Here is a 144179-nt window from a genome sequence, read left to right as displayed (position 1 = left end):
TGGTGGGCTATGCCCATGCAGTCTCAAAGAGTCAGATATGACTGAGCACACATACACACCTGTGTTGTGTTAGTTGCTCAGCCATGTCTGACTGTTTGTGACCCCATGCACTGTAGCCTGCCAGGTTCCTCTGTCTATGGGATTCTCCAGGCAAGAATACTGGAGGGACTTGCCATTCCCTTCTCCAGGGGAGCTTCCCAACCCAGGGATTGAACCCAGGTCTCCTGCATTGGAGGCAGATTCTTTAACATCTGAGTTACCTAGAAAGCAATGCAGATTCTAGAATGATCAACTGGAACCCTGGAGCTGGGGCCTGGGAATCATAATTTCAAAAATCTCTACAGGTCAAGCTGGTCATCAGGACATCAGTTGGTCATCAGCCACAGTATCAGCTTGTGGACAGCCCCTGTCAGCTGATGTGGAGTCTGTCCAGCTCCATTTGACTTCTTTTCCATCACTGGGACCTTGAGCTCATATCTTTATATCTTGGTTTCCTTAGCCCTAAAATAGGAATAAAAGTAGTACCTACTCTTGGGGTATTTGTAAGGACTGAATGCATTAATTTACTTAAATTAATTAATACTATTTACTTAAAATAGTATCTGGCATAATATTGTAAACATGCAATAAAAGATAGTTACTATAACTATTATTTTACTAATATATGTGAGAAAGTTACTGGCATACAGTTCTGCTACTGTTTTTGCTAACTAAAATATTCTAATGATTTTTAAGAAAGAATAAAATTCTACACTTGAATCCTTGGTACTAAGATCTTCACTTCCCCTGTCTTCCAAGCCTCCTGAAGTAGTTGCCTTATCTCTTTTACTTCTTTGGCACAGGGAATTTATCCTGAAGCTGTTGGAAGCTTGAAAGCATATTTTATGCATGAACTAGTCTATGAGAGTTTTGGCATTCGAAAGAAGATAGATTTGTGTTCAAATAGCTCTTATTACGATCCAGGTGCCTCAGCAGAACCTGGTGATATTTGGAGTTTCTGGCAGTTTCACAGGAAGTATTTCCGTGGTTAAGAAACTTTCTTGTAACCAAATGAATTTGTTAGACTTCACGTCCATGCATGCCTTGCAGATCTAATTATATGGACTTCCTGAGGTAGATGTATCACATTACATCCACATTTTTGAAAGGAAAACTCCTTGAATTATTACAGTTCATATAGATTCTTAATTCAAATTGGTTCATAAAGGTGAGAAAGAAGACATGTTTATTATAGACATACTCTTTACCAATCTAACTAATCTTATACTAGCCATACACCTTGGGTATATTTCACAAATATTGTGTTGAGTCATTTTGATAGAATTCCACTACACTGAAAGTTAGTCAGTAGTTTTAATTTCATGAGAAGGTAATACTTCTAAGATTTTTGCCTATTAAGTAGTTAATTATCTCTAAATAATTACTAAAGCACACTTAAGAGCTAAGTAAAAGGCAGCCAGCTGAGAGGTCATGAAATGATGTAACATTAAAATGTTAACACATTTAAAAATGCTCAGCATCGCTGTCAATAGGGAAAGACAAGTTAAAACTGCAAGGAAATACTACTGTACACCTACTAGAATGGCTAAAATTAGAAACACTGACAGTACCAAGTGTAGCAAGGCTATGGAGGAGTTAGAACACACACATTGCTGGAGGAATGCAAAATGGTACAGCCACTTTGGAAACAGCTGGACAGTTTCTCTTGAAACTTCATAAACAAATATTACTATTTGACCTAGCAATCACACTCTTAGGCATTTACATAACCAAGAGAAATGAAAACTTATGTTCCCTTAACCTCTGGTTACTAGGGGGCGATGAGTGGGAGAAGGGATAGTTGAGGGGTTAGAAAAAAAGACTTATATTCCCATAAAAACCTTCATGCACATATTTATAGCACCTTTGTTCATAACTGCCCCAAACTGGAAGTGATCCAATTGTCCTTCAGTGGGTGAATGGATAAATTATCTGTAGCATACCCATATGTGGAAGGCCAAATAATGATACCCTGGAAGATGTTCATGTCCTAAAGCCTGTGAATGTTGCCTTATGTGGAAGAAAAGGACTACAGGTGTGATTAAGAACCTTGAGCGGGGAGATTCACAAAAGTCTGTATAAGAGGAAAGCAAAGGGCGATTTGACTTCAGGAAAACATGATAGGAGGACCTGTGACCGCAAAGGCAGAGATCAGAGTGGTGTGGCCACAAGTTAAATATTGCTGGCAGCAATATTTCCAGCATTGCGGGAAAAGACAAGGAAAGAGTTCTCTGCTAAAGACTCCAGAAGCCTCGCCAACATTTGGTTTTGGCCCAGTGATACTGATTTCAACTTCTGGTCTCCAGAACTGTGAGAGAATACATATGTGTTGCTTTAAGCCACCAAGTCTGTAGTAATTTGTTATAGCAGCCATAGGAAACTAATACCCCATACAATGGAGTACTACTCAGTGATAAAAAGTAATGAACCACAGTCCATGGGGTCCCAAAGCATCGGACACAACTGAATGACTAAGCACATATGTAATAACATAGATAAATCTCAAAAAATCTCATATGCTTAGTGAAAGAAACCAAACTCAAAAGTCTATATGCCATCCAATTCTATTTACATGACATTCTTTAAAAGAGACAGAGAACACATCTGTGGTTCCCAGGGGTCATGAGAGGTTGATTACAAATGGGCAGACAAAAGGAGTTCTTTGGAATGATGGAACTGTTTTTAATCTTGATTGTGACAGTGGTTATACACTTTATTCATCAAAACTCATAGATCTGTATACCAAAGAAGATAAATTTTGTCATGTGTAAATTTTGAAATTAAATTTAGAAAATAAATCAATCTTTAGTAGCCAGGAAAAATGTTGACATGTTAAACTTTCAAAGGGAAATTGAAATTCCCTCCTATTTATTTTTAAAGTTTTATTTATTTATTTGTTTGGCTGCACTGGGTCTTCACCAAGGCACTCAGGATCTTCAGTCTTTGTTATAGCCTGTGGGATCTTTAGCTGGGGTATAAGTACTCTTAACTGCGGTATGTGGGATCTAGTTCCCTGACCAGAGATTAAACCTGGGCCCCCTGCATTGGAACCTGAGAGTCTTAGCCACTGGACCACCAGGGACATCTCTGAAGTTCCCTTTTAGATATTGTTGCCATACAGCGTTGTTAATAAGAAGCAAGAAAATGTTGGAGAATGTTTACCCAAAGTGTCAATTTAACTTTAAAAACATTGTAAACATCCCTTCTCTGACTTTCAGGGTCCAAAAACTTGAGCTGTACATAATTGCACAATCTTGTTACAATGTGGTTAATGAAATGATCCAGGGCAAGCAATACAGAACAAGGAAACTGAAAGCTCTCGGAGTACGGTTGTGCAATCTCAGACTATCCTGGTCCCTGATGAAGTCTGATATCAACTCAGTCAGTCAGTCAGTTCAGTCGCTCAGTCGTGTCTGACTCTTTGCGACCCCATGAACTGCAGCACGCTAAGCCTCCCTGTCCATCACCAACTCCTGGAGTTTACCCAAACCCATGTCTGTTGAGTCGGTGATGCCATCCAACCATCTCATCCTCTGTCGTCCCCTTCTCCTCCTGCCCTCAATCTTTCCCAGCATCAGGGTCTTTTCCAATGAGTCAGCTCTTTGCATCAGGTGGCCAAAGTATTGCAGTTTCAGCTTCAACGTCAGTCCTTCCAATGAACACTCAGGACTGATCTCCTTTACAATGGACTAGTTGGATCTCCTTGCTGTCCAAGGGACTCTCAAGAGTCTTCTCCAACACCACAGTTAAAAAGAATCAATTCTTCAGCACTCAGCTTTCTTTATAGTCCAATTCTCACATCCATACATGACCACAGGAAAAACCATAGCCTTGACTAGATGGATGTCTCTGCTTTTTAATACACTGCCTAGGTTGGTCATAACTTTCCTTCCAAGGAGTAAGCATCTTTTAATTTCATGGCTGCAGTCACCATCTGCAGTGATTTTGGAGCCCAGAAAAATAAAGTCAGCCACTGTTTCCACTGTTTCCCCATCTATTTGCCATGAAGTGATGGGACCAGATGCCATGATTTTAGTTTTCTGAACGTTGAGCTTTAAGCCAACTGTTTCACTCTCCTCTTTCACTTTCACCAAGAGACTCTTTAGTTCTTCCTCACTTTCTGCCAGAAGGGTGGTGTCATCTGCATATCTGAGGTAATTAGAGGCAGCTTATTAACACAGATATTCCTGGAGACAATGATGGGTCCTGTGATGGGCTGAGCCTTCTGGGATAGCAGCAAAGATTCCAGGAACCTCTGGGTTAGTTGGCACTTATCTTGATGGGAGATTGAATCAAGAACATACTATACACACAGGGACTTCCTTTCAACCTCTGTACTTCTCAAGACTGTAATTGTCTCTGGTTTCACTGTCTAACCTAGACCTCATCTCCATGTTTCTCTGCAGAAGATAGAAATTTTAACTGGCCTGCATTTGAGAAACAGGGTTGGAAGGATAATGGAAATCAATCGACAATTGCTTTATATTTGAATTAATCTCATTGCAGGGCGTGTTATTACTGATGATTTTATTTTGTTTTTATGGTAAATGAGCCTAATTCATTATTTTTGACAGCAATTAGATAACTGTCCAATTATGTTAAGTCAGTCCTAGTCTGAGAAGAAAAAGTGCTATCTTAAAACATGATGATCTTAAGCCTGTTTGCTTTCAGATGTATTCCTCATTTTTCTGCTCTGTAGACCTATTTCCTAGGCCCTTATATCATATTCTAGCTGAGTTTAGCCAGTGAGAGGCAGAATAATGGCCCCCAAAGATGCCCATGCCCTAATTCCCAGAACATGTAGAAGTATTGAATTTTATGCAGACATAGAAAATAGGCCTGTTGTTGCTAAGAGGGAAGAGCAGTGGGAGAGAGATAGAATGGGAGTTTGGAATTCACAGATGCACACTATTATATATAGAATGGATAAACAACAACATCTTACTGTATAGCCCAGGGAACTATATTCAATATCCTGAGATAAACCATAACGGAAAAGAATGTGAAAAAGAATGTGCATATATGTATAACTGAATCATTTTTCTATACAGAAGAAATGAACACAACACTGTAAGTCAACTAGAATTGAATGAAATCCATTTTTAAAAAAACATCAAATGTTACATGGCAAAAGGGCTTTGTAGACATAATTAAGATTATGGACCTGATAGGGAGATTATCCTGGATTATCAAAGTGGACTCACTCTAATTACATGAGCCCTTAAAAACAGAATTATATCTCTGACTGGGATGAGGACAGAAGAATCAGAAAGGGCATGAGAGTTCGGAAGCATGAGGAAGACTTGATCTGCTACTGTGAGCTTTGAAGATGGAAGAAGAAAGCCATGAGACAAGGAATGTGGGGAGCCTCTAGAAGTTGAGAATCACTCTTGTTTGATACTCAGTGAGAAAACAGTAGCCTCGGTTCTACACCTGTATGGAGCTGAATTCTATCAACAAACTGAATGACTGTGGAAGTAAATTCATTTCCAGAGCCTCCACAAACAAACGTAGCCCTGCCAACCCCTTGATTTAGGCTTTAAGAGACTCTAAACAGTGGACGCAGCTGAGCTGTACCATACTTGGACTTGAGGCCCACGTAACTGGGCCCCCTGGGTTCTGTAATATCAGTTTTTCCTATTGTTCCTCCAGCCTGAGTGTCTAAGGGCTTCCTGCTGTTGCTATTATCTCAGATATTTTCCTGTCACTGAAAAAAAAAAAGCACAGCATAGAAGTTGAGAATTATGTTTTATTCAGTGGGCTTGCTGAGGACTTAAGCATGGAAGATGGCTTCTGACAAAGTTCTTAGGGACTACTCTGAAGAGGTAAGGAAGGAGCCAGTTTATATAGGAGTTTTGCAACAACAACCAGAAACCAGGAACATCAAAAGATTACTGTTAACTAAAGAAAACTGGAAATCTCAAGTTCATGAATTTAGAGCTTTTCTTTGTATAGGTGCTTGCCTGGTGGAGAGGGGAATGGCAACCTGCTCCAGTATTCTTGCCTGGAGAATTCCATGGATGAGTCTGGTGGGCTGCAGTCTGTGGGGTCGCAGAGTCAGACATGACTGAGTGACTAACACTTGCATAGGAAGATGGAAGAGTTTGGGATCATTGAAATCATTCCTTTGATATTCACCTGAATGACTGAGGGTCAGTATCCCGAATCCCTTCTCAGAGTGCTGAGTTGGGGGTAGCTGCAGTAGCTGATGGCTTGAGGGCAACCACATCCTTTGTCTAGCGATATGGCAGATGACATTGTTTGTCTACATCCCATTCCCTGGTATTCTCAGCCACTTCCAACTCCTGTGTTACCAATTCACGGTAGCAGATTCCTTCTGCTTCAAATACTCCAAGTGATTTCAGTTTCCTGATTTGATTCTGAGTGATAGATACAGGATAATTCAGATGCTGTTTTTGTTGTTTGCAATGGTGATTGGAATGGAGGTTGTTCATTTGTTCAACAAACCTTCATTGAGAGTCTATGCTATGCATCAGTGTCGAACAGGGCAGACAAGGTCCTTGACCTCAATGAACTTTACGTTGTAGTCAGGCAGACAGAATTTTAATTAATAAAGCAGATGAGATGGCTGGATGGCATCATGGACTCGATGGATGTGAGTCTAAGTGAACTCCGGGAGATGCTGATGAACAGGGAGGCCTGGCGTGCTGCGATTCATGGGGTTGCAAAGAGTCGGACACGACTGAGCGACTGAACTGAACTGAAAGCATTAGTATTATGATAAGAATAGGGATCTGTAAGAACATAAAGCAAGGGGTTCTTAAACTGATCTGGGGCTAGGGAAGGAGTCTATAAAGAGGAGGTATTTAATGAGATTTGAAGATTGAGTAGGGTTATCCAAATGATCTGAAATAGTTAATAATGTTGGGAGGTGGCTTTGCTGGAGAATACAGGTAAAATGACACTATTTTATTCTGCTGGAAAAGTTAAGCAAGAAAAAAAAATCCTAGATCTAATAAGCAATTATGGCAAAGAGGCAGGATCCAAGATTAATATATAAAATCAATCACTTTCCTATATATGAGTAGTGAATATAATTAAAAGTTAAAACACAGCATCATTTACATGAGCACCTGTCAAAATAAAGTACTTGGGTGTAAATATAGCAAAATATGTGCAAGATCTTTATGAGGAAAATTGCTAAACTGTGTATAATGTCAAAGAAGAACAAAATAAATGAAGATATTTTATATTCATGGATAGGAAGACTCAATATTGTCAAGAGGTCATTTCTTCCCAACTTAATCTATAGATTCAATGCAATTCCAAACAAAATCCCAGCAAGTTATTTGTGGATATAGACAAGCTGATTCTACAACTTATATGAAGAAGAAAAAGACTCAAAGTAGCCAACATAATATTGCAAATGAAAAGCCAAGTTGGAGGATTGACAGTATTCTATTCAAGATTTATGATGCTGCTGCTACTGCTAAGTGGCTTCAGTCATGTCTGACTCTGTGCAACCCCATAGACAGCAGCCCACCAGGCTCCCCTGTCCCTGCGATTCTCCAGGCAAGAACACTGGAGTGGGTTGCCATTTCCTTATCCAAAGATTTATGATAAAGCTATGCTAATCAAGATAGTGTGTGTTGGTAAGAAAAAAAATAGACAAATAGGTCAATGGACCAGGACAGAGTCAAGAAGTACACTAGCGTAACTAAAACAAAACTGTTCTTAGGCAAAGGAGCAAAGACAGTACAATAGAGCAAAGACAAAGTCTTTTCAACAAATGGTGCTGGAACAACTAGACTTCTGCATCCAAAAAATCATCAGCAGCAGCGTCATGTAGATACAGACCTTACACTCTTCACAAAAATTAACAAAAAATGGACCAGACCCAAATGTGAAACACAAAACTCTGAAATTCCTAGAAGACAACATAGGAGGAAGCCTAGGTGACTGTGGGTGATGATAACCTTTTAGATACAACACCAAAAGGATAATCCAGGAAAGAAACAACTCATAAGCTGAATTTCATTAAAAATAAAAACTTTTGCTCCATGAAAGACACAGTCAAGAGAATAAGAAGACAAGCCACAGACTAGAAGGAAATAGTTCAGTTCAGTTCAGCTCAGTTGCTCAGTCATGTCCGACTCTTTGCGACCCCATGAATCGCAGCACGCCAGGCCTGCCTGTCCATCACCATCTCCCGGAGTTCACTCAGACTCACGTCCATCGAGTCCATGATGCCATCCAGCCATCTCATCCTGGGTCATCCCCTTCTCCTCCTGCCCCCAGTCCCTTCCAGCATGAAAGACTTTTCCAATGAGTCAACTCTTCTCATGAGGTGGCCAAAGTACTGGAGTTTCAGCTTTAGCATCATTCCTTCCAAAGAAATCCCAGGGTTGATCTCCTTCAGAATGGACTGGTTGGATCCCCTTGCAGTCCAAGGGACTCTCAAGAGTTTTCTCCAACACCACAGTTCAAAAGCATCAATTCTTTGGCGCTCAGCCTTCTTCACAGTCCAACTCTCACATCCATACATGACCACTGGAAAAACCATAGCCTTGACTAGATGGACCTTAGTCGACAAAGTAATGTCTCTGCTTTTGAATATACTATCTAGGTTGGTCATAACTTTCTTTCCAAGGAGTAAGCGTCTTTTAATTTCATGACTGCAATCACCATCTGCAGTGATTTTGGAGCCCCCCAAAATAAAGTCTGACACTGTTCCCACTGTTTCCCCATCTATTTCCCATGAAGTGATGGGATCGGATGCCATGATCTTCGTTTTCTGAATGTTGAGCTTTAAGCCAACTTTTTCACTCTCTTTCACTTTCATCAAGAGGCTTTTTAGCTCCTCTTCACTTTCTGCCATAAGGATGGTGTCATCTGCATGTCTGAGGTTATTGAGATTTCTCCTGGCAATCTTGATTCCAGCTTGTGTTTCTTCCAATCCAGCATTTCTCATGATGTACTCTGCATATAAGTTAAATAAGCAGGGTGAAAATATACAGCCTTGATGTACCCATTTCCTGTTTGGAACCAGTCTGTTGTTCCATGTCCAGTTCTAACTGTTGCTTCCTGACCCGCATACAGATTTCTCAAGAGGCAGGTTAGGTGGTCTGCTATGCCCATCTCTTTCAGAATTTTCCACAGTTTACTGTGATCCACACAGTCAAAGGCTTTGGCATAGTCAATAAAGCAGAAATAGATGTTTTTCTGGAACTCGCTTGCTTTTTCCATGATCCAGCGGATGTTGGCAATTTGATCTCTGGCTCCTCTGCCTTTTCTAAAACCAGCTTGAACATCTGGAAGTTCACGGTTCATGTATTGTTGAAGCCTGGCTTGGAGAATTTTGAGCATTACTTTACTAGCATGTGAGATGAGTGCAATTGTGCGGTAGTTTGAGCATTCTTTGGCATTGCCTTTCTTTGGAATTGGAATGAAAACTGACCTTTTCCAGTCCTGTGGCCACTGCTGAGTTTTCCAAATTTGCTGGCATACTGAGTGCGGCACTTTCACAGCATCATCTTTCAGGATTTGAAACAGCTCAACTGGAATTCCATCACCTCCACTAGCTTTGTTCATAGTGATGCTTTCTAAGGCCCACTTGACTTCACTTTCCAAGATATCTGGCTCTAGATTAGTGATCACATCATCATGATTATCTGGGTTGTGAAGATGTTTTTTGTACAGTTCTTCTGCATATTCTTGCCACCTCTTAATATCTTCTGCTTCTGTTAGGTCCATACCATTTCTGTCCTTTATCGAGCCCATCTTTGCATGAAATGTTCCCTTGGTATCTCTAATTTTCTTGAAGAGATCTCTAGTCTTTCCCATTCTGTTGCTTTCCTCTATTTCTTTGCATTGATTGCTGAGGAAGGCTTTCTTATCTCTTCTTGCTATTCTTTGGAACTCTGCATTCAGATGCTTCTATCTTTCCTTTTCTCCTTTGCTTTTTGCCTCTCTTCTTTTCACAGCTATTTGTAAGGCCTCCCCAGACAGCCATTTTGCTTTTTTGCATTTCTTTTCCATGGGGATGGTCTTGATCCCTGTCTCCTGTACAATGTCACGAACCTCATTCCATAGTTCATCAGGCACTCTATCTATCAGATCTAGGCCCTTAAATCTATATCTCACTTCCACTGTATAATCATAAGGGATTTGATTTAGGTCATACCTGAATGGTCTAGTGGCTTTCTCCCCTTTCTTCAATTTCAGTCTGAATTTGGCAATAAGGAGTTCATGATCTGAGCCACAGTCAGCTCCTGGTTTTGTTTTTGTTGACTGTATAGAGCTTCTCCATCTTTGGCTGCATAGAATATAATCAATCTGATTTCGGTGTTGACCATCTGGTGATGTCCATGTGTACAGTCTTCTCTTGTGTTGTTGGAAGAGGAGGAGCTATCCTGCGTCCGAGGGCAGGGGCACCCGGGAGAAGCCACCTCGCACCTGAGGTCAGGGGTGGTGACCCTGAGGAGCCACCCCGAGCCCGAGGCCAGGGGCGGCAGCTGGGAGGAGCCTCCCGAGGAGCGGTGGCTGCTCAGGGCCTAGAGGAGCTATCCCACGTTGAAGGTCAGGAACGGCAGTGATAAGGAGATACCCCTCGACCAAGGTAAGGAGCAGTGGCTGTGCTTTGCTGGAGCAGCTGTGAAGAGATACCCCACACCCAAGGTAAGAGAAACCCAAGTAAGATGGTAGGTGTTGCAAGAGGGCATCAGAGGGCAGACACACTGAAACCATACTCACAGAAAACCAGTCAATCTAATCACACTAGGACCACAGCCTTGTCTAACTCAATGAAACCAAGCCATGCCTGTGGGGCAACCCAAGATGGGCGGGTCATGGTGGAGAGGTCTGACAGAGCTTGGTCCACTGGAGAAGGGAATGGCAAGCCACTTCAGTATTCTTGCCTTGAGAACCCCATGAACAGTATGAAAAGGCAAAATTATAGGATACCAAAAGAGGAACTCCCCAGGTCATTAGGTGCCCAATATGCTGCTGGAGATCAGTGGAGAAATAACTCCAGAAAGAATGAAGGGATGGAGCCAAAGAAAAAACAATACCCAGTTGTGGATGTGACTGGTGATAGAAGCAAGATCCGATGCTGTAAAGAGCAATATTGCATAGGAACCTGGAATGTCAGGTCCATGAATCAAGGCAAATTGGAAGTGGTCAAACAAGAGATGGCAAGGGTAAATGTCGACATTCTAGGAATCAGCGAACTAAAATGGACTGGAATGGGTGAATTTAACTCAGATAACCATTATATCTACTACTGCGGGCAGGAATCCCTCAGAAGAAATGGAGTAGCCATCATGGTCAACAAAAGAGTCCGATGCAGTACTTGGATGCAATCTCAAAAACAACAGAATGATCTCTGTTCGTCTCCAAGGCAAACCATTCAATATCACAGTTATCCAAGTCTATGCCCCAACCAGTAATGCTGAAGAAGCTGAAGTTGAACAGTTTTATGAAGACAGAAGACCTTTTAGAACTAACACCCAAAAAAGATATCCTTTTTATTATAGGGAACTGGAATGCAAAAGTAGGAAGTCAAGAAACACCTGGAATAACAGGCAAATTTGGCCTTGGAATGTGGAATGAAGCAGGGCCAAGACTAATAGAGTTTTGCCAAGAAAATGCACTGGTCATAGCAAACACCCTCTTCCAACAACACAAGAAGGAAATAGTAGCCAAAGATATATCTATGAAGGACTATTATACAAAATATATAAGAACAACAATAATAAAACAAAAGACCTGATTTAAAAATCGGCAAAAGCTTTTAGCAGATGTTTTACCAAGAAGATATACAGATGGTAACTAGCACATGAAAAGAAGTTCAATATTATTAGAGAATTAAAACAACAATGAGATGCCGTTACACACTTGTTCAGTTCAGTTCAGTCGCTCAGTCATGTCCGACTCTTTGTGACCCCAGGAATCACAGCACACCAGGCCTCCCTGTCCATCACCAACTCCTGGAGTTCACTCAGACTCACGTCCATCGAGTCCGTGATGCCATCCAGCCATCTCATCCTCGGTCGTCCCCTTCTCCTCCTGCCCCCAATCCCTCCCTTTTCCAATGAGTCAACTCTTCTCATGAGGTGGCCAAAGTACTGGAGTTTCAGCTTTAGCATCATTCCTTCCAAGGAAATCCCAGGGCTAATCTCCTTGTTAGAGTGGCCAAAATCCAAAACATTGACAACACCAAATGCTGGTAAGAATGTAGAGCAACAAGAAATTTAATTCATAGCTGGTGGAATGGCAAAATGATTCAGGCACTTTGGGAGACAGCTTGGTAGTTTCTGACAAAACAAAATACACTCTTAGCATACGATCCAACAATTGCTCTCCTTGATATTTACCCAAATTAATCAAAAACTTATGTCTACAAAAAAACCCTGCATATGGGTGTTTCTTAGCAACTTTATCCATAAGTGCCAAAACTTGGAAGCACAAAGACGGATAAATAAATTGGTGCAACCAGACAATGAAATATTAAAAAGAAAGGAGCTATCAAGCCATGCAAAGACAAGGAGGAAACTTAAATGTATACTAGCAAATAAAATAAACCTTATGTCAAAACTCACAGGTGTACAACACCAAGAGTGAGCTTTGAGCGATAATGACTTATCCATTGGGGGCTTCCCAGGAAGCAGGAGTGGTAAAGAACCCACTTGCCAATGCAGGAGACATAAGAGATGCGGGTTCAGTCCCTGAGTCAGGAAGATCCCCTGGAGGAGGGCATGGTGACCCACTCCAGTACTCTTGCCTGGAGAATCCCATGGACAGAGGATCCTGGTGGGCTATGGTCCATAGGGTTGCAAAGAGTTGGACACGACTCAAGTGACTTAGCACGCACACACGATATGTCCATTTAGATTCACTGATTTTAACAAATGTCCCACTCTGGTAAGCATAGTTGACAGTGGAGAAGGTTGTTACATGTGTGGGGATGGGGGTACGTGGGAACTCTCTGTGCTTTGGTTCAGTTTTGCTGCGAAGCTAAATAAAATTGCTCTAAGAAATAAAGTTTATTAATTAAAAAATACTGTATGCTATTTTAGTAAAAAGCTAGAGTAAGTGCCATCTTTGACAATTCTCTTTCTTGGCCAGGATACACAGCTTTCAGAGAAATTCTTCCTGGAACCACATTGGTATCTGACCTTATATAACTCGGATTCCGGATCAGATGTCTAAGTTATATCTTTTTCACGCATTCTTGAGAAATGTATGAAATGAAAAATGCACTTTTTACTAAATCAAATAATGCATCCAACAGATGAATTTAACACAGAACTGTTAATCTAACAATTTAACTTTTAGTAATTTATTACAAGAAAATAAATATTTAAAAAATAATTATTTTAAAAGATATTTTTAAAAGTACACAATATTTTTCATAAAGTAAAAGTAGGATACAATTCAAATGTTTACCAATGGGAAATAAATTATATAAAACAAAGTGTACATACATTGTTCATCAATGAAAAATGTTGATGTAGATCTTTATTTATTGACATAAAAAGATGCCCACAGCATCTACAACAAGAAAACAACAGATTATAAACACACAGATCTGTGTGTGTTCTTAAGATCTACCCTTAGGTGGTAGATTTTGGAGTGAGTGCCAGTTATCAATGCATTGCCTTTCAGCTTCAGATTCATACCTCATTACCTGTTCTGCAAAAATGGAGAGACACATTTTTTCTTTGCCAGCTGGCAGATGAGTTAAACTTTATCAGTACAGAGAGCTGGAGGTTCCATGTAGATAGAAAGGGGTTTTCCTCCCTTGTTACAATATACTGCCTTGGCAGACTCATATGGTCAGAAGTTCCCCTCACCAGCCCCACCTGACCCCTCCAGTGGCTTTGCAGCAGAGTGCTTCTGGTTTCCCCAGAACCCTACAGAGCAGATTTTGAGTAAGTTTTGAGAGTATAGTAGCTCAGTAACTTCCCTGCCATCCTGTGGTCAAATGTGGAGGTGAGGAGTGGGGAGGGTCCTTGAGTCTTCTGTTTCAGACTTTGGGGTTGTGGCTGCTTCTTATCTCTGCCCTTCTTATATTCTTTAGAATTCTCTTTGTTTCTTACTAGCTTAATTCTTGTTGCTCCAATCCCCTGCTATAATTAATAATTTTTCTTATATTAAATTTTTCTTGCTTATAAAGCCCACCTACATAAAATTATCTGTAACTCTACTCTCCCTAACCATCATTAACATTTTGGTGCATATTCTTTAAGCCTTTTTTTCCATGAGTGTGTATGCATGTGTTGTATGTGTGTATATACACATATAAAAATTATGTCCATATTTTTTTTTTGAAACAAAAGGTAAAGTATGTTATGGGGCTTCCCTGGTGGCTTAGTAGTACAGCATCTGCCTGCCAATGCAGGAGATGCAGGTTCAGTCCCTGGGTCAGGAAGATCCCCTGGAGAAGGAGATGGCAACCCACTGTAGTATTCTTGCCTGGACAGAGGAGCCTGGCAGACTACAGTCCGTGGGGTTGCAAAAAGTTGGACACTACTACTAAGGCATGTTATACAGACAGCTTTGTGAGATTTTTGACATCAATATTTGTAACGGTTGCAAAGTACTTCATTGGTATATTTGTACACCTTAAATTGTTAAAAATTTCCCTAGTTTGGGACATTCAGACTATTTCTAATCTTATGTCTTAAACAATGATGGAATGAATATATTTATGCTGGAAATCTCTTATTTATTCCTCCAGATTTACCTTCTACCCTCCTCCCTCCTCTCAGCTCCACTGTCTTTAGGAAGTACATTAACTGATTCCTTTGCCCTCTGGCTTCCTGTTAGGTTCAGACAACACGAAGCCCCAGCAGGAGACTGGAGGGAAGGACGAGAGTGAGATCAGAGTATTCATCCTGGCTCCTTCCTTGTCAGGTCTCCTAGAGCTGGCTTTTCTCCTTGACTGGAAGTCACTATCCTCAAGGTGGCCAACCCTACACAAGCCTTTCTCTCCAGTTCTCCTAACCATCCTCCCTTGTCCCTTTTTACTGGGCCTAATGCTGACACCTCTTCTGCCACTGGAAGCCCTGGATACCTACACCATCGCTTGTGGTTTTCCCGCAACTATTCATGCATTTGTAAATTAATCCCACTTGAATCATCTTAGTTGCTGTCCTCTCACTAATATTATACAAGCTTTGTGTTTAAATCTTTATGTATATTTAATTATATTCTTCATATAAATTTCTAGATGAAGAATTTGCTAGGACATTGGGTGTATCTGTTTCTAAGATGTGTAGGACATGTCTTGGTATTCACTTTAGATGGAATGGTTGTAATACTGGTGATATAGAGTCACCCTTTTAAATATGTGTAATTGGGAGGGAGCTTCAAGAGGGAAGGGACATATGTATACGTATGGCTGATTCATGCTGAAGTATGGCTGAAACCAAAAGAATTTTGTAAAGCAACTATCCTCCAATTAAAAATAAGTAAATTTTATAAAATTATAATATTTAATTAAATTACATATAACTTCAAAAAATGAACAACAAAACTACAAAGTACCTCAGAACAAATCTATCAAAAGATGTGAAAGACTTCTATGGAGATAATTATAATACTTAACTGAAAGACATAAAGGACTGACTAAATGTAAAGATATATTATGCTCATAAGTGGGAAGACTCAATAATGTACACATATCAAGTCCCACCAAATTTATCTATAGTTCACTTCAGTTCAGTTCAGTCGCTCAGTCGTGTCTGACTCCTTGCGATCCCACGAATCGCAGCACGCCGGGCCTCCCTGTCCATCACCAACTCCCGGAGTTCACTCAGACTCACGTCCATCGAGTCTGTGATGCCATCCAGCCATCTCATCCTCGGTTGTCCCCTTCTCCTTCTGCCCCCAATCCCTCCCAGCATCAGAGTCTTTTCCAATGAGTCAACTCTTCACATGAGGTGGCCAAAGTACTGGAGTTTCAGCTTTAGCATCATTCCTTCCAAAGAAATCCCAGGGTTGATCTCCTTCAGAACGGACTGGTTGGATCTCCTTGCTGTCCAAGGGACTCTCAAGAGTCTTCTCCAACACCACAGTTCAAAAGGATCAATTCTTCGGCGCTAAGCTTTCTTCACAGTCCAACTCTCACATCCATACATGACCACTGGAAAAACCATAGCCTTGACTAGATGGACCTTTGTTGGCAAAGTAATGTCTCTGCTTTTGAATATGCTATCTAGGTTGGTCATAACTTTTCTTCCAAGGAGTAAGCGTCTTTTAATTTCATGCCTGCAGTCACCATCTGCAGTGATTTTGGAGCCCCCCCAAAACAAAGTCTGACACCGTTTCCACTGTTTCCCCATGAAGTGATGGGACCAGATGCCATGATCTTACTACCATCCAATTAGAAAGGGAGCTAAAGAAAGAAAATCCAGTTAGTTGATGTTGGTTTATAGAGTAAAATAAAGTCTTCCACGTTTCTGTTGTTAAATAGGCTTTTGAGACCGTATTCAATTTCTAGCACAGGTAGTCCAAATTTGTCTTCATGTTTCAATGTGAGGCCCAGTTCTCATGATGATGACTTCTTATGCCTGAGCTTTTCTGAGACAACGAACAATTTAAAACAGGTGTGGCAGATATAAGGTTTGCAAAATTGAGGGGACACAAGAAATACTGTAACTTTTGTAGGATGAACCATATGAAATTTATGTTTTGTAAGTCAAAACTGTGAAACAGCAATTTCGTATGCTTTACTCTATTAATTTTCTCTAAATCAAGTTAATTCTATTTAGAACCTTCATCTTGTTGCACTGACTGGAAAGATAATCTAGGCTGTATGCAGGATTCCTCTACACTTCCCCCCTTCATCTACTCCTGTCTTCCTTCCAGTCTCTTCCTGTACGTGAGAATACGTCAAAGTTCCAGGGTGAATGGGAAGTTTGGGGAAGGGGAAGAGGATCTATTTAAGACGATGTTGTGCCTTCCATGTCCTCTGCCTATGTTCTTCGTAGGCTGTGCTGAGCTCATCCAAAGAGTCGTGTCTGACTCTTTGCAACCCTATGGACTGTGGCCCGCCAGGTTCCTCTGTCCATGGGATTCTCCAGGCAAGAACACTAGAGTGGGTTGCCATGCCCTCCTCCAGGGGATCTTCCCAATCCAGGGACTGAACCCATGTCTCTTACATCTCCTACATTGGCAGGCTGGTTCTTTACCACTGGCGCCACCTGGGAAGCCCAGGCTGTGCTATGTGCAAGGAAATCAAGAAAGGCTCTTAGGGATCTGCCAGTCTCTGGTCAGTGGTTTCTTCTCTGAGGTCTTATTGCCTCCATAGTAAGTAGCATGTCTGTGATTGTGAAAGGGCTTCCAGAGACCATGACAAGGCTTACTGTAAAGGAGCTGGGTCATTGTGCACAGGGCCTGGACACTCATAAACACTCACTAAAATTGATCTGAGAAGTAATTAAATAATCCCAAGTGGTCAACCTAGGCATACTAAGCTGAGTGAGTGGGAAAATAGCAATAGCAAACCCTTGCTGCTGCTGCTGCTGCTAAGTCGCTTCAGTCGTGTCCGACTCTGTGTGACCCCATAGACGGCAGCCCACCAGGCTCCTCCGTCCCTGGGATTCTCCAGGCAAGAATACTGGAGTGGGTTGCCGTTTCCTTCTCCAATGCATGAAAGTGAAAAGTGAAAGTGAAGTCACTCAGTCATGCCTGACTCTTCGGGACCCCATGGACTGCAGCCTACCAGGCTCCTCTGTCCATGGGATTCTCCAGGCAAGAATACTGGAGTGGGTTGCCATTTCCTTCTCCAGGAGATCTTCCCGACCCAGGGATCGAACCCAGGTCTCCCACATTGCAGGCAGACGCTTTAACCTCTGCACCACCAGGGAAGCCCTTAATGTGCCCCTTACAGGATTCTTAATGTGACAGGCATTGTTCTAATTGCTCTGTATAAATTAACTCATTCAGCTCTTGCAATGACCCTAAGAGTTATGTAACTGAGCAGAGCTAAAGTCACCTCTCAAGTTTGTAGCAGACCCCTGCATTTGGACTCTAAAGCCTGTGCACTTAAGCACTAGTCCATACAGCAGCCCAAGCATGGAATCGAGGACGCTTTCTCCCTTTGTAGAGAAAGAGCTAGGCCTTCAATCTCCTCATGTATTGCTTTCAGCTTCAGCACAGATTTCACTAGTGGCATTTATCTATGATATTTCAGGTCTCTAAAGAAGCCTGGGCAACATCCTGGCTTGCAGCCAGCCCTCTGGCCTTCCTGTCTGGTATACTTTGCAGGACTGGTCATGTGAGAAAGACAGCTAACAGCAACAATTGCTGGGTGATGAATGACTGGAAGTAGGGCAGCTCGAAGCATGACGGGGACAAGGAATGCAATCAGGAAAATGCTGACCTGGAACTTGAGTGGGGTAAGTTGGGCTGTGACGGATGGAAGGCAGCAGCTGCACGCATGGCATGTTGGCACACACAGTCGGAAACGCTGCTTAATTTGAATTGAAATGGGCAACTTGAGAGGCAGAGCTGCAAGCAGCGACCACAGCCACAGACCCAAATACAGACCTTCCATTAATCTGTCCAACCACACTCACAGTCTTGGGTAATATTGTTGTTGTTCAGCATCATCCTTCAATGTGATAAAGCACCATGATACAGAGCTGTGGGCCCAGAGCCATGCATTATGAGACTTCTGTGGGAGGAATAGGCAGAAAAGGCTTCAAAGTGAGATTTAATGGGCACATCAGAGCCAATCTCCAAACAAAGATTCCTATTTAATATTTGGAATGGTTGCTTTGGAGCACACTGAGGTGTCTGTGAATGAGGGCAGAGTATTATTGGTTCCTTTTTATTTCACATCTCAAAGTCTATGGCTCCCTCTGTTATTTTTCTTCTTTCATATTGTGCTTATAGTACTTACATTCAGCCCAAGTCAGAGCTCTGGGCACCTGGGTGCCAGGAGATTTGACTCAGCAGAAACCTGATCCTGAGCGGTCAGTGGACTGTTGGGTCCATGCTCTGTGGGCTCCGTGTTATTCTGGATGCACTTGCATGATTTGCATGGGGGAAAGACTTCATGGTTCTGTAACTTAAAAAAAAATACTTATTTAATTATGGCTGTGCTGGTCTTTGCTGAGCATGGGCTTTCTCCAGTTGGGGTGAGTGGGGGCTACTCTCTAGTTGCAGCGTGGGCTTCTCATCATGGTAGCCTCTCTTGTTGCTGAGGATGGGCTTTAGGGCATGTGGGCTTCCGTAGTTGTGGCACGTGGTCTTAGCTGCCCCTCAACTTATGGAATTGTCCCAGACTAGGGATCAAACCCACGTCCCCTGCATTGGCAGGCGGATTCTTAACCACTGGATTACCAGGGAAATGCCATATAAGTCTTTAATCCATTTGGAACTGATTTTTGGTGTATGCTGGAAAGTAGGGTCCAATTTCATTTTTTGCATATGGATACCCTGTTTTTCTAGCACCATTTATTGAAGAGTATCTTTTCCTCATTGTATATTTCTTGGTACTCTTGTCAAAGATCAATTTAACATATGTGCATGGATTTTTTTCTGGGCTTTCTATTCTCTTCCATTGGTCTACATATCTGTCTTTATACCAGTACCACACTTCTAATTACTGTAGTTTTAAAATATATTTTCATCTTTGTTCTTTTCCAAGATTGCTTTGACTATTTGGAGCCTTTGTGGTTCCATATGAATTTTAAGATTTTTTTCTATTTCTGTAAAAAACGCCATTGAGATTTTGATGAGGACAGCATTGACTCTGTAGACTTCTTTGGGTAGTATAAACAATTTAATAATATTAATTCTTCTATTCATACAACTCAATAGCAAAAAACCCAAACAATGCGTATTAAAAATGCACAAAGGACTCAAACAGACATTTCTCCAAAGAAGATGTACAAATGGCCAACAGGTACATGAAAAGATGCTCAACATCATTAATTATCAGGAAAGGCAAATCAGAAATACAATGAGATACCACTTCATATTCACTAAGATAGTTAAAAAAGACATATGATTTTAAATGTTGAGGATATGGAGAAACTGGAACCCTCATCTATAATTGGTAGGCATTAGTGCAGCTCTTGCAGAAAACAGTTTGACAGTTCCTCGAAAGATTAAACAGAATTACCATAAGAGCTAGCAACGCTGCTTCTAGCTATATACAAAAGAGAAATGAAAACACAATTTGCACACAAATGTTCATAGCAGTGTTATTTAGCCAGAAACAATTCAAATGTTCATCAGTTGATAAATGAATAAATTAAATGATATATTCACAAAATGGAACATTATTCAGTCAAAAAAGGGATGAAGTACTAATAATGGTATAACATGGATGAATCTTGAAAAAATTACGCTGAGTGAAAGAAGCCAGTCACAATTCACATTTTGTATGATTCTATTTACATAAAATGTACAGAATAGGTAAATCAATGAAGACACAAAGTAGGTTAGTAGTTTTCAAGAGCCAAAGGGCTTTGGTGGAAATGGAGATTTATTACTAATGTCTACAGGATTTCTTTTTGAGATATTGAAAATATTCTAAAATTGACTGTGGTGATGGTTTTATAACTGAATATACTTAAAATTACTGGCTTGAATGCTTTAAATGGATGAATCGTATGGTTTGTGAATTACATTACAATAATATATATATATTAATTATATACAACACACATGGAATCAACAAGAAAGGAACAAGAAATACATTAATTTTTAAACATTTTATTTTAGCCCAAAACCGTATCAATGACCATTTATTCTCCAATAGTTTGATGTAGGGTCAACATTTCTTTGAGCATAAGTTTAGTGATTGAAGTTCTACATTGCTTTTCTTGAATAAGTCACACTCAAAAGAGTTGCCTGTGATTTCCCTTATACCTTTTTCTTAAAAGATAAATGAGAAATTAGAGATATTAGTAATGTAATTGCAAAGGTCTTTTAGATTTTTTTCAAGGTCCTTGTAATCTTTTGTATTCATCTGAGGCACTCCTAATTTTTTATAACAGCTTTATTAAAATAATTCACACACTATAAAATCACCCCTATAAACTGTACAATTTAGTGGTTTTTTAATAAAATTCACAGTTACACACACACACTTACTTTGACATTAAAATTTCTGTTTGTCTTTACCAACTTTTTCCAAAGTAATAGACACAGTTTTAATAAACAGTTCTTTTTGCACTCAGTATTTGATTAAATCATGTAAATGAAGTGACAGAAATTTGAGTTGAGAAAACATAACTGACCCTTGGTAAGCATACTCATTCACCAGCATAGTCATTCACAGTTCTTGGGTGTGCTAGTGTGTAGCCTATAGGCACAGGTGTTACAAAGCAGTGAATAGTACAGAGAGAATGGAGAGAGCCACTGAGTTTGGAGAACAAGTTAAGAGGAGGCTGGTAATGAGAGTTTCTATGAACTGAGCAAAATGCTTTAGAAGCTTGAAGGAAGAAAGAAAATCTGATGGCTTCCTATAAGTGGCTTTGAAATGGGCCTGTAATGGATAAACGCTTTCTCTTCAGAGGAAAAAAAAATGGAGAGATAAAATGAGCCTCAATATATGGATCTCTGAGCTTCAACAATTATCAACATGAGGTCAGTTTCATCATCTGTAGTTCCATGTACTTCCCCCCGTAGAAATACGGATACAGTTTTGTTTGGTTTTTATTTTTTATTTCTCTTCCAAATTGAAGTGTACTTTAGGTACAGCAAAACACTAATCTAGCAACACAGCTCAATGAAAGTTTACATATGTATATACCAGTATAACTATCACTTGGATGAAGACAGAATGTTCTACCTCATAAAGCTGGGAAAAAACATACAGAGTATTCTTAGCTTATTGGAAGGTTTCTTGATGTCCCCTTCTAGACATCACTGCCCCACTCCACAAGATAATCACTATTCTAATCAGTCTCACTGTAAATTAGTTTCACCTGTTCTTAAACTTTATGTAAATGGAATGGTATAGTGTGTCCAGCTTCTTTTAATCAATGTCATGTCTATGAGATTGATTTACACAGTTGCATGTAACAGTAGTTTGGTTTTTTTGTTGCTTTATAGTATTTCATTATGTGGATACACCATAATGAAGATTATTTTATTGGTTTGTTTAATTTTTGGTAATTTTAAAAGTTTATTTTTTACTTTAATTTTTAAATTTTGACCCACATGGCTTACAGAATCTCAGTTCTCTGACTAGGAATTGAACCCAGGCCATGGCAGTGAAAGCACCAAATCCTAACCACTAGACCACCAGGGGACACATTATTTTTTAGTTCATTTTACTGTTGATGGACATAGAAGTTGCTTCTAGCTCTTCCCATGAAGCTTCTTGTACTTGTCTTTTGGTGTACATATGCACTCATTCCCGTTGGATATATTTATTAGAGTGAAATTTCTGGTGGTAGAGTATAAACGTATTTAGTTTTAAGTACTATAAATTTCCCAGTGTTTGTACCAATTTATACTCCTACCAAGTCCAGCTCTGGCAGTTGTGATGGACAGGGAAGCCTGGCATGCTGCATGCAGTCCATGGGGTTGCAAAAAGTCAGACATGACTGGGCGACTGAACTGAACTGACTGATAATCCCACCACCGAATGAAGGCGGATCTCTCAGTTGCTCCACATCCTTGCCAACATTTAGGATTGCTGGTCTTCAGGCGTTTCAGAAGTGTAGTGGTAATTATTATTCCTTTACCATTTTAATTTTTTAAAATCAGATAATATGTTTACTATTAAAGTCCAAGAGGATGTAGTTAAGTTAAAATGGGATCATTAGAATGGGCCCAAATTCAGTTGACTGGTGTCCTTTTAGAAGAGGTCAGGGCACAAGTGCAGAGAAAAGACCATGTGAGATTATAGTAAGAAGGTGCCCATCTGCAAGCTGAGGAAAGAGTCCTTAGGAAAACCAAACCTGCTGACATTTTGATCTTGGACTTCTAGCTTCCAGACTGTGAGAAAATTAATGTCTGTTGTTTAAGCCGATCAGTCTGTGATATTTTATTATGGAGAACCTAGCAAACTAATGGAGAAGGCAATGGCACCCCACTTAAGTACTCTTGCCTGGAAAATTCTATGGACAGAGGAGCCTGGTAGGCTGCAGTCCATGGGGTCGCTAAGAGTCGGACACGACTGAAGTGACTTAGCAGTAGCAGCAGCAGCAAACTAATGCATAAAGTAAGCGAATATCTAATTTTATAAGAAACTCTTGTCCAAAGTAGTGTGTCATTTTGCGTTTTCACCAGCGATGTATGAGAGTTTCAGTTGCTCAGCATCCTTGTCAGCACTTGGTGCAATCTTGCTAGGTGTGCTGTTGCTATTGTTGTTCAGTTGCTAAGTCATGTCTGACCCTTTGCGACCCCATGAACTGTCGCACGCCAGGCTCCTCTGTCCTCCACCATCTCCCAGAGTTTGCCCAAACTCACCATTGAGGCGGTGACGCTATCTAACCGTCTCATCCTCTGTTGCTCCCTTTTCCTCTTGTCTTCAGTCTTTCCCAGCATTAGGATCTTTATCAAGTAAGTGTGTCGAGGGATCTAATTACGTTTTAAGTTTGCAATTCCTTAGTGACTTAATAACACCAAACATCTTTAATTCTTATTTGCCAATCAATGTAGCTTTAATTTTCAATTTTCTGATAATTAGTTATATTGGACGTATTTCTATATGATTATTGGTCATTTGGATAACCTCATTTGTAAAGTGCCTATTTAGGTATTTTTTTCTGTTAAAAAAATAAGATGTCTGCCTTTTGCTTTTAGAGTTGTAGGAGCTCTTTACATAATCTGGAAATAAGTATTTTGTTGGCTATATGTATTTCAAATATCTTCTCCCAGCTCTACCTTGCATGTCACTCTCTTAATGATGTTTTTGATGAGAAGTTCTTCATGTTAAAGACGTGAAATTTTTAATCTTTTGTTTTATGTTTATACTTTTTCTCTTATGTAACAAATGTCTACCTCAAAATTATGAAGATATTCTCCTATGTTTTCTTTTAAAAACATTATTTTAATTTTCATATTTAGGGGTACAATCTGTTTGAAATAAAAGTTTTTTTGTGTGTATATGATGAGGGAGGCATCACACTTTCCTTGACCAATTGATCCACCACTAATTTACTGAAAAAAAATGTATAAAAATGTTTATTTAATATATTCTTTATTGAATGAAAGATTCTTTAAATTCTACAGTGCTTTACAAGCTTCAAAAGTGTCACACAAATGATTTCTATAGTTCATAATAACCCTTTTTTTCCCTCCTTCCCCTATACTGTCTCTTTCCCCTCCCCTCTCCCCACTGGTAACTAGTTTGTTCTATCTGTGAGTCTGATTCTTTTTTGCTTTATTCACTAGTTTGTTGTATTTTTTAGATTTCAGATATAAGTGATATCATACAGTATGTGTCTTTTCCTGTCTGACTTATTTCACTTAGCATGATGCCCTCCAAGTCCATCCAAATTGCTGAAATGGCAAAATTTCCAGAATGTGTAAAATTTCAACTATAGATAATATGTGAGGAATGGAAGGTGGTAGTATTCCAACATGAGGGACTGGAAGGTAGTGCCACAGGAGTAATATAATTAGGAATGAGTAAGTAGGCTTAGAGCAAACTTTAACATTCATAAGTATTACCTATGAAAAATATTAAGTCCTGAATAGACCTCCCTCCACCCATCCTCCCCTAAAATTCAGAACACGTGGTCTGATGTGGATCATACATAATATGTGGACTACACTTTGGGAAATGCTAGTAAAGGCATGGCAGGTACTATAGGTCTCTTTCTTTTTTAGATCATGTTGATATAATTACTTTAAAAACTCTGTGGACTTCCCAAGTGTCCATTTATAATCTATTTCATTATATAAAAGTCAGGGGACTTCCCTGGTGGTCCAGCGGCTAAGATTCCATGCTGCCAATGCAGGGGGCCTGGGTTGGGACCCTGGTGGGGGAACTAGATCCCACATGCTGCAACTAAGGGTTTGCATGCTGCAACTAAAGATCCCATGTGCCTGCTGCAACTAAGACTGGGTGCAATGAATAAATAAACAAATATCAAGGGGAAAAAAAAGCAGGCCCATAAATCTCTTTCAAATAAGCTATTATCTACGTTGGACTCTCTGTGAAGCTGTGGTAGGACAATGGCTTTAGATTTTTTAGAAGCCCCACTGTTTAAACAGAGAACATCTGCAAGGTAGGCTCTTAAAAATCCTTAGATTTAAGGATCTAATCTGTTCCACCTTAAACCTCTCTGACTTCTTGCTAAAGAATCTTGTAGTTCTAGCCTAGATTTACTTTCTGTTCTGAAGTCATTTGAAAATTGTTTGCCATCAACAATAGATTCCTACAACTGATGGGACAAGACTGACTACAAACTTTATGAAAAGAAACTGGAAGGAAGTTTAGGAATCATTCAAACCTGATGCTTTGTGTAATACTTTAGTTGTTGATTTGTACTTCTTTCAATCAAAACATTTTTTTCTTTTTCAGAGATATGCTATTTCCCTTTTCTCAATACTAAATAACTTTTGACAAAAGTATTCATTGAACTTTTCAGTGAAGTATCTGTGCTTGGATCTGAGCTGTTCACTAATCTTGACATTATATCCTCTATTGCTAGGCTAGAAGCTGAAAGCAGTTTGTTACTGTTGACCTTTATGCTCCTGTAATTTAGTTTCTTTTCAATCTCCTGAACCAATGGGAATTCAGATCTCTCATAACAGTCCTGATACACTCAGTAGAAGAAAATACAGTTATAGAAAAATAAAACTTGAAGTCAAAGAAGGAAAAAAGTGGTAAACAAAAAATCTCTTTCATTGGCCTTTGGCTGACAGTAGACATCTCCTTTCTCTCCTAGTAATTTCACAGGAGGTAGACTAGACTCTGAATTTCTAAGCATGATGAATATTTCTTGATTAGTATTTAAATTCACAGTTCATTGTTTTTTTAAAAATTCTACTCTTCTTTATTGTTGGCCTTGAAAAGTCAGAATAACTGATTCATAAGAGCATAACACAAGACTAGCAATCTATTTACCCCATTATATGGTTGAGGGTAGTACCAATAGAGGTTTTGTGGGTGGGTATTGTTTTATCTCAGTTGTTTCTGACTTGAAATGAAATAAATCTTAATCTTGAGTTCTACTCTGTGATTGGTGCTGTAAGCTCAGTCCATCTGTGAACAGATCTTTTAACAATCACTGATGTCATTACCCAGACACAATAGAAAATGACAGTGATGTTCAATACTTAGAAGATTAGGGCACCTCACCAACAAACCCTCATTGAGAGTGACTTCTGATGAGATACTAAAGAATACTGAGCTTTTTCTAGAAAAGTCAGAGCTCACAATCATACAAGCAAAAAATAAATTACTGGATTAAAAGGGTAAGTATAATTTTTGGTCAGTTAAAGAAATGAATGCTTGGTGAACATGACATATAGTAAACTAAAACAAAAGTAAAAAGGCTTAAATAACAGAGCATTGCAAATGAATATGAAATATTTGCATTGGATTAGATGATGTCTATCATCCCTTGCAGATCTAACATAAATTTTTCATACTGCTGGAAAAATTAGATTAATGAGAATTCACAAAAAAAGATAAAGATCAGAGCACCACATTCATGTCCTAGAAAATATGGGACAATATGAGTAAAGAGCACACATTAGCATGACAGTCAGAGTTTTCCCTTCAACTTGCCAAGAAAGCAGTGTCCCCAAAGACATGTAAACAGGATGTTTGTGAGGAGAAGCTAGTGAGTGAATGGGCAAGCCATTGTCAGACAGTTCCCTCTGGGATACAGAATAAGCCCGGGTGTCATCAAGGATATATGTGGGGAGAGTAGAGGTGGGTTGGGCCTGACATAAACAAGATCCACGCTACAGCAAATGTGTTGAATTATTTCAATGTCTCAGGGAACTTAGTTGGGTGACCAGCTGTCCCAGAATTCCTGGAACTGGGGGATTTCCTGGGATATGAGACTTCGAATAACAAATGTGGGAAAAATCTCAGGCAAACTGATAGAATTGAGAAAACACAAAACAGCTAATTGGAAGCCTCTGCATTCAGCCCAAATAGAACTATGCTGTGTCTCCTGGTAGAAGACTTCCTCCCTTGGGAATTAAGACCTTATAAAGCTGCAGAGATCAGAAGCAAAGTTTTTAGAAGCAGATGATTAAGTAACCAACCCTAACCCTAATGCAGACAGAGAAGAAAAACACAAAACCTGAGGAGCTTCAGGCTGGAGAGAAGGAAAACAGGGGCCAGAAGAGCCGTGTGGTGAGGTGACCGAGATTCAGGAAAGAGAAGCCTTATAGGAAGTAATCAGCTGTCATGTGTGATAGAGAGGAGTTAGCAGCAGGAGATCCTTGGTGACTTCAGTGAGAGGTGTGTCAGGATCTAGTTGGTGCAGACGCAGAAGTAGGTTCCCGGAGTATAAGCAGTGAGTGAATGGGCAGTGAGAATACAGCTTACCAATCTACCAATCAATCAAAAACCTGGTTTTGAAGGAAATGGGTAGATGGGGTGATCTGGAGTTTGAAAGAACTATTTTCCCCCTCATTTAAGTGGAGAGATTCCTGAATACATTCATGACTGATGGAGAGGGAAAGGTTGAAGATTCAGACAGAAAGGGCACTGCTGATGGACTAAGGTCCCCAAGGAGGCCCAGAGGGCTTACATCCAGAAGTCTGTGTCATGAGAGTTGGCATTCAGAAGAATTATTCTACAGCCTTCACAGACTAACGATTCATAATGGAGCTTGCAGTCTGTTTACTCACTCTCACAAATATAACATTTCTAAAACAATGTATGGAAGTAACAAAAGGTGGCTTTAAAAAATTTTTAACCTGGATCAAAGGAAATTGGTAAATTGGAGATGTGGTCAGAAATAAATGGAACAAAGCCTGGGAAAGGTTGATTACAGGGTTGTCATAGGGAGGAGAAACACTGGGCACGGACTGACTGGGATCTTAGAGTTATCAAGAGGAGCTGAATGTGAACAAGCAAATAGAAGTGTGGTTTCAAAAGCAGGCACTATTCTGTGGGACACATATTTTTGAATGCATGCTGCTGCTGCTGCTGCTGCTAAGTCACTTCAGTCGTGTCCGACTCTTAGCGACCCATGGACTGCAGCCCACCAGGGTCCTCCGTCCATGGGATTTTCCAGGCAAGAGTACTGGAGTGGGGTGCCATTTCCTTCTCCAATGCATGAAAGTGAAAAGCGAAAGTGAAGTCACTCAGTCGTGCCTGCCTCTTAGCGACCCATGGACTGCAGCCCACCAGGTTCCTCCGTCCATGGGATTTCCCAGGCGAGAGGACTGGAGTGGGTGCCATTGCCTTCTCCGTTTGAATGCATGATTTATATTCAAACACCTAACATGATGCTGTGCATGTTGCAAATATTGCTGACCTGGTTTGATTTGTTGCTACTGATCTGCCCTCACCAGGTCATGCTCTTAAGAATTATTTGGGCAGGAGTGGTGATGGTTATGCTGAAATATCCATGTTCTCTTGCCCGATTCCTCAGGCTGAGGTTCCTCCCTGCAACTTAGCTGCTTGGGGTGAAGCTTGTACAAACAGCAGTGGTGAAAGAGAGCAACTTTTTTTCTCCTTTGTGTGACTAAATTGCCTTCATGTTGACCACATTTTAAAATGTAGGGCTCACTGAACAACTAATACTAATCAACTGAGCTAGCGGCTCAGCAGTAAAGAATCTGCTTGCCAATGCAGGAGATGAAGGAGACACGTGTTCGATCCCTGGGTCGGGAAGATCCACTGGAGAAGAAAATGGCAACCCACTCCAGTATTCTTGGCTAGAGAATCCCAGGGGCAGAGGAGCCTGGTGAGCTATAGTCCACAGGGTGGCAAAGAGTCTGGATACCACTGACTGGCTGAGCATACATGCATGTTACAAAAGTAGCTTTACCTCCCTAATCAGTCCTGCCCAAGTTTCCCTGCAAAGGACCCCAGTTATATCTCAGGATTGTACAGGCACAGTGGAAACTCCCTTCTGCTTAAATAAGACTCTAAGATTTCTTGCAGCTGTTTAGGAGTGGAAATGGCAACCCACTCCAGTTTGTTGCCTGGAGAATCCCAGGGACGGCGCAGCCTGGTGGGCTGCCGTCTATGGGGTCGCACAGAGTCGGACACAACTGCAGCGACTCCGCAGCAGCAGGAGTGGAAGTAAGATGTGTTGCGTATCTATTATTGTATAACAAACTATCCAAAAATCATAAAAAATTAAACACAGTCAGAAATTCAAGTAGGGCTTGGCTGGGTAGTTTTTCTGCTCCATGAAGTACTGATTGGGATCACTTTGTGGTATTTAGCTTGTAGCATGGATGATCTGGGGTTTCTAGAAGTCTACTTTCATATGTTTGGCACCTTGGTGGAGGCAGTTGGAAGGCTGTGCCCAGCTGGTCCTCTCTTCCTCCCCCTGTAGTCTCAAGGCCTTGCCACATGATCTCTCCAAAGAGGTAGCTGGACTTCTCACATGGCAGCTTAGGACTTTAAGATCAATGGTTCTAAGAGACAGCAAGTGAAATTGCCTGTCTCTTACAGTCTGGGCCCAGAAATTGACACAGTGTTACTTCTGGCATTCCCTGTTGGTCAGGTCGGTCACAGAGCCCCCTCAGAATCAAAAGGAGGGACACTGATCCCACCTCTCTATGCAAAGAGTGGCAAATGATTCACGGTCACCTTTAGTCTTTTATGAAAGAATTTGAATGCCATATGCTTGAAGAGATTTTATGTGAACATGAACAATGCAGATCTCTGATAAGCAGTTAAGTGCCAGATACTTTGTTAGAATACTTGGTTATTTCTAGATCTGCAGTTGTGGCTGTCTGCACGCATGGCCCCACTCCATTATTTGGACGGAAAAGGTGGAGCTGGAATCTTGTTTTCACGTTTAATTCTGTGAAATGCTTCTGTTATAGTTTCATCTCTGCCATCCCTTCACTGGTGAAGCTGGAGATGTAATCTGTTACTCATGTACTACTCAAATCTCTATATAACTCCCCACTTCTGGGAAGTCTTCCCTAGACAAAACAGGAATAGCCTGCTTTCTCTCTGTCTGCTAGAGAGATATGTACTGTGCGTCTTTAAAGCTTTTCCAAACTTAGAAAAAAGAATTATTACTTGTTAAAAATTGGAAGGTACTCTCCGATAAATTGTACTTCGTTAAACAGAGGTGGGGAGAATACTCTTTAGTTAACAGTGTTACACTTTATCATTTTCAATAAAATTTATTTTCTAAGTTGTCACAGCTAGAGATAGCTCAGATACTGGGAGTGTTAATCCTTTTTAGCGTTAGTTGCTGTTTCAGTAACACTGAGGGTAGTAAGCAGCAACCAAGGTTAATTATATCTGTTTAATTATAGTTAATTATATTATATTTCAAAACTTAGAGGGTAGGTCTTAATTCCTAATAGGGTTTATCATGCATAACATTTCTAATAAATCTTTTTGATTTGATGTGGATAAATATGAAGCTTATAATAAGGAGTGAAGCACTCAGTCACTTCCTTTTAAAAAGCCAAAGTTCAAAAACTCAGAGAAGTTGGAATAGCTGATACATTTACACTTCTTTGTTTCAAACTACAGAACACAAAAATAAGTGATTCCTAAATATAAGAAGTGGCATATTTGCTGTAAACATGTCTCTAAGCTCGTTTCTTGTCTTGTGTACAAGTGTACCTAAAAATTACTGTCTCTAAAATGACACTGGGCTTTAACAGAAATCATAAAAATTATAGAATTTAAAAATTGTAACCTAAAACCTGCTTTAGTACCAACCAGAGGAAATTAGATGGTTATTGGTAGGGTAATCAAGAGTCCGTAAACTCTTTTTACAGAAATGATAGATTTTCCCCACCTTTGTAGTAAGAGACTAATGGCTTTTCTCTTCAGTGAAGCCGGATCCTTTATCACAGGCTCGGGAGACAGCCCGCGACTTAGAGACAGACTGCTTTGAGGACATTGGAACCGCGGAGGTGCTGAGCAACCCTACTGAGAAAGAAAAAAGAGGAGGCGCTTCCGGAGTTAAAATAAGACAGAATGCATCATTGGAGAACACAGTGGCTGAAGACTGGCAGAATTCTCAACAGCTCAGGCTACCACATACTGTTCAGTTTTCGTTTGTACTTTGGAGGGTCTTTAGAAACCTCTGACAAAAAAAATAGAGGTACAGTACCTTTTCAGCCAGTCAATACAAAGGAAACCCTGTTGGTATAGGAACTGTTCTGATGTTCATTACTTAAAAATTGCTCGTTCCCCTTTGTCAGTATGGAGGGGGAGGTGTTAGTGATGAGTCTTAATTTTTTGTATCCCTATCCACCCTCTAAAAGCTTTTGAATTATTTTGAGCGCTCATAACATTTGAGGAGAGTTTGTAGTGTTTTGTGTATGTTCTGTACAATGCCTGGCATTCTGCGAGAAACTGATAAGCAGTAAATAATAAACACATCTCATTCGCCAGTGGACCAGAAAGATCGCTGTCATTCTTTTAGCCAAGAGCAAACTAATAGGCAGGAATTCTGGCCAGCCTCTCCTTTCCGTTACAGCTTCCAGTTATTTACCCGGGCTTAATGAATGGCCACCGGCTGGCAGACACAACAGCTTCACAGTATTTGCACACAATTTATTTAGGTCGGTTTAAAAATTTTCTCTCTCTTTGACGCCAGGGTTGCCCGACGAATTCAGAGAGGAACTCTGGAGACAGAGGGATGGAAGATTTTGTTTTCCAGTGATTTCCAAGGAGGAATCTGGGACGGGCTGGGTGAAATCGCGTACCATTTGCTTAAGGTTAAAAAAAAAAATTCCAGTCTGGGGGGCCAGGTGGTGCTTCGGTAGGAGGGCCATGCAAGACGAAACCAGCTTTGGAGGAAGGACGCGGGGGGTGGGGGTTCCTGCAAGAAGAGAATTCCGCTGTGCCTCGCGCGCCCACCCTCCACCTGGCTGCGGGACGTTATCTCTGGAGAAAAGCCCTGGAATCCCGAGCCCGCCGGACGCTGGGACTTACCCGAGTGCGCGGGAGAGCGCGCGGGGGCCGAGGCGGCGACGCCGGTCCCTTTAAGGGGCCGGTCTCCGGGCACCGCCGGGGCCCAGACGCCGGGACGTGCCGGGGCCGCCCCGCCCCGAAGCCGCCCGTTTCCTGCCGGGCGGCGCGACGGCACCTGAGCAACTGCGGCGGCGGCGACTCGGAGCGGGCGGCCCGGGCTGTAGTGCCGGCGCCGCCGCGTGTTCCCGGTCTCCTTTCCCGGCCGCACAGGGTAAGGGAGAGCAGGCCGCGCCGGGCCCGGGCTCCGAGCGCTGGGAGCGGGGAGGGCTGCGCCGGCCGCGGGGTGCCGGGCCGACGGGAGCGCCGCGCCGGGCGGGGGGGCGCGGCCGCGGGGTCCCGACACCACCCGCCGCCGCCCCGCCGTAGGCCTCGCGCGCCGGGTCGCCGCCGCCGCCGGACTCCAGCTTGGGCCCGGCTGCCGCGGCGGGCGGGCTCCGAGGGGCCTCTCGGCCTCACCGGGCCGCCCCGGCCCGACCTCGGTTCCGCCGCGGCGCCTCCTCCGAGGACGTCTCCCGAGGGCGAGGTCGGCGGGAGAGGGCCCTGGGGTGACCGAGGAGCCTATTTTTAGCCAGGCGTGAGGGCCCCCGGGGGGGAAGGCGGATTACCGCCTCCTCGGCCGGTGGACGGAGGGAGCGTGTCCCCGGCGGCGGCCCTGGGCCACGCTTACGCCATGCTGGAATTTCAGCCCTCGCCGCTCTCGGGGTGCTTGGGGAAGCAGCCCTCGTCCGTGCTCAGGCCCCCTCCCGCCGACCAGGGCTTGTCCCCGGGCCCCGGAGTGGGGCGGTTGAGGATGGGAAAGCAGCGTGAGGGGAGAGTTTGGAAAAATCTGGGGACCGCCCGGGAGAAGGGGGAAGTTATTCTTCCTCTCCCCGAGGGGTGTGTCTTCCTTACGGATTCTCCCTCCCCTCTTTGGTTATCCAGCAAGGAGATTTTTGGCTTCGGGGACCTCGGCAGAAAACCTAACCTGCAGCCTAGAGAAGTCGTACGGTAATCAGACGTGGGCAGTGCTGCCCCGCGCGTCGGTGGTGAAGGAGCGTGTGTGTACCGGGGAGCGGCATCCTAACCTCAGCTAAGCTGCACCCTGATTAGATTAAGGAATGGGTTATTTAATACTAGCTGTTCCTTTTGGGAGGAAGGAGAAATCTTAAGTTAATGGTTGGGCCTATTCCAGGAGAGGATTCCTTAGCAGGTATCTCAATAAGCACTGCTTAAAAAGCTGCAGTTGGAAGTTAACTGTTCAGAGTTGTGGGGTTTTTTGAGATGCTTTGTGGAAACCTTTGAGAAATTTAGACAACCATTTTCTGCTAAAGATAAACATCTTGAGGTGAAAGAACTAAACACCCTAAATTGTGTAGGACTTCTCTTAAAGTTTGAATTCTTGGTTAATTAGGTTCTTTTCACTACCTCACCTAGCTGGCAAATGGTATCACTGTCTCCAGCTTGGCTGAACTAGCTGCTGCTGAGACTGGTATGATTGTCCCAAGAATAACACCAGAGTACTCTTGAGTTGATCTGTTTTGAGTAGACATGCCTTGCTATAAATACTTTAATATTTAATGTTATTAAGGCGCCCCCCATCTCCGACCCCCCACCTGCTCTTCTTTAAGGATATAACAAGAAATAACTGGGTTTATTGTTTGTAGATTCTAAGGAAAATTCATTAATTCATCCCTTTCCCCTTGCCTCCAACATTGAATTAGAAATGCCTCTTTTAATTTTGCAGCCTTTAGCAGTGTAACTGTTTCTATCAGATGCCCTTAAAGAGTGAGGCATTCTGTTTACCTTTCTGAGATTCATACTGAAACTTAAAATATAACAAAGCCTGATGAAATTTTTTCTTAAATATATTAAGCACTTTAAAATTATAAAGAATATTGAGTATTGTATAACTCTTACGGGATCAGGGTTAACATTATGAAGAGCCATTAATTTACCATTTTGTTTCCACTTTAGTTTTTTCTGTATCCTTTAATATCATAGTCTCCTGCTTGGTGCAGATGTTTTCTTGATTCTGTCACTCCAAGCCTCCTTAGAGTTTATAGACTTTAATCTGCTTTTAGTAGGGAGAACATTCTAATAATTAGATATTAAATGGCAATCAGTATGACATTTATGAAGGACCTGAGGTTAGTGAAGTACAGGGAAGCCTGGCATGCTGCAGTCCATGTGGTCGCAAAGAGTGGGACGTGACTTAGCGACTGAACAACATGCATAAATAAAGTTGAGTTTCATTGTTTCCGCTTTCAGTATTTGTGAACATGACTTTGTGTGTTCTGATCCGAAAAATGTAGTTTATTTACAAAGCACAGGTAAAACATTGGTTTAGATAAGAATAGAAGCTTTTTTTTCCCTATAAACAGAAAATTAAGCAGAAAGGGGGAAAATTGTTAGTATCATGACTAAGGAGTTTGATTTAACTTAACCTTCTGTATCTGAGCTCTTGAAAGAGAAAAGTAATGGCAGTTTATAACTGTTTGCATGCCAGGCTGTTGAATTGGTGTTTTAAATGTCCCCCCACCCCCAACCCCTCAGTCTTTGAGATACATTGTAGCATCAGCCATTTAGGCTCTTAAGATTAATTATTAAAGTGGTATAGGGTTTTAATTGGTTTTATCTTAAAAAGATAAAATAGGTAAAATAGTATACTTTTAGTTTTTGTTATTTAGTCCATAAGTTGTATCAAATCTTGTCCCAACTCTTTTGTAACCTCATGGACTGTAGCCTGCCAGGTTCCTCTGTCCATGGGATTCTCCAGGCAAGAATAGTGGAGTGGGTTGCCTTTTCCTTCTCCAGGAGATCTTCCTGACCCAGAGATCGAACCCACGTCTCCTGCTTGGCAGGCAGATTCTTCACCACTGAGCCACCTGGAAAGCCCATACTTTCAGCACTAAGAATAATTTCAGTAATGACTGTATTATGGAAGAAGACTTCACTTCCTTTTCAGAAAGTTATGATTTTAGTATATTACCTATCACTTTACTACAGTTAAGAACTTTAACCTCACGTCAAGTTTCAGCAAAGTGATTTGTACACTACATGGGACTTACCACAAAATGAATTGTTTATACTCCCCTTCTTCCAGGGTATTGCTTTTAGGGTTTCTCTTCTTACTGATTACTCTCCTTATTTAGTCTTTATGATTCGTCCTCACTCTTGAAGTGCTCAACTCTTGGTTCACTTGACTTTCTGTATTCCCCTGGTGATCTCATCCAACATCATGGCTTTAAATACCTATATGCTGATGGCTTCCATTTTTATATCTCCAGCCCAGACTTACCCCCTGTGTTCTGTAAAACCTGTTTTGAATTTCCTTTTGGATGTGAAGTAGTAAACTCAAACTAAATTTTCCATGTTCTTCTTTAAACCTGCCTAAGGTGCAGTGTAATCTGTCTTACTAGATGGCAGCTCTTCCAACATTCAAGTGAAAAGAAAATGGAATCATCCCTGACTTATTCATACTTGGTATTCTTGGCTCAGTCTTATCTTGAAAATATATCCAGAATCAAGTCACTTCTTAGCACCTCCATTGCTCACTAGGCTAGTCTAAACCAGTCTTCTCTCTTGTCTCGATTTCTGCAGTTAAGCTCCTAATGGGTTTCTCTGCTTCTGGCCTGGCTCTCTGCAGTCTTTTTCAGCAGAGCAACAAGATCATCCCTCTTTCTTCAAAAATTCTGCAGTGACTTCGCATATTCATCGTAAAATCTGAATTCCTTATGATCTACAAGGTCTTACAGAATCATCCTACTCTCCCCATCTCCCCTTACCTCTTCCAAGATAGCGACTACCCTGCCTCCTGCATATTTGGCTCCTGTCCCAGGGTTTTAGGGACTTTATGCTGGTTGTTCCCCCTCCTTGAATCACTTTTTCTGTGAGGTATCTCTGTGACCCATTCACTTGTCTCCTTCATATCTGCTCTTGAATTGTTTTTCAGAAGTCTGCTTTCCTACTTAAAGCTGTACTTCCCTGCTTGTGATCCCTGTTCTGTTTTCCATAGCAATTGTCACTTTCCAACAAGCTATAAAATTTGCTTGTTGATTTTGCTTATTGTCTCTTGACAGGGCTTTTTGTCTGTTTTGTTTATTGATGGATTCCAAGAATTGCTCAGTGGTAAAGAATCCGCCTGCCAGTGCAGGAGAAATGGGTTCAATCCCTGGTTCGGGAACATCCCCTGGCGAAGGAAATCGTAGCCCACTCCACTGTTCTTGCCTGGGAAATCCCATGAACAGAGGAGCCTGGCGAGCTACAGTCTGTGGGGTTGCAAAAGAGTCAGACACAACTTACCAATGAACAACACCAGCGGTTTAGGGCAGTGCTTGGCACATAACATAATTTCAATAAAGATTTTTTTAAAGTTTTGTTTATTACAAGTGAATTAAAATTTTTATCTCCTGCAGGTTTTTTTTTTCTTTTTTTTTTTTTACTGTGATGCAAATCTCATTTTTGGACACATGTGGTTTTCAGTTTGCTCCTTTCTTGTGAGCAGACAGAGAGCACAAGAAAAATGTCTGGGAACCTTTGGGAACACCTTGATGGAGGAAGGGATGTTGGAGTTGTTGTGGAGACCTTTCCTGTCCCATGTGATTAGGATCATTGGTTAGGTCATTTAAAAAGTTGGTTAAAGCAAGAACTCAAGGTATCTGCGCACTTGGTTTTAACTTTAAGCAGGTACTTTTATTTGCCTCTCGTTTTATTAGGATCAATCTCTTGTCTTTGAGTAGAGGTCTCCTGATCTTTTTTCTATGCATCATACCCTGAGAGCATTGTCTGTGATTTCTAGTATTGTTTCTTTAAAAAGTAAAATGAAACTTTCAAACTTCAAAACCATTCTGGGTTTTTCCAATCCTTATTAAGGCCTTCCAGAGGATTTAACTTAGTTTTGTAGAAATGAAAGCTTGATCTTTGTTAGTCATTTAATTGATTTATAGAAATAAAGTATATAAGTGAGTAGGTTGTTAGCCAGAGCATTTAGCTTTCTGTAGACACCAGCCCCTGTATTTTTAACCAAGGGGACAAATGTCATTTAATCCAGTGAGAGGTCCTTTAAGATAGCTTCCATATTGAGTAGTTCTCACAGGACCCTAGCTGTCTACCCTTTACTAGTAGAAAATGTCATTTATCCACATTTCTTTATTTTGATTCTCAGTGACATCTGCAATTAGTTATGAGAACTTATGTGATTTTTAGTAATTACATTGTCTATCAAGAGCCTTGATGATGTGCTACATTCTCACTGGAAAATGTGTGATGATTATTATTTATTCTTATACATGAGTCATTTAAGTTGCCAAGGAAACAGTCTGGTCTGAAAGTCAGTAGTAACTAGGAGACCTGTAGGTCTTAGACCTTATTAATTCTAATCTTCTATGCAAGTTTCTTATTGCTCAGTTCTTTAATTGTGTAATATGTGGTGTAAGTGGATAAAGTGTGGGTGCTAGGGAGTCTGAAGAACTTGGGTTTGAATTTGGCTTTGCTTCTTAAAACCACTTACTGTATGTGTAGATTTACCTGCCTGAGACTCGTTTGCTTTGCTTATTTTATCTTAGTAGTTGCTACGTAAGTGATAGCTAACACTAGAGTGCTTATTTCCTGTTTAAGACTTTGTAAATACTTTATGTATAATATCATATTGAATCCTCTTCACAGCCTTATGAGAGAGATGGTATTTGATGGAAACAATGGAGGCAGGTTAAATAATTTGTCCAAAGACACAGAGCAAAGAAAAGGAGGAACCTGAATTTGAACTAGATATTCTGACTCTAGAGCCCATTCTCATCCATTGAGCTGTTTTATAAGAATGTTTTCTGGAAAAAAAAGAAGCACTGTTCATGTGCTGTTGTCTGTTGTTAGGTATTATAAAGTTGGATTAAGGTTATAAAGATTTCTTTCCCCTGGAGCTAGAGGATTAACTCTGAAAGCTAGTGACTTAAATTTGAGGCCCTAAAGTTTTCCAAGGGGAGAAAATAGTAAAAGCTACTTAAAACCAAATGCTATAAAATATTTTATATAGAAAGCAGTAGGTAGACTATGATCTTTTTAATTTATGAGAAAATTTTCCGTCTTAATTCCTATGTATGTGCATTATACGCTACTGCCATGTGATCTTGTAGGCATTGCTCAGTGGTTATTTCGGAAAGGCCAACCCTGATCACCAAAATGCATGTCCTCTTCATCTGAGCTTTATATTTTTCTTCATTGCATTATCAGTTATTACCTAACATCATAAAGCTGTAACCAACCTAGTCAGCATATTAAAAAGCAGAGACATTACTTTGCCAACAAAAGTCCATCTAGTCAAAGCTATGGTTTTTCCAGTAGTCATGTGTGGATGTGAGAGTTGGACTATAATGAAAGCTGAGCGCCCAAGAATAGATGCTTTTGAACTGTGGTGTTGGAGAAGACTCTTGAGAGTCCCTTGGACTGCAAGGAGATCAAACCAGTCAACCCTAAAGGGAATCAGTTGTGAATATTCATTGGAAAGACTGATGCTGAAGCTGAAACTCCAATACTTTGGCCACCTGATGTGAAGAACTGACTCATTTGACCCTGATGCTGGGAAAGATTGAAGACAGGAGAAGGGGACGATAGAGGATGAGATGGTTGGATGCCATCACCGACTTGATGGACATGAGTTTGAGTAAGCTCTGGGAGTTGGTGATGGACAGGAAGGCCTGGTGTGCTGCGGTTCATGGGGTTGCAAAGAGTTGGACACAACTGAGCAACTGAACTGAACTGATAATTTATGCTTATTTATTTGTTTGCTATCTGTTTCACCTGTAAGAATATAAACATTATGAGGCAGACACTTTGTCTTGTTCACTACTTGGAACTGTGCCCTTGGTACTTAGGTACTGCTTGCTAGATTTAATTTAAAAAATTAATTTATTTTAATTGGAGGATAAATACAATACTGTGATGGTTTTTTTTTGCCATACATCCATGAATCGGCCGTAGGTAAACATGTGTTCCCCCCTATCCTGAACTCCCTATTCAGCCTCCCTCCCCACCCTATCCCTCTAGGCTGTCCCAGAGCACTTGCTCTTGGTGGCCTGCTTCATGCATTGAAAATGAGTGAATCAGTTGTCTGGTGTTTGCAAATGATTGGGACTCATTGAGCCTTCTGCTTTCCTTGTCATTGGTGCCATCGCCCTCCTCCATTAGCACAACTAGTTGATTTACATGGAATGCCATGCAAAGTGAGACTTCAAGAATAAGGGTTTCAAGTTGACTCTTGGGAGTGGGATGGAAAATAAAATTTAATACATGAATTTCAGCAAAAATACTTCTCTGCTTAGTACCAGTTAATCTTATTGATCAGTAATGTAAGTTTTCTAAGTGAAATATGTATATAAATTATTTAGTGATTGCATATGTCTAGATCTATTTATCTTTGAAATAAATTTGAACAAGCTACATTGAAAGCTCCCCAATGTTCTGAATGCTGTGTTGTTGAACACTTGTTTCCTTAAATTTTAAAAGTCCACCCACAGGTTGAATTTATGTGCTTCTGGACTGTACTTGTTTACTTTATTGGGAAATCATGTTTATTTGAAATGTGTTCTATAATTATTTTACATAATTTTTGTAACCTGGATGTCTCAGGTGGCTGAACATGATTTCTGTGAAGTGAATTTCTCAAGCTTCTCATATAATTTGGTGTTGTCATTTCTGGGTATAGTTTCAGCTACTGTGGTGTATAATCCTTTTTTGTATTTTTTTTTTCTTTCTAAACACTATAAATGGGATCCTTCTGTATGAGTTTATTTGCAACTTCCTTTTTCCCTTCAACTTTATTGTCCTAATATTTTTCTTCCATGTTGTATATAACTTTGATTCACTCACTTTCACTTCTACATGGAATTTCATTGTGTGTATATTTTCTGATTGATTATCTGTTGATGGGCATTTGGGTGGTTTCCAGTCTTCTTTTGCTATTATGAACAGTGCTGTTATGAATACCTTGTGTGCCTCTGTTGGTGCACTTGCATCTATACTGTCTCTAGGTGGTGTTTTAAAAAATTTTTTTTGTTCTTACTTAAAATAAGAAATAACTTGCACATTATGAGACTCAATACATTATCAGATATATACATATATAACTAAGTTTCTTGGGGGAAAAAGCCTATGTGTTGCTAGTTTGTTTCATTAAAAGTATGATTGCTAATCAAGACCTACTAAGTTGATTTTTGTTACCTACTAATGTGTTGAGATTAGCAGTTTGAATGAATTGTTTTGGACCTTATATCTTGCTTGAAGTGGAACTGCTAAATTGTAGGAGAGGTTCATTTTCAGCTTTAGGTAGTGCTGAGTTGTTTTCCAGTATAATTATAGTACCAGTTTATTCTCCACATTCTTTCCTATATAGTTGACCCTTGACATCTTGGGGGGTTAGGGATGCTGACCCTCTGTGCAGTCAGAATTCATCCTATAATTTATAATTGGCCCTCCATAGCCCCTGTTCCTCTCAAACTGTGGTTGGGCATCTGTTGTGTAGTACTGAGGTAGTTACTATTGAAGAAAATCTGTGAATCAGACCCTTACATTTCACTCCCATGTTGTTTAAGGGTCTACCATACATAATAATGGTAAATAATAAAGTTAGACAGCCAGTTGGGCATGAATTGATATCTTGTGGGTTTTGCATTTTTGCTTATAGAGTGGAGATGTATTTTCCAAAATTTGCTGGCCATTTTTGTTTCCTTTTCTCAGAAATGACTGTTGGTTTTTTTTTTCTTTATTTTTAAAAAAGTAACTTGTTTTTGGTTGTGCTGGGTCTCCGTTGCTGTGCATGTGTGGGGAGCGGGGCTGACTCTTGGTTGAGGAGTGTTGGCTGCTCCTTGCGGTGGTCTCTCTCATTGCGGCTCACAGCTCCAGAGCGAGGGCGCGGCAGCTGAGGTGCGCAGGCTTAGCCGCTCTGTGGCATGTGGATCTGCTCAGTCCAGGGACTGAACCTTTGTCCCCTGCATTGGCAGGCAGAGTCCTGCCCACTAGGTCTATACAGTCATCAAAAACAAGACCAGGAGCTGACTGTGGTTCAGATCATGAACTCCTTAATGCCAAATTCAGACTGAAATTGAAGAAAGTAGAGAAAACCACTAGACCATTCAGGATGACCTAAATCAAATCCCTTACGATTATACAGTGGAAGTGAGAAATAGATTTAAGGGACTAGATCTGACAGAGTGCCTGATAAACTATGGACGGAGGTTCGAGACATCGGACAGGAGACAGAGATCAAGACCATCCCCAAGAAAAATAAATGTCAAAAAGCAAAATGGCTGTCTGAGGAGGCCTTACAAATAGCTGTAAAAAGAAGAGAAGCGAAAATCAAAGGAGAAAAGGAAAGATACACCCATTTGAGTGCAGAGTTCCTAAGAATAGCAAGGAGAGGTAAGAAAGCCTTCCTCAGTGATCAGTGCAGAGAAATAGGGGAAAACAATAGAATGGGAACAACTAGAGATCTCTTCAAGAAAATCAGAGATACCAAGGGAACATTTCATGCAAAGATGGACACGATAAAGGACAGAAATGGCATGGACCTAAAAGAAGCAGAAGATATTAAGAAGAGGTGACAAGAATACACAGAAGAACTGTACAAAAAAGATCTTCCTGACCCAATAATCACGATGGTGTGATCCTTCACCTAGAGCCAGACATCCTGGAATGTGAAGTCAAGTGGGCCTTAGGAAGCATCACTGCGAACCAAGCTAGTGAAGGTGATGAAATTCCAGTTGAGCTATTTCAAATCCTAAAAGATGATGCTGTGAAAGTGCTGCACGCAGTATGCCAGCAAATTTGGAAAACTCAGCAGTGGTCACAGGACTGGAAAAGGTCAGTTTTCATTCCAATTCCAAAGAAAGGCAATGCCAAAGAATGCTCAAACTACCGCACAATTGCACTCATCTCACCTGCTACCGGAGAAGGCAATGGCAACCCACTCCAGTACTCTGGCCTGGAAAATCCCATGGATGGAGGAGCCTGAAAGGCTGCAGTCCACAGGGTCACTAGGAGTCAGACACGACTAAGCGACTTCACTTTCATTTTTCACTTTTCACTTTGATGAATTGGAGAAGGAAATGGCAACCCACTCCAGTATTCTTGCATGGAGAATCCCAGGGATGGGGGAGCCTGGTGGGCTGCCGTCTCTGGGGTCTCACAGAGTTGGACACAACTGAAGCTACTTAGCAGCAGCAGCACCTGCTACCATAGTAATGCTCAAAATTCTCCAAGTGAGGATTCAGCAATATGCGAACCGTGAACTTCCACATGTTCGGCTTTAGAAAAGGCAGAGGAACCAGAGATCAGATTGCCAACATCCTCTGGATCATCAAAAAATCAAGAGAGTTCCAGAAAAACATCTACTTCTGCTTTATTGACTATGCCAAAGCGTTTGACTGTGTGGATCACAATAAACTGTGGAAAATTCTGAAAGAGATGGGCATACCAGACCACCTGACCTGCCTCTTGAGAAATCTGTATGCAGGTCAGGAAGCAACAGTTAGAACTGGACATGGAACAACAGACTGGTTCCAAATAGGAAAAGGAGTGTGTCAAGGCTGTATATTGTCACCCTGCTTATTTAACTTCTATGCAGAGTACATCATGAGAAACGCTGGGCTGGAAGAAGCACAAGCTGGAATCAAGATTGGCGGGAGAATTCTCAGTAACCTCAGATATGCAGATGACACCACCCTTATGGCAGAAAGTGAAGAATTAAAGAGCCTCTTGATCAAAGTGAGATAATAGTGAAAAAGTTGGCTTAAAGCTCAACATTCAGAAAACTAAGATCATGGCATCCGGTCCCACCACTTCATGGGAAATAGATGGGGAAACAGTGGAGACAGTGGCTGACTTTAGTTTTTTGGGCTCCAGAATCACTGCAGATGGTGATTGGAGCCATGAAATTAAAAGACGCTTACTCCTTGGAAGAAAATTTATGACCAACCTAGACAGCATATTCAGAAGCAGAGACATTACTTTGCCAACAAAGGTCCGTCTGTCAAGGCTATGATTTTTCCAGTGGTCATGTATGGATGTGAGAGTTGCACTGTAAAGAAAGCTGAGCACCAAAGAATTGATGCTTTTGAACGGTGGTGTTGGAGAAGACTCTTGAAAGTCCCTTGGACTGCAAGGAGATCCAACCAGTCCATCCTAAATGAGGTCAGTCCTGGGTGTTCATTGGAAGGACTGATGTTGAAGCTGAAACTCCAGTACTTTGGCCACCTGATGCGAAGAGCTGACTCATTTGAAAAGACCCTGATGCTGCGAAAGATTGAGGGCAGGAGGAGAAGGGGACAACAGAGGATGAGATGGTTGGATGGCATCACCGACTCCATGGACATGAGTTTGGGTAAACTCCGGGAGTTGGTGATGGACAGGGAGGCCTGGTGTGCTGCGGTCCATGAGGTCGCAAAGAGTTGGACACGACTGAGTGACTGAACTGAACTGAACTTAGGGAAGTCCTTGTTTTTCTCTTTGATAGGAGTTCTTTTATGTTCGGAATACTAATTTTTTGCTTATCATATATCGCAAATGTCTTTTCCCACTTTGTGGTTTGTGTTTTCATTCTCTTATGGTTTCTTTGTTAATGAAAGTTAAACCTGTTAATTTAGTAGAATTTCTCAGGATTTGTGTTTTATAGTTTATGTCTTGTTTAAGAAATCCTTTTCTACCTCAAGGATATAAAGATATTCTTGCATGTTGTCTTAGGAAATTTAATGTTACATTTCATAACTCTTTCCTGAGTTGATTCTTTTTTCCCTTTTGTGCTGCTGCTGTATTTTCTCCAAAATTCTACTGCTTCTCATTTCAGTTTGTTTTAAGTAGTAAAATATGTCAATTAAGTAGATACTTTTGAAATAAATATTTGAGTTATTAGTATTATGTGCTGTCCACACCTTGCTTTTAGAGTCATAGGTAAATATTATGTAAGAACATTAAGGTACTGATGGTTGTCTAGTAAACTTTGAAGTCTTCACTCTCCCCCAACCCCCATATGAAGTTAAAGATTTGTAAACATTTCAGTGGTGCCATTGTTTGCCTGTGGTTTTCTGCAGTTATTAAGGACATTTGTTGTGAAGTAGTCTGGTTAGTTATTTTCCTAAAATTGGAGCTGTCTGTGCTTGACGTTTTATGGTTTTATTGTAGTGCCCTGTGAGTGTAGACCTATTTCGGAGTATTCATACAGTCTGAGGAACCAGATCTTTCTTCAGTTTTGGAACATTCTCAGCTCTTTAAATGTATTAATAACTCCTATTATTTTCAAGTTTCTTCTCTTTTGGTTGCCCTGTGTTGGAGTCTGTTAGTTTTTCCGCTGTGTATTTCAGTTTTTTTCCTCTTTATTTTTCTATGCCTAATACTAGGGTAGCAATTTATGTTTTTCTTCTGCTTCTGTCTGGTCTAGAGTTTATTCTGTCTATTGAGCCTACATGGCAGTATTTACAATTTTCATTTCTTAGATTTGGAGTTGCTTTTTCATATACACCTGCCTGTTTCATTTGTCTCAGTTTTTGTTTTATAACCTTTTTGCTATTTTGTAAAAAGATTCCTTTATCACTCTGACAGCTTCAACATGATCAAATTTAAAAATCTTTGTCAGACTAATACCATCTGGTGTGAATTCATGTTTTTCCTCCCCACATTATTAAATTTCTTCCTGTGTTTTGGTTTATTTATTTATTGAGTACATTTTGAGTGGAGTTTTTTTTTTTTTAAACCTTTTTTCCATTAGTGACGGTTTCCATCCCCGAAAATTATTATTTTTTAAACTGTTTTTACCTGTCTCACTCTTCATCTAGTTGCAAGCTAGGTTTGTTCTGAAACAGTTAAAAAGAGAAAGCAAGGTGGATAGAAGTGTTTCCAAGATGAAATCATATACAGAGAAAGAGGGAGGTAAGTGTGTGTGTGTGTGTGTGTGTGTGTAGAGATCTCATGTTTAGGGGAGTATTGAATGAAATCTAAAAAATGACAGTTTCCTATGATGGAGAGGAATATAGTGTAGAAGAGCACAGAAAAATCTATGGGTCAGAGCAAGCAGCTCAGTTGTGTCCTACTCTTTGTGACCCCATGGACTGCAGGCCGTTAGGCTTCTCTGTCCGTGCGATTCTCCAGGCAAGAATACTAGAGTGGGTTGCAATTTCCTTCTCCAGGGGATCTTCCTGACTCAGGGATCGAACCCAAGTCTCCTGCATTGCAGGCAGATTCTTTACCATCTGAGCCATGAGGGAGGCCTAAGAAGAACACAGGGGTACAGTTTATGCTCTGGATTTCCCTTTTGCTTTATACTTGACTTTGGAACCATGTATATATTTTATATAGTTATTAAAAAATTTCTAGAGGAAAGGAAATCCTCTTACACTGTTGGTGGGAATGTAAGTTACTGCAGGCACTGTGGAAAACAATATGGAGTTTCCTCAGAAAACTGAAAATAGGATTACCGTGTGACCCAGCAGTCCCACTTCTGGGCATATATCCAGGCAAACTTATAATTCAAACAGATAGATGCACCTGTATGCTCACAGCAGCAGTATTCACAATAGCTTGGACGTGGACACTATCTAAATGTCCACCAACAGAAGAATGGGTAAAGAAGATGTGGTACATACATACAGTAGAGAACGGCTCAGCCATAAAAAAGGGTGCATTAATGCCATTTGCAGCAACATGGATGCAACTAGAGGTTGTCACTAAGTGAAGTAGCTTCCATGTGGAATCTGAAATATGACACAAACGAACCTATCTATGAAACAGAAGCAGAATCAGGGACGTAGAGAATAGACTGGTGGTTGCCAAGGAGGATGGACTTTCCTGGTGGCTCAGAGGGTAAAGAATCTGCCTGCAGTGTGGGAGACCCAGGTTTAATCCCTGGATTGGAAAGATCCTCTGGAGAAGGGAATGGCAGCCCAGTCCAGTATTCTTGCCTGGAGAATCCCATGGACAGAGGAGCCTGGAGGGCTACAGTCCATGGGGTCACAAAGAGTCACACACACACGGGAGGGGCTGGGAGAGGGTTTGATTGGGAGTTTGGGATTAGAAGATATGAACTGATATACATGGAATGGATAAACAACAAGGTCCTACTGTATAGTGCTGGAAACTATATTCAGTATCTTGTGATAACCCATATGGAATCAAGAATATGAAAAAGAATGTGTATATATATTGAGTCGCTTTGCTGTACAGCAGTAATTAACACAACACTGTAATTCAGTTATACTTCAGTGTAAAAACTAAAATTAAAAAAGGGGACAATTTGAACATCAGTAAAGACAATAACTAATGAATTGAAGCTAGTCAAATATTGTATGTTTAATCTTTAAGTTCGTAATGCTGAAAATTAAAAATTGCTGTTGGGCTAACACATTATTTTAACAATTTAGGTAAGTAAAGAAAAATAAGCATTTATCGTACTTTTCTTATATGAATTGTATCTCAGGGTAGCCAAATAGGTCATAAGAGAAGTTTTTTTCTGTAGATGTATTCTATGTAAGAAAGAAAGAGGGATAGACTTAGAATATCACCATTTTGCATCTCCTAATAAATAATGTCTAGGCAAAGATCTCCAGTAGTTGGTAATATCATGGAGACATTGAGGGACTTCCCTGGTGCTCCAGTGGCTGAGATTCTGAGCTCCCAATGCAAGGGACCCAGGTTCTATCCCTGGTCAGGGAGCTAGAGCCCACGTGTTGCAACTAAGAGTTCTCCTGCTGTAACGAAAGATCCCACATGCCTAACAAAAAGAATGAAGTCCCCGCATGCCACAACTAAGACCTGGTGCAGCCAAATAAAAAGTAAACTTTTGGAAATGCGCCATGTTGTCTGTGCCTTAGTCTTGCACTGAGGTCATAATCCTAAATCTGATCTAGCCTTTACATTTAACCACCAATTTATAGGAAATAGAAAAGACAAAAACAAAGCAAAAACTTGTTAGCACTGTGGGGATTCCATTGACAAAATTCATACTGAGAATCTCTACAAGAAAACCGTCTGATTTTTTCCAACCCCAAATTCTACGGATTATAAGAAACTGAATAATAAAAGAGATATAGGGATGACAAATGAAAGGAGACAAGAAATAAACATATCATTCAATACAGAATAACTGAAAAAATATTTACACAGCAATTGGGGAGATGTGAATACTGGCTTGATATTTGATATTAAGGGATTAGTTTTACTTTTAAATTTGCTGTGAGGCTGGATTTTTGCCCTTTTCCCTCTCCAGGCTCAGGGCTTCTGTAGAGCTATAGCACTGTTACCATAGATTTTAAGTCTGATTCGTTTTCTTAGATACTTTCCCCTTACCTCCCCCTGAAGCTGCCCCCTGCCTCTCTCATAGACTCTCTAAGACTGACAGATGGGTCTGAGCCTAGCTCCTATCAACTCTGCTTTTGCCCTGGATCCTGGTGCACATGAGATTTTGTGTGCAGCCTTTAAGAACGAAGTCTTTATTTTCCTCCAGTCCCAGGGGGCTCCTGCAGTTAAGCTCTATTGGCCTTCAAAGCCAAGGGCTCTGGATGGCTCATCTGCCTATTGCCAGAACCTTGACATGGGGCTCAGAACTCTTAACTCCTCTGGGAGACCCTTTGCAATACGGTTATTTTCCAGTTTGTGGGTTGCCCACGCAGAATATTATGGGATTTGATTGTATCACAACTCTGCTCCTCCTACCCGTCTCGTTGTGGTCCCTTCCCTATGCCTTTGGACTGGAGCCCGCCAGGCTCCTCTGTCTATGGAATTTTCCAGGAAAGAATACTGGAGCAGGTAGCCATTCCTTTTTACAGGGGATCTTCCCGACCCAGGGATCAAACCCGGGTCTCCTGCATTGGCAGCAGATTCTTTACTGTCTGAGCCACCAGGGAAGAAGCTCTTATGTCTTTAGTTATAGAAAATCTTTGTGGGTAGTTTCCAGTTTTTTTCATTGATGGTTGTTCTACAGGTAGTTGTGAATTTGGCGTGCTCATGAGGGTAGGTGAGTTTAGGGTCTTTATACTCCACCATTTTGGCTGTTCTCCTATAAAATCTTTTTTTTTTTTTTTTAATTTGATTAAAAAAAAACCACGTTTGTTTTTGGCTGTGTTGAGTCTTTGTTGTGACACGTGGGTCTCTGCTTCCTTATGTGGGCTCTTGGTTGCAGCTTTCGGGCCTCTCTCTACTTGGGGCACGTGGGCTGTAGAGTGCAGGGGTCTAGTTGTGGCATGAGGGCTCCAGAGTTCGTGGGCTCGCCAGCTGTGGCCTGAGGGCTCACTAGTTACGATGTGAGGATTTAGTTGCCCCGTGACATGTGGGATCTTAGTTCCCCGTCAGAGATTGAGCCTGTGTACCCTGCCTTAGAAGGCAGCTTCCTGACCACTGAACCACCAGGGAAGCCCCTTTCTTACAAAGTCTTAATGGAAGCTTTCTGTGGAGCTGTTGGGTGGGAGGCGAAGGAGGCAAGCTCTCTCTTCTCCTTGCGTCAGTGTGGCCCTTTCTTTTCCTTTAGTTGACCCTTTGCTGACTTGAGTGTATAATGTATACAGTCACTCACTTGTGTCTGACTCTCTGGGACTCTGGACTATCTAGCCCACCAGGCTCCTCTCTCCCTGGGATTTTCCAGGCAAAAATACTGGAGAGGGTTGCCATTTGCTGACTTGGACCCCTTAAAAAGTCCCAGTTTTATGTACCTGTCTCATTTCTACTTCCCCAACTTATAGCCTCATGTTTCCTGTGATAGTCTTAAGTGGCCATTAATACTTTCAGTTCCTATATCATATTTCCTGTCTCCCAGGATTTCCCTTAATTTCTGAAAAACGTCTATTTCAAAACAAAGCAACTTCTGTAACATTTAATTGAAAGAGTTTTCACTTCCAATTTAAGAAATGGAGTCCTTAAATTAGTCCTTAAAATCATGGTTTAATGTATAATTTTAAAATACAGTGAATTCAGTTTAAGCTTAAATTATATTATGAAAATAATATACGCACGGTGGAAAAAATGTAAACATTCTGACAGATTTAAGATGAAAAGTTACCAGACAGGTACCCAGAAGTCACCATAGAGTTAATGGTTTCTGTTGTGTCCTTTCAGGAGCTCTCTAAGTGTGTATAAGCATGACTGTGTTACTCAAAGGGAATTTTCTCCATATGTAGTAGTGATAGTGTTAGTCACTCAGTTGTGTCCTACTTTTTGTGACCCCATGGACTGTGTCTACCAGGCTCGTCTGTCTGTGGAATTCTCCAGGCAAGAATACTGGAGTGGGTTGCCATTTCCTTCTCCAGGGGATCTTCCCCACCCAGGGATCAAAACCTGGGTCTCCTGCATTGCAGGCAGATTCTTTACCATCTGAGCCTTGTGCAACTCGCTTTTTATGTGTATTTGGTTTATTGACAATATTTTTGAATGTCTTGCCACTTTACATGTGAAGCTCTGCTATAAGGTTATTTAATCATTTCCCTAATATTGGACATACGGTTCTTTCTTATTTTAAAGTTGCTTTACTGACAGTGAACACTCTTTTTAGTGTGTCTTTGTATTTGTGTGATTACAATAAACTACCAGAGAAGGAGTTTTCTCTATTGAAGAGTAGGCATTATTCTTATATCTGTCTAGGAGATTGCATTAGTTATAATCAAGTTAACAGTACCTGAGAATACTGGTTTTCATACTTCCTAGTTCATACCAAATTTTAAAATACAGTTTTATTGAGGTATAATTGACGAACAATGAACTGCATGTATTTAAGTGTACAATATGATAAATTTTGACATGTGTACGCTGATGAAACCATCACCACAGTCAGGATGGTGTACATGTGTGTCATCTCCAAAATTTCCTCATTCCTGTTTGGTAATCCATCATTCCCACATGTTCCTTTCCTGCCAATTTAAGTGGGAAAAGGTAACATTGTTTTAATTTGCATTTCTTTAATATGAGTGAGGTTGCATTAAAGTGTGTGTGTATATATATATATATTTGTTGGATATCTTTTTCCCCTCTAGGAATCTTGTAAAGGTGTCCTTTAACCTTTCTGTCTTGTGTTCATCTTTTTCTCACATTTTTGGTGATGTTTGTAAGTTAAGGCTACCAGACCTTTGTCTTTTTTGAGTTTAGTCCCTTATTTTTTCATAAAATCTTTACAGTGTTTTCTGGGTCGGTTTTTCCTGTTTTTTCCTTGATGGCTTTGAGTATTACATGAGACATAGGGGGAGGAAAAAACCCTTTTACAAACAAAATTATTTTACATGAAAAGAAAAGAAAAGTCTTCTAGTTTTTCATTGTTTAACTTTTTAACCTATAAAACTTTGATCCATGTATAAGTTAGTTAGGGGCTTTAATTTTTCCCCACAGTGGCTACCATTTGTGCTGATACTATTTATTAAATCATAGATTTACTTACTGACTTGAAACGGCTCTCTGATTTTATACTAAAATTTTCTTATGTATTTGGGGCTTTTTATATTTATTTGGCAGTTTTTGGGCAAGAGGTAAACAGTCTTATTTCCTAGTGAAGTTTTCCAATAGTTCCCTTGGAGTTTTTTGAATAGCATTTGACATTCTTGTCTTGTCATTTACATTTCATGTTTAGTTTGTGAAATGATATTAAGTATTATGTCTTTTTTGGGAATAGGCAAGAATAAATATATTATTTTATCATTTTAGTACCCTCATTGATGAGTGACCTAAGGTGATGCACTTTAGATTGACACTTTTTAACTTTCCTGGTGCTCAGACGGTAAAGAATCTGTCTGCAGTGCAGAAGACCGGGTTTCAATCCCTAGGTCGGTAAGATCCCCCGGAAAAGGGAATGGCTACCCACTACAGGATTTTTGCCTGGAGGATTCCGGGACAGAGGAGCCTGGCACGTTACAATCCATGGCATCACAGAGTCAGATGTTAGTGAGTGATGAATGCTGTCACTTTAACACTCTAGCAAAACTTTCCCAAAGGATGATAGGGTTTGAAGTATGTTTTCTGTTTGTTGATAAATTTGATCAATACCATGCATCAGTTATTAGGACTGCCTTGTGGTAGTGGTTAGAGGGCCACAGGAGAAGTTATGGGAGGAAGACTGTGGATCAAAACTAGGAAGAATATTCTGATGTCTTTATAGAAGGAACTTATGGGAGGTGTTTATTCCTAATAAGCATAAAATCGCTGACCATTCAGATGGATGTAGTTGAATTAGATGGCCTCTTCCAACCTAGAGATCTTGTGAAGAAGTAGATTTTAAACTGTAGATTTTAGGGGAAGTCTTCTGTATATGGTGTAACCGTGTTACAGATACATCAGTGGTATGAATTTCATGTTCTAATGTTAATTTTTTGAACAATTTTGATGATTTATATTCATCTTTAGAAACTGATTTTATGTATTGATTTGAAATACTAATTATTTAAATGTATTATTACGTTTCTGGTAGTAAAGCTTTTAATTTGTCTAACTTAAGTTAGCTTTCTTTACAGAATAAACTTAACCAGGTTATTTCCTGTGGATATGTTTTAAAATGAACAGTGTCTTTTCCTGAGAAAATGGACTAGCTGGGGCTTGATGGATAAGCAAAAATCTGAAGGATTGGCATAACTCTCAGAAGCTACCAGCTGTGTGGATCCGGTTTTTTGGAGAAGCTGTTCAAACTGATTTATCTAGTCTTGTATTAAAGGGAAGACAATGAGTCTGGTTAAAAGAGAACAAATGAAATAGAAGTTTCATGTGTTGTGACATGATACCTAATGGAGAAGTTAATTTCATTACTCATCTCTGGCTTTGGTTGGATTTGTTTCAGATGAGGGTAGCAGTACTCTAGATGGGGTATTGCTGAAATAATTTAAGGGATGTGTTAATAAGGTGTGAGTCATAGAAAAAAGTATGTATTGCAGTATACAAGGAGAAATTGCGCCTCAGCTTTAAGATTCCAGTGTAGTCTGTAAAGTTAATTTTAGGAAGTTGTAAATGGAGTTCCCATGTTAGGCAATTCAGTGTTTGGTTTGTTAGAGTATCTTATCTTTTGATTACTTTGAATCTTTTCCTCTTGTTGTAAAAAAATAATTTTATATTTGTATTATGGACTCTGGGGCGATTATACTTTTGTTGTAGTGACTAACTAGAGAATAGAAATTTAGATAAGTTTTTGTATTTTGATGGCCTTTTCAGGAGTTGATTAATTTGTTTTTTTTATTGGTTTGTAGAATCAAGTTTAAAAAAATTTTTGTTGTAGATTTAATACACTTGTAAACTTTTAAACTTTTTCAGCTATGCAATATATAAGATGAATTCACTTATTTTCATGTGTTTTCTTGAAGTACTTTATACAGTTTTTCAAGTTTTCTGGATGTCTTTATTTGATCTGAATGATCAAGCCTTTCCTCTACTGATTTGAAATAATTTACAATAAACTAAATTTAAAAAATCAGTTTGGATCTGTTTCAGATTTTGAGTATTCTCTCTTCATTTATCTTCGTTGCACTGCAATATATTTTGTTTCTATAATTGCTAGGCTATTATGCCCTGTCGCATAGAATTCTGTGAACGTGTACATAAAGAATAAATGCTCTCGGATTTTAGGAGGAGGAGAGCTGTCTGTAGGCATGGTGCTCGAGCTGGAAGAGTAGATCTCATTGACACTCGGGTTCGGTTTTTATGCCCTGTTTTAATTTTAAAGTTGTGGTGTCTGTTTGTTTGGCTCTGTTGGGTCTCTGTTGCTGCGTGTTGGCTTGCTCTAGCTATGCAGGGCTGGACTCTCCTCTGGGGACTTCTCTTGTTGTGGAGCATGGGTTCCAGGGCGTGTGGGTTTCAGTAGTGGTGGTGCCTTAGCTTCCCCATAGCATGTGGAATCTTCCTGGGCCAGGGATTGAACTTGTGTTCGTTCCCTGCGTTGGCAGGCGGATTCTTAACCACTGGACCACCAGGGAAGTCCTATGCTCTGTTTTGTAGATGCTTTATAGGTACTTAATCAGCTAGATCATAGGTTCATTTAAAGTCAGTGAATCTATTTGTCCAATACTGATAAACATCTTGTGTTCTCCATTCCAGGTTTTAAATTTAAGTGGAGAATAAAGTGAGCAAAATTTATAAATAAAATATTAGCCATATAATAATTAAAATGTGTTTTATAGGACCAACAATGCCCCCTTTTTAACCCTTACTCTGAACTAATAACTTTTCCATTTCATTAAGAAAATAGTAGCATCAGGAGGAAAATTCACACAAACTTATACACTGTGTCTACCTCCTTGCCTGTGCCTATATATTCCCTAGATGTCTGTGCTCCATCTAAGGCCAGTCTCTCTCCTTGCACACCAAATTCTTTCCCTCTTGCTGTTTGAAAACGTTGTCCCTCACCCCCCTCTCTGCTGCCTCATCAGGCTTTCCCCTTCTGCTGGATCGTCTTTATCACTGCATTAGCATGCTGTGATTTCTTCTGCCTGTGCAGACCAAACTCCCAACCTCATATTCCCCTCCAGCTTCCACTGCATTTTTCTTTATGACTTCACAGGAAATCTCCAGAGAGTCGTCTCATCTGCTTGCGTTCTCACTTTTCAATTCCTTTCAGTCAGGCTTTGATGATCACCACTCTATTGTTTTGGTCAAAGTTACCACTAAATGTCTCTGTTGCTAAAATCCAGCAGTCAGTTTCTAGTTTTCGTTGTACTTTATTTACTAACACCATTTAACAAAGTTGATTAATATCTCCTTCTTGATATATTTTATTCATTTAGCAACCAGGGTGACATTTTCCTAACTTTCTTTTTATTTTATTCTCAATTGTCCAGGGGCTCCGTCTTGAGACCTGGGCTCTGTTTATACTCAATTCCCTTGGTGATTTTTTTTCTCTAAGCCTCGGTCCTTCCAGTTGCGTGTAAGAAACTACATGATTTTGTCCATTGTCCTCTGCCCCCTTCAAATGATCTCGTCCACCTCATCTTCTACGTTTCCTCTTGTACGTTATACTGGTCTTTATTGTTCTTCCTCAAATGTGTCAGGTATGTTCCTGTCTCATGTACTGTAGACAAACTGTATATAAACTATGCAACAATGTTACACATAACTGATGATAAAATAACTATACAAAGTAAATTAATAGACTGTTGTGGAAGATGGTAGTTGAAAAGATACTTTCATTGTAATGATTTGAGCTGTGTTTTGAGGGATAAGCGAAGATTTGATAAAAGGAACAAGGCAAAACTTTTTGGGTTTGATACTAGGAAGGAGGGGCAATTGGACTTCGTAGAAAGTCACTCCTTTTGGTTTCCCGATTTAGAGTCTGCCGTGGCTTTTTACTGCTAGTTTTGTCTACTAGGTTGACTGCTAACCTTCTGTATCTGGTTATAGTTTATATTTCTCAAAATCATATCTAGAACTCCCAGACAAAAACTTACTCCTATATTCTTGAACTTGACATGTGATTTCATAGTTTACAGATTTCTTCCAAGCTGGAAGCATTGGTGTTGTCTTAGATTCCTTCCTAACTTTCACCATCCTCTAATCTCCATTGACTTAATTCACTCTATCAGATCTATTTAGCCTATTGAAATAGTCATTTTAATTGGTTTCCTTGCACCTGTGTTAACCTATCCATTGGATTTTATGAATTTGTGGGGGAGAAAGTGGTCTTCCCGTCCTGTTCCTCCGCCATCTTAGGACCGCCCCTGGATTTTAAATTTTGATTGTAAATTGTTTGTAGAAGTCCTAATTGATTCATATCTACCTAGTTACTTTTGATAGTTTCTATTTTTTACTCATTCCCCAGTTTCCTCTTAGTTACTTTATGTGTGTAGGTTGTAATCTATATCTAGTAATTCAGGTATCTTAAATCTTTAGGGATGTGATCCCTTAGTTTATTTCTGTTGCCTCTTGCTCATGGTGGCTTATCTCGTGTTCTGTCATTTTGTGTTATGGGCTCTTATCTGAATGACAGTATTTGGGAATCTTGAGCTTCCTGGGTTGAGGGAGCAATCCAGCAAAGAAGATGTGTATTCATTTTTGTCACATGCACTATGGGTACCACCAGCTTGGGACCGCTTAAATATTTTGTCTTGGCATTTCCGGGATCATATAAGTAGTTTGGACTTTAGCTTTGTGTAAGAAGAGACCCCTGAAACCAAGTCAGAATTGGGACCAAAAGTCAAAGGGAATGTGATAATATGGAAGAAGTTAGCATTGGTGACTTTTGCTGTCATCTCATAATCTGAGCCTCTGCTTGTCTCCATGTTTTTCTATTAATAACTCAACAAGTGTACGTTGAATTGCTACTATGGACTTAGATAGTAGGAATTTGATACCTGATTCCTATCATCTTGAGTTAAATTAATTCTGTCTCAACTTCTCCTTCCCGTTTCTTTCACTTTTAAGTTGGCCACCCCCACCCCACTACTTCCTTTAAAAATCTTTCTGTCTTTCATCTTTTCCCTGTATTTCTCTGAATTTCATTCCCAGTTCCTTCTTGCCACCTTTCCCCCTGCTTTGTATTACTCCTCTATCTATGGGTATAATGTAAAACTGGAGTACAGAATGAAGCAGGGAAAAGGCTAATAGAGTTTTGCCAAGAGAACGCACTGGTCATAGCAAACACCCTCTTCTAACAACACAAGAGAAGATTATACACAGGGACATCACCAGATGGTCAATACCAAAATCAGATTGATTATATTCTTTGCAGCCAAAGATGGAGAAGCTCTATACAGTCAGCAAAAACAAGAATGGGAGCTGACTGTAACTCAGATCCTGAACTCCTTATTGCCAACTTCAGATTGCCAACTTCAGATTGAAATTGAAGAAAGTAGGGAAAACCACTAGACCATGCAGGTGTGACCTAAATCAAATCCCTTACGATTATACAGTGGAAGTGAGAAATAGATTTAAGGGACTAGATCTGATAGAGTTTCTGAAGAACTGTGGACAGAGGTTTGTGACACTGGACAAGAGACAGGGATCAAGACCATTCCCAAGAAAAGGAAATGCCAAAAAGCAAAATGGCTGTCTGAGGAGGCCTTACAGACAGCTGGGAAAAGAAGAGAAGCAAAAAGCAAAGGAGAAAAGGAAAGATACACCCATTTGAGTGCAGAGTTCCAAAGAATAGCAAGGAGAGGTAAGAAAGCCTTCCTCAGTGATCAGTGCAGAGAAATAGGGGAAAACAATAGGATGGGAACAACTAGAGATCTCTTCAAGAAAATCAGAGATAGCAAGGGAATATTTCATTCAAAGATGGGCTCGATAAAGGACAGAAATGGTATGGACCTAACAGAAGCAGAAGATATTAAGAAGAGGTGACAAGAATACACAGAAGAACTGTACAAAAAAGATCTTCCTGACCCAGACAATCATGATGGTGTGATCCCTCACCTAGAGCCAGACATCCTGGAATGTGAAGTCAAGTGGGCCTTAGGAAGCATCACTACAAACAAAGCTAGTGGAGGTGATGGAATTCCAGTTGAGCTATTTCAAATCCTGAAAGATGATGCTGTGAAAGTGCTGCACTCAATATGCCAGCAAATTTGGAAAACTCAGCAGTGGTCACAGGACTGGAAAAGGTCAGTTTTCATTCCAATTCCAAAGAAAGGCAATGCCAAAGAATGCTCAAACTGTGCACAATTGCACTCATCTCACATGCTATCAAAGTAATGCTCAAAATTCTCCAAGCCAGGCTTCAGCAATACATGAACTGTGAACTTCCAGAGGTTCAAGCTGGTTTTAGAAAAGGCAGAGGAACCAGAGATCAAATTGCCAACATCCGCTGGATCATGGAAAAAGCAAGAGAGTTCTAGAAAAACATCTATTTCTGCTTTATTGACTATGCCAAAGCCTTTGACTGTGTGGATCACAATAAACTGGAAAATTCTGAAAGAGATGGGCATACCAGACCACCTGACCTGCCTCTTGAGAAATCTGTATGCAGGTCAGGAAGCAACAGTTAGAACTGGACATGGAACAACAGACTGGTTCCAAATAGGAAAAGGAGTACGTCAAGGCTGTATATTGTCACCCTGCTTATTTAACTTCTCTGCAGAGTACATCATGAGAAATGCCACGTTGGATGAAGCACAAAGTGGAATCAGGATTGGTGGGAGAAATCTCAGTAACCTCAGATATGCAGATGACACCACCCTTATAGCAGAAAGTGAAGAGGAACTAAAGAGCCTCTTGATGAAAGTGAAAGAGGAGAGTGAAAAAGTTGGCTTAAAGCTCAACATTCAGAAAACGAAGATCATGGCATCTGGTCCCATCACTTCATAGGAAATAGATGGGGAAACAGTGAGAGACTTTGTTTTTTGGGGCTCCAAAATCACTGCAGATGGTGACTGCATCCATGAAATTAAAAGACCCTTACTCCTTGGAAGGAAAGTTATCACCAACCTAGACAGCGTATTCAAAAGCAGAGACATTACTTTGCCAACAAAGGTCCATCTAGTCAAGGCTATGGTTTTTCTAGTGGTCATATAGGGATGTCAGAGTTGGACCATAAAGAAAGGTGAGCACCAAAGAATTGATGCTTTTGAGCTATGGTGTTGGAGAAGGCTCTTAAGAGTCCCTTAGACTACAAGGAGATCCAACCAGTCCATTCTAAAGGAGATCAGACCTGAGTGTTCATTGGAAGGACTGATGTTGAAGCTGAAACTGTAATATTTGGCCACCTGATGTGAAGAACTGACTAATTTGAAAAGACCCTGATATTGGAAAAGATTGAAGGCACGAGGAGAAGGGGGACGACAGAGGATGAGATGAATGGATGGCATCACTGACTCAATGAACATGAGTTTGAGTAAACTCTGGGAATTGGTGATGGACAGGGAGGCCTGGCGTGCTGCAGTCCCTCGGGTGGCAAAGAGTCAGACACGACTGGGCCACTGAACTGAATTGGTATATTAATCACTACTATAGTTCTTATTCATTTTGCCATTTTTAAACAAGCGGTTGAAAACTTTGAGTTCCTCTTAAACTAACAAATTTTAAAGTATTAAGGCAAGTGAGACTGCACCCATGATTATTGCACAGTTCTTTATGTATGCCTCTTAATGACCCGTTATTATACATGAGATATTTTGATCATGCAAGTAAAATTATGATTTTGATTATTCAGTATTTAATTGAATTTAGTAGTCTCAGTATTTACAGTTTTAACAGCAATATTTTATTGAGTTGATACTTGTTAATTCAACCCATTCTGATGTTATGTATTTAGTCTCAGCTTTTCTTATTATATGTAATGTTGCCTTGAACATCTTTACATATGTTTTTCTTTGTATATGTCTTGGGATAAAGCATCAGGAATATTGGATTAAAGCAATGCAAACATTTTCTTGACTTTAAATTTGCCTTGGTGTTTTGGTTGAACTCCTCTTAGATGTTCCAGAAAGAGAGCTCAAATGAAGGGACATTGAATTGTATGAAGGGAATCTCCTGAAAATCTAAAGACTGAAATCATGATTCTTCCAGCCTCATATGAGACCTAGAAAAGGGAGCTAGAAAAATCATCAGGAATCTGTGTTTCAGAGTTTCTGTAGTCTCATGGCCTCTCTTCTCTGAAGGTTTGCTTCTTTATCTGCTTCGTCATTGATTTTGTCTCCTAAGAAAGACCTATGCTGCGTGGACTGGAGCTTGCTATTCATCAAAGACCTTCTGACTTTGATTTGTCATTTTCCCAGCATTTTGGCTACTGCTCAGTGTCTTAGTCTCTTTTCTTTCCTCAGAGCAAAAATCCATAGAGTTCTAACTCATTATTTAGTCCTTTTTCTCCCCTAACCTAACCCTCAGCCACAATTGAATGGGCTTTGTAGCCTGTGGATGGTAATATTAAACAAAATCCAAATGTAAAACATCTTTTAAAAATAATTTTTGGTTGACCAGTGACACTTAGGCATAATAAAATCTGTCTAATAAATAAAAATTTTTGGATAGTTCATTAATTATTAGAGAAGAACAATTCTATATAAGTTTCTTTTTAGTATTTTGTTAGCCTGTGATTCACTTTCCCCTTCATCTTGATAAATCTTTCTCTTAGTATTCCAGGGTTATATTAATATCATTTAAATTTTACTTAAATTATTGCAATAGAATGGGATTACCAATTTTGTTTTTGAAGTATAACTTTTTTGCAGTAAGAGGTACCTTGGAAAAAAATCAAGAGAAGCAACTTATTTGTAATTTATTTTAGTGCCAAATGACATACCCTAACATTTTGATTTTTATTTTATTTTCATATTCTTGATGGATCCCACCATATCATGAGGCAATGGTTAGCTGGAATAAAGGTGCTCACAGCTGAGTGAAGGAGTGAACTCCCTTTATCTTCTTTGCTATTAAGAGTGTGTACTTTCAGTGACTGTCTAGAGTGTTAATAGTTAATGCCTCTTTATTCCATATATAGTATATTCATGAACATTGTACAGTAAGAGAAAAACTAAATACTGATAGTATCAAAAGTGGATATTTTGGAGAAAAATGAATGGCTCCTTTTTTTCTGTTAGAATCTTTTCACATGCTTGAAAAATAGAAGGATGTCTTACATTCCTAGTTAGCAAAAAAAATTTTTTTATAGTATATTTGAACCGTAAAGTAATCAAATATATGATTTAAAAAACTAACCTGTTTAGATTTGTAGATCAGGTTAAATCTGAATATCTGTTGAAAGAACAGAGGTTTTGTGTGTTTAATTTTTATAAGACTGACCCAGGTTTTTGTTTTTTCTTTTTTTCCCCCACATTTAGGCTTTATAGGATCACATTAACAAAAGCACCATGGAGTTTTATGAGTCAACATATTTTATTGTTCTTATTCCTTCAGTGGTTATTACAGTAATTTTCCTCTTCTTCTGGCTTTTCATGAAAGAAACATTATATGATGAAGTTCTTGCAAAACAGAAAAGAGAACAAAAGCTTATTCCTACCAAAACTGATAAAAAGAAGGCAGAAAAGAAAAAGAATAAAAAGAAAGAAATCCAAAATGGAAACCTCCATGAATCCGATTCTGAGAGTGTACCCCGGGACTTTAAATTATCTGATGCCTTGGCTGTAGAAGATGAGCAAGTTGTACCTGTTCCATTGAATGTGGTTGAAAGTCCAAGTAGTGTTAGAGAAAGAAAGAAGAAGGAAAAGAAACACAAGCCTGTACTAGAAGAGCAGGTCACCAAAGAAAGTGATGTATCAAAGATTCCATGCAAAAAAGTAGAACCTGTCCCAGTTACTAAACAGCCGACTCCCCCCTCAGAAGCAGCTGCCTCAAAGAAGAAACCAGGGCAAAAGAAGCCTAAAAATGGAAGCGGTATTGTAATCTATTAAACTTTATTGCATTATTATATTTGTTTTAATAACTTTAATAGAGTTTGAAGTTAGATACTTTAAGTGTGCACGCATGCTAAATATTGAGTTTGAAATCGAGATCATTATCCTTTTCACTATTTGTTTTCATTAAATGTTGCTAGAAAGAGTTAGTATTGATCATAAAACAGCATTGAAAGCTAAATTTCACATTACACATATGGAAAAGACCTTAAGTGGAAATATATAAAATGTGTTTTACTAAAACCACTAAAGACCTATAAATATCAGTAGTTAGAAGCTTTTACATTTATTTCAACCAATACTTTCTAATCAGTGTGATAAGAATTAAAGATGAAAAGAGAAATCAGGTATCATTTTCATCCTTGATTGATTTACTTTGCAAACATTTATCAGACATCTGTTTTGTGTTAGTCACTATATAGGTGCTAGGACTACAGAGATAGAGTGCATTTCCCAGGTAGTCACATGCAGACTGTATACACAAGCCGAAACACGTTATTATGATATAAAAAGTGTAGTGTAATGGGCTGGATATGTCTCTGTCAGTAAAGGAGTACTGAAGTGGGTCACTTAGAGCATGTAATACCTAAAATTAATCTGAAGTGTTGAATAAATATTAGCTAGTTTTTCTTGGTGAATAGGGTGTTCTTAGGAGAAGGGTTAACAGATGCAAAGGGAAGGACATGAGAAATGGTGTGCTGATAGGTGAAGCTGTGAATTGTTTGCTCTGTGTGAAAGGACTTGTGTTTACCATTAAGTTGCTTTTGTATCTTAACTTGTGGAGTGTGAAGTTATCGTTATATTGGATTTTAAATATTTACTTGCCAGCTATGTCAAGCATGGTACTAGAGAAATAAGAGTAAAGGGGAGAGGAGGACATGTGAGCCAGTAATGAAATATGACTGACATAAGAAAAATACAAAGTATAGAGGTAGAACAGAAGCCACAACAGCTGGTACATACAGGACCCGTGGGCCAAAAGCTTTGGAGAGGAGGCAGTGCCTGAACTGGGTTTGCAAAATGAGTCAGTTCATCAGGGAAATAGTGGGATTTTATTCCTCACTGGCAGAAGATCATGCATAAAGGAATAAAAGTGCGAGAATGCAGTGTGCTGTTGTGGCCTGCAGTGGGAGGTAGGGGATGGTAGGAAACACAATTGAAAAGGTAATGGAGTGGGTAGATTGTGATGATTTTTGTGTACAGAGCTAAATAGGGGGGATGTTATAATTTGGCCATTGTTGAGGATTTTCAAACCGGTTAGTTTCCATTGACAGATTTACATTTTAGAAAGGTATTTTTGGCAGACCTTGGGAAAAGAAGTTTCACAGGGCAGTGATTGATGTAGGCAGACTTGTTAAGAGAGTATTGTTTTCCAAAGTTAAGCTGAAGGACTGAACTGTGGTAGTGACAGAGGAAGTAGAAAGGGGATTAGAGAGATCTGCAAAGCAGAAGTGACATGGCTAACCTTATTGGATAGGATATGGCAGATAAAAAGGAGGAAGCAGGATTAAAGATGATTTCCAAGTTCTAAGTTAGGTCAGGGTTGGCAAACTGCAACCTGGGAGCCAGATCTGGCCTGTTTCTCGTTTTTTATAGCTCATGAGCCAAGAATGGTTTTTATGTTTCTAATAGGTTAAAAATAAAAGAAGAGTAATATTGTGTTCAATGTGGAAATGATATGGAATTGAAACCTCTGTGTCTTAAATCAAGTTTTTTTAAATGCAACAACACTCCTGTGTTAATGTCTGTTTGTGGCTGGCTCTCACAATGCAACAGCAGGTGAATAGTTGTGATAAAGTCTAAATGGCCCACAAAACCTTTACTGTCTGTTCAGACCTTTATAGGAAAGATTAACCAACCTTTTATTGGTAGATGTTGAAAGCACTAAGAGGCAGTACTGAGGAGAGAGTGGATGTGAATGGAGAGGAGAAGGCTTTCAGTTTGCGTTTCTGGTGCCTGTTTGGGGGCTGTTCACATAGGGAGCAAGTCAGGATGCGGTAGGAAATTTAGGTACAGAGGCATAAGGCTAGAATACAGATTCAGAAGCCTTAAGCATGAAGGTAGTAGTTGATGTCATGGTTGTAGAGAAGATTATTCAAGGGAGGTATTTAAAACGAGAACACAGCCCTGAAAAATACTAGATATAAGGTATTCAATAGGAACAGCTTACAAAGAAGACTGCAAAGGAATATTCCAAGTGTAAGAAAAGAATTCTCATGGAAGCTGAATTTTAAATTTTACTTATTTCATTGTGGTAAAATAAGTATATAAAAAATTTTACCATTTTAACCATTTTTAAGTGTATAGTTCTGTGGCATTAAGTATACTCACAGTCTTGAACAGTCATCACCACCAGCCATCTCAAGAACTTTTCATCTTTCCCAACTAAAATTCTGTACCCATTAAGCACTAATTTCCCACTCTTCCCTCCCCCTAGTTCTTGGCAAGCAACACTCTACATTCTGTGTCTATGAATTTGACTGCTCTAGGTACTACATATAAGGGAAATCGTACAATGATGGTCCTTTTGTGACTGGCTTATTTCACTTAGCCTAATGGAGAGGAGAGAAATTTAAGGAGGTAGAGACCAATAGTTTGAAATGCTGAATAGAAGTTAAATAAGGATTAAGGGATATTATTGATAGAATCAGGCATTTGGGACACTAGGGACCTGAGTAAAGTTTTTTATGAATATAATGGAAGAGATAAAAAAATCAGGTTGCAATTAGTTGAGAAATGATTGGTAGAAAAGAAAGTACAGACTGTTCTTTTGTCAATATAAGAAGGAAATGGGTGTGGGAGGCTAGGGATTACAGTGGTGGGAAGGGTTTTATTTTTTAAGATAAGAGATTTGACAATGCCTATAAGCTGAGTAGGGTTAGGAGTGGCTGAGAAATGGGATATAAAAGGAGTACTAGGAATCCTGATGAAGTTAAAGAGCAAGTGTAGCAGAGCAAGAAAGCTAGAATGATAAGTGAGAGAATTGTGTATCAGAGTTTAAAATTTTGGTGGTAAAGCATTCTGGGAAGTATTCATTAATAAATTTTTTTCTGATGTGTTCATTGTTTGCTACTATGATTTTTCATTTATTTTTAATAAAGATGATCAGGATAAAAAGGTGGAATCTCTTACGGCACCTTCAAAAAAGCAAGAATCATTACCTCTGCATCAAGAAACTAAACAAGAAACTGGATCGGGAAAGAAGAAAGTTTCATCAAAGAAGCAAAAGACTGAAAATGGTGAAACATGTAGATACGTATTTTATAGCTACTAATTCTAGAGAAGTCTACTAGGACAGGGACCCTAGAGACCTCACATGCTCCTTAATTCTCAGCTTAATGTGTATATTAACACCTTTAGTACTAATACAAGTCCAGGGTGCTTTGACAGATGGGCAGGGTATAAGTTTGTGGTGAAAACCTTAATCTGACATTTAAAAAAGACAAAGTACTTATAAATATTCTCATTCTTAAGTGAGCTTTGAAAATAATGTAAATAACATACAAGCTCTGTAGAAGAAAAGTTTTCCTGAAATATATGTACTTTCAATATCATGTAAAGATCATACTTGAGAACACTGTCTAGATTTATCATTACCCTGCATTCCTAATCATTAAATGTAATGTGCATGTATATATGAGAAGCATCCAGTTAAAAGTGATGTAGCAGTTTTTATTCTCAGTTGTCCACAAAATGTCTTAGCTATGAAATTTATATAGATTAAATAGTAATTTTTATAATATTGGGCTGTGATAGCAACCTGTGCTAGAAAATTGGAAAGGGAAAAGGTGAAATTCTGTTATTTGCATTAAAATTATGGTATATCAAGCAATCAGGTATAGAAAAAATCACCCCAGTATTTGATAATATCAAATATTTATTACAGATTTTAAATAAAAGAACTCTATGTGCCTCCAAGTTGTTTTTTTTTTTTTAAGTAGGTATATAGAGAGATTTCCATATGGGTGTGGAAGTTTGTGTCTCTAACCAACAAATATCAGAATACTACTTAAACTCTTACAGTTCTTCACATTAAAGCTAGAAACTAAGAAAGCTTCCTACCTTCACTTTTAATGTTGTTTTGGAAGTTTTAACTAATGTAGTAAGATGTGCCGTGTAAATTAGAGACGTAACTATTAGAAATGAGAAGATATCTGCAAGGAACAATGGCTGTTGTTTTTGTATCTAGCAAGTAAAAAAATCAGTTAAGAATTGTCAGTTGGAATGAGGTCAATAAAGTACCAACATACATAGAAATTAATAATTTTCCTTGAGCACTAGTTAAATGTGAATGGATTCTTAATTAAATCAGAACATGAGATCGAACCAAAACATATAAGAATGTATAAGAAGAAATTTTCAGATATTGTTAGAAGAGATGTGTGATACACTGTAGATAACCTAAGTGATATGCTTTAAAATAATATTGAATGGATATTTCTTAATTTGAAGAGTGTTTTGACTTGTTAAAAAGGATAAATAGGAATTTGAAGCCAAATTGAGCTGGTAATAACTGCATTCATCATGAAACTTAATTGTGGTTACATGTTATTTTCTTACTCCATTATGAAAAACCTTGTGTAATTATGATTTGTAACTTAAATTGCAGTTTTGGTAGATGAACCCCTTATTCATGCAACAACTTATATTCCTCTGATGGATAATGCTGATTCAAATCCTATGGTGGATAAGAGAGAGGTTATTGATCTGATTAAACCTGACCAAGTAGAAGTAATCCAGAAAGCAGGGGCTAAAAAACTGAAGATTGAAACTGACAAAGGTAATGTATACAAAGTGCAACAGCCTGTTGTATTGAAAAAACATGTTTTTGAGTTCTTATGGAATGAGTGCATTTTCTCATAGAATCAATGAATTCCAGAAGGCTGATAGAGTCTTTGTGGTAAAGGATTTATTGGTAGTTTTCTAATCCAGTCCTCTCAGTTTTATAGAGCTGGAGATTGAACTTTGACTTGCCTAAAGTCTCATAGCTGTTTTGCTGTCTGATAATCTTTTCCCTACTTTTATTGTCTCAGAGTTTTCTGTGTTAATTCACAGAAAACTATTATTATTTTGGCCCATGTGGCTTGTGGGATCTTAGTTTCCTGACCAGGGCCTGAACCTAGACCCACGGCAGAGAAAGTCCTGAGTCTTAACAGCTGGACTGCCAGGGAACTCCCTATTATTTTTTTTTTAATAGGTTTTTTTTTTTTTAAAGAGCAGTTTAAGTTCATAGAAAATTGAGTGAAAAGTACAGAGTTCCCATATACCCCTTGTTCCCATACATGCCCACAACTGCCTTTTTAAACTTATGATATAGCTGAAATATTAGAAACTCTGGGCTCCTTTGGGTCTAACAGGTGGCTGTTGCTTTTATGGAAACACAGGTGTTGTCTAATACAAGAGCCCTAGGGGAACTGAAGTGAGCTATTTGGTGCATGGATTTTTAAAATGTCAGGATTGCTTTTATATAGTTACTTTTTGTAAAATAAGCATTTTGTTAATTGTCTCTTATTTTTTTGTCTGTAAAATTTGGCTCATATGTTGTGAGTATTACAGTTAAATAAGAATATTTGTGAACATATTTAGTATAGATACTAGCAAACTAGACACTTGAATGCTTTTTTTTCTGTGGCACTTTAATACTCTGCAGTTTGGATGCAAACCTCTATGTATTATGTATGTGTCTCTGTGTGTGTGTGGGTGCGTGTGTGCTCAATCACATCTGACTCTGCAAGCCCATAGACTGTAGCCTGCCAGACTCCTCTGTGAAATTTTCCAGGCAAGAATCCTGAATAGGTTGCCATTTCCTCCTCCAGGGGATCTTCTTGCCTCAGGGATCAAACCTGAGTCCCTTTTGTCTCCTGCACTGGCAGGTGGATTCTTTACCGCTGCACCTGGGAAGCTCATACACATAATATGTGTGGTAAACAAGGTCCTACTGTTTAGCTCAGGAAACTATATTCAGTGTCCCGTGATAAATCATAATGGAAGAGAATTTGGAAAAGAATCTGTATATATAACTGAATCACTTTGCTGTATGGCAGAAATTAGTATAACATTGTAAATTAACTATATACTTCAATTAAAAAACATAGATATTCTGCAGTTTGAGCAACTTTTTAGTTAATTATTCAATATTAAAGATGATAAGCACTTTTTCCCCTCTCTTAAATGGAGCATTTATTGCTGTTTGACCTGAAATGTAAGTCTATTTTCTCTTGGTTATTGACTTTCTGGGTCAAGAATTCTTGGTGCTTTTCATTTGCTGTCTTATCACATATCTTTTAAATGTTAATTTCTTTTTTCCCCTCTTTTAAGAAAATGCTGAAGTAAAATTTAAAGATTTTCTTCTGTCCTTGAAGACTATGATGTTTTCTGAAGAAGAGGCCCTTTGTGTTGTAGACTTGCTAAAGGAAAAGTCTGGTGTGATACAGGATGCTTTAAAGAAGGTAAGCATAGTTTTGATTATTAGCCTATTTGAGAGCAGTGATTAGAAGTTCACCCAGAAAGACTTCTGCTAGAGCAATAAATTATAATCTACTCCCATCTTATACCCCAATAACACTTAGTCACATTTAAAAGCTCTGGAATGCCTTCAGAAGTTATTTCATGTATCTGTACTAATCAGATTACCGATTTAGTTCAGACAGGTATCCGAGTCATCTGAGGTTTGACAAAAATGAATTGCTTATAATAAATAAGATGATTTAGATACCTTTAAAGTCATTTGACACATAGCTAAGTTGTACCTCGCTTTGTTGTGAATGTAAACACTGAAAGCAAGGTCGGGTGATTTCTGGATAACATATGAAATGTTTTTATGATTGAAGATAGCACCATTCAAAGCATCTGGGAATCTTTTTCTTGGGTGTGTGTGAGATTACTTTTTTAAAGTAAATGCTTTGAATGGTAAAATCATTGCTATGACTGACTAAAACTTGGAAAAAATCCATGAAGCTGCTATTTAATTTCTCATTTTATTATATTCACTATTATATCATGTGTACTATGGCATATTGCAGAAGGTGACAAGTTTAAGTGTTACTTGTGTGAGATAAGATGACTTGGTATCTGCTGTTCAATATTAGACAGTGGACTTAACCATTCTTAGGGCTTCCTTGGTGGCCCAGATGGTGAAGTCTGCCTGCAGTGTGAGAGACCTGGGTTTGATCCCCAGGTTGAGAAGATCCCCTGGAGAAGGAAATGGCAACCACTCCAGTATTCTTGCCTGAAAAATCCCATGAATGAGGAACCTGGTGGGCTACAGTCCATGGGATCGGAAAGAGTCAACTGAGCAACTAAAACTTTTTTTTTAAGCGCACATTCTCCTAACACTTTTCTGCTTTAAAACCTTTAGTGGCTTCCATTTTTTCTTAGACCACCCTAGTCGAAACCATCTTTTGATAACTGTCAGTATTCTCCTAGTTCCGTATTCCCTTGTAGCCTTCTAATCTGTTTTTTCTACACAGTTCCAAGGTAACCTCTAAGGGGTAAATCAGGTTATATTGTTTACTGTTTTAAAAACATTTTGAATGCCTTTCTCTTTGCACTTAAAACACAGTCTAGATTCCTTCAAAGGCCTATTTCTGTCTATCTCTGTAGCCTTGTCTCGTGATATTTTCCTCATCCTCTCATTAAAGCATACCAAATGTTCTCTTCTGTCTGGATTGTCATAAAACCCCTAAGCCCTTACCCCCAAACTTCTCCCTTTGTTTAATTCTTCCTTCAGTTTTCCATTTAAATATCATTCCCTCATTTAAGGCTAATTTGAATTCCTAGTCTAAATTATTCTCCCTCAGACTTTCTCCTAACCATCTAAATTTCTTTGTCATAGCATTTGTGATGACATTATGTCTGTCCATATTTCCAAGTATCTGTTGACAGTGTTTTACAAATCTGTGGCATTTTACAATGTAGTATGCTTATTAGTCTCCATGTGGTGCCAGCAATGGTTCAGAGTAAAGGATGTGTTCAAGGATCCTCAGAATAAGTGTGATAACTGTATGACTTTGTATCCAAAGTCAGATAATTCTCTTGCAAGGAACTTTGTTGCAAGTGTATATCTTAATATATCTTTAAAGAGTTCTTAGAGGTTTAAGAAAATCTCCTAGCAGGGAAGAACCTCCAGCTGAAGTTAGTTACTAACTGTTTGAAATTACTCCTTTTTAAAATTAATTGGTTCAGGTTTTTCTCTTTTGGCTAAGGCTGTGGTTGGTGGTTTATGGGTGCAAGAATAGTCATTTTATTGCTTGGGAGAGCTTTGAACTCTAGAGATTAGTCAGACTCCCCTTGATAGCTGAGAAGGAGTTGGGAATTGTTAAAGAAAATGTTTTGAAATAGAGTGAACATTTTGAAACTTTACATTTTTTCCTTTTTCTTGGAAGCTTTGGCTTTCAATTAAATCTTCTTGTGGCTTTCTCAGGGAGTGGTTCTATTCTTATCCTCAGGGACTCAGTGCCCTTGTAGAACCCCTGTATCAGGAAAAGACTAGGTGAGTTTAATTACTCTCTTTTCATGTCATAAAAATTGAGTCTTGGTCAGGCCTCTTAGTAGGTTTCAAGATCCTGGATATAGGTGAATATTCACATCTAATAAAGACCACCTCAGAGAAAGGGAGAAGATAAATGCAGGAATACAAGCATAGGTGTGGGATAGAGATAGGGGAGTTAGAGGACCTGCTGACTGATGAGATATGGTGGTTAAAGAAGAGTCTAGAATGAATGTTTGTTTTTGTCCTGGAGTAACTGGGTAAATCATGGTGAGAATGGTTATTCATGAATACATTGCAGAAGAAGAGAGAGCAGAGGGTTTTGAAAATTTTTAGGGAGTTGTTTTAGGCATACTTTGGAACTTTTAAGTGGTTATAATCATTTCACAGTTGAATACGTATTTCTGTGGAGTTGAAAATAGTTTGCATTGGGAGTAGTTTCGGAAAGTAATCAACTGTCATCAGTACATATAGGTGATGTGTGTTAGTCCAGAGAGGATGTGTGGAGAGATGAGAAAGCTCAGGAATGAACCTTGAGAAGCATCAATATTTAAAGGTCAAGGAAAGCCACCACAAAGGACACTGAGAGAGAAAACACCAGGAAACAGTGGAACCACAGATGCTTAGGAAGGGTAGAGGGTTCAGCAGTGGTGGTAAAAATCACCAGTGACATGCTTTAGAGCGATCAGGGAGAATAAGGATTGAAAAAATCCTTAGTGAAAGCACTTTCATTGTACTACTAGACTGTAAATAAGTGGTGGATGACTAAGGATGGTGACACTATCCCCTTTGAATAAGCATAGATGGGAAGAGGAAAACAGAGTAGAAGAGAGAGGGGTTTTTCAGAGCCGTAGACGGGATGTTCTGGGTATGTATGTACACATACATACCTATACTCTAAACATAACACAGAAGTGTCTTATAACTTAAACACAAAGGTGTATTGTGTTTAAAAACTTTGTGTTTAAGTTATAAGACACTTCTGTGTTATGTTTAGAGTATAGGTTAAGATCCTGGGCTATAGGGTCACATTTCCTAAGATTCACATCTATGTGTTACTACTTTGAGCTTTGTGGCTTTAGATAGGTTACTTAACCTCAGTGCCTCACTTTCCTTGTTTTTAAAATGAGAATGATGATAAGATTTTGAGAATTAAATGAAATAGTACACAATAGATACTTAAAGTTCTAGCATAAAGTAATTGCTCAAAAATGTTAATTCCATGTGATAAATAGTAAGAAAATATTTAAAATGTATTTGATAAGTTTTAGTTGATTATTAATTTCCTCATGGTGGCCTTTAAATATACTTGCCTTCATTATGTGATTTCTTCCAATGCAAACTTATTAACTGTTTGGCCCCATGTTGTATAATAAGAGGAAGTCTATTTAAAATTTTTCCAACTATCTCTTTTCCTTTCCTATCCACTTTTAAAAATTATAGCATTTGTTTATAAGATACTTATATATTTAATGTTTGTTTTGTGACTGTACCTTTTATGATTGTTTCAGTCTTAATTCTTCAGCTTAATGGTGGGTTCACAGCTTGATATCAGTTCTTTTGTCATAAACTTCTTTATTTAATGTGGCTTTGCATTGACTCTTGTATAAATATTCCCTTGGACAAAGCATGTCTTTTCAATCCAGAGATTCAATGTCCCTTAAACGAATTGAAATAATGGGTATAATTAAGCATAAGTTGGGTCTTCTTTGCCTGTTGTCTTTATTTTTAAATGGTTGTCTGAGGAGGCCTTACAAATAGCTGAGAAAAGAAGAGAAGCTAAAGGCAAAGGAGAAAAGGAAAGATACACTCATTTGAATGCAGAGTTCCAAAAAATAGCAAGGAGAGATAAGAAAGCCTTCCTCAGTGATCAGTGCAAAGAAATAGAGGAAAACAATAGAATGGGAACAACTAGAGATCTCTTCAAGAAAATTAGAGATACCAAGGGAACATTTCATGCAAAGATGGGCACAATAAAGGACAGAAATGATATGGACCTAAGAGAAGCGAAGATACTAAGAAAATGTGGCAAGAATACATAGAAGAACAATACAAAAAAGATCTTGATGACCCAGATAATCACGATGGTGTGATCACTCACATATAGCCAGACATCCTGGAGTCCGAAGTCAGATGGACCTTAGTGGAGGTGATGGAATTCCAGCTGAGCTATTTCAAATCCTAAAAGATGATGCTGTGAAAATTCTGCAGTCAACATGCCAGCAAATTTGGAAAACTCAGCAGTGGCCACAGGACTGGAAAAGGTCAGTTTTCATTCCAATCCCAAAGAAAGGCAATGCTAAAGAATGTTCAAACTGCCGCACAATTGCACTCACCTCACACGCTAGCGAAGTAATGCTCAAAATTCTCCAAGCGAGGCTTCAATAATATGTGAACCAAGAACTTCCAGATGTTTAAGCTGGATATAGAAAAGGCAAAGGAACCAGAGATCAAATTTCCCAACATCCATTGGATCATAGAAAAAACAAGAGAGTTCCAGAAAAACATCTTCTTTATTGACTACACTGAAGCCTTTGAGTGTGTGGATCACAACAAACTGTGTAAAATTTTGAAAGAGATGGGAATACCAGACCACCTGACCTGCCTCTTGAGAAATCTGTATGCAGGTCAAGAAGCAACAGTTAGAACTGGACATGGAACAACAGACTGGTTCAAAATTGGGAAAGGAGTACGTCAAGGATGTATATTGTCACCCTGCTTATTTAACTTATGTGCAGAGTACCTCATGCAAAATGCCAGACTGGATGAAGCACAAGCTAGAATCAAGATTGCTGGGAGAAATACTAATAAATTCAGGTAAGCAGATGACACCACCCTTATGGCAGAAAGCAAAGAGGAACTGAAGAGCCTCTTGATGAAGGCGAAAGAGGAGAATGAAAAAGCTGACTTAAAATCCAACATTCAAAAAAAGAAGATCATGGCATCCAGTCACATCACTTCATGGCAAATAGATGGGGAAACAATGGAAACAGTGACAGACTTTATTTTCTTGGGCTCCAAAATTACTGAGATGATGACTGCAGTCATGAAATTAAAAAAACGCTTGCTCCTTGGAAGAAAAACTATGACCAATCTAGACAGCATATTAAAAAGCAGAGACATTACTTTGCCAAAAAAGGTCTGTCTAGTCAAAGCTATGGTTTTTCCAGTAGTCATGTATGGATGTGAGAGTTGGACCATAAAGAAAGCTGAGCACTGAAGAATTGATGCTTTTGAACGGTGGTGTTGGAGAAGACTCTTGAGAGTCCCTTGGACTGCCTGGAGATCAAACCAGTCAGTCCTAAATTAAATGAGTCCTGAATATTGATTGGAAGGACTGATGTTGAAGCTGAAGCTCCGATACTTTGGCCACCTGTTGGGAAGAACTGACTCATTGGAAAAGACCCTGATGCTGGGAAAGATTGAAGGCAGGAGGAGAAGGGGGTGACAGAGGATGAGATGGTTGGATGGCATCACCGACTCTACGGACCTGAATTTGAGCTACTCCAAGAGTTGGTGATGGACAGGGAAGCCTGTCATGCTGCAGTCCATGGGGTCGCAAAGAATCGGACACGACTGAGGGATTGATCTTCTTTACGACTGATGTTCTTTACATGACTGGATCTTCTTTACCTGTTGTCTTTTTCATATTTTGGTCATAAAAAAAGATAAAGCTGTTGGTTTATTTCATATTTTTATTTACTTCTCTACACTGTGAACTCTGTGTCTTCTGCTATGTTTTCAGCATCACGTCTTTTTCTGTTTGCTGCTTCTAATTGGATTATATATCTCATATGGTGTTACTTTTATTTCTACTTTGGGTTTTGCCAACTCGTATTTCATCTCATTCTGTGATCTTATTTTTCTTCTGACTTATTTCTTGTGAGGTCTGTTCCTTCCTCTCATTTTCAAAAATTGTTGGTATGTTAGACTTTAAAAAGTCATGGTGATATTTTTTAATCACAGTTTTTGTCTGTTCTTGACCATCTTTTTAGAGTTATTTTTCTGCACTTGGCACTTGGTTTTTCTTACTGCTCTTCTTGCTTTTTTCTCATATATTACATAGACCCTGTTTTATTTCTTTTTCATTAATGCCCCTTTTCCAATGAGAGGTGTTTCTCTTGCATCATCTCTGTGGCTAGAGGTTGATAATGAGGGACCAAGCCCCACAGTTCTCCTTGAGCTATGAGCCTTTCCTTCTCAGATAAAAAACTTCATTCACTACAGAGTATCTCACTGTAGAGAATCTCTTGTAACTGCCTCACTGTTTAGCTGCCCTCTTTGAATTAGGTTTATCTGTCTAAAATCTTCCATATTTCTAATTCTGCTTCTTGAGACCTCCTAGCAAGAAAATTCCTACCTTCTATCTTTGTTCTTGCGCCTGATACCAAATGGAGGTTTGTTGGTTTTACCTTTCAGTGTATGCTTGTTAACTTCAGAGAGCTGTGTAACCCATGGCACCTCTGTAGTCGTGGGTATATTCCGGCAGGGTTGCTGAGCATCTGCTTTGATTTCCGCTACTTTGGGCAGTCTTTCTGATACTATGCTTTGACATTACAGTTGATTGTTTTATTTTAGTTCAGTTTGCATTAGGTTTCATGTTCCTTTTTTTGATCCTTTAGGAGGGAGAGGGTACTGTCTTAACTTTGTGTTTAAAAATGGAAGTCTATAATTCTTTGTAAAATCTGTTTCTTGATTGATATGTGTCCTGTTGTATACATCAGAACATGTAATGATATAGTGATTTTTCTGAATGATATTTCACTGACAGTGTTTGGCAGTCATTCTGTTTTATGTAGCAAACTCTGCCTTGGCCTAAGAACACTTCATATCAGATAATTCATTTTCATAAAATTCATTAGCCGTTGTTAATTATTAACAATTATGTATTGATTTCTCAATTGTAGTACAATAAAGGAGAGTTGACTGCACTTGTTCATCAGCTTCAAGAAAAAGACAAGTTAGTTACTGCTCTGAAGGAAGATGCTGCCACTATGAAGGATCGGTGTAAGCAGTTAACCCAGGTGAAGACATGCTTGTATTTAAGGGTTACACTTTCTGAATCAGAGGCAGTGAAGGATTTTAGAAATTATTTATAATTCCTCATTTATTTGTGTAATAAATTTACACCCAGTGAAAGTAATTTTCTTTTAGAATTTAAGTGGTGGAAATACCACTGTTTCATGGTATTATATCCTATAGTCAAATTGTGAATTTAAAATAGCAGTACTTTTAGGTATACTAATTTCAGAATAATGGAAGTATTTGGACACTGGGAACATGTTTCAATTGGTTCTGACCTAGAATTATTCTATAGAAGCACAAAACTCAGTGTGATCTTGTTTAAATCCAATTTATTAGATAAATGTGAAACTCTTACATAGGTAGTTTTTAACCAGTGAAGTTCTTTAAACCCTTTTTACTCTTGAGAGGTTTAAAAAAAATCTTTTTAAAAAATGTAAAAGTACAGACTACCACTTATAAAATATGTAAGTCTAAGGGAGGTAATATACAGCATGGTGACTATAGTTATTAATACTGAATTTGTATATTTGAAAGTTGCTAGAAGAGTTATCACAAGAAAAAATTTGTAACTACGTGTGGTGATCATGTTAACTAGACTTATTGTGGTGATGATTTAGAAATAAATACAAGTAACGAATCATTATATACTCAAAACTAATGATATTCTGTGTCAGTTGCATTTTAAAAGATCATGTAGACTGAAAACGTAATTGAAATTCTGTAGTAAATGTAGTCTCATTTTTCCTGAAGTGCTTTTTCTCCTTTTAGGTGTTAATACAGTAGAGTAAATTAAGTTCACTGTCATTTATGTAGCTACTTGATTACATTATGAGAATGGCCTCATTTGCATATAGAATCTTTTCTGTGAATTTGAGGTGAATAAAAGTCAATGGAAAACAGTCAGATTAAGATTAATCAGTTATGACTGCTAAAATAAGTATTTCTATAAGGTTAGAAACTATAATTTTCTGATTATTTTTAAAATTAGAAAAAGAATCTGTTTACTTTTGTGTAACTCATTGAGCTATGTACTTAAGATGTGTTGTGTGTACTTTTCTTAAATGTATTATGTACATCAGTGAAACAGTTTGCACATGTAAATAAACTCATGCTAATGGGCAGCTCTTAGTTAAATAAAAATCTTAAAGTTTATCAAGCAGTTTCTTAGAACACAGGAAATGGACTGATCATACCTGCAGGTAACATTAAAGTTGCTTGGCTTTCTTGCATTCTAGTAATATTTCTTGTAGGGGTTCATAATACTTGCAACACAGAAGGAAATCGCTCTTTTAATGTTTGACTTGGGGAGATAATAAAACTTTCTGAGTTGTACTTTCCCTATTCTGCTATAAACATATCCTTATCTCTTCCTATAGGAAAGAGACTTTTCTCTTCTTGACGATTTTTTTTTCCCCTGGGGCCCTTTTCTGTACTCCAGAAGAGAGCTGGTACCTGGAAATAATGAAGAATTAACTGGTTTGCTTTAAAAATGTTCTTTTTTATAATCAAGTTAGATGTAGGATTTAATCCCACATTCAGCTCTTTAACTGTTAGACCAAAAGTACATTTGAAATACGAGCAAACAGAGCAGCCAAGTGTTTATGAGGGGAATTGGTATAAGAGCAGGTAAGATGTAGAAGACAATTTTTTTTTAAACCTTTGACCTTGGTTTTTAAGCAAGTACTTATTTCAGAATTCATGATTGTTTTGCTGACATCTTTTTTGCTGATGTTAAACCTTGTTCTTATTTTTTTAAGTAACTTTTTTTTTTTTTTTTTCTGATTTACTCTTCTAGGAAATGATGACAGAAAAAGAAAGAAGCAGTGTGGTTATAGCAAGGATGAAAGATCGAATTGGAACATTAGAAAAGGAACATAATGTGTTTCAAAACAAAATGCATGTCAGTTATCAAGAGACTCAACAGATGCAGATGAAGGTATATTTTTGTTCTTTGAAAAGTAAAGTGAAAGTAAAGTTAGAATGTAATGTTTTACCCCACATTCTTTGAATTCAATAGTTGTATTCATTTTATTAGCAAACTTAAGTGCCCTGGGCTGGCTTTGATATAAATGGTTAATTAAACTGACTCCCTCTCCTTAAGTAAGCCACTTTTTTAGGTGGGGAGGCTGGAAGCTGTCAAGTAAATACTCTGTTACAATAGAGGTAAGCATCTGGTGCTTTGAAACAATGGAGATGAGAGGTGGGGAACAGAAGGAGTGTTAGGGAAGACTTGTTAGCAGTGATAAACAGACTTTGTTGATTCTTTGGAAACAATTAGGCATTGTCAGGAAAGAGTGAAGGAATGGGCACTGGGTATAAGGCTTGTTAACCCAGTGAAATTCCTTCCCATCCTGAGAGATTGGTGGTTCAGTAGGTCTCTTTGGGGGCCCAGTATTGAACTTTTTAATGAGTGCACTCTAGGTATTTTTGATATAGGTTGTCTAGAGATAATAGCTTATGAGAAATACAGTAATAGTTGTGGTATTTGGCATTCGGGGCTGGAATGAAGAGATCTAGAGAAATAAATAAAGGTCTTGTATACCTGAAGACATGTCAACAGATATGAATTTGAGCAAACTCCAGGAGATAGTGAAGAACAGGGGAGCCTGGTGTGCAGCAGTCCATGGATTCGCTAAGAGCTGTACAGACTTAGCAACTGAGCAACATACCTGAAGACTGGTGGGCCGGTGAAGGAGTTTAAGCAACCCAGCAGTGTGTTTATAGTATTTTAAATTACTACTCTGACATATTATGGAGAGTGATAGCAATGTGAAGAGTGGAACAAGAGATAGTTGGAGGACTTTTGCCAGAATCCAAGTAAGAGAACAAAAACCTTAAGTCAAGACATTGATAATGAGGGCATTTATTTGATAAAAAAGAGGTAGTAGATAGGGCTTGGTGCTGCGGTGGAGAAGAGGGGGAAAATGATAATGGTTTTAGCTTAAGTGACCTTCAGTTTCGTGTTCTTATTTTTGCCTGTTTTCAGCACTTAAGAGGGTTCAGTGCTTACTGTCTATTTTTACAGTGTTAATCCATTTTCATGATTTCTGTTAGGTCTGGACCAGTGAGTTTTCGTTGTTTTCTTTCTTCTTCTCTTGTTTCCTCACCCTCCCTTCCATTGAAATATCATCTTTATTATTGATAAAAAGACTATTGAAGAATATGGTTTGGCTTGCTTGTCAAGTGGGCTTATAATACTCCCCTTAAATGAACCTTGTGGATCAATGATTTTTTTTTGAAATTGTTTCCATTGCCAGGTGATGCTTCAGTTTCTAAGTGCTTATTGTCACCTCAAAATTAACATGGGTGTAAAATCAAACTGTTGATTTTGGTCAAGTTGTTTTTATTTTCTAATGTTTTGAAGCATTATTATTATTATGCTTGAATCCTTTGAATTCTCTCTGCTTTGCTCAATCTACAACTTGTTTTAAAATCTTAAAGATACTTTATTTCTAGTTTTTCTTGCATTCAGTTCTTAGATATGACCTTAGTTTATTATTTCTTACTAGCATTATCACAACATTCTTTTTTATTTTTAGAGAAGGTAATTTATTTTTTACTTTTTTAAGTTGATTGATTGCTTTACAATATTGGTTTGATTTCTGTCATACATCAACATGAATTGACCATAGATGTACATATGTCCCCTCCCTCTTGAATTTCCCTCCCACCTCCCATCCATTCTCTCCCCTCTAGGCTGTTACAGAGCCCCAGTTATAGCATTCTTAAGAGGTCTCTTTTCCAATCTAATATATAATTAGCACAAGATTTTTATTTGTAAAATACTGCTTTGATAACATTAGTAGTCTGCTGAAAAATGAACAGTTCTTTACTGTTATCAGAATTCCAGTAGTATTTTCTGTGGAAATGCCACTAATAATGAAAAAAAAGTGAATGAATCTCTTCTCAGGTTCTTAACCCATCCACTACTTTGATGCTTTAATTTGGCTCAATCCTCCGTCTTCCCAGCCCCAGCCTTTTGAAGTATTCTTTTCCATTAACCAGATTATTGAAGAACTGATTTTTCCTGACCTCATGTGATCTTTTTACCTCTTAATTCTGACTTACATTCATTTGAAAAGTAGTCGGATAGCTGTAGCAATATCTTTTACTGAAGGTTAAGGGTTTTGAAGTGATTATTTCTTTTTTTGAACTTGATTGCTTACAGAGGTCAAGATATAGTTTATATGTGATAAGTTTTCTGAGAATTAGCAACATATACTTTTTCTTCCTCTTAATTGAATAGGTTTACTAAAAATTATTAAGAGTTTTTCACATACTAAAGTGAGGATGTGGGAATGTAAGTTTCAGTGTTTTTTGTCTTTTGAGTCTATAATTCTGAGATAAAAAACTGGAAGCCAGATATTTTAGCAGGTAGATTTTTATATAGTGAATTTGCCGTCTATTTGGATATGGCTCAATTTGTAACTTAATGTAAATGTTTCAAACATATTTTCAGTCTTTAAACTTTTGATTACTAAAACCTTTTATTAAAATATTGCTAACTTAATTGACATTCTAGGATCAATACAGTTTCAGTTCTATATGATTCTTGTGTAGGAACAATTTCTAAAAATATCTTTCAGTTCTAAAACAGCATCTTAGGTATTTATTTTGCATATGATAGCAGCCAGCTTTTACTTGCTTTCTTGAATGCTGTGACAACTTGTATTTACTTTGTATTTGTCACTATGAAAAGGTATCCTTTAAATTTGCTTTTATTTATTTGAGAAGGATATCCAGACTTTACTGATGCTTTTTTACTTTTCATCATGATAAATTTTCTTTGAGGTTAGCTCTGGCAGTTATTGTTTTCTAAATCTTATGTGTGTAAAATAATTTTAGTTCCAGCAAGTTCGTGAGCAGATGGAGGCAGAGATAGCTCACTTGAAGCAGGAAAATGGCATACTGAGAGATGCTGTCAGCAACACTACAAACCAACTAGAAAGCAAGTATGTTCCCAAATGCTTTACTTTTAATAAAATGATAGTATTTTCATTGAATGGTAGAGTGTTTTCTTCAGTCACCAAAATGTGTTTGATAGTAATTGGTTAGACTTTTGCTTTTTACACTTATTTTTAAAATGAATAAATTTTCAAAACCTATCCTTTTGCTTTTGAAGAACCTCTTCAGTTAAACTGTATGATAAATACTAGTGCCACCAGTGGAATAGCTTACAAATTTAAATTAAGAGACTAAATTATCGAGTTTTAAACCTTCTGTTTCCTTTAACAGTGGTTCTCAAACTTCATTATTCTGAAGGATATCTGGCATGTTAGCTACAAATCATATTCTTGTGTCTTATCCTTATAAGTTTATGATTTAGTGGCTCTGAGGTAGAGTCCTGGAATCTGCATGTTAAGACATATTCCTTATGAGTGATTTAGTTGGTCTGAGCCATACTTGAGCATGCAAGCATGCACAGTGCCATACTTTGAGAAACAGTCCTAGAGAAGACTAGTAGCATGCTTACATAGAATAACTATTCTGATTGGTTGATTCAGAACACTGATTTGAGAGTGATACTGTTGATTCATGCTCATGGTGTGTGGTTACCCATTTTTCTTGATTACTTTATGGTAATTTTAGTGTTTGTATTATTGTCATCAGAATGATTCAGAGATTATATTCAACCAAATTCTTTATTAGTAGACACTTAGAGCATTCGTTGTCATTTACCTATAAGTGGAATCGCTAACTCAGCAAAACTGACATATTTTCTTTACTCATTTACATGTGTTTGTAATAATGGAAGGTCCATAATCCAGTTAACTGTTTTCAGGCAGTCTGCTGAACTAAACAAACTGCGCCAGGATTATGCTAGGTTGGTAAATGAGCTGACTGAGAAAACAGGAAAGCTACAGCAAGAGGAAGTCCAAAAGAAGAATGCTGAGCAAGCAGTTACTCAGTTGAAGGTGAAACATTACCTTTATTTATCATTTCATAAATAATGTGGCTTTTCAATCCAGTGACCTGAAAATGTATATAGCTTTTGAGAAATGTAGTTTGAAGCTTAATGGGCCTGTATAGAAACATGTACACTAATGAAAGAATTGAATACAGGCTTGAGTTTGAAGTTAAAGACTATTTGAAGATATGAAAATTGATATTAGCTGATTGACAGGCATAAACAGTAGAATTTCACCTCATGTGTGGAGGTGAGGGTCTGCATGTGTAAGACAAAAATCAAATTTTTGATAGGTAGTTAAAATCACCTTCAGCATCACTTATCAATAACTTGGATCTCTTAAGTAAGGTTAGTAGAGCCTATTTTTAATTTCAGCATTGGAATAGATGATTTTCTGTTGCTTGAGCACGAGGCCAAGTAATACTCCAGTTGCTTTCACTTGAGCCATAGTGGAAAAAAAAAATCACCCAGTTTCTTTAGACACCAGAGTGGCACTTGATGCCATTAGATGCTTATGCTGAGAAGACATGCATGGGGGTGCTTAGGCTGACTGAGAGAGAGGAGTGGACTTATTTTTCTTGCACATTTTAGTCTGTGCATATTGAGAGAGTGATGAGTAGAATTGTCTGTTCCTCCTTGTACAGGGGAGAGGATTTGTTGAACAGTTCAGTTTCTGTAAGTTAAATGTATTGGATAGATTCCTACCTAAGTCATCAATATAGATGATATACCTTAATACCAGTTCCAGAGTTCAGTTGAGTTCATTCGCTCAGTCGTGTCCGACTCTTTGCTACCACATGAATCACGGCACGCCAGGCCTCCCTATCCATCACCAACTCCTGGAGTTCATTCAAACTCATGTCCATCGAGTTGGTGATGCCATCCAGCCATCTCATCCTCTGTCGTCCCCTTCTCCTCCTGCCCCCAATCCTTCCCAGCATCAGAGTCTTTTCCAGTGAGTTAACTCTTCACATGAGGTGTCCAAAGTATTTCAGCTTTAGCATCATTCCTTCCAAAGAACACCCAGGACTGATCTCCTTTAGAATGGACTGGTTGGATCTCCTTGCAGTCCAAGGGACTCTCAAGATCCTTCTCCAGAGCAGTAGAGGTTAAAAGAGCTCTGAGAATAATTGAATGTAGAAAGTAGCATAATTTTTGTTTTCTTGAAGTTTTCATGGGTCCCTGTGGGAGAGTGATATTGTTGTCCTATCTTTTATTAAATATTTGTCTTGCTGATATATTTACTGATGGCATTCTTAAATATGATGTTTGTGCTCTATGGATATGGATAAGTAGATTAATGACATTAAATATTATATTCATAATTGAAGTGTTGTGCCATACCTCAAAATAAGAATTTTAGGAACCTACTAAAATTTAGCAATAAAGATATCATCCTGTCTTTTGAAAAGCCTATCACCTGAAGGAAGACTATTGGAAAGTCATCATAGCTAAGTGGGTCAGATATATACATACCAGCAGCTATATTGATCCGCCAGCACAAATAAGGAGTTTCTGAAATCTCTAATCTGTAAATCCTATATATTGGCGGGTAGAATGGCTGTGACTGATAATATTTGTGCATATTATCAGGCTGAGCACATCTGCCTATGTTATTAAAATGTGGGAGACTAGTGACTAGTTGTTGGAAGAAGCAGTTTTATGGCACAACAGTAAAGATAGAGGATGCTTTTTTCCTGTAAACTGAAATCCTGTGTTTGTGCTGACTTATCCTTTCCCCAGGTTCAACTTCAAGAAGCTGAGAGGAGGTGGGAAGAAGTCCAGAGCTATATCAGGAAGAGGACAGCAGAGCATGAAGCAGCTCAGCAAGGTAAGGGGAAGAAATATTCATACAAAGTTACTGTGTAATTCTGGGTAAAATTTCCTCCCCTCTCCGTATGTGAAGAAACTATAAATTGGCATTTTGGTTATAGCTCAATAAAAATAGCTTTTACACTTTGAATACTTTTATTTCTTTAACATTTCTTAAGGTTTTAAAAATAAGTCTCTACTGGTTTTGTCTGAGGTATTAAGTTGCAGGTAAAATTATAGTCCATAAACAGGGTAGCAGGAATCTATGTGTGTTCCATTTCTGTGGTTATTCTCTCTCATTCCATGATCAGTTCTTTATTTAATTTTTTTTTTTTCTAAGAAGGACTCATTCCTGTATTGTGAAGAGAAAAATGGTGAGAGCATTACCATTCCAAGTAGTTGACTGAAAGCTATCTACGTAATGTTAGCTTTCACTATTTATTCTTAATTTGATGAATTCATTTAGGAGATAATGGAGCTTGTAATAGTGTGTTTTATCTCTGTCCCCCTTCCTCCCATGAAAGTGGTGGTGAGCCTGTAGTAAAGTACAGTTCCAAAGACAAGAGTAGATCATACAGAGTTTCGGCTCTGTATTAGACCTTTAGTTTCCCCTGATATTTTTTACCCCTAGGCATTTCCCTTTGGTTCAATATTTAGACATATCTAAGATATTTGAAGGCTTTTAAAAAATACATATGAAGTTTGTTGTTATGTTAAGTATGTTAGCTTATTTTTAATTAGTATGTTATATTTCATCAACAAAGCATTAGATTTTAACAGTAGTACAACTGTAACTAAGTGTTGAGTCAAAATAAATAAAAGTACAATTCTTGAGCAACATTTTTAATTTCCTGAAGTTAACTATTGCTATATATATATACACACACATATATACATATGGTATATATATGATGATTTGTTTACTTTGCTGCCTAGGGTCTTAGTTGCACATGCGGGACCTTCCTTGCCTCATGTGGGGTCTTTCTGTTGCAATACACACACTAGTTGTGGTGTGCAGGCTTCAGCAGTTGTGCTGCTCTGTGGTATGCTATGTGGGATCTTAGTTCCCCCACCAGGGATTGAACTTGCATCCCTTGCATTGCAAGGTGGATTCTTAACCCCTGGACCACTAGGGAAGTGGTCCTTTATATTTTTAGTTTGCTTGATCTTTGTTTTATTGTTTCAAATTTTACCTAAGGTTAAACTCCTTAACATCTCTGCTTCCCCCAGCCTCTCAACATGTTAGATACTGGTGAAACTATCAGTTTTTCCTGAGGCTATGCCTTTGGAGTCCTCTTGCTTTCTGCTCTAGTACTTGTTGCTTTCTAGGTTGACCCTGAGCTGTCTTCTGAGACTTCGTTTAGTCTGTTTACTCTGTTTTCTGGATCCTATGTCATTGCCATCTCTTTTGCTTTCCTCCCTCATTTAATGGTATATCTTTTAGTTGCTCTATAAGAATATACCTCAAGGTACATTCCTTGAGGCTTTGAGTATCTGAAAATGTTTTTAGTCTTTCTACTTTAATGCTTAATGGGTAGTTTGGATGTGGAGTTCTAGTTTGGAAATAGTTTTCCCCAGAGAATTTTGAAGGTATTAATTTGGTGTTTTAACTTCTCCTAATTTGGTAAAAAATATGCTCTCCTGATTCTAATCCTGGATGTTACCATTACATGTTTAATTTTCAGGAGTTCTTTCTTGAGTTTGTGTTCCATTCTATTATTAGTGTCTTGTTAAAGAAATGACATTATCTTTTCTTAAAACTATGTAACACACTCATATATACATTTTTTCCTCTCTGTTTGCCTCTGTTTCCTTGGTGGTAGTGTGGTATGTTTTTGTTTGTTTGTTTTTTCCTCCCCTGTTTTAGAATTATGTGTCTTATAGAATGAGGAGGCAACTCTCGTGAGTTTCTGTTTTCTTGAGCTTTTACTTGACCCTTCCTCATCTTTGCCAAGTCAGTGATCATCTCTCCATTTATTTTATCTTAATTTCTAGTGATTTGGAGTTATATTTATTTTCTAATTGCATCAAAGACTGTTTTTGTTCCTCATTTTCTTGTTTTGGGATTATTGCTAAGAATGGAAGTAGGCAGAAAAGTCTTAATTACTTCATCTTACACCAGGATGTTTGTCAGCTTTCAGCATCTTTCTCTGTTCTCCAGGTATGAGAGTACGAGGAATTGACAAGAAATTCACTGAATAACTTACTAAAACATCTTTGGGGAAATTAAGACTACTTTCAAGAAATGATATAGCAGTTTTAAACATTCATGTACTGTTCAGTTAACACATTTATTAATTATGTATTTTGTGTCAAGCCTTGGGCACAGCTCTGGATATAGAGAAAAGGCAATCTCTGATCTCAAAAAACTCACTCTTTGGGAGAAGAGGTGAATTAGTACAGTGTGGCAGGTGCTGTGAAAAAGGTAAGCATAGGCTGTTCAGGGGAACCATATACAGGTGGGAAAGCACGGAGAGATTCAAAAGGGAAATAGTCCAGGGGAGATAAGCCTGCTCTAAAGATGAGTAGCAGTAACCAGGCAAAGGAAGAGACCTTTGTAAAATGCAATGTTTTGTTAGATCTACAGAGTAAATTTGTGGCCAAAGAAAATGAAGTACAGAGTCTGCATAGTAAGCTTACAGATACCTTGGTATCAAAACAACAGTTGGAGCAAAGACTAATGCAGTTAATGGAATCGGAGCAAAAAAGGGTGAACAAAGAAGAGTCTCTACAAATGCAAGTTCAGGTATCTAATTTTCCCTCTTTAAAAAATAAGAAAGATTGGCACTGGTTGGATGTGTCTTGTGTAGGAGAGAGAGGATAGCCTTGTTTATCTTAACTTTGGAGTGGGGATGAAAAATTTGAGCTTAATCTTTGAGCAGTTGTCACAATATGGTCTGAATATGTGCTCAAAGATGCCTTTACCCACAGTCTTATGCTTTTTGTATTAGATTAGGAACAGTATAATGTATTCTTAATTTCTGCTTTATAAATTAGCTCTGAGAATAGAATGCCTCATCATTGTTATTTAAAATGGTGCCTTTTGAAATCTTAAGAGTACCTTTAAAAGATAAACAGATGTACCTGTAACTCATTTTGTTCATATACATTGGCATTTTTAATAGCACACTTCTTCCCTCTCCTTTTTGGTTTTTGAAAGGATATTTTGGAGCAGAATGAGGCGTTGAAAGCTCAAATTCAACAATTCCATTCCCAGATAGCAGCCCAGGTAATGGTGCTTTCTTATTGCTTGTCATTACTAATAGCTTCCTAGCTGTGTAAATAATTTGAGTGCCTGTTCAGTGCCATGCACTGGATTAGTAGTTGGGTGACTAGTCAGTGAATCAGCTGGCGGTAAGTGCTCTGATAATTACATTTAATGCTGTGAGAGAACAGTATGAAAGAGATCCAAATCTGACTAATGGGAAGACGGGTTAGAGAGTTTTTAACCTTAGGAGGGAAAAAAATGTCCACCGTCCTGTCACAAAAAAGGAGGAGTTGGCCAAATGGTGTCAAGAATAACAGTTTATATATTAAAAGTATTCATTAAATATTCACTAAACCTGTTGTTCTTTGGCATCATTGTGTAACATGATAGGTAGGTAGGTAGATATAGATACATAGCCTTTAGAATATAAATAGTATAACATTAAGAAGAGAAGAAATTTTTAAATACTTAACTTGTTAGCTTGTTTCCATAATATACATACTGTGAATTTCAATTTCAGTTTTTCAACTTAAAATTCTAAAAATTGTTTGTAGGAAAAGTAATAGAACAGAAGTCACTTTTCTCTGCGAAAAGAAGTTCTAACATTAAAAGCTTATTTTTAAGGTTCAGGCAAGTTGAAAATCCCAAAACTGCAAACAGGTTTTTTGTTTTTGTTTTTCCTAATTGTTTTCTTTGTAGGAACTATTGTGTAAAATTAATTGAGAAAGAATTACATAGGTGTTTGTGTGTATATGAATGTTTGTGTGTATGTAAATTATTAACTCAAATTGGATCGAGATCTTAAGTTACAGCTGAGAGGTAGTTCTAGAAGATTTATCAGAAATTAAATACTTTGAAAAGTAGAGATGAACATGGGCTTTATCAAATGACTTGTTAAACTTAATCATGAATGGTATCATTTCATCACTAGAAATTTTTATTAAGGAGAAGCTCATTAATGAAAAATAGCCTTTGCTGCTTTTTTTTTTTTTTCCTGTGCATGTGTTGCTTGTCAGTTAAATAGTTTTCAGGCCTGCCAACTTATTTCATTAGAAATGTCGTATGATGCTAATTCCCTAATACTGGAAGCTGTTGATCAAATTTACTTTCAGAATAATAGCTGTTATTTAGTGAACATTCATCATGAGGCAACTACTTCCTTAACTTTATATACATTTATTTCTTTTAATTTTTAAAGCCCTATTGTGACGATTATTGTACAACTTTTGAACTTTCTCTTAAAGGCTTTTATGTTGACACTGTTTTTCTTTCTTAGACCTCCGCTTCAGCTCTAGCAGAAGAATTACATAAAGTGTAAGCCTGCCTTTCTATATTTCTCTTAAAATTGCTTAGCCATCACTAACTTATATCTGTTAGATTCTATACTTACGATTGATTTTATGTTCTAACTTGTTCAAAAATTACTCTCAACTAGATTTGGAACAACTTTAGCTCTTCTACCCCTATGCATTGTGTATTCTGTGTTTTTATGTCTTTGTCATAAAAAGAGTTGGAAAAACTCTTTCCTTTGGGCTTAGCAGTTATGTGGAAAATATCACTGTGATTTGAGATTAGTGGAAGTTAGTTTTTGTATCTAATAAGTAGTTACAGCTACTCTGTATCTAACTATGAAGTGGTTAGATGGCATCATTGACTCAATGGACCTAAGTTTGAGCAAACTCCGGAAGATAGTGAAGGACAGGGAAGCCTGGCGTGCTGCAGTCCATGGGGTCGCAAAGAGTTGGACATGACTGAGCTATTGAACAACAACAATCTAACTATATGGTGATATGCTGAAAATAAAATTCTTTTTTTGTTATGTATTGCATAACTTGTATAGACATGGATCACATAAGTTCAGAAGACCTGAAAAATGTTTTTGACATTACCAGGCTTGTGAGCTTAAATTATTAACTTCTTTGACTTCAAGTTTTAAAATAGGGGTATGTATTTTATGAAGCTGTAGTAATGCATGTGACCGTTAACTACTAACTGAAAGGGTCTATAGAGATTGAAGGTACAGTTATATGAAAATTTACTTAAGTAAGGTTGATTGTACTTGAGGCTTCTAATCCTTTAATTTGTGACTTGACTTCTAAATGTTTATTGAATGTACAAATCTATTTCCTTTTAAAGGATTGCAGAAAAGGATAAGCAGATAAAACAAACTGAAGATTCTTTAGCAAATGAGCATGATCATTTAGCAAGTAAAGAGGAGGAACTTAAGGTATAGTACTTCTTAAAAATTGCTACAATACTTCATAGGCGTTGAATTATTCTGATCCTGTCATCAATACAAATGTCTATGAAGCCTGGAAAATACTCGAGAATTCATTTGGAAATTGTCTCTTTTTAAACTACAAAATCCTCTTCAGCCCTCTAAGAGGAGAAGTTCAAAGGCCTTTTCTTACATGATATTATTCACAGTAATTTGGGAAATATGTTAAATAACAGGAATTGATGATTTTCTTTCTGATAAGAAGTGATAATTTGAGATTTATGCTTTGAGACCTTTGCTTAGATAGAAAAGAGACATTACACAACTTCAAATCTAATTTTATATTAAATAATTCTAATATTATTTTTCCTTTTGTTCTAGGACATACAGAATATGAATTTCTTATTAAAAGCTGAAGTGCAAAAATTACAGGCCCTGGCAAATGAACAGGTAGATCTTTATTGCTTTTAAGCATTTACCTTAAAATTATAGTTTGTTTATACTTATTTTCATTGGTATCACAAGCCCTAGTTTTATCCATGTAGATGATAAGTATAATGGTTACCTGTGTTTGGCTGCGTGATGTGTTGTTAAAAGCCTCTTCTGTTTGACCATGACCCTCACAACTCACCTGAATGTTTCTATATTCATGTTGAAATTAATATTTGGTCCAAAGAAATTGATAACTTTTGAGTTACTGGTGAGTGAAGTGAAAGTTACTCAGTCATGTCCAACTCTTTGAGAGCCCATGGCCTATACAGTCCATGGAATTCTCCAGGCCAGAATACTGGAGTGGGTATCCTTTCCCTTCTCCAGGGGATCTTCCCAACCCAGGGATCGAACTCAGGTCTCCTGCATTGCAGGTGGATTCTTTACCAGCTGAGCCACACAAGGGAAGCCCAAGAATACTGGAGTGGGCATCCTTTCCCTTCTCCAGGGGATCTTCCCAACCCAGGAATTGGACTGGGATCTCCTGCATTGCAGGCAGATTCTTTACCCACTGATCTGTCAGGGAATTATTGGAGGACTTGATTATAACACTCATGTGCTGATTTGTTTTAGCCTTCTACCATTTAATCAGAAAAGGATGTAGCTTTTTCTAGGATAAAAGTTGATCAGTGAGAATAAAAAATACTAGACAGCAAAAATTATTACAGTAATGTATGCTATTCATTTTACTATTAATATTTACTCTATATGAAATATAACTTTAATAAGTAAAATTAAGTAAAAGAATAGGTTTGAGTGCTTCCTGAGAAATAATAGAATTCTCATCTCATTCCCAACATAGGCTGCTGCTGCACATGAACTGGAGAAGATGCAGAAAAGGTGATTAAAGTATTGCTGTACTTTAGGCCATTTATACACTTATGTTGAAGTGTAATTGAAGAAAATGTTACTGCTAATAACTGATAGTTGTGCACATAATTTATATAAGCTTTCTGAATGTATGAAGTATCTTTTTTTCTCACAGTATTCATGTTAAGGATGATAAAATACGATTGCTTGAAGAGCAGCTACAGTGTGAAATTTCAAACAAAATGGAAGAATTTAAGGTGTGTAATTAAACTTGTCAACTCAGCTTTCTTTGAACAACCTTATATAATTTTTAGTTGAAGTGAGTGTAGAAATAACTACTTTTTATATGTGATCACTCTGAACTATAGTATTTCTATAGTTTACTTGGGGACTTAATCTGTTATTTTGACTTATCTGTTCTTATAATAGACTTTTGATATTTGTTTTGCCCCAGCCTTTTTTTCTGCACTTTTTAGCTGATAGGTTGAGATGTTCTTATTTGCCTCTGTTGCTGACGTAGTGCTAGTTTCTGTTCATGGCCAAATATCCTGAGTATTATCGTAAAGTATTCTGATTGCATGGGTACATCTCTGCATGCAGTAAGATTTGCTTTTTTTTTTTAAATTTGTGGGTTTTTTTTTTTTTTTGCTTACTTAAGTAATCCTGTAAGTACTCTCTTATGAAAGCAGGGTTTCCCAGAACTCATTGGGACAAATTGTTAAACTTAATACATATGAAAGGGTTCTAAGCCTAGTGTTAAAACATTTGGGATAAACCACATGACTGAATTAGGGGGGCTTAGCAGAAACTACTTTTTAGGTATCATCACACATGTACTTTATACCATTACTGTATTCCTATACCCTGGAAATATATTCATTGAAACTGAAAAATGAAGCCGCCATGAGATTTGCATTCTTAGGTCAGTATATGATTCACCTCTTACTTTATAAGTGCTTATAGTAATTATACGGCTTTGATTTTTTAAAAATTTACTGAAATGGTTGCTTTGTTAATGTTTCCTAATAAAGCAGTAAATTGAGATTCTTTCTTTTAGATTCTGAGTGACCAAAACAAAGCATTACAATTAGAAGTTCAGAAGCTACAGACTCTTGTTTCTGAACAGGTATGGCTTTTCATGAATTATAAGTTAGAAATATCCAATGTATAACAAGAAATGTTTCTTTTTAAATAGTAATCAACTCATTCATTTTTAGGAATTTCATTTAAATGTAGATATGTCTTTTAATTGCATTTCTAGTCATTTTGTGCTAGTCAGGTATCTAAATTGAGGAAAATTTGCATTTTCTTCCTTAGAAGAAGCTAATGTGAACCTGTTCATAAGCACCACCCCCACACCAAAAAAAAAGTTTAATAGGATGCATAAAAATAATTTCTTTAAATCAGTTTGATACATTTAGCTCTCAGGATAATAATCCTTGGACTTTGGGAGCTTCAGTTATTTCCTCTCAAACAGTGTGGATTCTTAAAGGGAGAATGTGTTTGAAGCCTACTTTGTTGTTGTTTAGTTGCGAAGTCGAGACCGATTCTCTTTGTGACCCCCTGGACTGTATGTAGCCTGTCAGGCTCCTCTGTTCATGGGGTTTCCCAGGCAAGAATACTGGAGTGGGCTGCCATTTCCTTCTGCAGGGCATCTTCCTGGCTCAGGATCAAATTCGACTCCTGCATTGGCAGGAGGATTCTTGACTGCTGAGCCACCTGGGAAGACCTTGAAACCAGTACCAGCGCTTCAAAGCAGTGATGATCAAATTGTTTAATTTTTCTAAGGCCTCTCATTCCAAGTCTTGTACATTGAGATTTTATTTACATTCTAAGCTTATTAGAATTAAATGGGGGAGTTTATATATAGTTGAGTAGCCTAGTGCTTTGTGTATAGCAGACATCTTAAGCCTTAATTCCTTTCCTTTAGAATATTTATTTTTCCCATCTCATCTCTACCTGCTTCTGCCATGGTACTTCTTTTTGTATTTATAGCAAGCCATCAAAACTATAGCAGCCTGAATAAGCATGGCTCCATAAACTTGTGCCCCAGGTGATGTCTGTTCTATGGCTGTTCCTAAGAGTTGCATTTATACTCTTCTAAATATAATTCTTCAAATTCTGGTTTTTAAAAGTATTCTAGAAACACGTCATATTATATGGCACATTAAAATAGAAGCCTTGCGTGTTTCTCTATTACTGTTAAATTTGGACACATTTTATTAGAAGCTGAAATGTAATAATAGCACTTCCTTTAGCAGATGCCTGCTTTCTTTTTATTTTAAAATTCACATCTATGCAAGTATTGAATTGGTGTAAGTGGCTGTGCCAAATGCTGTGGAAGTATCTTAGAAGTATTTTGTTAACATCCACTTGCTTGTTGAGAATTAATCCATTATTTCTTATTTTCCTTCTCCATTAAATATGATGTTAAGTGCTTTGCATATGCTTTGTTACTTTATGCTTTATCCTTTCCAACTAAAGGTAATAGAAGAGAAAATGCTGAATGGATAATGTTTAGTGCAGGGAGGTAACTTCATGCCAATGTAATGCTCAATTGGTATTTCATTTTTACTCTTAAATCTTACTCCTATTTCTTTTTGTTGTGGTATGGCTTTTAACAAATGTAATATTTCATCAGTTTAAGATTTTTTCTTCCTTCTCAGTTTATCTCCTGAAGGGTGGATGTATCTTAGTCTCTGGTTACAGTTTAATTGAAGGCATCTTTAATTTTTAGTGTTATGTAAAGATTCTCCCAGTTGTGACATATAGCATTGGTGACTTGGATTAGATAAAATATGATAGATATTTTTTGATTGTCTTAATTCTTATCCAGAAAAGCAGAATGTAATTCTTTTTTTCAGTTGGTTGTCAGAGATTCTGAAACATCTATTTTAATATGTAAAGTTTTAAATTTTCTAAAATTAATTTCATGGGAGGTAAAATAAATACTTAGAAACTCTTCCATCTGCTCTGCTGCTGCTGCTAAGTCGCTTCAGTCATGTCCAACTCTGTGCGACCCCATAGACAGCAGCCCACCAGCCTCCCCTGTCCCTGGGATTCTCCAGGCAAGAACACTGGAGTGGGTTGCCATTTCCTTCTCTAATGCATGAAAGTGAAAAGTGAAACTGAAGTCGCTCAGTCGTGTCTGACTCTTAGCGACCCCAAGGACTGCAGTCTACCAGACTCCTCCGACCATGGGATTTTCCAGGCAGGAGTACTGGAGTGGGGTGCCATTGCCTTCTCCGCTTCCATCTGCCCTGGAATTCCAGTATTAAAGGTGCTGGTGATTCTTACTTAGGTTTCAACAGAGTACCTGGATCTTTTCTTTTCAGTTTTATTCTGTGTTTAAAATGATACTCTTCATCAGTAGATAAGAGTAAAACCATTAGCCTTAATTTTTTTTTCCCTTAAGATAACATGATACCCTAAGAACTGCCATTCTAACATCTTACATAAAATTCCCTATAGTATTTGTGGAGTTAATATTTTTTAAGCTCCCAATTTCTTTCTTTTTTGGGGGGTTTGAATTGTATTTTATTAAAATACTTTTTATTGAAGTATAGCTGATTTACACGTGTTTTAGTTTCTGGTGTAAATAAAAGTGATTCAGTTATATATATATATATATATTCTTTACATTTTTTCATTGTAGTTTATTACACAATATTGAATATAGTTCCCTGTGCTATACAATAGGATCTTGTTTATCTAATCTTCTTATTGGGCCAGGCTTCCTTCTATAAAGCTTCTGTGTATTTTTAGATATTCTGTTAACATAACACTGAGCGTAAGATGGTTTTTGTTTTTTTTTTTAAAGTAAAGATGAGTTTTATGAAGAACAGTCCAAAGAAGAGAATTCCATAGCCACATTTTAAAATTTATCTAAAAGAACTGTTTGATAAGAGGGAAAACTCATTTTTTAACATTTGCTCTTTGACTAATTTTTAGAATTTTTTCTCTTGTTCTGAAAACTCTTTAATTAAAAAAGTCTAGAAAGCATAGGTAATGCTCAAAATCCTCCAAGCTAGGCTTTAACAGTACATGAACCGAGAACTTCCAGATGTTCACGCTGGATTTAGAAAAGGCAGAGGAACCAGAAATCAAATTGCTGGGATCTGTTGGATCATAGAAAAAAACAAGAGAGTTCCATAAGAATATCTAATTTTGCTTCATTGGCTATGCCAGAGCCTTTGACTGTGTGGATCACAACAAACTGTGGGAAATTCTTCAAGAGACAGGAATACCAGACCACCTTACCTGCTCCCTGTGAAACCTGTATTCAGGTCAAGAAGCAACAGTTAGAACCAGATATTCAACAATGGACTGGTTGAAAATTGGGAAAGGAGTACATCAAGGATGTACATTGTCACCCTGCTTATTTAACGTATTTGCAGAGTGTAAACCATGCAAAATGCTGAGTTGGATGAAGCACAAGCTGGAATCAAGATTACTGGGAGAAATACCAATAACCTCAGATTTGCAGATGACACCACCCTTATTATGGCAGAAAGCGAAGAAGAGCTAAAGAGCTGCTTGATGAAGACGAAAGGGAAGATTGAAAAAGCTGGCTTAAAACTCAGCATTCAGAAAAGTAAGATCATGGCATCTGGTTCCATCACTTCATGGCAAATAGATGGGGAAACAATGGAAACAGTGAGAGATTTGATTTTCTTGGGCTCCAAAATCATTGCAGATGGTGACTGCAGCCATGAAATTAAAAGATGCTTTCTCCTTGGAAGAAAAGCAACGACAAACCTAGACAGAGTATTAAAAAGCAGAGACATTACTTTGCTGACAAAGGTTCATATAGTCAAAGCTACAGTTTTTCCAGTAGTCACGTATGAATGTGAGACCATAAAGCTGGGCGCCGAAGAATCAATGCTTTTGAACTGTGGTGTTGGAGAAGACTCTTGAGAGTCTGTTGGACTGCAAGGAGATCCAACCAGTCAGTCCTAAAGGAAATCAGTCCTGAAGATTCATTGGAAGGACTCATGCTGAAGCTGAAATGCAATATTTTGCCCATCTGATGGGAAGAACTGATTCATTGGAAAAGACCCTGATGCTGGGAAAGATTGAAGGCAGGAGGAGAGTGGGATGGCGGAGGATGAGATGGTTGGATGGCAACAGCGATTGATGGACATGAGTTTGAGCAAGCTCTGGGAGATGGTGAAGCCTAGTGTGCTACAGTCCATGGGGTCGCCAAGAGTTGGACACGACTGAGCGGCTGAACAATAAAAAAGCATATGACTGTGATGTTGTATTTTTGGTTGTTATTATGACTTCTGTCTTATCTTGGCAGACCAAAGAGCCAGCTGTTTGGTTTTTTCCTCTGGCCATTTTTATTGTCAGTGCTAGTGAAAGAAGAGATAAAAGATTAGCGTAATTTTAATTTCTTTTATTTCCACCCTTCTTTAACCCCTTCCTACCCAGCAGTCAGAATTCCAAGTGACAGTTGAGAGATGAGCAGTTTAGTTATAAAAAAAAAATTCAGTCCCTTTGCCCCACAGAACTGGAGGAAAAGGTTGAGCTTATTGAAGCAGAAACCTACAATGGTACCAAGTTGTTGTTTCTTTAGGTATACGAAGCAGAAAGATAACAAATACCAGGTAAGGTAGCCTGCTTATATACTAAAGAAGAAAAGACTTATGGACTGTAGCCTACCAGGCTACTCTGTCCATGGGATTTTCCAGGCAATAGTACTGGAGTGGATTGCCGTTTCCTTCTCCAGGGGATCTTCCCGACCCAGGGATCGAACCTGGGTCTCCCGCATTGTAGACAGACGCTTTACCATCTGAGCCACCAGGGAAGTCCCCCAATCTTGTGAATAGATCACACAAATAAATCAGTCACTAAGATCTCATTTATTCAGAATAAAACAAAACTTTTTTTGGGTGGGGAATGTCCTGAGCTTTTTTTTTTTTTTTTTTTTGAGCATCATGAGCATCATGGAAAAGACCCTGATGCTGGGAAAGATTGAAGGCAGGGGGAGAATGGGATGACAGAGGATGGGATGGTTGGAACAAAGGAGCAGCATTACTTTTTATTTTTATTCTAATACTTTTGTCAGATTCAGTGGAGCTTGGTGAGCTACAGTCTGTGGTGTCACAAAGACTCAGACATGGATGAGCAACTAACACACACACACACACACACAACAAGATTATTAAGATGGTAGAATACTTTTTTCCCTTTTGCCCTGCAGCCTTGTATTTTACTGAAGAAAATTTCATTACTGTATAAGACGTAGTTTTGAAGATCATCCAAGGAGGAGAAAATTGGGTTGGATTAGATTAATAATATATAAAGTTAAAATACTGGATTGATACTAAATTGGGTCAGTTTAATACAATTGAATATTCATTGAGCAATTGATGAAGAGTACTTAGACTGTAACCTTGTTAAAGTATATCCAGCCCACTAAATTTTTACTGAGAGTATGCTAGGTACTGTGCTATAATGCTAAGGCTATAGAGATGAATAAGACTTGATTCCTGCGTTTGAGAATATGGGTGGAGATAGCTGTATACACAGAAAATTGTGATGAATAAAATTCTTCTTTTTTTTCCAAAAATTCTTAAAATGTGGATAGGTTTAGATGAAGAGATAATTCTATCTGAAGGAGAATAAGGGTGAAGAGGCACCACAGAGAGGGAACAATTAAACCTGATTTTGAAAAAAGCCAAGAATTTGCTGAGCAGCTAAGTGGAAATCAGGGCTAAGGGAATACAGTATTAAAAGTCATGGCAGTGTGTGGAAAATTGGCATATTCAGGGCGTATTGTGGAGGTGTAAGAAGAGACGAGCTTGCTAGGACCTAATCATGAAAGCTGTGTAAGGACCATGAGCTTGATCTATTATGTGGCTGTGCTGCTAAAGGATGTTGAAAGAATGAATAAGCATTTTGTCTGGTATGTTAGGTGAATCATAATTGTGTCCATGGGGTGTTTAAATTTGTGTGGTAGTGCAGTATGCAGAACTAAAGGTGGAGTACAACTAACTGATTAAGCTACATATAACCAAGACTTAATAGTGCCTTTTTACAACTGAGTTACAGTTGACATTAATTTCAGGTGTACAACATAATAATTTGACATTTGTATTACTGTTAAATGATCACAGTAAGTCTAGTTAACATCTATCATCATGCATGGTTGCAAATTTTATATTGTTTTTGTGTGAGATAGGATTCATGAAAAATAAAGATGGACAAAAGTCATCTTGATGAAAGGTTGATAAACTTAATGCATGATTTAGTTTTCAGTTTACAATCATGATTTAATATATTTTTGACATCTCTTTCCTTTCTAGTGGTAGGAAAGTTTTTTTTCCCATTGAGAAGTTCTCCTGTACCCCTCACAATATAATCCTTGTGAACTAGAGGCAGGGTATTATGATATTTGAGATGTGTCAAGCTGGAAACTTAACCTAAGGTATTGAAGAAAACATAGTTAATTTTAGAAATATTTAATAAATGGAATCTTAGGACTAGGATTTGGTAATGGAAAAATTAATAGTAGTGAAAAATGGTTGTAATGGTTTTAGTAAAATGGGAAAAAATTACAAAACTAGTAGAATCAGGAGAAAGCAGGTAAGGAACAGAATGGGTAGAAGAGAATGTTGAAGGGAAAAAGACCCTGAACCTGTTTTGTCAAGTTACTTAGCTGCCTGAAGGCCTAGGACTTCCAAGGGGGTGCTCCACTTCTGGAAATATAGTAGATTATAACATTGAGGAATTTGTGTGTATTGGGGGAATACTAGAAGATGGGTCAAAGATGGGGACCAGCTCACATGTCATGTTTTAACGTAACAAGGAGACTATGTGCTTGTGTTTCTTCTGCGCTTGACAGTCAATTTTAAAACATTCTGTATATTGACTTAGGTGGTGGTTATGTGAAATCTGCATGTTAAAAATTCATGGAATTGAACATAGGTTTTGTACACTTGCCTTATACCTTAGGTGAAAAACAAAAATGAAAAAGAGCAAAGCCTCTTTCTTGGCCTACAAGGCTTTAGAGCCTTAGAATTTTAGATTTGAAGAATTAATGTAAAGGAGAGGCAAGTTCTCTTCTTATCCTTAAGATTTTCTTTTATGGTAAATAAAAACTTACTCACAGGGGTAAGTTTGGGCATTTCCAGCCCATTTTATACTTCATCTTTGTCTTTTGTGTAGCCTCGTCTCTTGTGTTTTCTGAATGAAAAAATTCTTTAACTATTAGCAGTCTTTAAATATGGATCATCTTCCTAAATTTCGGATCTATTTAATACTAAACCATTTTCATAGAATTCTATTTCTAAAGTAGTTTTATTTCATGCAAACTTGGTAAAAGTATCTTTTTTTTTTTTTTGGTGATTTTGTTTCAGCCTAGTAAAGATGTTTTGGAACAAATGGAAAGATGGTAAGAGATTAAAATTATTTTTAATATTTTAATGATTCATTTCTACCAAGTCTGAGATAACAGAATGATTAACTATATTAATGTAAATTCTTAAAATTTTCTTTGTACTTCATAAAGGGAAGAGAGTGATGTACTCTTGATTGCTTTGGCATTAAATTAGGTTTATGAGAGTCATGTATGGCCATGATTTACTTGTTTAGGCTAGCATGTAAGCGTGCATTACTTGAATACATTTTATTTATTGGCAAAGAGGAAGAACCCTTGGACCAGGATTGAAGATCATCAGAAACCTTTCTAGAATTGAAAGTTTATAAAGAACGATGGGCCTAAGAGTTAATCCATGTCAAATATTTATTTAGAAATCATGTCATTTTTCCTTGAAATATAGTTCATACATGTGTTTTAAATTTATTATTTCAGCATTAAGGAGAAAGATGAGAAGTTGAAGACTGTAGAAAAATTGCTCGAAACTGGACTTATTCAGGTGGCCACGAAAGAGGAAGAGCTGAAAGTAAAGCATATTGTATATTTGTTTTACCTGTGATTATTCAGTGACATGAAGAGTTTTCGCTGTAACGTGTAATATTTTTCCCATAGCTTTTCAGTTACCCACATTTAATGAATTTATATGATGTTCTTTTTTCATTAAACTTAAGATTTTATTATAAATAGAAAAATGTGTGGTTGACTGTAGCATTTACTGCCTTAATGAAGTAGATACTGTTATTATGGTTTCTAGTGCTTTCCCACCTCCACCCCTGCCTGAATTATAACCAAACAGTAACTGGTCATAGTAGTAACTAGTGGAGTTGATACGTTCATGAAATAGAGTTAGAGACCAGAGAAAGGAGAGAATGACATTCCATTTTACGGTTATCATTAGCCTTGCCTGAGTGTGTGCTAGGTTGCTTCAGTTATGTCTGACTCTGTGTGACCCCATGGACTGTAGCCCACCAGGCTCTTCTGTCCTTGGGATTCTCCAGGCAAGAATACTGGAGTGGGTTGCCATGTCCTCCTCCAGGGGATCTTCCTGACCCAGGGATCAAACCCACATCTCTTATGTCTCCTGCATTGGCAGGTGGGTTCTTTACCTCTAGCACCACTTGGGATGCCCCATCATTAGCCTTAAGTAACTTAATTTGAATAGGATTGCTGGAAGAAATAGGGTAAACTGTGTATTTGATTTTAAGGCGAGAAGTGACTTGACAAGTGGTATACTTTGTGGTTTTCAGGTTGTGGAAACATAAGTAGAAATACTTGAGAGGATAATCAAATTAAAACTATTTGGCTGGCTCTGGAAGTTATAGAATTGTAGACATGTAGAGCAACTGAGATTTCTGGGCCTTCAGAAAGGAAAAGAAGCAGCTAGAGAAAAATGAGAAGCTACTGTATTTTGAAGGTAGTTGTTTTTTTCAGAAAATTAAAGTATGTTGTACTTATGTGTCTTTGAAAAAGGCAATAAGAACAGAAAATTCATCTTTGACAAAAGAAGTTCAAGATTTAAAGGCCAAGCAAAATGATCAGGTAATATGTTAAACAGATCTTATAACTATTCTCTTGTAAACAGTGGGCATGCCTGTTACCAAACACATTAGCGAGTCTTGTTTGTCCCTCCCTTCCCCATGGTATTTGTCATCTGCAGTTTTAATCTGTGATTGATTGGCGACTTGATTGTGAGTAATAGGAGCTGCAGTTTAGTAAACGCTGACTTTATGGCAAACACTGGATAGAGTACTCCAGATAGCGTGTCCTTGCTCGTTACTGTAATGATAGATGGTTTTGAATATACATACGTAAAGTAAAAATTATAAATAATAGTAAAAGAGGTTACCTATCTTCTCCTTATATGGTTAGGATCATTGAGTTAATAATTTTAATATTTATACACTGATTTTTCTTTTGACCTATACTTACCATAAGTAGCTTTAAAGCGCCTTACTTTCAAAGTGCTTTTCATAATTCTTATGTTCAGAAAAATCTGGAAAGAATTAATTCCCAGGTTTATTTTTCCCAGATTTTGGTATAGTAGAAATTTTAATTAAAAAAAATAACATACTTTTCTATTTATGGCCCATTTATATTTTGAGCATATTACTAAGTAGGATACCCTCCTATTTCTAGGTTTCCTTTGCATCTCTAGTTGAAGAACTTAAGAAAGTGTAAGTAATGACATTATTAAGCTGGTCTTTTTCTTTTGCTCCATTTTCTTCGTGGTCATAAGTCTTACTTTATTGTGCAGTTGAGGTGGCTAGGATTTTTTCATTGTTGGAATAAGGCAACTTAGCTGTGCTTTCCCAGTGCAATTTGTGATTGTTAAAAATCGGTTTCCATGATGGACTCCCATTTATTAACTTAGAGTATCAAATTGTTAAATTTTTTTATGCAGTAAGAACTATTAACAAACAAGTTATATTGAATAGAGGTCAGTTCTTTATATGTGTTGTTTTCTTGAAGTATCTGTAAGGTTTAATGCTATAATTGTATATAAGTTCTGCTGTAGCTTTCAGAGCTCTCTAGAAGCCTATATTGTTGAGAGGAACTCAGTTCTCCCCAGTATTCTTTGGAATACAAATCTTACATTCCCTGTGCTCTTTTGAAGCATGTCACCAGCTTCTCCTTGTGTGTATAGGCTTCAACCGTCTAGTAGTTACTGCTTAATTCTTGTTTAGGAAGAACTCTGAAGCGTTTTTTCCTGGCTGCAAGTTCTTCTTTTACTTAAAATGGGGAGAATTGATTTGGTGAACTTGTTCACGGTTTGGTGCTGTTTTTATATCTTAGTGGTGGGTCTTGATGATTTCTGTCCACGTTTAATCCTGTATTTCCTTATTTAAGGATCCATGAAAAAGACGGAAAGATCAAGTCTGTGGAAGAGCTTTTGGAAGCTGAACTGCTCAAAGTTGCTAATAAGGAGAAAACTATTCAGGTATTGAGAGAGATAAAACCTATGTTTTGTTTTTTTTGTTTATCAACTTTAGTGAATACCATTTAATTTCATGTGTTTGTCTGTACATTGCATTTTATGTCAATTTCTGTGTTTCCATTGTCCAATCTTGTCTGTTTTGTCATTGTCAAGGATTTGAAACAGGAAATAGAGGCTCTAAAAGAAGAAATAGGAAATATCCAGCTTGAAAAGGCTCAACAGGTAAAAATCCCAGAGCCATAGCATGACAGATTTATTAGTGTATACGTATTTATGAACTATTTGGTTTTTTTCTTGTTACTCAGAAAAAAACTTTTTAGTGGTGTGTTGTAAGTATGTTGAGTTTTGTGCTTATTATTTTTGCCTGATTTGAGAAAATGTTCTTAATATTTGAATCAATATACCTTTTAATTGTTAAAGTTCTTTTTCTGGGAAGTTTTCTGTAGTAATGTTTATTTTAGTTTGCCAACTTAACAAAACAAAACACTTCGGTAAACTTTTTTTTTTTAATGCATGTTCCAGAATATTTTTACTATATGTATTACTCAACCTTTGCCTATAGAATAAAGTACAGATTTCATGGCGGTATTTCAGAGGTAGATGTGGTTACTGGAAATAAATGTGTGGTTTTGGTGAATTTAATCTGATAAGGTTTCATTGAAAGAAATACTGAGATTGCATGGAAGAGATGATTCATGCATTTATCCAACAGATTAATTTAGAAATGTTTATTCAGTTCCTCCTACTTATCAAAGTATTATTTGTTGGAGATAATGTGTTGAATGAAATAAGGTATGAGGAAATGATTAAACTCCTAACAGAGATTGAGAATTCAGAAAGTCCCCTCCTGAGGAGCTGATACCTAAGCCAATATCTGAAGGGACTGTGAGAAGACAGTGGGGAATAAAAGATCCTGTTGTATTGTATATGATAAGAAGAGGAGATTAAAGGAGAGTATAAGGAATACTCCAGTCTTATTATCTGGAGAATCCCCATGGACAGGGGCCTGGCGGGCTACAGTGCATGGGGTCGCAAAGAGACGGACATGACTGAGACTAAGCACACGCTTACATAAAGTACTGTTGAGGAGTTGGCCTTGACGACTGGGAGAGAAAAGTGCTCTGACATTGTGGGAGGTATGTGGACAGTTAATATTCTAATTTTCACAGTTTTAGAAGTGTCACTTGCCTTAGACTTATCATTCGTAACTATTCCTTGTCTCTTCTCCCCCTACACACCCTTGTAAAATTTCTCACTCTTACTGTCATTGGGGTCAGGAGAGGGTGAAATCAAGTCCTCTCATTTTGACATGAATAATTCAACTAGGATCTTTGTGATTTGAAATGTACACATTTTAAGGTTTATCATAAGTGTAGTAAAGTAAACTGAAAGAAAATGAGTTACTTTTTTTCTGCTGCTTTGCATTTCAGTTATCTATCACTTCTCAAGTTCAGGAACTTCAGAACTTGTAAGTATTGTCTTCCTCACTTCCCTTTAATATTTCTTTCCCACAAGTTAAATATAAAATTATAATGAAAATCCTAACTCCTCTTTATTTGATTTCAAGTAATATTTTAAAGAACATCAAATTATATCTTAAAGGCCTCAAGGTCTTAAATTTTTCATTAGACTTTAACCCACAGGTTTACTGATGGGAATGGGGATACAGTGGAAGTCTTATTTTTCTGGTTTATAATCTAAACGTGACCTTAAACTGATATGTTGCTCTTTGCTCATTTTAATAGCCACTGTGAAACTGGTTATATATTTCATACCCAGACTAGTCATAATAAGCCAAATTTGCTGGTATTGACTTAAACAGTGTGTTAATGGGTGGGAATAGAGCTGCTTCTCAGCTTGATGTCTCCAAAACCTTATATGCCTTTATACATAAGATATTTACTTTTTTAGCTTATTTAATCAATTTGGGTTATGAGTACAATCTGAAATATACTTTTCCAATCTCCAGTACTTTTACTTTGCTTAGTCTTTGGTCATGTAACATTTTCATTGATAGTCCTTATTAACTTACTGCTAGATTAAAAGGAAAGGAGGAACAGATGAGTCACATGAAGACTGTTTTAGAAGAGAAGGAGAGAGACCTACACAATAGAGGGAGACGGCTACAGGTGAGAAGTTAAAAAGATAAAAGGTAACATCCTTTTTCATGTTTCAATATCAATTTTATTCAGACTTATTCTTTTTCAGGACCTTCAAGAAGAAAACGAATCTTTAAAAACTCATGTTCAGGAATTTGCACAGCATAAGTTTCAAGAGGTATAATATAAACAGATTGCCAGCATATTTTATAAAAAATGAGGAATCTCTATTTTACTGTACTAGAAAATAAAGAAGTTAATATATTCTCCTGAGATTTTTTTTTGCCATAAAAATTACTGTGGTATCGTAGTTTTATTGTTGTTGATAAAATAAAATTAACTTTTATTCCTGTCAAATCTATCACTGCCTCATTTGTGAAACTGAGTCTAAAGGCATTTCCTCTCCTTACTTTTTCAGACGAACTCTCATTCTCCTTTTTAAGTGTTTGTTATTTACGTGGTATATTAATCTATAATCCTTTAACAAATGGATATTAAAAATTAAAGAAAATTCATTCTTTGTTTTATGAATGGCTCAATCTTAAATCTACCACAGATAGTTGTGTTTTTATTTTATTGATGACTGATTCTATAATATGTTGTAGAACCTGATCTTTTTGACGTTAGAATTAAAAATGTGAAATCTGTTTCTTAGGCGTGTTCTGCATCACAATTTGAAGAACTTCAGAGTGTGTAAGTATACTTTTAGCTAGCATTTTAAAGAGGAAATTTTCAATATTTTCTTGAATGTCCTTGAATATTATGATGAGTTTCTTCTAAGTCTTTAACTTTCTTGTTAAGTAGGAATTATAATCCAAGGGTAAATAAATCTCTATTTGGTATAATAAAACAGAGACCTTTCAAGTGCTTTCAGATACCTGGAGACTGTCCTTTCCAAACTCTTCAAATGCATTTTCTATTAATATAGACTGGTTTTAAGTTCTCTGTCTTGCCCTCTTTTTGAATGAAGTATGTAATTATTGTAAAGAGAGGGTAAATTTATTTCAAATTAAAATCATTTTTATTACTTGAGAGATCAACATCTCTGAATCAACCAGAAGATAATCTTAGCCATAATTTTGATAGTGAACATGGAATCTTTGTATAAAAGTAACTTGCACTTTGGGGAAAGTAGTATCTTTTGTCACATTAGTCATATTGTGCCAAATAGTAAAAATATTCAGTCTAATGAGCCGAATAGTAAAAATATTTAATCTAATAAGCATGGGCTTCCCAGGTGGTGCTAGTGGTAAAGAAACCCACCTGCCAAGGCAGGAGACAAGAAGAGATGTGGGTTCGATCTCTGGGTCAGGGAGATCCCCTGGAGGAGGAAACAGGAACCTGCCCCAGTATTCTTGCCTGGAGAATCCTATGGACAGAGGAGCCTGGCAGGCTACAGTCCATAGGGGCACAAAGAGTTGGAGACGACTGAAGTGATTTAGCAGCAGCAGCATACATGCAGTGAGCAAAGGAAGTGTTAATCTGTTCATCCTAGAAAATTTTTATCCTATGAAGTCTGTTTTCTTAAATTGGTCCAAGTGGTAAAAAAGTATATCTGGACTTAATCTTTTTGGCCTTCTATTAATTACTTTTAAGAGATTTTTACTTAGATATGATCTTTTCAGTCTTTATTGTTGTTTAAGAAGTGGCTCTTTGAAGCTGTTATCTTTAAAGAAGTAAAATATTGAAGATATTTATTAAGTCATTATCTTCTTGAAGAAAAAGGGGATGTCTCTTTGTGGCACTAATATTGCTCATTTGTACAACTGTTTATCTTGTGGGCTTGTGTAACTGTCAAGGTGCTTTTGTGTCATTTGCAAATAGAAAGCTGAGAGACATGTTTCAGGCGTGTTGTTAGTGGTATGGTCTTGGTGGTTTAGTCGCTAAGTCGTGTCCGACTCTTGAGACCCCAAGGACTGTAGCCTGCCAGGCTCCTCTGTCCACGGGGATTCTCCAGGCAAGAATACTGGAGTGGGTTGCCATTTCCTTCTCCGGGGGATCTTCCCAACCCAGGAATCAAACCCAGATCTTCTGCATTGCAGGGAGATTCTTTACCGACTGAGCTACAAGGGAAGCCCTGTTAGTGGTATATAGATCATTAAAGTATGATTTGAGATTTATTTCTACCTCACATTAAAAAATTAATGCAATATTTGGGGGAGTACTTTTAGGTTTACAGAGAAAATTGAGAGAGCAATACAGAGAATTTCTGTATACCCTCCCCTCTCATGTCTCTTCTTATTTACATCTTATATTAGTGTGGTAATTTGTTACAATTCATGAGTGAAGTCAGTATATTTATTGTTATTAACTGTCCATAGTATCCATTAGGGTTTAGTTTGTGTGGTACATTCTGTAGGTTTTTGACTAATGTATGATGTGTCTATCATTATAGAATCATAAAAGGAAAAGTTCATTGTCCTAAAATTCTTCCATGCTCCTCCAATTCACCTAACTAAATAAAAGATCTTTGTAAAAATTCTAGGTTGAAAGAAAAGGAAAATGAAATGAAGAGATTAGAAACTATGCTAAAAGAGAGGGAGAGTGATCTTTCTAGCAAAACAAAGCTGTTACAGGTACATGTATTTACTTAGAATTTTCATATGAGTTACTGTCTTTGCATGTTTGAAAACAATTTTAACTACTAAAGAAGAAGATAGAATACAAAATGACATTCCTTCCCACCCAGAGCCTGGGTCTCATTCCTCAGATAACTACTGTCACTTGTTTATGTATCTTTTGAGTAAGTGCCCATGCATACAGTGTGTGTGTGTGTTTAAATACACTGTATTTTTAATCATACACACTTTTGTATTTTGCGCCTCTGCTCACTCAGTAATCTTTCTGAGATATTCCCACATAAGCACATTTTTATCTTAATGTTTAATGATGTTGTTATATTTTTTTATATGATTGTATTATTATTTATTCCACCAGTCTTAGTTTATGAACACCTAGATTATTTAGAGTTGTGTTTCCTGTTAAAACAATTCTGTGGTGAGTATCCTTAACACACACACCTTCTGTACTTACAGTGCCATGCTAAGTTGTTTCAGTTGTGTCTGACTCTTTGCTACCCTAGGGACTATAGCCCACCAGGCTCCTGGGTCCTTGGGATTTCCTAGGCAAGAATACTAGAGTGAATTGCCATTGCCTTCTCCAGGTGGCCTTCCTGACCCAGGGATTGAACCCACATCTCTTATGTCTCCTGCATTGGCAGGCTGGGTCTTATACAGTACTTGATCTGTATTTAAAATTCCCGCAAGTGAACTTTTGGGTGAAAGTTTTATGCAGAGGGTTTTTTCCCTTCTTGAAAGTGATAGTTAAAATAGAAAGTAGTATCACGTCATCTTCACGTAGTTAGTATTGAAAGTCCTTATAGAACTTTGTTTTGAAATGATAGAAGATTTTAGATGTCTGCAGTGTCTCATGCATGTATGTGATAGTTGGACCAGAAAGAAGGCTGAGCACCGAAGAAGTGATGCTTTTGAACTGCAGTGCTGGAGAAGACTCTTGAGAGTCCCTTCAAACCAGTTAATCCTAAAGGAAATCAGTCCTGAATATTCATTTGAAGGACTGATGCTGAACCTCCAATACTTTGGCCACCTGATGTGAAGAGCCAACACATTGGAAAAGACCCTGATGCTGGGAAAGATTGAAGGCAGGAGGAGAAGGGGATGACAGAGGATGAGATGGTTGAATGGCATCACTAATTCAATGGACATGAGTTTGAACAAACTCTGGGAGATTGTGAAGGACAGGGAAGCCTGGTGTGCTGCAGTCCATGGGTCGCAAAGAGTCTGACACGACTGAGCGACTGAACAGCAACAACGTTGTCTCACATACACGTTTTCACATTTTCTGTTCCAAGGGTTGGTTCTGACACGTTCCCTTTTGTTCCCAAGTAGATTCATTTAAAATTTTGTCAGATGATGCTAAATTGCCCTTTGAAGTGTTTTTACTAATTTACACTCTGTGATAGACTGAATTACAACTAAACAACTAAATTACACCCAATTAAACAACTGAACTACAGCAACTAAATTACATTCTGCAACAGAGCGCCATTCCTTTCCATCCTCGTCAATGCTGATGAAGATAAAAGATTTGATATTCTGCTTGAAAGATGGTTAGATTATTTTAATTTACATTTGCTAGTGAGAAAAGTAGAGCTCCCCAGGTGGGCTCATTGGTGAAAAATCCTCCTGCCAGTGCAGGAGATGTAGGTTCAATCCCTGGAGAAGGAAATGCCTACCCACTCAAATATTCTTGCCTGGGAAATTGGGAAATCCCATGGACAGAGGAGCCTGGTAGGCTACAGTCCATAGGGTTGCAAAAGAGTTGGACATGGACGCTACCAGTGACTTAGTGACTAAACAAGAGTGAGAGAAGTTAAGCACTCTTCATTTGTATATGAGTATTTGTAAATGAGTTTCCTAATTTCCTCGTCTTGGTTGACTTTTTAAAAAACTAATTTAGTAAGATCCTTTTTACATAATAAGAGAAATTAGCCTTCCGTCATATGTGGGGCAATTTAAGTTTTTCTTTTGACTTCCTTTGTCCCCTCCCCCCACCACCTTAGAAGTTTAAAACTTTTATGTACTCAGATATAAGTAATTTTCTGAGTTTGAAGTCTTGAATTTATCTTCCCTTGTGTGATCATAAGAATGTTTTCACATGTTTTTTTCTAATACTGTTTATAATTTATTTATTTTTGCTTAGATGTTTTATTCACATGTAATTTAAGTTATGAGATTAGCATTTCAACCTTAAAAAACAAAAGACAAGCTACATTTTTAAGTAATCTGTTATTGCTTTACTGCATTGGTCCCCCTCCGCCCTTGCCCCAGTATTTGGAGGCATTTCTGGCTGTCACAGCTGGTCGAGCGGTGCTGCTGCACCTAGCGGCTGGAGGCTGTGGATGCTGCTAAACACCCTACAGTCTGTAGGACAGTCCAGTTCCGTTCCGTCGCTCAGTCGTGTCCGACTTTGCGACCCCATGAACCGCAGCACGCCAGGCCTCCCTGTCCATCACCAACTCCTGGAGTTCACTCAGACTCATGTCCGTCGAGTCAGTGATGCCATCCAGCCATCTCATCCTCTGTCGTCCCCTTCTTCTCCTGCCCCCAATCCCTCCCAGCATCAGTCTTTTCCAATGAGTCAACTCTTCGCATGAGGTGGCCAAAGTACTGGAATTTCAGCTTTAGCATCATTCCTTCCAAAGAAATCCCAGGGCTGATCTTCAGAATGGAGATCCCCCACACAAAGATATATCCAGTATAAAATTTCAGTAGAATTTGCCCTACTGATTTGAGGTATCACCCTGTAGTAAATTCCTATAGGTGTTTGGGTTTGTTTCTGGATTTCTTCCATTGAGACATACTCACTCCCTAGATAGTACAGAATAATTTAATTATTCCAATTTTATGCATGTGTGTGTGCTAAATTGCCTCAGTAGCATCTGACTCTTTGTGACTTTATGGACTGTAGCCTGCCAGGCCCCTCTGTCCATGGGATTCTCCAGGCAAGAATTCTGGAGTGGCTTGCCATGTCCTTGGGCCTAAGGGATCTTCCCCACCCAGGGATCAAGCCTGCTTCTCATCTGTCTCCTGCATTGGCAAGCAGGTTCTTTACCACTCTTGCCACCTGGGAAGCCCTATTCTAATTTTATAAAGTGTTTTAATATAGGGCTTATTATACTGTTGGAAAATCTTTATTATTTTAGATTTTCCCTGGCTTGTGTGATATGTTTTAAAGTTTATATTGAAAATAAAATTTCTGTATTCCTGTTTAATTTTTGTTTAAATAGGAAGTACAAGATGAAAACACATTGTTTAAGTCCCAAATTGAGGAGCTTAAGCAACAAAACCACCAACAGGTAGGTTCTGTTAGATGCCTTGCCTTTTATTTATGTGGTAAAAATTTTATGACTCATGACTTTTGCCTTTTCATTGTTTTATTTATTTATAACTGTTTATCAAATTTCCTAAAATATAAAGCAATTTGCTATGTCATAGCCAAGATATGGGAATCTATAGTTTATAAAGTATCCACAATATATATATATAGTCCAGCTCTGTTTTGTATCTGTGTCTATGTTTTCAGATCCTTTAGAATCCTTCCCTTAGGAAGTCAGATAAAATCCTTTAGAGGTCAGTTTAAAACTGTGTATGCCTTACTTCTTCCCCTTTTCTCAGAACATCTACAATGGGAGAGAAACTAAGAAATATGTAATATTATAAGTAATAATTTACCACTATTCAAAATACTTTTTCAAAGTATAATTCTGCTTGGTAAAAATATGATGTGTATTTTTTTAAATTAATGTTACCAAAATAGTCTTTAAATTAATTTATCTTATGTATGTTTTGAAGGACAAAAGAATTAGCATCCTTGTCAACAAGAAGTTTATAGTAGTTTAGTTTGGGAGATTGTCATCAAGGATAAATACTGTATATTTATCTTATGTATGTTTTGAAGGGCAAAAGAATTAGCATCCTTGTCAACAAGAAGTTTATAGTAGTTTAGTTTGGGAGATTGTCATCAAGAATAAATACTGTATATGAAGGACTATGTACATAATATATAAATATTATGTAAAATTGTTTATATGCAAGTTACCTAACCTTTCCTTCATTAATGGTTTTATTGTTTTTACTTTTGGAAACTTAACATAGTAAAATATGAATTGTGCATTAGGAAAATTTAAGATATTAACTAGTGCTTTGCACCTGATAGGAAACTAATATATATTTAAGTGAAAAGTTTTAAGAATATAGTGACAATGAAGATTTGATTTAACATTCAGTACGTTTTATAAATGTGTACATGTTTTTATTAAAATTACTTTTTGTTGGCATATAATTATTCTATAGTTTTACCTTTGGTGTTGTCTTAATTTATGTCTGAGAAGAGTTTTAATTATTTGCAGTCTTCTGGAAAGCTTTGTTTTAAAGTAACATTGAACTCTTTTAATAGGCATCTTCTTTTCCCCCTCATGAAGAACTGTTAAAAGTGTAAGTAATAATTTTTATTCACAATTTGAAAAGTGGTAAATTTTTGTTACTACAGAGTTCTCAGATAAGCAATTTAATGTAATTGCAAATACTCCCCTATAGTTTTATTTGGATTTCTTGGATAGTAGATCAAAGACCTTAGCTGTGTCTTTGGCTAAGCTGATGTACCTTTTATGGTATTAAATATTTGGATTTCTTTGAACGTTTTGTTGAGTGTGATACTGGTTTTTCAGGCAATTTTCAGAAAATATCTAATCACATATAGCTATACTTTGAAGCCTTTGCTAATTCACCTTAAATTATCTCACTTATTCTACTGGTATCATTATAGAATTGAACCATGCAAATTTTGGTTTAGCTGCTGCATTAAAAAAACAAATCTTGTAATCTTTATGGTTGCTCTCTTTTAAGGAGTTTTTTTGTTTTTTTGTAAGCTGAAACATTTTTATTGTGGGTCTGTATTTTTCTCTAAAAGATTTTGTTTAAGGTCATTTCAGATAAGTTGGTATGCTTCAACATGTTAAATGTCAGCCACATTAAGTATATTCAGTTCCATCTTGACTTGTTTACAAAGTTGGTGGTTTACAAAGTTACTAGTTTAGAATTATTTACTGTTAAATTGGGTCTTGAGTTTGTCTATGTAGAGCAAGGGTTGGCAAGCAAACTTCTTTTTAATAAATGGCCTGATAGTGAATATTTTAGGCTTTGTGGGCCACATAGTTTCATACTCTTTTTTTCCTTTGTTCCCCACAATTCTTTAAAAACATAAAATCAGGTCTTGGCCTGAGGTCCATACAAAACTAGACTGTGGGTCTTGCCCAGAACTCTAGTTTGCGAACCCCTTATATAGAGCCTTATTCTTAGGGAAGAGGTATTTGTAATTTAATTTTCTACCCTAGCTACTTCTCAGCTATAACAGAATCAAAGTGTAAATCTTTGCCATTTCTTTCTGCATTTCTGGGAAGTAACTAAGTCATTTGACAGAACCAAAATAACATGAATCTTAAGACTGTTATGAAAGTGAAAAGAGAACACCTACCTTACGTTAATGTCATACTTTTATTGTGAGCCACTGAAAGTCATAATTGATTTCATTACCTTCTGAAAAAAAAAATTTAAGGGAGTGCACCTACATCACTTTTTACTCTTGTGAAAATAGCTACTTCACTGCCCTCGTTAAAAATAGAAGTAACTACAACTATAGCAGTTCATGTATTCATGAACTGTTTCTTAGGGGATGATTTCTTTTTAGCATAAATGTCAACATATCATACTGTAAAGTTTCATTTATTTCTGAAAATAAGAATTCATTCTGAAAATGGATTTTCTGTGGTAGCTGTAGTTAAGCTTAAAGAGTTTGCCTAGGTTACTGCATTTTTCAAAGCATCACCTACTTGCTGTTTTTATTTTGTAGTAACTAATACTATGTTCACTGTTTACCTAAAATACTGTTATATAAATCCATTTTCTGGTTTAGAATTTCAGAAAAAGAGAAGGAAATAACTGATCTCGAGAATGAGTTAGATTCTTTGAAGGATGCTGTTGAACACCAGAGGAAGAAAAATAATGTAAGCAAGTCTTTATCAGAATAAAGCTTATTATTATTATTTCACTGAAATCCATGGATTAGAATTCTTTTAATCTACTTTTACTTTAAATTTCTTAATCTTTGTAGGAAAGTATTGTTTTGTGTGTAGGTTTTTTGAGAACATTATTGGGGAAATCACTTTATTAGAGAGTAGATTTTTTTTTTAAATGAATAAGTGAAAAGTCCATTTTGTACACATCTGAATATTTAAATATTCAAGTTAGAATTATTATAGCTTCAGCTTAAAAAACCCTATAGTTTACTTTCTGTTGAACTTTTGCTGGAAAATAATTCTTTCAGCTCATTATCTTAAAGGCTTTTCTTTTTTTTTGACTGGGCTAGCCTTTTTGTAAACTATAAAAATAATGCCAGAATTCAAACAGTATTTTCAATATTTATGTGTCTTTTGAAGTCTCTGGCACTTCCCTTTTTAAACTGAGAGGTGTTTCAAAATTTTGGTGATTTAAGCATGTTAGAGGCCTCACAACCTGAATACATTTAGGTTAGAATGGATGGGATAGTGCCCTGAGAAATATTGACAAATAGTAAATTTAGATAAGTTTCTTTAAGTCTCTCTGATCAGAAGACAACACCTTTAAGTAGAATACAAGCATTTTTGCTAGAGGAAGAATTTTTGCACATACAAGTTTCATTGTTAAGACTTAAGCAAAGTTAGAAATGTTATTGAAATCTAAGCCAGTATTTTCTAATGAAATTTGATTTTTCAAAGTTTGCATTAATTTGTTAATTTAACAAGTTGACATGTTTCTGCTCCCCTGAGTTTGTCAAAATTAGGTACGTGAATTGCCCTTTGTGTGTTTGTAACGTTACTAATAGCATTGCTTGGCCAAAAAACCTGAGATGAATCTGCCAGTATTACTGTTGACATCTTAGCTTTGCTTTATGATTGGAATTGTAAGATAAGGAAGGCATAGTAATGCCAGTTTAATGCAGCAGCAGCAGCAGTGCTGGAGGCATTGCAGCATGTGAAAAGAGCCAGGACCCTGGAGGCCAGCAGATTGTGATGTCAGTCCGTTCTATTTCTGCCTCATTTGCCTTGTACATGTGGTCATGTTTATTAACTTACCTGAGCTGTGGTTTTGCCATCTATAAAATGGGAATACGTAACCTCTTCGTGTTGTTATGAGGATTAATGAAAATTTATGTGAAGTGCCAGGTACAGTGTTGGACACACAAGTAAGCATTCAATACATAGTGGTTATTGGCTTTTTAGTTTTTGTTTTTAATCTTTTTAGATTTCTAAATCTGAAGAAATATGGAAATATAGCAGATTGTCCTTATTACTATTTGCTAATGAAATGCTTTTAAAATAGATCTTTCAGAGCTCAGCTTCTTTCTCTTACAAAAGAATGGATTTTATAGCTTTCTAGCCTTCCTGTTTGCCTTGGTCAAGTAGCTTGTGCAGTTCCTGTCAGGTTGGTTTTTGGTATGCACATTTGACCATGCCAAGAAAGACAGAAATACAGTGAATTCCTATGTCATTCCTAGGTAGACTTGAAACGTGTTAAATCAATAAAACATATTTAGAGGAAAAATTGTTATGCTTCAGTGGAAAGTCCCATGAATGATACTGGGTCCTGTTTAAAAATCATATTTAAAGCCTTTTGTAATACTTGTGTATTTGTTCTGTCCTTAATCCTTTGATATTCAATGTACCTGAAATTATATTTGTAATCTTGGTTTCTGTGCTTACTTTTGAATGCTTTCTTCTTTGTCTTGTGTGCATAGTAATTACTTTAAAGCTGGCATATTTGGTGTGTATACTAAAACATGGGAAGTGGGCATCTTTATTTTCTCATTCAAACTTCTAAACATTGCTTTTTGTTTTTTTGCTAATATACATATTTTCCCATTGAAATAATTTTGCAATAACCAGCATTTAAATGCAGTGCAAAATACTGATGAAGCAAAAAGCAAAAATATTTCAATAATGGATAAACTGAAATCATTCTTTCTAAAAATGATTAGGACCTTCGGGAGAAAAACTGGGAAGCAATGGAAGCATTGGCATCAACTGAAAAATTGCTGCAGGACAAAGTGAACAAGACTTCCAAGGTTGTAATGCTAACTCCTAGAAACGATCCACTGAACAGAGAAAATCTGCAGCTTGTCTTAAAATCCGACTAAAGCATTTAATTTTACTGCAATTTAAATATAAAATCTCCTTATCATCCATACTTACCACCTCTCTCATCTTTGCTTTTTTCGCCTACTCCTTGAAGCTTTAATCTTGGGCATGCGGTTTTGTTGTGATTACCTGATTTTTTGAGCTTTGGTGATTACTGCTTTAAGCTTAAGAGTCTCAGGAGGCCTATGCTACCAACGTAAGCACTTGTCAGACAGAGTGTACCTCTTGGGTTGGTTAAGAGAACTTGGTGAAAACTCTGAGCCAAAAAGATCTAATCTAATTAACAAACACACACCTAGTGGACTCTCCTAGATTCTCTGAGGCATACCAAGATGACTCAAACAAGGTGGAAAACGATGAAAGTCAGGGAAGTACAGGGAAGTACAGGAAGTACAGGGAAGGCATCAATTTTGGGTGTGTTGTTGGGCACGGTCCCTTAGAAGAGATGAAATTAAACTAGGTTTTTAAGTGGCTGGACAGTAATGATGCATACATATATGTTTAGTATACAGTATTAGTATAAGGGATAATTCTCTTAACTGGAGTATATAAAGTACTCCTGAAACATATATCCCCCTCTGTCTTACAAATGATTAAGAATTCTCCCTGAGTTCAAGTTGTTCCATGGATTTAAAGATTTCTAATCAATTATAATTGAGAAGTTGAATTTAAAGATTGAAAGAAATAAATGGGGCAGTTTCAAGAATTGTGAAAATTCCTACCAAGAATAAACTTGGAACAGAATTATTGAATTTTTGTTATGGGTTAAAGTTCATTATGTTATTCAATTCAGCATTCTAGAAGTATCTAGAAGTATTCTAGAAGTATCTTAGCACATATTTTGTGTGCTAAGGTAATACGTTGAATTTTAAATGTAGTTCTTTATGACACTTGAAGGACTTTTTTTTAAAAGCAGAGTAGAATTTTAATAAAAATTTTAATCAAATATATGTTTGTAGTTATATTTCCTTTAGTGTAATGGATTTGTGTTTAGTTATATACTTACTTATCAGGCCGTAATTTTCACTAAAACCTTGATTTGAGACAGCTAGCAAATATTGGGACCAGAGAAATCCAGGTCAGAGAATAGAGAAATCCAGGCCAGCTTGGACATCATAGTTCACCGCAGTCAGCTCTCTCAGCAGTAGGGGCTCTGTATAGTTAATTGTTTCTATAACTTTGGTGTTCACTGTTAAGAGCTCCCTTTTAGCTTTTATTTTGTTAATGAGGCTGGTTATCTACAAAGTGCTAAACTCTTAATATCATGCTATTCCTACAAGAAGTTATATACCACTTGTCATAGGCATTCTTGCATGTTATGATTCCAAAAGAAAACTGGAATTTGTTTTACCATGTATTTGGTGATGAATATAAGAATTTATCCATGTTTCAAACCTCATCACCAAATGCACGATGGCCTCTTGCATGGCTAGTGATCTACAGAGCATAGACTTTATACTCTTTCTCTGTTTTAATGTGTGTATTTAGACAGTCCTGAGATAGCATAGGTGTAAAGTGATACTGATGAACCTATAGACTACAAGTTGTACTGTAAGGAGTAAATGTTCTTGAGGAGCCACTGTAAATGACAGGTTCACAGGAAAGACATTTCACACACTATTACACTTAGATAAAAATAGTAAGGAAATTGTAATAGTAAGGAAGTAATGATACTGATGCAATTTTCAGTTCTATCTTTTCCAGGTTTTAAGGTGGAATGGAAATTGCTATTCACAACCAAACTACTATGTCAAATGAAAACTTTTTACCTAACTTGTTAGTACACCTTTGTTCTTGTTAGTTACAAATTAGACACCTATTTCCTTTAGTTAGATTATTTTTCCCTTGGGGAATTTTCAAAAAGTTTTCTGTCCCGCAGGCTCTCTTCCTAACTGATTTCCTTTAGAGATTGCTCTGCTGCTTCTGTGCTTTGTTGCTCAGTCATGTCCAACTCTTTGTGACCCCATGGACTGTAGCCCACCACTCCTCTGGCCATGGGATTTTTCAGGCAAAAATATTTCCTTCTCCAGAGCATCTTCCAGACCCAGGGATCAAACCCCTGTCTCCTGTGTTTCTTGCATTACAGACGGATTCTTTATCCTCTGAGCGATCAGGGAAGCCCACCACTTCTAGGGTCAGATGATAGAAATGAGCTCTTGATTGTTTCTGAATTAGCTGTTAATCATTTTCCTTAAATGAATGTACCTTATTTTATGCAGTTAGATGGGTATATTTCTGAAAAATAGTGGACTTTATTGAGTTATTGAAAATATTCCATTAAAACTCATTGAATTATTGAAAATACTCTATTAAATATTCTATTATTTAAAATCCTGCCACTATTCTGAGTAAAGTAACAGCATTTTGTATGTACAGAATATGATTGATCTCTAGCTTCTTATTGTATAACTTTAGATTTTTTATACTATTAGATTTTCTTAAATTGAAGTGTGTGCATCTTAAATCTGTAATAGATCTTAAATCTGTAATAGATTTCAAAGATCAGTTTAAATAATGGGGGAAAGATAGGCCTGAGATCTTGCTAGCTTGCTTGCCTTCTTGTCACCTGTTGAACTTCACCAGTGTTTTGAGATGATTTTCTTGGCTTTGTTTAGATGTGTATTTTTATAGATGTCTTTTTTTAATCTTGTAGAGATAATTTGAATATTATATATTTATTTTTTGTGTGATCAAATCATTATCCTAATTTTGACAAACTGCAGCTTTGAATTAATCATTGATACCCATTAGATTTGGATTTGAAATCACCAAATCTAGACATGCATTTGTAATACTTATCTTTAAATTTATAGCTGACAGAGTCCATGAATATGTGTCAGAATTAGTTTTCTTGATGTATGGCATTGGTGAAGTAGTATATCATTAATTTTTCCTCTTTCTCTTTACTCCTTTTCTCATATGTACACTTGTCAAATTTTGGTGGTTCTTTTTTCCCCTTTTGTTGAGCATAAATAGCTTCATATGACCTTGAAACTGGAAGTATCAAAGTTGCCATTTTAATCCCATGGTATCCATCAGTGATGTATTTTTTGGAGAGACTTGCCAGCCTCAGTTATGTCACCCAGATGCATATTTTTTGCATGTAGCTTGTTTTAGCTGTAGGAAGTGTTTTTTGTTTTGGTTTGGGTTTTGAATTGTTCCTGGAGGGGTATCACTTGATGGCAAGGAAAATGTTCATATTGTCAGATATTGCCTTAGCTTGATTAACATAAGACATTACTTGTTACTTAGGATGCTTTTGAGATTTTGCAGATTTTTTTCTTATGTAAGCATTCTGATATTTCAGAATGGGAAATTTGAACATTTGTCAGTAATAAGAATTTAAAAAATACATTTGCCTTTTCTTCCTTTAAGCTTAAAAGACTGTAGCTTTTTTATTTTTTTATTGTTATCTTCTGAGTTTGATTTGGTGCTTCCTCTGCTTTAGGAAAGACAACAACACGTGGAAGCTGTTGAGTTAGAAGCTAAAGAAGTTCTCAAAAAATTATTTCCAAAGGTGTCTGTCCCTTCCAATTTGGTAAGATTATTATTTTTTAAAACATGGCATCTTTATCATTATTTAAGGAAGTTGTGAATAAGTAGCATTTGCACTCTGCACTTGGTTTTAATGGTGTGCTTATCAGTCTTTCTCATTTTTAACCTAGGGTGTCTTGAGTAGTTAAAATCAGTTAACTTGGTTCCAAATAATTTATGTTGTTTCAATTGCTACTTTATTATAATCTATAAAGTTTATATATAAGACATTATTTGGGTTATAAACATCATAAATGGGAAAGAAATATTTCTTCATAAGTCAGTAGTGGTTGAAAGTGAAAGTGTTAGTCACTCAGTTGTGTCCTACTCTCTGCAACCCTATGGAGTGCAGCCCACCAGGCTCTTCTGTCCATGGAATTCTCCAGACAAGGATATTGGAGTGGGTAGACATTTCTGTCTCCAGGGGATCTTCCCGACTCAGGGGTCAAACACTGGTCTCCTGCATTGTAGGCAGATTCTTCACTGTCTGAGCCACCAGGGAAGACTTAGTAGTGGTTAATAAATCAGTAATATTCTTAATGGCTTTATTAAAAATAGAACTTAATTTTAGGTGATTCCTTCTTAATTTTAGGAACACTTTATTTTTAAAAGTATTTAGTACTAAGAACTGGGCTCTTTTTATTTCAAAACTTAAGATTTTGGTCATCTGTTAACTTTTTAAGCAAAAGTCTTGAAGATGATTCGGAATAACTTGTTTTATTTGAGATTGTATGTGTTTTAAATGGGAGAGAAAAGTTTGCTTGATTCAGAGAATATAATGAATATTTTAGGGTGGAGAAAGAAAGCCAGTGAGTGTTCATGTAGTTTTCTAAAATGATAATATAGGTCTTTTTTTCTTTTAATGGAAAATTATACATACAGTCAAAAGTAGAGAGAATAGCATAATGAGCCTGATGTACCTCGTATCTCACCTTAACAATTACCTATATGACATGCATTGATACTGACAGTTTTATTTTGGAGGAAGTCAAACATCAGAGCATTTCATCAGTGAATATTTCTAAATAATAAAGATTCCTTCAAAAAATACTATTATTTTTTAAAAATTTCTTATATCCTACATCTACAATACTTGGATTTCTTCAGTTGTGATACAGTCTATTTTAATGAAATAATAACAATTTATTGTAGTTTGTTTTAGTCAGGATTCAAATAAAGTCAACATGTGACTTTAAGACATCTAAGATGTCTCTTAGATCCTTTTTATTCCAGAGGTCCCCTTTTGTCAGCATACCTTCTCTCCCACTTTTTTTTTTTTTTATGATGTAGTGGTTTCAAGTTCATTTTCCCAGTCTGGATTTAGCTGACTGCATCCCTATAATGTCAGTATGTTCCTCTGTCCTTGTGTATCTCGTAAATTGGTAATCATTGGAGGCCTGATTAGATTCAGACTCAGCACTTCAGGGGCGCGACAGGGTGGAGGTAAGACTATTTCATGAGCAGTGTTGTGCACTTCCATTAGGAGGGCCATAAGGCTCAGTGATCAGGTATCTGCCTGCCAGTGCAGGAGATGTGGGTTCGATCCTTGGGTTGGGAAGATCCTCTGGAGAAGGAAGTGGCAACCCACTCTAGTATTCTTGCCTGGAAAATTCTGTTGACAGAGGAGTCTATTGACCATGGGGTCGCAAAAAGTTGAACATGGACATGACTTAGCAGCTAATCAACAACAATGTTTGCCTGTGCTTCTTTGGCCCTTTGGAGCCTATTTAGTCTACCAAATCTTTTTGACACAGCACTGCTAATCTTTGGTAGCTTCTTTGCTTAGTGGTGTGATAAGATGTTCCTGAATTTATCATATGCATTTCCTGCCCCAAATTTTGAATCAGGATATTTCTCCAAGGAGAGGGTTTTGGGTGCCAGGTGTGATGTAAGTCAACTTAATGACCTGTTCTCTGTGCAGTCTGAGTTTAGCTGCTTGCTCTCTTAGGTTTTATCTATGTATATTATATGTCTAACTTGCAGAAGAAGCAAAAATGCTTCTGTTTTCATTGTAGCTGTTGAGGATATATTCAGGTTTGCTCACTTAATAGATAATTGGTTGAATTGATGAAATACCTTGTTCTGGCAATATGGATAAATTGTCAGTTCCAGTGCTGTTTTTTTTTTTTTTTTTAATTTTCAAAGTTATCAGAAGAAATTTATCCAGTATGAAAAGAGCTAGCCAGAAAAAAAAGAATCTAATAGATACATTGTAAACATTGAGACTGTTTAGGAGGAGTTGTTCTTCCTATATTTCATATTTTTTTTTTACTTTGTAGCCATAAGTCATTTTTATTTCTGTATTCCTATTCTATATTTCATTAATGAAATAATGAAATTGGGAGATTTGTTTGATAGTATTTTATGAGCCAGAAGAGTTCATGCTTTATATTTCTCTTCTTTTAAGAATGTATAAGATCACCAGAATTAAAAAATTCTTTTTAATGTAACAAATTATTTCTTAACAGCTATATTACCCACTTACAACCACCAAACCTTTTTTACACTATAAATATGAATCACTGTAAGACATGGATGATTATATTTGGTGTCTGTTCATCCACTTGTTAAAAGTTGAATACTTTTCCATGTAGTCTATATTTAAGAAATATATTAAGTTTCTGTGTGCTACTTAGAGTCTAGTATATAAGTTTTTAGAGATATGATGGATAATAGACTATTTACCTTAAGATAAAGCAATAATAATTAAATTTAATATTGAATTAATATAGTCAGTAGATATAAAAGGGCTTTCATACATGAAGTAATTTTTATAAACTGTTTTCTATTGCTTTTTTGCTAAGAAAATCAACATAGAAGATATCTAAACTATATGACCGAGATTGAAGGGAAGTTTATATACTTTTAGTGTCTAAACAATTTTTCAACTGAATTTAATTTATATGGAATCTTAGTATTTGAAGCTAAGTAGGATTTTACATCATCAATCAAATTTATGATTGTGCTCAGTCATGTCTGACTCTTTGCGACCCCATAGACTGTAGCCCATCAGGCTCCTCTGTTTATGGAATTTTTCAGGCAAGAATCCTGGAGTGGTTTGCCAGTTCCTCCTCCAGCCCAGGATTTGAACCCACGTCTCCTGCATCTCTTGTATTACAGGAGGATTCGTTACCACTGAGCCACAGGGAAATGTAATTTTTTTTAAATGAAGAGGCTTTTATGACTAATATGTACTATGGGATATTGCACTACAGGGTGGTCTCAGCATCCAATTTTCTTTGTTTTTTATTTTTATTTGATGAAATATAGAGAATCCTGATTCAGCCACGGAGGTAAAGCTTTTAATTAGAGCAATTAATAGAAATTTCATGTGTGTGTGTTTTTCTTAAATCTTGAATTAAACTAAACCAAAGAGCTATCAGTGGGCTTCCCTGATAGCTCAGTTGGTAAAGAATCTGCCTGCAATGCAGGAGACCCCAGTTTGGTTCCTGGGCGGGGAAGATCCGCTGGAGAAGGGATAGGCTACCCACTCCAGTATTAAGGCTTCCCTTGTGGCTCAGCTGGTAAAGAATCTGCTTGCAATACGGGAGACCTGGGTTCGATCCCTGGGTTGGGAAGATCCCCTGGAGAAGGGAAAGGCTACCCACTCCAGTATTCTGGCCTGGAGAATTCCATTTACTGTATAGCCCATGGGGTGGCAAAGAGTCAGAGATGACTGAGTGACTTTCACTTTTACTTTCAAAGACCTAAAAGACCTAAGAGGAAATTTGCTTTAAAGTATCTACCAAACACTCTTTATCAGAGTTTAAAATTTAGACAAGAAGCATAAAAAATATATATGTTTTAAAATTTGGAATCATGACTAAAACTATAAGATTTAGCCTGTGTTTGCCTCAGCTAACCTTACAGTACAAATATAACTTTTGTTGATTTTAAACACATAAATGTTTGTATATTCTTATTTCTCATTATGATGTTTAAAATGTTTCATAATATTTATTTTCAAGTATTTTCATAATGCCTGGAACACCTTCATAGAATCTGAACTCTCCTAACTAGTGTATCTCTGTGGAACTATCTCCTAAAAAAAAAAAAGTTTGAAAAATTGCTTAATCTAGGCTTTCTCTGTCTTAAAGATTAAATCTATTAGTCCCAGCACTGGTTAGTGGTAGAGGCTAGTTTGAGCCCAAATCTTACCTGTATGGCCTGAATTTATTTGCAAATATCCTTGGACAGGGTAAATAAATTTAGATTTGATTTTGATGGTAATATAGTACACAGGCATATTTTTAGTGTTTATTTTCAAGACCAGGTCATGTACAACTTACTTAACAACTATAATCTTTTTTGAGATTTCCACAGGGATGGTGTTTGTCTACGTAGGTTTCTTTTTATAATCTTCCAATTTGGTTATTTACCTTTCTTTTACTTACTTCATTTAGGTATTTTTAAAAATTAGTTATTTGATTTTTTTCTCCACAGAGTTATAGTGAATGGTTGCATGGATTTGAAAAGAAGGCAAAAGAATGTGTGGCTGGAGCTTCAGGTTCAGAGGAGGTTAAGGTTAGTTCAAGAAGTAAAGTATGTATATTTTAAACAAATGTAGAAAAAAAGAATAAATCAGAATTTGTCTTTAAGTGGGAAAGATAATAACTACATTATGAGTAGAATAGTGATCTTTTCAGAAAGTATAAGGTGATTTCATTTTGTGTACATTTTGGTGCAAATGCTATTGTCTTCCTCATATTTGATATGTGTACAAAGCTGGTATTTGTCATTTCTTTAGCTCTATTATCTTAGTCATTTATAAAACTGAATATTCATCTCTGATTTTCTTTTTAGTTTGTGTTCAGGAAGTAAAGATCAGTTAATAGGTAGAACCTGACTGGTTTACTAACATATCCTCAAATCCACTATTCAGGAGTGTTCGGAGCCTAGATGCATTTTTATGCTTGACTGCTAAAATTTGGGAGATTCATTTTTTTTGTATCACAAGTGCCATGAATATAACCCTGTGGCACTGTGACTTTATTTCATATGAGGATCTGCTTTGATTTTACTGTCTCACTAAACAGTGACAAACCTATTTATATAAAATTGTATGATTATATTTTGTATTAACGTATTCTAGAAGTTTTATCTTTTGGCCACTCCTCCTGGCTTCTCTGGTGGCTCAGAAAAGTGAAGAATCTGCCTGCAATGTAGGAGATCTGGGTTCAGTCCCTAGGTTGGGAAGATCCACTGGAGAAGGGAATGGGAACCCACTCCAGTATTCTTGCCTGGAGAATCCCATGGACAGAGGAGCCTGGCAGGCTGCAGTCCTTAGGGTCACAAAGAGTCAGACACAACTGAGTGACTAAACTTTCTTTCCTGGCATGTGAGATCTTAGTTCCCTGGCCAGGGTTCGAACCTGTGTCCCCTGCATTGGAAGCATGGAGCCTTAACCACTGGACTGCCAGAAAAGTCCCAGACTGGGAGTTTTATTAGGAAAATCAAATGACTTAACAGTGTCATTGAATTTCGCTGCTACTTGAGAAGGTTGAAATGTAGTGATTAATGATAAAACAGAAGCCATTTATCTTAATAAATCAATAAATACAGAAACAAATTTGAGGCACAAAACTTTCTGGTAAAACTAGAGAATTTTTATTTATATCATTCTTTGCAGGATTTGGAGCACAAGTTGAAAGAAGCTGATGAAATGCACACATTATTACAACTAGAGTGTGAAAAATACAAATCCGTCCTTGCAGAAACAGTAGGAAATGATTTTTAATCTACATCTTAAAATAATTATTAATTTATTACTTAGTGGCTTAAGTAGTTTATTTTTGTAGTAGAACTTGAGTTTTTCAGAACAACTATACTGTGTTCATAGGAAGGAATTTTACAGAAGCTACAGAGAAGTGTGGAGCAAGAAGAGAATAAATGGAAAGTTAAGGTTGATGAATCACAGAAGACTATTAAACAGGTATTTAAAGAAAGCTTAGGGAAAAAAATAAGTAAGAGTTGTGTGAACTGTTGAAAAAAACCAAAATCCAAACAGACTGGCAGTTCTCAATGTGGAGGTTCTGGATCAGCAGCATCAGTATCACATGGGAACTTGTTAGAAATGTTTTTAGGCCTCACCCATAGCTTACTGAGGGTGAAACTCTCTGGGGCCAACACAGAATTTCAAAGAGCATCCCCCGGCAATGATACAGTGTTTTAAAGAGTTTTAAAAACACTGTTTTAAAGAGCTCCTCCCCCACCCCCACCTTCACCGCAGTGATACAGAATGTCAAGTGGTGTTGAAGAACCGCAGTGCAGTAACATAAGGCAAATAAATAATTTGGTGTTCACAATGTTTTAAAACACTAATCTGTGACTCATGATATAGTATTTAAGAAAAAGTAAGTCCTTTTTCTGTTCATAGGACCTGAATGTTGTTAATGTAGTCTTAGGTTTTCTTCTATTTATAGTTTTCCCTCTATATCCATCAGGGAAGTGGTTTCAGAATCTTCAAAGATGCCCAAATCTAGTATCTTGAATGCTCATATAAAATGGATAGTAGTACTTGGGTGTGGTAAAGAGTGCCATCTCTTGCTCACTTGTTTTCCTGGGCTAGCCTGTGCAGAATCTAGGATTTTTGATGGTATTCTGTAATAATACATTTGGGGATTGATGAAGCTGATTATCAGTTAATTGTTAAAAAATTAAGCACTTTAGCTGGACCTCATATAATCTCATACAAATGAGGTAGGTTTTGATCACAGTTTAAATCAAGTTATATGTGACACTGTCATTTTTAAGGGCTTTTAAAATTAAGTTATGGCTTTAAATGAGATACATTAAAAAAAAAAAACAACAACCTATGGGGACACGGTTTTTGAGGGAGTAGCCTACTGTTTTCTCCCTTTGCCCGGCAAAGAAATAAAGTCACTCTTTCTCCTCCAAAAAAACAAAAAACACCTCTGAAGTATCTAATTGATTAAAATTCTACAAGATAGAAAAGCCTTTGTATCAGTCATTGGTGGTTTGACTTGGTCCTATAATTATTTCACATTTCAGATGCAGTTGTCATTCACATCTTTGGAGCAAGAGCTAGATCAGTTAAGAAGAGAAAATAAAGATACTGAAAATGTATGTTATCTCATTGATTGATTTGTAACCTATGGCCTCATTTTTAGCATTAAGGGTTCTGTTACAGGCTGTGTTTTATCTAATGATGTGGTTGTTGTACCTTTATTGAGATGGTATAGTTTTGGATTCAGTAAGTGTTGTAACTTTTCATTGTAGGGAAGTATCTTAAATATGTTTCTTAACTTTTCCTTCTTTGTTGCATTGCTAGCTGAGAAGAGAACGAGAGCATTTGGAAATGGAACTAGAGAAAGCAGAAATGGAACGATCTACCTATGTTACAGAAGTCAGAGAGGTATTTACAATAGAATTTTTTCAACCTTGCTTCTCAGGTGAAGTTAAATTTATAACAGAATGATAAAATATCTCAGTGTAAGTTGTTTGTGGCAGAGCTTCCAAGTAGCAAACAAACATGGGACATCATAAGGAGATCAATCTTAAACTCTAAACTTCATTGCAGCTGAAAGATCTGTTGACTGAATTGCAGAAAAAACTTGATGATTCATATTCTGAAGCAGTAAGACAGAATGAAGAGCTAAATTTGGTAAGAAGCTTGTTCTCCACTGTGTATCAAGTAGGCTCTGAAAACACTTGTGTTGACATGTGGAGAAGCCATCCAAACCTTTCTTCTTGCTAACACCCTTAGCTTGGCATTTTTAAAGTTTAAGATAATCTTCATATTCTGATGATTCAAGATGGTCTGTCTTTTCTTGATTCCTAAGATGATCCTTCTTTTCTTAGCTCCTAACAATGGCATGTATGGCTTGCAACTCTTCTTCAAAAAAGTTTTCTGTGTTTTATAAAACCAAATTTCTTCAACAGCATTATTTTCAGTGAATAAAGACATTAAACAAACAGTGTAAAGACTGGCTGCGTTGTAAAGTTTCTCAGAGTTACCATAGTTAACTGGGCCTCTTATATTCTAACATGGAAGGAGATTATTGAAGGTGGAAGATACATACTCTTCTTTCAAGGGCAGTGATCCAAATCTAGCTTCTTATTTTAACTGGCATTTCTATACATTATATAGCTTCTTATTTTAACTGACATTTCTATACATTATATATAAGGCAAAGCTTATGGAATTCTTTACCATCATCATATCATTCAGAGCATAATAATTTTAAAACTACAGTCTCAGAGTTAGCTAAATGTTGTATAAAGACATAGAGTATACTATACTCCCATTCTTAAATTTTCTGGAAATTTACACTGATTGACAGGCTTATTTGTTACATAAACATGACTATCTTATTGTATGTTTCAAACAATAGTCATTATGTCTGTCTGTGACTTTTAAAAATTAAAAATGTTACTAGATTTTTAAAAAGTACTTGAATGAACTCTAGTACAATCGCAATAAGCTGATTACCTCCTTACTATAAGTTGGTGCTGCCAAATTTGGAATTTTCATTTTAGTATTGCTGTATACCAAAGAAAATTTCTTAACTCATTCATGTTAAGCAGTGTTACAGCAGTGATCCATGGGAATCAATTTTCAGAGTAGGGCTGTCTATGAAATGTACACATCAAGTCCCCACCGTGACCCCCTGTCCATACACACACCCCTTTCTAGTTTTAAAATAAAATTTACCTTCATTTTACCTGAATTGAATCATTTCCACTGCAATGTAAGATTAATTTTAGGTACACTTGCTATATATTACGCAGATTGGTACTGTGGTATGCTACAGCTTTATCCTATAATATGGTTTTAAAAAATCCATTTCTAACTACAGTTGTTGGAGATTTTATGTTTAACTTTGGTGCTTGGTGGCTAACTCCAATAGTAGCTTCAGACCCAAGGATTATATTGAGTCTCCATTTAGCCTGGTGCTTTCTTTGTATATTTTGACCCTTCTGTCAAAAGGTCATTTTGAACGGTATTAGAATTTTTTTTTTGCCTTGAGTTTGCAGTCTTCATTTTAATCTGTTTGTTTTTTGCTGAGGGTAACTTCCACATTTTAAGATATATTAAAGTAATTTTGTTTTTGCTTATATATTGTATGATCCTGGGCCAAAGGCATAACCTCTCTGATGTATGAAATCAGAGTTAAATAAAGGAGTGAAACTGAAGCATTTTGAATAGAGTTTGCAAAATCAATTTGCAAATGGCATGTCGTGCATGCACTGATTCTTTCTACATGTTTGAAATGACAGTGTCTTATATTTTCCCCTATGGGGTTTCCAGAACTGTTTGGAATGCTTTGCTTATGGGTAAGAGGCATAATCAATTAATTTGATGAATTTAATTTAAAAAGTTATTTTTTGTCAGTCCATTTCCTTCATTCATAATTATTCAGAATAGTTACCGAGAGAAGAGGCAGTATGTATTGATGCTGGAGTTTAATACAGCTTTATAACTCTTTCAACAAGTTGGTTGAGATGTATATGTTAAGATGTTTCTTGTTGGTATAGTTAAGTCATTGTGGTCTTGCACTCATCTCTCTAGTGACATCTTAAAGGATGAACAACATTTAAATTTTTGAAGATTTCATTTTACTGTATTTTTGAAGGTTTCATTTTCTGTTCAGTGTTTTTAAAACTATTACATAATTCTTAACTATATAGGTTAAGAAAACCTTTAAACAATTAGTAAACTTTATTACTTGCCTTTTAATTTGAAATAAATGTGAATGAAAATGCTTTATGAATAGTGAATAATACTTAAAATAGCTGTGACAAACCTAGACAGTGTATTAAAAATGAAAGACATCACTTTTCTAACAAAGGTCCAGATAGTCAAAGCTATGGTTTTTCCAGTAGTCATATATAGATGTGAGAATTGGACCATAAAGAAGGCTGAGCACTGCTAAGAATTGATGCTTTTGAATTGTGGTGTTGGAGAAGACTCTTGAGAGTCCCTTGGACTGCAGGGAGAGCAAACCAGTCAATTCTAAAGGAAATCAGTCCTGAATATTCATTGGAAGGAGTGATGTTGAAGCCGAAGCTCCAGTACTTTGGCCATTTGATGTGAAGAGCCGACTTATTGGAAAAGACCCTGATGCTGGGAAAGATGGAGGGCAGAAGGATAAGGGGCCGACAGAGAATGAAATGGTTGGATGTCATCATTCACTCAATGGACATGAGTTTGAGCAAGCTGTTGCTCAAACAGCTTGATTCACTTTCTCCCAGAGCTGGTGAAGGGGACAGTGAAGGACAGGAGAGCCTGGTGTGCTGCAGTCCATGGGGTCCCAAAGACTTGGACACGACTTAAGTGACTGAACAACAGGACTTAAAATAGTAATACTCTACTGTAATTTTATGGTTTTGCTTTTATATTTGCAGTTTTCTAAACTCTAGTTTGTTTCTGTAGCTTTTCTTAAGTTTAGCTTTACAGATTGGAATCTCCACTGCTTACAGCTTTTCTATACATCTGGTGCAGCATATTGGCTAATCCACTGTGCATAATAACTGTTAGTGATCCCATTCTTTCTCATTCGTTCTTCAGTCCTAGGGATCTCAGCATAATCAAAGAAGGATGTGAATTAAATTAATTGTGGTGTTCCTTTATTTTTACAGTTAAAGAAACAGTTAAATGAAACACATGCAAAACTTAGAACTGAACAAAGTGAAAGGCAGAAAGTAGCTGGTGACTTGCATAAGGTGAGACCCTGCTTGTCCTGGAGATGCCATATCATTATAATGTGTTGTACTTTGAGTCTTAAGCTGACATGCTGCTAACTTTGATTTATTCTTTTGCATCATCCCATTAATTTGTTCTTAAATTTAAGCTGTTTGCTACATAGTTACATATTTGGAACTAGACTTTTTGGCTTGTTTTTCGATTTTTCTTAATTCACTTTTCATCATATTTATATAATGAATTGCTTTGTATACAGATTACATTTTGAATTCAATTGATATTACTCTTAAAAAGTTTGGTTACATTTATATATTTTTTATTGGGATTTGCTTATATAGTCATTTACAAAGTATATTTCTTTGGATCTTCATGCTTCCCTGGTGGTTCAAATGGTAAAGAATCTGCTTGCAATGCGGGAGACCTGTGTTTGAATCCTGGGTTGGGAAGATCCCCTGGAGAAGGGAATGGCTACCTACTCCAGTATTTTTGCCTGGAGAATTCCATGGGCAGAGGAGCCTAGCAGACTACAGTCCATGGGGTCGCAAGGAGTCGGACATGACTGAGCGACTTTCACCTCACCTCATCTCACCTCATGTATCTAAAAGAAGTGTAGACCTCTGCTGTTTCAGAAATTTATTCCTTTATTTCTTTGTAAAAGTATGTTTCTCTTAATCTCATGTAGATGGGTGATCTTTAGGATTACGTTTTTTATTCTTTGCATTAGTTTGACAAGTTATTTGTAATTCTGTTGAGATTTTTAATAGTGTAATTTGTATATGCTTTTATCAGAGCTGCTTTCAAGCTATGATTGTGTTTATAGGAGATATAGTCAGCAAAACAAATATGTCACTTTCTGAAAGATTGAAGGGAAAATTTCTGTTGGTTCTATATGATTATAGCTTATAATTATTATGCAAAAGTCTAGGACTCTAGAGTTGGTTCATGTTTCTTTGATGTTGTGGCCAGTAGAGAAAATGTGAACTTAAAAAATTTTGGAGCTCTGACTTAGATATATATAATACATTGTCAAGACTGAGCAATCTAATTTACTTTGATACTTGATTTTAGTGTTCGACATTGGACAAACTAATAAAACATGCAGCTATAGCCTAACAATTAATTTTCTCAGAAGGTGCTTTAAAGATATTAAACAGGTGCTCAAAGATATGGATATGCCATGTTGTTTGGCATAAAATGGCAACAATAGTTGATAGTGAACTGCCCCATATATAATAGAAATATTGTGTAACTCGTGATTGGAAATGCATGTAAATATTTATTGACATGTAAAAAGATAACAAAATTTTTCATGAAGTAATGTGTATGTTAAAAGCCCACTTACAGAACATTTTGTACCAATCTTCCATTAGGACGTATACACACTGATGAGCGATTCACACCAGGAATCAACAAACTCAAAAGTTTTAGGATTTACTGCCCACCTATAGTTTCTTTCACATGCTCTTTGTCTAACATGACTCTAAAAATGTAAAAACCATTCTTAGCTTGTAAACTGTACAAAGACAGAGTTTGGCTAGATTTGGCCAGCCTCTGATCTAGACTAATATCACTAATATGATCTTGATCTAACCTAGATACCACTGAGGTTATTTCTGCTTTTAATTTCTTTATACATTTTCTTCATTGTTTGTGAGCATGTGTTTTTATAATCTGGTAGGGGAGACAGCTATTTGATTTTGGAGAAAAAACTTGAACAGGTTGACTTTTATGTTGTATTGTGAGAAGAGCTTTAGTTTTATACAAAATATATAAGGAAATCACTCATTTTTTCATATATATATATAGTTACCTATCAATTGTAGTACTGATAGGCTCTATATTGCTTTCCTTACAGGCTCAACAGTCACTAGATCTTATCCAGTCAAAAATAGTAAAAGCTGCTGGAGACACTACTGTTATTGAGAATAGTGATGTTTCCCAAGAAACGGTATGCATTTTCTTTAGCTCCAGATCTCTGGGCTAGTTACTTTATAAATTATGTGAAGAATGAAAAATGTACAAGATCCATCTCTGACTGAAAAAATGCCTTTGTAATGTGCTTCCATCAATTCTGCTGCATTCTTAACTCAAGGTCATCTTTTCTTTGGGGTATCTGATCTGAAAGTCTGTGTTTTTATTAATGTTTGTTTTCACTTTAAAGCTTGGTGAGATATTACGTTAATGTTTAGGTTTGAGTTGGGAGGTATTACGGTATACTACTGAAGACGGTAGACTCTGCGTCTTGCACTTGAATCCTAATTCTGTTGACTTAGGGGGAACTCTTTAGCCTCTCTGGGCTTTAGTTGCTCCATAAAAGGTAATGATAATAGTACGTATTTTGTAGGATTGTTGAAGGGAATAAATGAGTTACTATATAAAACACTCAGAATAGTGGGTAACCTAACAGTGCCTCAAATTTTGTAAGAGCTCAATATATGTTTGCTATTTTTCTGTTGTTGTGAGTGTATTCTCCTTTTTTTTTTATGAAAGCAGAAAAAGGTTTTTGTCTGATATTCATAGATTCTTTATTTTTCCCGCTGTAGCCTAGTGACAACATTTATATAACATTAAGCTTTCTTAGGTGCAGACTAACCTGCACTACTAGGTAGCAAATACTATTGCTCTATGTGGTTTTTATTGTCAATTTTCATGTCATCTTTCAGATTTTTTATATCTGTGTGTAAAACAACAAAAAAATATTTTCTGTTTTTGGTTGCAAATGCCTTTTCCTTATGCTTAGGGTTTTTCATCTCTTTAATCTTTTTCTTAGGAGTCTTCTGAGAAGGAGACAATGTCTGTAAGTCTAAATCAGACTGTAACACAGTTACAACAGTTGCTTCAGGCAGTAAACCAACAGCTCACAAAGGAGAAAGAACACTATCAGGTATTAGGTAAGAACAACTGAAGAATTGCTGTCTGTCCGTGGATAATTGACATAGTGTGTGTGAATGTATAATACAGTGTGTATTTACCATAAATATAGAAACTCTTGTTACCATAGTGGAGATTTTCCCTTTGTATCTCTCTCAAAACCTCCAAATGACATCTTTAGCTTTCTTGGAGTTTTATTTCCATCTTGTGCATACTTTGATCTTGTAGTTTAGAGAAGAAAATACATACCTTTTAAAAAAAAAAATGCATACCTTTTTTTTTAAGTATATATAAGTTTCATGATTATAGCATTATACTTGTATACATTGCAAGGTCATAACCACCACAAGACTAGTTAGCATCTGTCACCATACAGTTGACCTCATTTTTCACGTTTGTCCACCCTCCAACTCGCTTCCCTTCTGGTAGCCACTAAGCTGTTCTGTTTTGTGAGTTTTGTCTTATTTTGTCTGTTTTTTTTGTTTTCTTTAGATTCTATATACTAGTGAAATCATGTTATTTGTCTTTCTCTAACTTAGTTTATTTAGCATAATACTTCCAAGTTCTAACCATGTTGTTGCAAATGGCAGTATTTCCTTCTTTTTTTATGGCTGAGTAGTAATTCATTGTGTGTGTGTGTGTGTGTGTGTGTGTGTGTGTGTGTGTGTGTGTGTGTGTGTTTACCTTCTCTATCCATTCATTCATTAGTGGACACTTAGGTTGTTTCTATAAATCTTGGCTATTGTGAATAATGCTGCAATGAACAGAGCCATGTATATACCCTTTTGAATTAATATTTTCATATAGAAATACTTTTCTTCTTTGACCTTACACATAAGATGCTGAACTGAAAAATTGTCATCACAATTTACATTGGAAGCTGGGTTTTATTTAAGGTTGCTTATGGGTAATCAAAGAAATACATTTTTTAATTCTTGAAGTAAGAGTCTTAGCTGAAGATAAATAAACCATCATTAGCCAAACTATGTTATGAAATTTTTTGCCCATATGACCTGAGAATGCGTGTTGATGAATTCATTGTTGGTTCCTGGGTTTTACCTGTTTTAAGAATGACTTAAGTCACAATGCCTTTGATAATTAAGATGTTCTGGTATGCACTGAATACTTTAGGTATTCTTCTTTTGAAGCTGTTTGTTCTATAATAAGCATGCTGTGCTGGAGATCAGTGGAGTGGCCTGTGCAATGCCACAGGGCAACTTACACTGAATTCTCCCTTTCAGCACTCAAACTCTTAGCTTATGCAAAGTCCTCAGGATAGGTTAGTGAAAGTCGCTCAATCATGTCGGAATCTTTGTGATCCTATGAACTATACAATCCATGGAATTCTGCAAGCCAGAATACCGTTTTGTAGCTGTTCCTTTCTCCAGGGAATCTTCCCAACCCAGGGATCAAACCCAGGTCTTCTGCATTGCAGGCGGATTCTTTACCAACTGAGCCCCCAGGGAAGCCCCAGGATAGGTTGGGTGCCCTGAAAAAGTTGGGAGGGACTTCCGTCTTGATTCCAGGGGCATTCTATCTCACTTGTAGATTGATTGTCCTCTTGCCTGCCTTAGTACATACTCTTCTTTAAACTGCTATTTCAGGTCAGTTACCGCTAAGGAGACTTTGCACGTGAACTCAATTCATTCTTCTAACTTGTCAACAACAAGAATTATATCTCAGTCTTTTATCCTTGGTAAGCTGACTTCTCAGTTGCGTAGAGTTAAACTTCTACCGCTTTACAACCCTCCCCTAACTGAGAAAATAACCTTGCTTCCTATGTCCCAGGGCAGCTTTCCTTCCCACATCTTCAGTCCTGTTTTCTTCTCCACGTACTGCTTCTGTTTAGTCTTGAAAACATGCTCAAATATCTTATTTTAACTTTATGCCTCAGGATACCATCCTAGGTTTTTTTTTTTTAATTTCACTGCTTAAAAATTTTTAAAAGAAGTAACTATCCTCACAGTATCTACTTCTTTACTTGCTACTCTCTGCTCTGGAGAAAGGCCTCTTTTTCTGCTGTTCCAGGAACGGGATGAAATGACCTGTCATTCTTTGTCATTGCCTAATTGCTGGAGCTGATACAGGATTTTCTTTTGCATACAAGATACTGCAAATAGTTATGAATTCTGAATATGGTGAGGTCAGTCCATAGAAGGGTTTCATTTCTGAGAACCTGCAAAATTATAAGCTGTCCTGTTACCCTTTTCCTTTAAGCCTTGTCAATAATATCTCACTAGCATCTCAAAAGTATTCTCTAGTTATTATCTTCTTTTTTTTTTTTTCTCAGACATGTGGTCTGAACCATTTTGGCTTGCCTGCCTGTTTCCATTTTGGTCTTTTTTTTTTTTTTTTTTTACTTTATTTTACTTTACAGTACTGTATTCGTCTTGCCATACATTTACATGAATCTACCACGGGTGTACATGCGTTCCCAAACATGAACCCCCCTCCCACCTCCCTCCCCATAACATCTCTCTGGGTCATCACTGTGCCATTTTGGGCTTAATCATACAAAATTTGAGCCTTACACTGATCATCAATAATAACACTTTTATTTTTCAGATTTTTTTCTTCCTGGTTTATAAAATTACAGTGTGTAATTTGTTAAAAGAAATACATATACCCTGGCAACACACTGAAACTGAACTGTTGTTTAGCAGGAAGCTTATCTAAGTGATAACTCAGCATTCTTTTGTCAGCTGGTGAACATAAGTCCACTTTTGGCAAGTGAAAGGGCGGTTGAGTGATCAGTAGTGTATCATGCAGGTTAGATGGATTGTATGAATTTAGAGGTCCACTAGCACTTGAGAACTCTCCTTGCATAGGTTCTATCCAGCATTGACAATGATTACCCCTCTGTAGGGATCCCTTGGTTCCCACAGCTTTTCTTTATGCCTTTTAAATGTTTGTGTTAGCCCTAGTTTTTTAACTTCAGCTATCATTTTTGCTCAATGTATACTCCCTCTTGTTAACTCTTTTAAAACTATCAATACTACCGGATGATTAAATTAGAAATACAAATTTCTTAATCATCAGAATTTATAGGTTAATGTCTGATGTCAAGAATCTTCTCTTTTTTCCCCCTATTTTATTTAGGTATAGTTTATTACTTTTTTAAACATTGAAGTACAGTTAATTTACAATCTTGTTTTAATTTATGGTATACAGCACGCATGCGCGCGCGCGCACACACACACACACACACACACACACTTCCATTAAATTCAGTTCAGTCACTCAGTCGTGTCCAACTCTTTAAGACCCCATGAACCATAGCATGCCAGGCCTCCCTGTCCATTACCAACTCCCAGAGTCTACCCAAACCCATGTCCACTGAGTTGGTGATGCCATCCAACCATCTCATCCTCTGTCGTCCCCTTCTCCTCCTGCCCCCAATCCCTCCCAACATCAGGGTCTTTTCCAGTGAGTCAACTCTTCGCATCAGGTGGCCAAAGTATTGGAGTTTCAGCTTCAACATCAGTCCTTCCAGTGAAACCCAGGACTGATCTCCTTTAGGATGGACTGGTTGGATCTTCTTGCAGTCCAAGGTGCTCTCAAGAGTCTTCTCCAACACCACAGTTCAAAAGCATCAATTCTTCTGCGCTCAGCTTTCTTTATGGTCCAACTCTCACATCCATAATGACTACTGGAAAAACCATAGCCTTGACTAGACGGACCTTTGTTGGCAAAGTAATGTCTCTGCATTTTCATATGCTATCTAGGTTGGTCATAACTTTCCTTCCAAGGAGTAAACGTCTTTTAATTTCATGGCTGCAGTCATCATCTGCAGTGATTTTGGAGCCCAAAGAAATAAAGTCAGCCACTGTTCCCACTGTTTCCCCATCTATTTGCCATGAAGTTCTTGCCTGGGAAATGGACAGAGGAGCCTGGTGGGCTATAGTCTGTTGCGTTGCAGAGTCGGACATAACTTAGCAACTAAACAACAGCAATAACATGTTGACTCTTTAGTTTTTTGAAGAACCTCCGTACTGTTCTCCGTATCAGCTGAACCAATTTACATTCCCACCAGGAATCTTACTTCTTCTTAGTATGTATTTCAAGTACATATGAATTGTTTAAGGTAGTGCTGTACATTTTCAGTATGGGAAAAGCTGTTTTTAAAAGGCAAAAATGAGAGAAATAATATATAGTAATTTAGTTTCCTAAATCCTAATACACAGAACTTAGCATTTCTGTGAATTGTAGGGGTAGGTATATTTATCTTGTATCCTTAATTTGGAAAACATTAACCTTTCTTTTCTCTTGGAGATCTGCCTACTCATCTCCTACTCTTCTCTCCCCACCCCACCACCTCTCCAAAAAGAAGGCTACCATTCCCCCATGCCTTTTAAAAAGATATGTATATTTATTTAATGACTGTGTTGGGTCTCAGTTGCAGACCTCTGACTTCTGTCTAATTGCGGACATGGGCTTAGCTGCTCTGCAGCATGTGGGATCTTAGTTCCCAGACCAGGGATTGAACCTGTGTCCCCTGAAGTAGAAGGCGAATTCTTAACCACTGGGCCACCAGGGATGTCCCTCCCCCATGCTTTTTAAAGTAATTGTTTTTTATAGCTTTGGACTGGTAACACTAGTATTCTGTAGTATAATTTTTTTTTTTGTTTTTGGATAGCTACTTTTTCTTATGTTGCATATTTGCCTGGTTTCTAAGTGTTCCAAATATATATCTGACTACACCAGAAAACTTTATTATCCTAGTTTCTTTGTTTGGCTGCTATAACAAAAATCTTATATACTGGCTTAAGCAGCTGAGATTTATTTTTCCACAATTTTGAAGGCTGGGGGAGTCTCCGATCAAGGCGCCAGTAGATTCTGTCAGATGAGACCCACTTGCTGGTTAAAGATGGCCATCTTCTTTTCTGTCCTCACCTGGCAAGAGGGGCAGTGGAACTCTCGGGGGTTCTTTTTATAAGGGTATCAATCCCATTCATGAGTGGAGTCTCCTAAAGGCCCCATTTCCAAATACCATTACCATGGGGGTTAGATTCTTAGCGTAGGAATTTTGAGGGAGAGGGAGACAAATATTGAGACCAAAACACCCAGGATCCCTTACCTGGAACCTGTTTGTGGAATCGTGGAAGAAGGATGATGGTTTTAAGAGCTAACACTTTGTAAGTGTTCCTCTGAGAATGAACATGCTTCTAACGTGTGGTCATTCATTTAAATATTCACAGCAACCCAGTGCAGTAGATAGGTTCAGTTCAGTTCAATTCAGTCGCTCAGTCGTGTCCAACTCTTTGCGACCCCGTGAACTGCAGCACGCCAGGCCTCCCTGTCCATCACCAACTCCCGGAGTTCACTCAGACTCACGTCCATCGAGTCGGTGATGCCATCCAACCATCTCATCCTCTGTCGTCCCCTTCTTCTCCTGCCCCTAATCCCTCCCAGCATCAGAGTCTTTTCCAATGAGTCAACTCTTTGCATGAGGTGGCCAAAGTACTGGAGTTTCAGCTTGAGCATCATTCCTTCCAAAGAAATCCCAGGGCTGATCTCCTTCAGAATGGACTGGTTGGATCTCCTTGCAGTCCAAGGGACTCTCAAGAGTCTTCTCCAATACCACGCTTCAAAAGCATCAATTCTTCGGCACTCAGCCTTCTTCACAGTCCAACTTTCACATCGATACATGACCACAGGAAAAGCCTTGACTAGGTGGACCTTAGTCGGCAAAGTAACGTCTCTTTTGAATATGCCATCTAGGTTGGTCAAAACTTTTTCTTCCAAGGAGTAAGTGTCTTTTAATTTCATGGCTGCAGTCGCCATCTGCAGTGATTTTGGAGCCCCAAAAAATAAAGTCTGACACTGTTTCCACTGTTTCCCCATCTATTTCCCATGAAGTGATGGGACCAGATGCCATGATCTTAGTTTTCTGAATGTTGAGCTTTAAGCCAACTTTTTCACTCTCCACTTTCACTTTCATCAAGAAGCTTTTTAGTTCTTCTTCACTTTCTGCCATAAGGGTGGTGTCATCTGCATATCTGAGGTTATTGATATTTCTCCCGGCAATCTTGATTCCAGCTTGTGCTTCTTCCAGCCCAGTGTTTTTCATGATCTTTTTAGTTACTTTTTTCCAAACCAGGATCCAGTCAAACTTCACATGTTGCACCTTTTAGTTTTTTTAATGCCTTTGAAGTTTAATTTCTTTGGTGAATTTATCTGACTTGGAAAGCTTCAAAAGGCCTTAGAAAATCTCTAAAACTTAAATTATTTATTCGTGGGTGGAAAGTTCTAAATTTCAGTCTCTTTTCAGTGCTGTTGATTCATCTTATTAGCTTTATAGTCTCTTGAGTGGAGCAGTAATACAAATGGATTCCCAATGTTGTTTACTTAAATGTTTTCTAAATAGAGTTCAAAATCCCTACATTATTCTCAGTTTGGTCTGAGGTTTTGGCTCACATAGGGATTTCTTTGGAAGGAATGATGCTAAAGCTGAAACTCCAGTACTTTGGCCACCTCATGCGAAGAGTTGACTCATTGGAAAAGACTCTGATGCTGGGAGGGATTGGGGGCAGGAGATGAAGGGGACGACCGAGGATGAGATGGCTGGATGGCATCACTGACTCGATGGACATGAGTCTGAGTGAACTCCGGGAGTTGGTGATGGACAGGGAGGCCTCGCGTGCTGTGATTCATGGGGTCACAAAGAGTCGGACACGACTGAGCGACTGAACTGAACTGAACTGATTTTAAGATCCATCTGAAAACTTCTGAATCCTGAGATTTTTCTCTTATTTTTGATTACCATTAGTATTGATTGTTCTGATTTTAGTTGAAAGGGCCATGCTAGATCAAATGGAATATGTACCTTTGGTGTTTGACAGATGTCTTCTGATTATCTTTTGTTTCTTTGTTTTAAAATGAATTTGTTTCTTTCTGATCTTTTGCAGAGTGAAGTAATTGGGAAGCTGTTCATTCAAGGATAACAGAAGGCATTGTATTATATTTTGCCAAATTAAAGCCTTATTTATGTTTTCACCCTTTCTACTTTGTCAGAAACACTGAACAGAGTTTTGTCTTTTCTAATCCTTGTTAGACTACTGATTTAAAGAGAGAAAAAAGCCAACTCTGTAGACACCTTCAGAGTTTAGTTTTATAATAAAAACTGTTTGAATAATTAGACCTTTACATTCCTGAAGATAAAATAAACATGTAATCTTTTACCTTATTTTGCTCAATAAAATTGTTCAGAAGATCAAAAGTGGTAAAGACAATGTAAAATTTAACATTTTAATACTGATGTTGTACACTGTTTTACTTAACATTTTGGGGAGTAACTGCCCCTGACTTCAACTCAAGAAAACACTTTTTGTTGCTAATGTAATCGGTTTTTGTAATGGCGTCAGCAAATAAAGGGATGCTTATTATTCAAATGTGTTCTGATTTTCATTGAGCTTTAACACATTTCATTAGCACTTCAGAGCAACATAATTTAGAGCACAGTCATTAATCGCAACTTCAGACAAGGTAGGTTTGTTGCGTGTGTGCCTTCTCAGCTGGAGCTCTGAGTCTTCTCTGTGGTTGTATGCCATGTAAACTGCGTCCTGAAGTTCTGTGGCTTATAGAAAGGATGGTGGCGAGTGTTTAAGCTTTCAGGTTATCCACCCTCACTTTAGGTAGAAGAGCTCTACTTTATTTTTATTACTATTGTTATTTTAAGTAATAATTAACTTTTTAGTTTCCTTCTTATCAGGTACTGTTACGCAGACTACACATGTTATCTTTTTTGTTTTGGACTAGTTGATACCATGTTTTATCTTTTGTTTTCCTTTTTAATAATTAGGTGAACTCATGTACACCCGTGGCTGATTCATGTCGATGTATGGCAAAACCAATACAGTATTGTAAAGCAAAATAAAGTAAAAAAAATAATAATTAGGTGAAAACACTGAGCGTTTAGATGCTAACTAAGCATTGGCAAATGTCTTATGCCATTGAGTATTAAAGAAGCTGCTGACCATATGGTGACCTCCTTGCTGGTTCAGCTGTGCTTCTACCGTGGAGCCTTTCCATTTTGTTTTCTTTCTGGTGAAACTCTCTTCTCTTGGATATCAGTCTTTGCTTGTTCCTTCACCATCATGAAATCTGCTTAAATGTCACATTTTTCATCAGGTCTTCACCATCTAGTATGCCCCCCTACCATATCCCACTGCCTGTTTTGGTCTATAACATTAGTGGTCTTCCAGTATATACTGGGTCATTCCCTATACCCCTCTCTATCAAAAAGTAAGCTCAAGGAGTGCCAGGATAATCTCTCTTGTTCTTTGCTTTATCCCAAGCCCTGGGGAAGTGCCTGTTTTAACTGTGCTCAAATATTTCAATGAATGAATGAGTGAAATTAATTTTTATTGTTTATTTGGCCATGCTGCACAGCTTATGTGATTTTAGTTCCCTGATCAGGGATCAGACCCTACAGTGAAAGCTCCAAGTCCTCGGGATCACTAGGGAAGTGCCCAAGTTCATTTTTATACCTTGAGGGTTATCTAAAGTGGTGCCTTCACCACATAGCATATGCGCTGGATAGTATTTTTAACGTATGTGGAGGTAAACTGAAAAGACTGCTCATGGCCTTTGGGCTACCCCAGACCTTTCTGGGCTGCTTTCAGCAAAGTAATGGGAAATTGGTCTGAAGGCCAGCCAGATACTGTCTCATCATTATCTTTTTTCCTTTTGCCATTGCCTTTACTTCCCCGGTGACTCAGTGGTAAAGAATCTGCCCACAATGCGGGAGCTGCAGGAGATGTGGGTTCCATCCCTGGGTTGGGAAGATCCCCTGGAGGAGGGCATGGCAACCCACTCCAGTATTATCTCCTGGGAAATCCCATGGACAGAGAAGCCTGGCGGGCTATAGTTTATAGGGTCGCAAAAGAGTTGGAAGCGATTTAGCTTGGCATAGCGTGGTGTAAAGTATTCATATCTCTGCCATCTGAAAAAACAAATCCAGCATTCCATGTTATAACTTCTTGCAATTTTTGTCCTTTCAGAGCTTACTTTCTTAGAACTGCGCAATTGTGTTACATATGTTGATTTGGGAAAAAAGACATTGCAAGAGATTTTGAGGACTTGGTGTAATCTTATTAATTTCTGTCCTCTCCCTCAACATCCCATATTCATCTTTTTGCCTCTGAGGTGGCAAGCAGTTTGCAGTTAGGTGCAGTTGTAATTGCTGGTGGTTATTAAAGTATTGTGTTGAAAGTTTGGTTCCTGTTACTGACATCAGTTTGTCCTACTTTCCGTACTCCAGAATCACATAGGAAAATCTTATCACACACCCTTTGAATTCTTCAGATATGCCAAGACAGCTCCATGTTCTCTGAAGTCCATTTCCCTCTAGGTTAAATATCCTCAGTTCCTTAGTTGTCCTGAATGATGGAAGGCTAAACAAACCTTCTTGTCTTACCCATTCCCAGCAGTTCATCCTTCCCCGGTGTGCTGTATGCCAATCGCTGGGAAAGGGCGAGAGCATCGAAGCAGGGCATCCATGTCCTCAGACTCTAGTGGCTCCTCCTGTCACTGTTGCAGCCAACTGAGGCAGAGAGCCCTGAAAATCTGTCAGAAGGGCAATGACTGCTGGGAGGGGGCAATGACAGTGTAGTTGACAGCAGGCATCTTGATCCTTAAAAAGAATGGAGAGTTGTGGAAGGGAGTGACGGGATACCTGAGAAGCAGGCTATACCCTTCAGTTTGGTGTAGCAAAGCTATATATTCCTGGGAGGTCAGTCACATTGTGTAAATCATCCAGGCTGTGTTCACCCCAGCGGCAAGGAGGCAGCAGCTGTATTTGCCCATGGAGGGTTTGAGCCAGGACCAGGTTTTTCTCACATCTTGCGTCCCCGGGCGAACTACACATGGGCACCTGCCACTTGGGGCATCCGCTGTAGACGGCAGGTACGGGAGGAGCAGTGACCATCGGAGGAGGGCTGCATTTGCACCCTCAGGTGAGGAAAGAGATGTGTGTCCCTTGACGGCATTCATCATCTGGGTCCCCAGAGAAGGGAGAGCAAACAAGGAGTTAAAGAACGGATTCCTTGTTGCTGCCAGTAAGGCCAGTGACACTCACCTGTACTTGAATTGACTGCAGTTACAAGAGAGTTGTGGGGATCTGCTCGGGATGTGCTTGAGAGAAGAGGGAAGTGCTGCTCGAAGATGCTGCTTGGGAAAATGAGGCTGAGGCCAAATCCAAGCCCTTTTACCAACTGGTAGATAGATTTTTCTGTTTCTTCTTGACTCAGTTTCTGTCATTTACGTTTTTCTTGGAAATTGGGAAATTTCATCTTCATTCAATTATGACAGCTGATACATAATCACTTATACAACTTAGCACATGCCAGACATTTTTAAAGCACTTTACTTGCATTAATTCATTTAATCCTCACCAGATTTTATTGAAGGGGTGCTTTTATCATCATCCCCATTTTATAAATAAGGAAGTTGAGACATGGGTGCTGGCGGTAGGGGTGGCGGTTTGGACAATTAAACAAGGTCTCAGCTACTGACTGGAGAAACTAGGATTCCATCCTCCAACTTAAACTTTCTGGCCTACTTCTTTTATTGGCACACTGATAAATATATTCACATATATGTGTGTGTATAATTATGTGCATAATTTAAATTTATAATTGAAAAAATACTGTATAGTTTTTTAACCCTACTTTTTCCCGATGTTATTATATACCTTCTCATTTTTCTCTTCATTGTGCTTTCCAAGGGATTTTCAACCTCCGTGATTCTCAAACGTGTGATTTGCAGGGCCCTGGGCTTCCCTGAGGCACTTTCCAGAACTCTGAAAGGTCAAAACTACTTTGATAATACCAAGATGTTATTTGCCTTTTTCTCTGATGGTGTTAAAACAAGTAGGTAAAACTACTGGTGCTTCAGCAAGGATCAAAACTGACTCCAGACTGTGTTAGTAGTTCCTGTATTTTCACCACTATTCGCTCCCATAAAGACTATTGGATTCACTGAAGAATGCCTTTTCTGATGAGATCAGTAGTGGTATTAATGAATGTGTTTTTTTGGTATATGTAATGAAATGTGTCAACATTTGGAAGATCTGCATAACTAGGTGAACCAGAAATTTATAAATGACCAACGTACAATGTTACAAAATCAGGCTTGGGTAAGGATTCATTGAAAAAACAAGAAAAAGGAATGGATTTTAATGTAACAGAGTGCAAAAAGTTCATTGATAGACTTTCAGACTCTGTATTACAATTAATCTTTAAGAAATTGCCACATCTGAAATGGCTACTTTCCACTTTTCCAATGACATTTCTGTGTGAGGCCGTATTTTCTTCATATACTTCAAACGAAATGACTTGTCACAACAGATTCAATGTATTAATAGAAACAGGTGTCTTCATGTAAAGCAATGCTGGTCCTCTCAGTACATCTTTTTGATTTATTTGTTTTAGGGAATGAAGTTACATTTCTTGAGAACATGTTGCTTGTTATTTTAAAATAAACGTTTGTTATTTACTTGAAAACTCAGCAGTGGCCACTGGACTGGAAAAGGTCAGTTTTCATTCCAATCCCAAAGAAAGGCAATGCCAAAGAATGCTCAAACTACCACACAATTGCACTCATCTCACACGCAAGAAAAGTAATGTTCAAAATTCTCCAAGCCAGGCTTCAGCAATACGTGAACCATGAACTTCCAGATGTTCAAGCTGGTTCTAGAAAAAGCAGAGGAACCAGAGATCAAATTGCCAACATCCGCTGGATCATGGAAAAAGCAAGAGAGTTTCAGAAAAACATCTATTTCTGCTTTATTTACTATGCCAAAGCCTTTGACTGTGTGGATCAAAACTGAAAAATTTTGAAAGAGATGGGAATACCAGACTACCTGACCTGCCTCTTGAGAAACCTGTATGCAGGTCAGGAAGCAACAGTTAGAACTGAACATGGAACAACAGACTGGTTGCAAATAGGAAAAGGAGTACGTCAAGGCTGTATATTGTCACCCTGCTTATTTAACTTCTATGTAGAGTACATCATGAGAAACGCTGGGCTGGAAGAATCACAAGCTGGAATCAAGATTGCCAGGAGAAATCTCAATAACCTCAGATATGCAGATGACACCACCCTTATGGCAGAAAGTGAAGAGGAACTAAAGAGCCTCTTGATGAAGGTGAAAGAGGAGAGTGAAAAAACTGGCTTAAAACTCAACATTCAGAAAACTAAGATCATGGTACCTGGTCCCATCACTTCATGGGAAATAGATGAGGAAACAGTGGATACAGTGGCTGACTTTATTTTTTTGGGCTCCATAATCATTGCAGATGGTGATTGCAGCCATGAAATTAAAAGATGCTTACTCCTTGGAAGGAAAGTTATGACCAACCTAGGCAGTGTATTAAAAAGCAGAGACATCCATCTAGTCAAGGCTATGGTTTTTCCTGTGGTCATGTATGGATGTGAGAGTTGGACTATAAAGAAAGCTGAGTGCTGAAGAATTGATGCTTTTTAACTGTGGTGTTGGAGAAGACTCTTGAGAGTCCCTTGGACAGCAAGGAGATCCAACTAGTCCATTGTAAAGGAGATCAGTCCTGAGTGTTCATTGGAAGGACTGACGTTGAAGCTGAAACTCCAATACTTTGACCACCTGATGTGAAGAGCTGACTTATTTGAAAAGACCCTGATGCTGGGAAAGACTGAGGGCAGGAGGAGAAGGGGACGACAGGATGAGCTGGCTGGATGGCATTACCCACGCAATGAAGTGGCATCACCCACTCTGGGAGTTGGTGATGGACAGGGAGGCTTGGTGTGCTGCAGTTCATGGGGTTTCAAAGAGTCAGACATGACTGAGCAACTGAACTGAACTGAGTTTACTTGGTTTAACTTTTACTACGTTGAATATTAATAGAAATAACAAAAATGTTTTTACAAGTGTAAAGGAGTACTGAGACAAAAAATTTGATGGCTACTGGTCTAGAATACTATTCTTTTTCAATGGTTTTAAAAATTACACTGGGCAGTTCCATCAGAACTTTCTTGTATTTTGTTTTATATTTAAATCATCTGGTTTTATCGTTTATCAGCCTTCTTACTTTGTTTGCATTTATTTTTGTTGCTTTTTGTCAACTTACTGTCTTTAAATTTTAATTCATTTATTTTTAATTCCTTTTAGAGGCTGTAAGTTTTCTTTTGGATTTCTTTGTATCCCACAGATTTTGCTATGTGGGAATTTTGTTGTCTCTCAGTTCTTACAACCATGAATATTTCAAATATACAGAAAGTCATGGAAAATAATTGAAAAAACTTGTGTACCCCACTCAATATAAAATATTAACATTTTATCATATTTTTTTAATAAAAATAGCACAGCAGTTGATACAGTCAAGGCATTTTGTATATCTCTCCCTGATCCCATTTCTGTCCCTTTCCTGAGGTAGCCACTGCACTCAAGGTAAGGTTTATCATCTAATTTTTTTGAAGTATAGTTAATTTATACTATGTGTTAGTGTTAGGTGTGCAGCATAGTGATTGAGTATTTTTGCAGATCATCTTCCATTATAGGTTACTATAACATAATGGGCATTCCTGGTGCCATACAGTAAATCCTTGTTGCTTATCTATTTTATATATAGTAGACTGTTTCTGTTAATCTCATACCCCTAATTTAATCCTCCCCTCTTCCTGACTCCCTTTGGTAACCACAGGTTTGTTTTCTATATCTTTGAGTCTGATTCTGTTTTGTGTATGCATTCATTTGTATTATTTTTTAGATTCTACATATCAGTTCAGTCGTGGCTGACTCTGTGACCCCATGGACTGCAGCACGTCAGGCTTCCCTGTCCATCACCAACTCCCAGAGTTTACTCAAACTCATGTCCATTGAGTCGGTGATGCCATCCAGCCATCTCATCCTCGGTCGTCCCCTTCTCCTGCTGCCTTCAATCTTTCCCAGCATCAGGGTCCTTTCCAATGAGTCAGTATTTCCCATCATGTGGCCAAAGTTTTGGAGTTTCAGCTTCAGCATCAGTCCTTCCAATGAATATTCAGGGTTGATTTTCTTTAGGATGGACTGGTTGGATCTCTCTGCAGTCCAAGGGACTCTCAAGAATCTTCTCCAGCACCACAGTTCAAAAGCATCAGTTCTTCAGCGCTCACCTTTCTTTATAGTCCAACTCTCACATCCATACATGACCACTGGAAAAACCATAGCCCTGACTAGACGGACCTCTGTTGGCAAAGTAATGTCGCTGCTTTTTATATAGATGATGTATACTGTTTGTCTTTCTCTGTCTGATTTACTTCATTAAGCATATTCTCTAGGTCCATCCATGTTGCTGCAAATGGGAGTATTTAATTCCTTTTTTATGGCTGAGTAATATTCCCACACCCAGATCTTCTTAACCCAATTGTCTGTTGATGGACACTTGGGTTGTTTCCTTGTCTTGGCTATTGTAAATAATGCTATGAACATTGGTGTGTATGTATTTTTTCGAATAAGTGTTTTCACTTTTTTTCTGGATATATACTCAGGAATGGAATTGTTTGATCATATGATAGTTCTGTTTTTAGTTTTTTAAGGAACCTCCGTACTGTTTTCCACAGTGGCTGTACTATATTTCCCTTTCTACCAACAGTATTAGAGGGTTCCTTTTTCTCCACATCTTCTCCAACTTTTGTTACT

General features: G+C 37.7%; 1 protein-coding gene across 10 annotated transcripts; it reads left to right on the top strand.

Annotated features, from left to right (window-relative positions):
- Window positions 1–32203: 32203 nt before the first annotated feature.
- KTN1 (kinectin 1) lies at window positions 32204–136885 on the top strand. 10 transcript variants are annotated; one of them, XM_068963240.1, is made up of 44 exons: window positions 32204–32288; window positions 59752–60304; window positions 63426–63563; window positions 64934–65104; window positions 66643–66773; window positions 73720–73836; window positions 75633–75773; window positions 78683–78789; window positions 79620–79752; window positions 81489–81576; window positions 84137–84303; window positions 84718–84786; window positions 86042–86079; window positions 86902–86992; window positions 87365–87433; window positions 88275–88312; window positions 88458–88539; window positions 89340–89408; window positions 96646–96680; window positions 97101–97191; window positions 98136–98204; window positions 98802–98839; window positions 99513–99603; window positions 99754–99822; window positions 101031–101068; window positions 101639–101729; window positions 101809–101877; window positions 102355–102392; window positions 104185–104275; window positions 107509–107577; window positions 108678–108715; window positions 110193–110283; window positions 112293–112379; window positions 115901–115990; window positions 120430–120510; window positions 121616–121705; window positions 121826–121918; window positions 122998–123069; window positions 123278–123361; window positions 123527–123610; window positions 126589–126672; window positions 128508–128600; window positions 129423–129543; window positions 136432–136885. In XM_068963240.1, the coding sequence occupies exons 2-44, from the start codon at window positions 59782–59784 to the stop codon at window positions 136434–136436; spliced, it is 4074 nt and encodes a 1357-aa protein (XP_068819341.1). In that variant the 5' UTR covers window positions 32204–32288; window positions 59752–59781; the 3' UTR covers window positions 136437–136885. The 10 variants fall into 10 exon arrangements, with proteins under 10 accessions (XP_068819341.1, XP_068819348.1, XP_068819357.1 ...); XM_068963242.1 differs by lacking the exon at window positions 32204–32288 and adding an exon at window positions 59277–59349; XM_068963247.1 differs by lacking the exon at window positions 99754–99822.
- The last annotated feature ends 7294 nt before the right edge of the window (window positions 136886–144179 follow it).

The sequence above is a fragment of the Capricornis sumatraensis genome, chromosome 2 (assembly GCF_032405125.1).
Source record: "Capricornis sumatraensis isolate serow.1 chromosome 2, serow.2, whole genome shotgun sequence".
NCBI lineage: Eukaryota > Metazoa > Chordata > Mammalia > Artiodactyla > Bovidae > Capricornis > Capricornis sumatraensis.
This window is presented reverse-complemented; position numbering and strand designations above follow the sequence as displayed.

Excerpts from the sequence above, each read along its gene's own strand:
- KTN1 (XM_068963240.1), top strand. The coding sequence starts at position 59,782 with ATGGAGTTTTATGAGTCAACATATTTTATTGTTCTTATTCCTTCAGTG. Across the intron at positions 60,305-63,425 it reads GAAGCCTAAAAATGGAAGCG|ATGATCAGGATAAAAAGGTG; the intron begins GTATTGTAATCT and ends TTTTTAATAAAG. Across the intron at positions 101,069-101,638 it reads GTTCAGGAACTTCAGAACTT|ATTAAAAGGAAAGGAGGAAC; the intron begins GTAAGTATTGTC and ends ACTTACTGCTAG.